Below are 144,179 nucleotides of genomic sequence, written 5' to 3'. Positions count from 1 at the left end.
GCAAAGATGCAAATGTGGTTTCTGAAGCTTCATGGCGAGGATGTAACCAAATGAATTACATTTAGAGTTTAATTGGACTGCCTACGTTGACTATAAATATGACGAAAACGACCACGTGAAAGTAAGGGTGTGACTCTCCTCCTAACAAAATTACCATTGCAAATGGACAATTTTACCAGCAAAAATTTTTTTCCCCACAGAAATACGAAATAGAAAATCTGGATTTAAAAATCTCAGTCGTTGATAATATCTTACAAAGTAATAATGTAAATCCCCATACACCCTAAAAATAAAAGTTTGTTGTTTTACGAAATTATTTGATGGTTATTCCATGATGATTTTAATTTTCTATAATGGTTTTAAAGTTCTAACATCTTTGAGATAGTGTTTTTTTTAAACATATTCCTCAGTCAATATATTTGTGGTATTTAGATTCTCATAAAGTAAGTATTAACCACTCGACAATGTCAACTACAAAATAATTAATAATTCCTTATATTTAATGGTTTATTAAGAATACAAGAGCATTTAACAAATTATATAGTTGGCCATGTTACCAAAATGGGCATAGTGCCCTCAGGGATCTTAAGTATGTTCTGGCACGAAAAGTATAATAATTATATTTATGGGTTCAGTGTTATTTTCCTTTGAATTGTGGCCAAACGACAACAGTTACAATATATATATATATATATATATATATATATAAACTTTTTCATTCTAAATTTGAGATTATCCTTTTATTTTAAATTTTTTGGTGGTTTTTCATACTTAAATATGTAAAAAAAAATTGGGGCGTCATTTTTTAAGAATTGAGCCAAGTCTCAACTTGTTCTCGTGCTTAAGAACATCTCTCTACAACGTCGTATACAGCTCGAAGAAAAGAAAAATTCTCCCATTCCCTCGGATTTTTATGTACATTTCCGTTAAGGGAAAATAAAATATGATTTTGAGTAATTATTTGCTTAGATTTTTTTTTACGTTTTCGTATTTCGAACCAAATTTTTCTGATGCGTGTACAAACATGATAATGCAAACAGAGTCTATTTGTCTTACGAAAAGCAGCGCCAGCGCATAAGGGAATTCCATCCAGTTTTAGTTGTAGGCACTGTCGGCAAGCTCAGAAGAAGGGTGGGGGGAGGAGATGAAAAAGAGAATATGCAGATATTTTTCCTCCGGTTTCTCCTTGACGCAACGAATAATATAAATATAAAAAAATATAGAAGCCGGGAAGAAAAGGGATGCCATAGGCGTGCACACAAAAGCCGGGGGAACCATTTCCTCCGAACGGAGTCCTTGGATGCCGTCATGCCCAGACACGATGCGTCACTGGGGCGGGAAGCGGGCTGAATATTCCGCAGAGGCAATTCCCTTCAGTCAAGTTCGTCGGCCTAGGCGTCCCTGCACGGCTGCCAACTTGCGAGCGATCCTGCCGTCCAATTCAGTTTTTTTTTTTTTTTTTAAAGGTTTCCTCCCGTGCTGTTGCAGACGCCACGAGATAAAGGTAATCATTCGTGTACTTCACTTACACGTTGCTGTTGTGGGCCGTATGGACGTAGGAAAACGTGACCTGTTTTTAAATGTTTATTGTGATTTGGTAAACTATAGTATTTTGCTTGTTCAGTTTACTTTTTGTATATTTCATGAAAGGTTTTTTTTTTCGGAATTTTCATGGCTCTATTTGTATATTTACAAGAAAATATTAAAACCTCTAGTTTCCAAATAATTTTGTAACATGTGTACCTGCGTACACTTGCAAAGTATTGTACCCCTGACTTTTCACGGCATACCACCTGCAACACAGTGAGCTGGGCAGGCTTCCCCCGAATAGACGAGACTATTCTTCTTCCAGCTCGTCTGGGAAGCCTGCGAGTATAAAAGGGCATGCGCCCAGACTATCGATAAGCAGAACAACTGGGACATCCAGCCAGGAGGCTGCCTCGCTGCTCCGACACCGCTCGCCGGCCTACACCGTCAATCGCCGCGGAGTTGCTGCCGCCCGAGGACCGACAAGACAACGACTGGGTGAGACCTCCCCGAGTTGTAACCCAGGAAGTTCAAGTGGAAGCGTCGCTGGAGTAAGCATAAAATCTTTCAGAACGAACATTAGCTAAAAACGACGGTTCAGCCACAAGGGCAAAGAGGGCGGGCATTAGCAAACTCCGTGAGGGCCGAGCGAGCGGAAGTATTAACACAATCACGACAGTATCAGGACACTATCGCGACCAAATAGTTACACAGTTTGGACTCTAACTCTACCGCCGGTAACGAAGAATCGTAGCCCCAAGAGACAGTGAACAAGATAACTAACTTACGCGTTACTACGGGAATGCGGAGAGAGCTTCACATGGTACCGGGGGAAGAGTAACGAAAACCTACCCATAAACATTGACAGCGTTACACGACTAGTGGCGTGTTTATATTTGTAACCTTTGGTATTAACTATCTGTATTTACATTACGTGTAACATTAAGTAATATTGAGATTAGGTATGTTCCTTGTAACTTTGTAAATGGTATAGCCTTAGTAGTTGAAATTTTCGGCGTTTTGATCGTTAGCTGTGACGAGCGCACGGCTCGCCACAATTAAGGGTATTGTTTTGTTTTAATTGTTCTGGAATCGAGCACGTAGCGTTAATTCGTGCGTTTTGTGTTCTAGTGGGAACTTACCACAGCAGTTCGTCTCCACGAGAATCCGACTTGTAATGCAATTCCTTTTGGTGTTATTAAGTTTGTCAATAAATTGTTATTGGATCGAATTTAACTTAGCAACTAATTTCATAACACCCGCAAGCGTCCCTTTTTCCTCATTGTTAGGGTTTTCCTTTGTCCTTAGTAAAACCCGCGACAATTTTTTAAAAGTTGTTTTATTAGTTTTTAAAATTGTATAAGAACATAAAAACGTATTACATTACTTACTGGTTATTTATATATATTCTCTAAGTCTTTAAAATTGCTCAACATTCAAGTTAAATTAGATTACAAGTATTTATATGGTTATAAAATATTTAATATGTCAAGCATAAAATATATTAAGCAAAAAGTTTTCATCTATTTATTTTATTTCAGACAAGGAACGCTTAGGGAATAGTTCACGGTTGGTAGTTTGCTGGTTTGGATGAATGTGACCTCGAAATGTTTGAATAACTGCAGACCCGAGCGTTATTGTTTCCGACATAACAACGCTTACTTTACCAGGACCATGCTTGGCAACAGCAGTTCAAAAGCCGACTATTGGGAAGCCTACAGTTCACAGGGAATGAAGACCACACCCGAGCATTTCCGAAGTTCGCCGCAGTTTGCCGATCGCTAGTGAAAAAACACCTTACTGCAAGGATTTATATAATATACGGTCATAGAGTATTTTAAATAACGCTGTCATAACCTTTTACTTCGTTAAACTACGGAACTTTTCGGGTTTGTGGCTGTGGCTCTCAGCCCTGTGAACCGGAGGCTGTCCCGGATCATTAGAGGCCGTGATCGCTGGCGTTCACGTGTCGAGGGTCGAGGGTTCGATTCCGACACGCAGGCATGCCTCACACTCATGAGCGCTGACTCGCTCACCAAGTGGTTCGGAACCCGCTATGACCCAGAGGCCTCGTCTCCTTGAACCTTTGTGCATGACCGTGTGGATGACCGTTAGAATAAACATTCAGAATATATATTTATTTTAATTACTAATTAAAATTTATCTCGATTATTTTACTACTTAGATAATTAATTTTATATGCGTGTTTATATTGATATTAATACTGAGTATTTATTTCAGTTTAATAATTGGATTGAATTTGTACCTTACCAACCTTATATAATATCCCTCCAGTCATTTTATTATTTTATTTCTATTTATTATTCGCATGCAAAATTAAAGTTAGTTTTTTTTTTTAATTACGCCAAGTAAGTATAGCTTCTAACGCACGTCAATAAGTACACGCACCCTTTTTATTATTATTTATTGTTCGTATTAGCTTTAACGCCGTGCGAAAGAATCAAGTCTCTGCGGAATCCGGAGAAGACGCGGGGAGGCAAGGCGTTTTACTTCCAGTGCTGCGTGGCACGTTCAGGCGAGGTAAGTCCGCCTGCCGAGCTTGAATTATGCATGTCCGCCGCACTCCGCCGCGTGGCGGGTTGCCGCCGCCTTGCCCCTGGCAACACGCAGCGGCGCCGACTCTCCTGGTGGCGCATGACTTAGACACAACTTGGAACAGTCATATCTGAGAACCATCGAAAAAAAAATCCACATAACATAGAACTGTCACAACTTGGAACCACATAATGCCGAAAAACACACAACTTAGAAAATCATATCTTAGATCTGTCATAACTTAGATAAACTACGCCGAACGACACCTTTTAGAAACACAGTTAGCGTGCAACTTAAAACTGTCGTAACTTAGAAACACACAACGCCGATCCACTTATCTTATAATCGTCATAACTTAGAAACTATAATAGTTTTCCTAATTAACTACGCACATTAATAAACTCAATAAAACAAAATCAAATCAAATTATTGGATATTCTATTATCTTTTGCATGGTTTAAATATAATGCTTGAATGGAACGATAATTAAAATATAAAGTCACACACCCATTTTTTAAATAAATATCCAGTATTATTTTTAAAAAAAAACGTATTTCATATATGCAAAAATAATCATGACCATGCGTAGTACGAAGTTTTAAGTATATCTTCCAAAGGAATCTTTTGTAAGAGTACACACAGTTTTTTTTTTTCATGTTCCAGGTTAGTTGAAGATGAGATGAAAGGTTAATTCACATAGTTTAATATACAACTTAATAAAATTTTCATAATAAATTCTGTGTTCAACCAATCCCAGGTGTCGATTTTTTGATAGAAAATACTACTAATTCTTTGCTAGTGTTCTAGTTTTGGATTGTTAACATTGACGTTGTCCAAAATAGTTTTTTTTTGGCGTCTTTGAGATCTTTGTAAGCCCGTTCTGGTCTAAAATAGAGCGCGTTTGGAGCTAAAAAATTATTGTATCTCGATCTGTGAAATCTTTTACTGCCCTTAAGCTAGTATTTGGTTAATTATGAATGCACGAATTAAGGCATAACGAAGGCAAGGGAAATGATGTTCCTGGCGCGAGCTGCACGCCGCCGCTAGCCTCACATATACCGTCCCTGTCTAACTGCTGTTCGCTCCCTCTAATGTGCGTCACCAATTTCTTACGCTATATATATATATATATATATATATATATAATGTTCACTTTCTTCAAAACTGATTTTAGCAGCCATCAGATTTACATGAGTTGTTCCTTATTTAAACTGTAAATCCAAAAAGAAGCCATTTTGTAATTATTTTAAAAAAGTGTCTCGACAAACAAAATTGTGCCAGAAGGGCCTAAGCACTGCGGCTCCGCCCAGCAGAGTAGCGCAGGATTTGAGGCTTTAAACCACGGGATGAAAGTGAGGCCAGGAACGGGAGTAAATGGGGAAAACCCGACGACTGGTAGCAACGTCCGCCACGTTTCCCCCTTGCGAAAAATCCCGGATCGCATTGGTGGCAGGTGAGTGATCATGCACACTCGAACAGGGGTGTCCCACATGTACGATAGAAAACAACTGAAACATCAAGACCCAGGGGTGTCTCTGGTGAGCTGGGATGATAAGTGCGTCGATCGGTGGTGCTTCTAGCGCGGTGTCGCCCCTAAGCGCTAGGCTCTGAACTGGCGCGCAGTCTTCTCGTCGTGAATAGGGCGACTATGATATTTGAGCCGTAACCGTTACGTTATATGGCGGAGGAATGAAGTTGAAGGTTTATTGAGAGCCCTATTGAGCGCTTTCAGGAATATCTTGCGGGGGTTTCATGCCCAAGTATCATTATTTCAACACGCCTTTCAGCCATTTTCACTCTCCTAAAAATACAATTATTTAAAAACGAAATACGAAAACAGAACAACTCGTCTGCCCTCAGCGCATTGTTAAATGCTTTTCGAAAACAGTCGCCACAGTGATATCTTGAGCAGTTTTTTAAATCATGTGGTTTTTTTTTGTCTGAAGCTCTGCACTCTGCATATGTGCCCAAGTTGGCTTGACCCTTTAGCTATGTTCGTACATTTGGAAGCGCAACCATCTGTGCGGTGGAATTGCGCTTAACCGTACCGGCTACTTCTCTTTGACGTTTTTTTTTTGCATTTATTAATCAAGCAAGTCGTTTACGTCATGATTGAGTTATGAGTAGTCTACGCATTAAAAAAATAAATTGTAAATTGCCCCCTCCAAAGGAAGACAGACAGATATTCCAACTACAGTGCTCGAAGATGGAAATGAATTGTTTAAGTGTTCACCCTTTCTGCACTTGAACTTCGATTATGCATGAATGAAATGAAAATTGAGTGTTCTCGTGGAAGTTTTTGGAGTGGAGCGAAAGACATAGTTATGGAACAGAAAATGAATAATGAAAGAATGCAAATTTGATTTGTATTCTAAAATCGCTGAGACTTCAACAGCGAAAAAGTAATTCAAATCTGGTAGGTGAGAACTTCATGGGAAAAGTTTTATATATATATATATATATATATATATATATATATATATATCGACAACCACACCTCGCTTTTTGAAATACGCAATATGATATTTTCCATTGCAATGCATTTTCTACAATTCCACTCCAACCAGATACACGTATGTTCTCTATTCATGTTTTTACGATTTTTTTTATGAGAGTTCTAACTCGATTCCCTTTCCTCTTCTTTAGATACTTTCGACTGTGAATTAATGTTTACAAAGACGCGTAAACTATGAAACAGTAAGTGTAATCTCTGACAGATACCTATACATGACACTGTAATTTGTATTTCCATAAAGGTTATAACCCATGGATTAACACTCTTAGATTTTTTAGATTAAACCTACAGCTATACACACACATACACCTAAATACACATACCTCTAAGGTAGGTGTTTGTATTTACATTAGTAAAATCCGCGAAGCAAAATATCATTAATGTCATGAAATAAAACTTTTTTAAATGGCAAATATTTAAATAATAATATACCATTCGTGTGTACAAAATGAACTTTGGTTTAATAGTTTTTAAATTTTAAATTGAGAAGATACCTGAAATTAAATTCTGGGTAAAACTTTTTGTGTGTTTAATGAAATTTTGGGGCTACTTCCGTCCCCCTATATTTTATTTAAACCCAAAAACAAAGCAGTAATTGCCTTATCAACTGCAGTTACAACACTGTTATTTCACCCGTTTTCTTAGCCTCAAAACTTTCAAAATCATTTTAAAAAAAATAGTTAAAAATAATAAACTAGGGAGAAGATTTTATTTTATTCTATTAAATTAAAAACATTAACGGTTTTACCTGCAGGAATCAATTCTTTTGTTTATTATTTTATTTTTATTTCTAAATCCAGAGTTTTTTTAAAATACTAGTGAGATATCGTTTAGCAGTAGAATTACTATTTTCTTTTTCAAATTGATTATTATCAACAATACCGTTGGTAATGGAACTGGAGTTTAAATGTACAAATTTAGAAAAAATTTGAAGGGGATGAAAACAATGTGCTTGGAAACTGGACCAACTGTTAAAATTTATTCAAGCTAGGGTCGTAGCATTGGTCTGGCGTATTCTAGGGGAAAACAGTAGAGTGAACTTTATGTTCTAAACGTTTCCGTCACTTTGCACGGATTGCCCTTTCGCCGTTGAATGGTTTTCACTTCAACCCCCTCCAACCGCCTGGTACTACTCGTGACGGGATCAGGTGTAAAGCAAGTCTCAGCAGTTGTTGATGGACGGACGACCACCCACATCCAGGGGCTCAGCGCCGAATGTTCCGGGAACTCCCATGTTCAAATTCGCAGGTCGATATTCGCGCTGGAACAGTAGTTGGCAGCCGTGGAGACCCCGCCGTCGATGCACCGTTCCCTGGGCGAACACGAACGTCAATATTTCCGATGTTATCTTACTCCCCCTGAGCCCTTCTGGAAAGTAATCAAATTGTGAAGGGGCCGAACGGTGGACGGGTGGAGAGACGGAGAGAGAGGGAGAGAGAGGGAGAGAGAGGTGGTGAAACAGATGACGATAGAATAGAATGGAAAAAAAAAGGTTGGAGTGTGGGAAAGGGGGAAGAGAAGTTATAATTACTTGGCTCTCCGCTACCTCGCAGCGCCGCCTGTTCTAATGGAACTCGCATTTCAGAGAGGCATAACTTTGCCCTTCTTCGCAGCGAAAATTTTCCCTTGCACCCTGTCCCACCTCCCACCTCCTCGTATTCCGCTCCTTCCCCGCTTCGCACTTGTCTGCCCTCGGCACCCTCTACTCTCTCTTCCACCCCGGACACATTCTGTTATAACCGACCTTCCCTGCCGGGGTAAGTTCAAGATCCGTTGCTCGCCGTGATGCAAGTTCTCTCTACTCCACCTCCCCCCCACCTCCTTCTACCCTGCCCCTAAAGGCGACTCACGTCCGCCTCGTTCGACAAAATTTCGCGGCCACTCACGTCTGAAAGTTCCCCCGCGGGAACCCACGTGGGGACGGCTCTTCTTTCTCGAGAGACGTGACACAACACGCGCTTCGCACGAAGCACGCGATGTGCACTTGTTTTCCCGACGAACTACGTCATTCACCTACTCATGACACAGAGAATGAAAAAATTCGCGGGCTCAGTGACCTTGAGGATGGATTTCATTTTCATCTTTAACACCTTCTGTAACAGAGATATTCATGGAAAAATTAAATATATTTGTACCTTTGTGCATTTACATGAAAACAAACGTATCAATACAAAATATTTTTAAAATGTTTTTTTTTTTTTTTTTACATTTACCAGTGCTAGTTACACTTTACGTCATTAGAAACCTCAATAAGGGACAAATTAAGATGAATATGATAATACGTCGAAAATAATTCACATTCAACCGATTTACAAAGTTTAATGGGTGGACAGCATAGAAAATCCAATGGAAGGAATTATGAAAATTTCACTGCACAGACAAACTCAGTGGGCTGAAACAACGAGGCTGATTTCGTCTTGTGTTCAGCGAGTTTGCATATTAATCATTTTTTTTGTCCGTTATTGAGGTTTCTTATGACATGCAATGTAATCAGCAATAGAATAATAATTTTAAATCAGAACATTAGTAATTCACTCTGCCTCCTGAAATAATTTACAGTAAAATATGTCCGTGAAATGTTTCTGTTTAGTCCTATATGTGTGGAAAATTTGTTTTGATGCCAAACAGCACTGACCTCTTACGGTCTTGCTGGTTCGTTAATTTTGTTTAAAGGGGACTTTAACCCAGCAAGCGTACTAAAAATACGTTTTCCTCAGTGTTTTTATAATTAATTTTCAGTCACTTACTTTGAAATCTCGTGTTAGTAACGGTGTCTGGAGTCCTGTATAAACTCACTAGCCAAAGAGGAAAATCGTTAAATATACTAATGCACGCAGGGAACTGCTTTCTTCCCACCCGAGAATTAAGAAGTAAAAGTTGCCCAGGCGCACGTAAGCTTCGGCTGTGATGCGAATTTTCTGGCTGGAAGCTCAAAAATATTTTTTTTTAACGGATGGACACCCGTTTACAGTCTCCATATTTGCATATTTCCAAGCTCCCGGAACGTTGCTAAGGGGTTTCCCTCGTAGTGAAAGAGAAGGGTGTGGCCATTGAGGGTTACAGCCTCCGTGGTAACGTCTCATCAGCCAACCGAGCATTTTCGAGTTGAAATTAGCGGGTTGCCAAATAGGCTTTCTCTTAGTTTCTTTAAGAGTAAAAACAAGGTCATAATTTTTTTCTTAAATTACTCGGTGTTATTAGTTGGAATAGGACATTTTCAACCATTCAGCTTCCAGCTACGGTACCAAAAAAAAAAAAAACAGCAGGAACCATTTTGGGTTTTACTTTCATTGAATACCATTTTCGTTTGTCATCGTCATCATTTGGAAAGAGTGGGAGTGGGAGATTTGTTTTTTCTTTCCTACTACAGAAAATGGTACAGCATCAATTACATTCGAACCGGAAGGCCTTCCTGTATTAAAAAAAATATATTAGCCTTTTCCATATCAAATGAAAACTGTTTCTGAATTACTAATTTCTATGTAAACAAGCGCGTCGGTCAGTGCATTTTGCATTCGACTGGTTGTTACACGCTTTATATTAGCTTCACCTGTATGTTTGTTTGTATGTTTGTAACCGATTCCTTTCCACTCGATTTTGACCCACTTTAAACGGACAGATTTAATCTAAACTTCGTACACTTATCGAGGATCGGTGACAATACACTAATTTAATAAGTTTATCTCATTATCCTGATTAGGATCGACAGGATTAAATAATTTCCTCACCCAGCCTCTGCGTGAGAGCAAGTGAGACAACCGTGCAGTCGGCGCATGCGTACTGTCTACCTACTTTCCAGCTCGAGCACTCGGGGTACTAGTATTATTACAATACATCCACGACAATTGGCTTGTTGGCCGAGCGGATTAAGGCGTGGACCTACGGAATCACCGGTCGTGGTTTCTATTCCTGTCCACGGCTGAAATATATTTTTATTTCTTTTCAACAAATTTTGGGATTGGTGCCGTAAATCCAACTGTAATTTGTCTGGGACTTCGCCAATCCTTCTATTCAAACTAAAAAGTGAAAAATAAATATAGTTTAAAAAAACTAATAAAAACGCTTTTAAAGCACATCGAACTAAAAATGAATTTTTTTTTTTTAAATAAGCTTAAAACAATAATGAATGAAAAATACTAGTATTATTGTGAAAAAAAGCGTGGGGCGCTTTGTTCCATATTTATCGTACATCGAGCGCCCGATGGTAGAACAGCCATGTCATTGGAAGGCTCTGGATTCGAATCCCAGTCCGGGCTAGGTATCCGAATTGTTCTCACATATTCTATACACTCTCAATGAGAAGGTCCTTTCCTCATCCTTTCTCAATCCTTATCCTTCCCAAAATTCCTGTTACGTAAATGTGGAACGCTTCGCTGACTATCAATACAGCTGTACACATTAATAATTTGGAAAATAATTACAGTTACTTATAGTTATGACGGAATGAATAGTAGATTAGAACAAATAACAGTTAAAAAAAACATGCTTTTATAAATAAATCAAATTAAAAAGTAGAAGATAAATAATAGTTTTAAAAATATAAAAAAAAAACGTTTTTATAGCAAATCCAACTAAAAAATAGAAAATAAATTTTAATAAATTTGAAGTTAAAATAGTGTAAAATAAAAAAAAAGTATGTTATTTAAAAAAAGCGTGGGGTGCTTTTTAAGATATTATCAAAATGATAATCCTTCTACTCATATCTGTCAATATAATAATTATTGACACCATGCACCCCACGCTTTTGTTTAAATAACATTCTTTTTTTTATTTTACACTATTTTTAATTCAAATTTATTAAAATTTATTTTCTATATTTTAATTGGATTTTCTATAAAAGCGTGTTTTTTTAGATTTTTTAAACTATTATTTATTTTCCTTATTATAGTTTGATATCTGAGCCGAAGTGTTTCGTGAAAATTCACCCCAGCTATATTATTACTCGATGCGCTACTTACGTCATTTAACATTTTAACTTTATAACAATCGCGTCTCTGTTTCAGCTTAAAGGTTTGTTAGTTTGATGGCAAAATCACATGTTGGGGATCGTCCATTAATCACGTGAGGCTCGAAAAGGGGGGGGGGGGGGGGGGGGTTTGTCGGGAAAAATCACGAAATATCACAAGGGGGGAGGGGGGGTGTAGAGAGATATCACGTGTATTTATTTTTTCGCGCGATTTCTACTAAACCGAAAAGGGCCGCGTGACCTTGACTCGTCGTAGCCAGGCAACAATATCCCCGCCCGCCGCAACATGAACCACCCGGCTCGGCTTGCCAGTCGCCATTAAGACTGTGATTTTGGCGCCGAATACATGCGTAAATCACATATAAGCCTTTCCTTTATTATTTTTATGCCAGTGAGAATAAACATGCAACATTAATGTGTGTCTGGACATTTTTATCACTGTGCTTAATTATCCAGAATTAAATTAGATTATACCTATATTTAAAGATAATATTCTGAAATTTTTTAAAATATTTTGGACCAAAAAAATACACGTGATTTATGGTGGGGGGGGGGGGGGTTAGTCTGAAACCTCACCACAAATCACTAGGGGGGAGGGGGGGTTAAAAATTTGCTAAAAAAACATCACGTGATTAATGGACGACCCCTTGGGAGTATTTCGGACCTCTGGTGCGAACAATTCAGCTCCGAACGATGGTCAGTGCGTCAACTGCCTTATTACCGAAAAGCTAGACTAGATTTGTTAGTTAGACCTGGTATAACGAAAAACGCCACCGAGTCACAGTCCCTGAAGAGGGATTAGGCTTCGCCATCTTGAAATTTCAAATATTTTGTTTCCGCTTGCAATAAAGCTTCCGCGCTAAATCTTTTGCTTTCACATGGCATGGGACTTACCTTTGGCTACTTCTTGAATTCAACACTGGCGAACTGGTGTGATGATCGCGACAGTTGTGGTCGCATCGCGTGAAATAATAAGTTGTTTCCTCGCGGCGTTCACAGACTAAGAGTCTGTTGATAAACATGTGGTTTCAAGAATGTGCAGAAGGTCCGGGAGATACGATTCATGCCTTTGACACGTCAAAAAAAAAATTGGGATAAATAGTTCGAAATTATAATTTTAGGAAAAAAAATATATCGAAAGATCTAAGCTGGCGCGGTCTGATCCTTCTTGATGACTGGGATTTCGAATCTAGAATCCCAGAAAATTGGCGCTTCGACCTATCTGCGCCGCGGAGCTCGGCGGAAGACACGCGAGGTTGTTTTTCGAACGTCGGATTTCGGGGAAGATTATTTTTTTTTTTCTCTCCCCTGCTTTCTGATTGGCGCGAGTGCTGTGCGAGCGGTCTCGATGCCCCGCCAAGTGCCTCCCCTCTCCGCGGGTAGCCGCTGTCTCGCCCTGAGACCTCGCGGGACTACGCCGCGGGCAGCAACCCTCCAGGGAAGCGCCGTGCTGGACCAGACCTCCTCCGCCCCCCCCCCCCTCCTAACCACGGGGCAGCTCCTGCAATCCCATCAGCGTCGCTGCTCCCCTCCCCTCCCCCCCCCCCCCCCCTCTACCGCGCGGGAACAGCGTCGCCCGCTTGACGTTCGTCTCCACGACGCCGCAGCATCTCTCAGGAACAAACCTACCTAACCCTACCCCTTTCCACCCTCCCTTTCTCTCTTTCCGGTCTGTAATTTCCTGTTTGCCCCGCCCTAGCCCCCGTTCCGGGCTTTTCCATGTCGTGGCTCTGAAGCTATCCTCCTCCTCTTCCCCTGCCCCAATCCATCCGACATTTCTTCTATTTACTCCCCCCCCCCCCCCTTCCTTCCCTGCTCTTGTTCTTCCTGGACCGCGTCGTCTTAGCAGCGTGGACCAGTCCGATGTTTGGTTTATTTTAGACGCTCTTTCCGCCGACATCAGGAAGATTAATTCAAACAGTGGGTCCCGGTGAGCGTCCAAGAAGTAATACAACTACTCTTCGATGAATTGAAATTTTTTGCATATCTCTGTTTACTGGTACAGTGGTTTTTTTTATATATATAAATGGAATAGAAATATTTCATGAAAAAAAATACAGACATTTATATTGGCACATTTACATGGGAAAAAAAACCTGTATCACTGCAAAATAGTATTCGCAGTAACGCTGGGTTCGGATTCTTAACTTGGGCATTTATGCTTTGTGTTGCCCCAGTACTTCCCACAGTTGAAGTTATTTGTAAACCGTTCCCGGTATAACTTTCCAATATTAAATGCTAACATTAATAAGCATAATAAAACAAAATAATGTACAATTATTGAATATTCTATTATATGTTCCATGGTTTGAAAATTTATACTTGAATAAAACAGGAATTAAAATATAAAATAATGTGCCAATTTTGGTAGGAAATACTCAGTTTTAGGTTTCGATAAACGTATTTCATATATGCAAAAAATAACCATAGCCATGTGTTGTACAAAGTTTTAATACCTTTATTTAGTATTACAAAATATTTTTTGGCAACTGTTGACCAAAGTACTCTGTTGTAAAAGTACAGAAAGTTATTTTCTGTTAAGTCCCAAATGGATGGGTCTTCGTGGCAACTACGCTGGATCACGACTTCCTAGTTTTGGGTTCCGTTGAAGTAAAAGGAAGTGGACTTGAAAACATTTTTAGGGTTTATTAGTACTTCAAGACGAGTCTCGTGAGTTTCGTGTTCGAATCAAGTAAACTCATTACTCTTAATTTCACGAAGATACCCGTAGTATTTAAGAACATGTTTTTTTTATTTAACCAGTGTTTTTTGTAAATCAAAGGCGAAAATTAATATATTTATATTTATATGCTCAAGTGCTACCCAACCTACCGAAAATAATAATAAAAAAAGTAAATCAAATCATTAGGTATTTGAAAAGATTTTTTACCCGGAAACCAAGAAAACTGAGAATAAGACGTTGCGGTGGTGAGACCGCCGGCATTCAGCTACCCCTCCCTGCGCGCCTCTGATAGAGACAGCTTAGGTGGTCTCTCCATTTGATTGGAGATAAGTCCAAACAATTACCGCCCCACGCACAAACCTCATCACCAACGAGTTCCTTGTATTCTTTATTCCGTCCGAGTGTTTTTTTTGTTCGGCAAAGTTGTTCCATAGGCTAATGATTTTATGGCTGAAAGTTTTTGGCTTATTTTATTAATTTTTTCACAGTAAAATACTTCCATCCATAATGTACTAACGAAACTGGTTACAAAATATCTAGTGGTCGTCCAGAGTTTAAGGATATATTCTAAATTTACTGATGCCGAGTTTTTTTTTATTTTAATTGAACACGGAACTCATAATAATCATCTTGGAGTAGAAAACTAAATCTTTTTTTCAAATAATGTGCTAACTCCACAGTCCAAACCACTCTTCTTCCTCCCACGTGTCTGTTCAACCTGCGTTCAACGGAACACAAAAACTGCGAAGTCTCGGAATCCAGAGAAGTTTCTGCGAAGCTGTCTGGGACTACGAATAACCCTCCGTTGAAAAGTTAGAATGTTCACTGTGATTCATAAAGGGCCTGTCACACTGTCAGAGATTCGTTTCCAGCACCTTCCAATATGTTTGTGTCGAATAAAGTTGGAGGGACCGAAAAAAAATTCGCGGATTCATTTCGCGTTCTGCTGGAATCCAAACACGTGGACATTCATAGTGCTTCTTTGACTGGCTCACAGTTTATCTGAAGGATTTTGAGCCAATGAAAAACCGCCAACAAAAAAAAAATTATCGAATTGCAATAATCTCTGCTGACAAGTCTCACAAGTCAGTAGCCAATGAGCAGATGACATTTGCCCGAGTATGTGGGTGATTGTGGAGCCTATCCAACAGGTCACTTAAACCACCAATTATTTTTCAGACCCTAGTTATGACGTCACCGAAAATGTCACTACCACAGCCATGTTTGTTTGACAAGTTTGATGACTTGAGATTCCATCAAATATTTTACTTGTAGAACGAACAAGTTCTAAAATATGTTGGATGTTGTGTGCAATCAGCCAATCGAAATCGTGCCTAGCGAAAACGAAAAAAAAAAAAAATATTTAAATGGCTAATAGCACATGCGTGTTTAAAGAGGCTACAAAAGCGATATCACTAAAATTTTCTTAAAATACATGTCGTGTGCGAAATAATTTTATGTTTAAATAGGAAATTAAGTGCCGTGTCTATAACTTAAAAAAAATCACTGAATTATATTTATTATGTAACAGGTGAGTTAAATTCATAGATTCTTTACACATTTTCAAATGCTCAAAAAGAATTATAACTTCAAAAATGTCATCCAGCATTGTGATGCATTATTTAATTTCAAAATAACGTAAAAATGAAAAGTTCGAGATAGCTCAAACAAAAAAAACTTTGATAGTGTGACATGATTTAAAACATATTTGAGGTTATCTATCCAAATTAAGTTGATGGAAAAAAATTGGAACACATTTTCCTCCCAATACTACCCCTCTAACTCTATTATCAAATACAGTTGGAGACGAATATTTGACAGTATGACATGGCCGCGTCAACGTCATTGTTCTGACTGGGCTTCTCCGTTGCCATCTGTAGTCATTTCCCTTCATCCATTCTTAGGGGCGGTCATTTTTTTCGCGGAAACACCTCAGCGCTCACTAGACTGCTATATTGCATACCTGCGCCAGCGGTTTCTTCCCTTGCAACTGGCGGCCGTCTGCGAGAGAAACCACTGCCTTATTTGGCCGAGCCACTCATGACGCGTTTGCTTCCGCACTGAATTACTGTGAGTGGCGTGATGACGATAGACATGTATGTGCCGGAAAAGGAACTCGACCAATCACGAAGCACAGACGATGATATAGTGCTTCAACCCTCGGATAGTCTCTAAAAAAAAAATTTGCTAAAAATGCAAATACTTTTCCGTTTGCCCGTGCCGGGGGCTAAGTTAAAACTTTCAGCCTTCTCCCGCACTTTGCTACACGGCGTGTCGTGCATTTAAGGGTGTACGTACCGCTCTAGATCATTATTTTAGTTTACGTTTAACACGGTTAAACTTGTAGACTTCTTGATTGGACGAACTCCAAAAATAATAATTAAACAAAAATAATATAGTGTATACTTTATGCATGATTAGCTGGCGAAGTTAAATTTTCAACATTTTTGTGCAGCATGGTTAAGGAGAACGAAATTGAATAAATATCTGGACATTTTTGGGTTTATAGCAAATTCTGGTTGCTTCTGCCTGGTATGGATTAAAATTATTCTAGAAATATTATTTATTTTTATTTAGCCTTTTTAAATCATTAAAATTCTGATGAATTTAATATTCCAGGTAAAAATAAATGATTTTATTTCTAAAAGAAATTAAATGATATCATATATCAGCCAGTAAATTTGACTTAAAATCTAAAAAGTTCCCTTTTTGTTTTCCACTGTATTCTCTTTATCCATACTGCACATGAACGTTAAAAATGCAACTTTGCCGGCTAATTTTGCATAAAGTGTGCGATGTGCATGTTTGTTTCATCTTGAGCAAGTTCAGTCAGCCACTCGAAAAGCCGGGCTCGTTTAACCGTGTGGAACGTAAGTATAAACTAACGACCTGGAACGGAACACACGCCCTCACCACGCGAAGCGGCCGTACCCGACCGTGCGAAGTGCTTCACCTGACAGCTTCCCATTCTGCTCGCGGCAGTGTGAAAGTAAACGCTCAGTCATTTCCTCTAGTCCCGGTGAATTATATTTCACTGTCCGCTCCATGTCCTTTACCTTTCCTGCGAGTGCGACGGAAGACTATCATACTGGAAAACTACCATAATTCCAGAAAAACCGCCTGGCCTCTTCGAAAAAGGCGGAAAAGTACCATAACTAAAAAAATACCATAATTTTAAAGGACGAGGCGGAATTCTTCCATATTTTCTCATACACTCCATGAAATGAGTACAGCTGCTTTTTTCTCGAAGTAATGTGAAGAATACATCGCTAGGTAGCGCTGTAAACCCCCTAGTTGTTTCGCAGTTTAACTTAAAAGGTTACACATAGCGCTTCTGACGGTAACTTTCAGTGTTTCCAGTCATAAATCAACTCAACAGATCGCGCACTAATAGAAACAAGTGTTTCCAAAAATGGGTTATATGAAGCAGCACTGTATACTTACAACCACGATATGTAAAAATAAAATTATGGTAGTTTTCCATTATAGCACATTTCCTCCTGTTTTGACGGGGGTCGACGGAAGACTGCCATACTGAAAGACTGCTATAATCGTAGTATTCCGCCGGGGGGCGACGGAAAAGTGCCATTATGTAAAACTATCATAAGTTAAATCGCGACCATACAGCTCGAACGACATGATTAAATTATGTATATTATCTTAGAAATAATTTGTATAAATAAGTAGCATACAAAGTCTTGTGATTTTAATTAGTGTTTTAACTCCATGTCACTAGTTGAAATGAGATGCAATCTAATGACCGAAAATCACAATTACCTGACAACCGAAGGTTAACTAAGTAAAATATTGCATGATTTATATCATATGTTTGACATGCCACGACCGATTATCACCATCACGTGTATAGTCATCTACTGAGGTGGCAATTCAATTGAGTTTATTTTACGTAATAATCTCAAAATTTCAAGTGTACTATGTATGGAGAAATTAATTTCATAACGAAATTATTATATCTACTTAAGTTGTTAAACTGAAGGAAAGGTTCGAACATAATAATTTTAAACAACAAAATTATAATAAAAGTGAAATCGGTTGTTGTAGGATATTTTTTTATTGTACAAAATATTTTTTTTGGTAGAAAATAAATTTACTTAACCATTAAATAAACTTTGATATTGTAACAGTTAAAACATAATACATGTTTTATACTATTACACATCCAAAATTTAAAAAACAACGGTTTCTAATTTATGTTACAATTAAAATTACAAATAATTAAATAACGATGTCACTGCGATGTGCTCAAATATTAAATAAAAAATTTGTGTAGTTGTGTACTCAAAGAAGTTTATGTTTAATAATCCCGATGATTTAATTAAGATTCTGAGAGTTTCATTGTATGAAATAAAACATTTATGCTCCTGCTTAACTCTGATTTATGCTCCTGCTTAATCCTGAGGTAAGCTATTACCATGAATTATGTACTCAAGAGTACTGAAAATTCCAATAAAACATACTTGTATTCAAATAATGTTAATATTTCTAAATGAGTAAGCAAATCTCACAAAACTAGTGTCTTCTAAATTCTTACTCTTCACAAACTGATCTATTTAAGGTTAGTATCTACTATCATTACCTGATATTCCGGCGATATCAGTATGAAAATGTATCTTTTAATTTGATATCTCCAACACTATCATAGATTTAGTACTGAATTTAAGATTTTGCGAACGCCTATTTGCAAACAGTTGTTTAAATAGCTTTCCAGTATTAGCTGCGTATATTAAGCACGGTAAAACAAAAGAAAGCAAAAAATATATATAAAAAAGTTAACTTTTCTGTAACTTTAAAACCAAATAAATAAAATATTTATACAATAACGTCATGCTTGTAAGCACACACATTTTAACTAAACACACTCTTTTAATATCTAACATTTATTTCATAATAACTTTACCATCGACAGTGCAAGCTCTTACATATTTTTTTACTAGACTACATTTCTATATAATTATTGTACAGCGGGACTGTAAGTTTGTTTGCAGGAAATCAACTAAATAATTTCCAGACTAGTTATACAAATTATATTTCACTATTATTCATACTGAACAAACAACATAAGAACACATAAATTTGTTCGTTACCGAGGTTAGTTATTACTGCACGTGTTAATGACACACGAAACTACAGTAAACTCGTGGAATAACATTATGTCAGTGTTAAGAAGACTGCAAGTATCCGCTCTACCACTCTGGTTCTGGGGTAGAGCGCCTGCCTTGTGACTTGTAGGACCCGGGTTCGCGCCCCGGCTCCTCCAAGGCGGATTGCCCAGACAAAATAGTGGCATTTTCTCTGGTAGGAATACAATCCCTTGTAACAAGTCAGGCTACCAAAGAAACGGTGGGTGGAACAGAAAAAAAACCTTCCGGGTGGCTTCCAAATGGGGAGCCCGTTTATTTTCTTGGGCTCCCCATGCGGTGGCCATTCCGGGGGTTTCTCCGGGGGAACGGAGTTTTGCAAAAATATTTTTTTTTAGTTTTGTAGCGTTTTAGTTTTTATAGCTGTAGCATTATCATTCCAACATGTTATAAATAAAGCTCAAACAAACATTTAAAATATTTTAAAAATTTTGCTTTTGTACATAAAATATTTGAATGAAGTGTGTATCAGTCAGTGAGTTGTATACCGATTTTGTGTGTTCAACCATTTATCGGTATATATTTTTTTGAAGTCTAACTATTGACCAATACCTTTGTTATATAGTATTTTAGACGTTTTTGACGAAAAAAATATTTATAGTCACATGAATTTTATTCCTAAAAATATTATTTCTGAAAAAAAAAATAGTTTTCAATCAGGAAGATCGTCTTTAACAAACACAGTAGTATGCATTGTGTGTGTGTGTGTGTATATATATATATATATATATATATATATATGTGTGTGTGTGTGTGTGTGTGCGTGCGTGCGTGCGTGCGTGCGCGCCAGTATAACATCCAGATATAAAGAAAATATTATATTTATTTCATCATGAGCAAAGCCTTTGATAATTTCCAACCCAATTTTATTATTAAAAAATTATCAATTTTAGGCCTCGTCAAGCAATGCGTGGTATATATTGGTTTTAATTATCTTACAAATAGACGTTTTGCAGTCAAATTTGCAAATGCAATTTCATGGAATTAGGTTTTCCTCAAAGTAGTAGTTTATCTCAACTACTATTTAATATTTAATAAATGTATTACAGCTGTAATCAGAATTGATCAAGAAAAGATGCTGATGAAAAAAAAAAAAAAAAAAGGAAATATGTTTGTGAAACTAATCGGCAGGATATTTCAGCTGTCCATATCTGGTTTTCAAGTTTAAAAAAAAAATCTCTAAATTACGATAACATTTATTATACAAAATTTAGTAAAAAAATCTAATTCAATTAATTAAAATGATCACATAGTAAGAAATTACATTCAACGTGGTGTCCACTTTTAATAATTTCGAGTTATATTGGTTGCCAAGTTTTTATATTTCACAAACATGTTCTTCAAATTGATTAACTATGATGTAGAATATTGTGTCGTAATTTTGAATTAAATAATTAATTTTGATTTTAAATAGAATTGAAAGTATGCAGAAAAAAAATTTCAAATTTCAGGCTTTTAAATTCCTTTTAAGTATGCTACATTCCTATATAAATTTAATTTGCTTTTTCTTCAGACATAATATCTCGGTTTGAATTAAGAATTTAAACTTACAATTATAAAATTAGTTGCACTTTTAAAAGCATTAGTAGCTAACTATAAAATTTGTAAAAAATTATAACTCTTTTTTAATAATCTAGAAACATTCATTGGTAAAAAAACTTAAGCAAAAAGTTATTTAAAACTTTTATAATCTACATATTTATTTTGTATACACCATTTAGTTTCTGTTTAAGATTTTTGTGAAAACCAAAGTAACCAATAATTACAACCAATTAGTTACTATGATCTTTATCAGTATTTATCTATCTGTGTGTTGTGTTGTTTCATGTTTTGTCGTTATTGATATGTATCATTGTATGTCTTGTGTTAATGTGTTTTTGGTTGTTATATAGTTTTAAAGTGAACCTGAGAAACAGCTAGAGGGTTGACAGTCTTCCAGTATGGTAGTCTTCCGCGCCCCAATCCTACGGGCTTCACTCTTCCACAAAACAATTTTTTTTCCCTTTAGAAGTCTCTTATCATTAAAAAATAAAATAAACCTCTCGGTTTATGAGTTATATGTTAATTATGTCATCCATAGTTTGTAAAATTAAAACTTAAAATAATGACAAGATATAAATGTACTATCGGTGACATTTGTGTTTGATATAATTTTTGGGGTGAACTCTTTCTGTGTCAATTTTTTGTTCATTTCATTCCAAACCTGTATATATTTTAAAAGTTCCAACATCTCTGAATAATATATTATATTTCATTTTGCCTTAATTTATCGTGAATTAAATTACAAAATGCACATATCGTAACATTTTGATAATATTTTGTTCTAATCTATCGTGAATTAAATTACAAAATGCACATAACGTTACATTTGATAATATTTTTTTCTTCCATTCCAGTTGAAATTTTTAATTTCAAATAAACGGCCAGATTTAAAAATCACACCTATGACCTATCTATATATAATTTATTATTTTCCTAAAACGTGAATTTTGTGTAAATTCAATTTTTTTTGTAAGCAGACTGTAATGCGAGTTATATGTAGGGACCGGAAAAATTCGCGGGTTCAATGACCTGTAGGATGAACTCTATAGTTCTACGTACACTCGGTCAAATATCACCCACTCATTGGCTGCTGTCTTGTGAGACGTCCCAACGTTGCAGCCTGTGATTCGTATAAAGCTTTTGTCGGGCGTTTCTCATTGGCCCAGAGTCATCCAGGTGAGTTGTGAACCAATAGCAGAGGCATCACTGAGGTATAACTATTTATATTTTAGCCTATCGCGAAATGAATTCGCGAATTTTTCCGGTCTCTAGTTATATGGCACAGAATTGTGAATGCTGGCATATATTACACACTTATAACAATAAAGTTTTGTCTTTTGTGTACTTCTGGTTCGCGCCATCATCCGCCACAGATGGCAGCACCGTGGTGCGAATCACGCCGAGCAGCGAGGAAGGGGAAGGGAGGGGGTGTGTTGTCGACGACGCCATTGGCCCCCGGGTCCGCGGGCGCGATGTCCAGGGCCCGCGAATGGCCTCTCGGGGTCGCACTGCAGGAGTACCGAAGCGTGTAGCAATTAGGCGGCCGGCGTCCTCGTAGCCCGGCGGGCACATCTCGCGCCGCTGCGCTAATCGGATAGCGGTGTTAGGTGCAGGGCGCTTTGCCCCTCGGGAGGGGTGGGGGGGGGGGGGTGTGGGAGGTGGTGAAGCGGGTTCATTACTCTACCCCGCCATGCCGGGCCGCGTGTAAGCAAGGCGCCGATCTGAGGCGCTCTGCCTCGCGGTCGGGCGAGAGAGACCGGGTGCTTGCCGCAGATACCCTCCTTGTTCCTCCCTCTGGCGTCTTTCGTAGTCGCCTTGACCTCCTCCCCCCCCTCCCTCCCCCTCCGACCCCACCCCGCTACACCCAGGCGCAACTTCATCCTGCCCATGGAGGTGTCCACGTGTCTCCCGAGATCTCCAACATTCTTTTTTCTATTCATAACTAGGGGCAGGAAATTTTCGCGAAAAAAAATCTGAACGCCTACTAGACTGCAACAAGGTATACCCACACCAGCGGTTTCTTTCCTTGTGATGTGGCGGCCGTCTGCGAGAGAAGTCGTTGCCTTGTTTGCACGAGCCACTAAGGACGAGTTTGCTTCCACACTGAATTAGTGTGATTGGTTGTTGTAACAGTCGACATGCACCTCAAAGTAACTCACCCAATCACGAAACACAGACGATGCTACAGTGTTTTAACTTCCAGCTACTCTCGGGATCTTTTCGCGAAGTTTTCATGGCCCTGTTCATAACTTCATCCAGCCTGCCCCTCGTTGCGAATGCAGAAGTACAGCGCGAAGGAGGCTGCTCAGAACCTAACTTCTGAGCGCGGGGTGACGAACCGTTGGCCAATCAGTATCCAGGACTGTCTTGCCGAGGGAAAGAGGAAAAAAAAAACTGTGGGAAACTGATTTTAACCCCTCGGTGAACGGCATTTTGTGGGGGTAATTTCGTGGATGGAACGGAAGTCACGTGGAACGGAAATGTGCAACAACCACGGTGCTGCCATCTGTGGCGGATGGCGCGGAACAAAGTTAACAAAGACAAAGGGAACCTTTGAAGTATTAGCGGCGGGGCATTATTTTGATGAAATTCCTGGTAAAATTTAAAAATTTAGTTGTTTTTTTTCAAGTCCTTTTTTTTTCTTTCGTTTTCATAGAGACGTTTTATTATATAGTTTTAACTTTTTTCTCTGCAAATGAAATGATTCGGTAGATGACGTAGCTGCTCCGGCAGCGAATTCTAACGGCGGGTGCGGAAACTACGTGTGATTCGCGTCCAGAAATGTATTCGAAAACAAAATTTTCGTATAATATTCGTCACTCTCGGCATTATTTCAAAGAATTCTGATCTAAATTTCGTGTCCGAAACACGAGAACACGTGGATTCGCTAGTTGTTGAAGTTGTATATTACACATCGTTGGTGAGTTACTGAAAACTCGATCACATTTTCTTTTCACTCAATAAATTAAAGTGTTTTGCATCAGGGTCCTGGGTATGAGACCACCCAACACCAGAACTGCAGCCAATCGTATGCTCCGTCGCACAGTTGGTTGATGCCTGTGTCGGAGGCATGGCTGTGTGTGTGTGGTACTTACAGTTGTAGCATAACATCACATTTCCCTCTTTGCGATAGAAGCGGGAACGTCAACAGCCCCAATAAAAAGTTCCGACCAACTGTTTGGGCCTGAAGGGGTGACAGTGGTCAAACACTCCTGCAGTGCTGTACATGGGAAACACTCCTGTTAGTCCTTATCCAGCCAATCGGGAACGAGCAGGGAAGTCAATATCGACCTCCAGTAAAAGCCGGTGAAGGACTGTTTGTGTGTCCCTCTGTTAGCGTCATGGAGTGGGCGGTGTCTGTTCTGAAGTTGAAGTCTCTCTGGTTGGTAAATGTTTAGCAAAACAGGCCGTAGCTGTGGGAGGACGAATGCTAGAGGATTGTTTGATAGCCTAAAAGGAAAATGCTGGGCAGAATAGTAAAACTGACTTCACGAAGAGAGTATGTTTTAAATTATACATTTAAAATTTTTTTATGAACATCACTGATAATTTTAATTTGGGGTAATATGTATCATTTATTTAGATTCTATCATTATCTTGCAGCATAGACTTTACACAGAAAATAGAAGTCTGTACTTTTACAAATCATTCCTTTGTAAACCAGTAATTTGTAATTCTAAAAGAAAGATATTGTAACTTTGTACAACACATGGCTATGGTTATTTTTGCACGTTTCTCGAGATAATAGGCCAACTGAGTATTTCTACAAAAATTGCATTCAATCATATTTTTCAAACAATTGTAAATAGAATCAAATATTAATAATTTGACTTTATTTTTTTATTATTCTTATTAAGTGCACATTTAGTACTGAAAAGCTATTCAGGGAACGGTTTACAAATAACTTCAACTATTGGAGGTACTGGGACAACACAAAGAGTAAATGCCCGGGCGAGAATCCGAACTCAGTGTTACTGCCAACACTATTTAGAAGTTTTCATGTAAATGTAGAAGTTTAGTATTTTTTTTTTAAATTTTACACCAATATTTATGTTCCACATACAAATAAAAATTACAGTGGAGCTTAAAATAAAATCATTGGCAAATGATACCATGTTACATCATATGATGATTATTATCATTATTCGCAAATTAAAGTTCAAGTTAATGGAATTCAAACAATATGTGGTCATTACACAAAGAAATATTCACTTCCACATATTGCGAGAAATGCGGAGGACAAAATTTTAACTTTGTAACTGCAATAACGCGCGAATTCAATAAATCGATTATCCGTCATTCGGTATTGAGTAGGTAGTTCTCGGAAGCACAACGAGATGTTCAGACAGAGCGTCCCGCTGGCATGTTTAGCGATAAACAACATTGGTCTTCTCGGTCTGATACTTTTCCCTTCTTCTATTTTTTTCTTGTGACCAGTGGCTGGGTAGCTGGACAGTGATCGGACCCGCCGCGCCAATCAATTATCTCGTATCTACGTACCGGGTACTCGGGCTAAGGAACCCCAGAAGGCAAATGGATTACCTGCGCCGCCCCGCCTGTCTTGTAAACGGCGTAACATGTTTTAAAGAGTCTCCGACAAGTTGGAGTGGAACCCGGTAAGCTTTCCGCGGAGGGGGGTTGGAAGGGGGGGAGGGAAGTGGTTTAAGAGAGGACCCTGTGGCTGAATAATGGATGCCTTCTCTTAGGCATCCTCTTTGCCTCCTTCCCTGCGGTTGCGTTTTACTTCCTCTTTTTTTTTTTTTTTTTTTTTTTTTGCTTTCCTCCTCTTTTGTTGCTCCTTCGCTACTAATTTCCTGTCCTTTCTGCGTGTTTCGCGATCGCTTTCACTTAACTTCCTCCGCGCGACCCAAGCCAGTCGCATTCATGACATTTGGAAGGACGCGTTTCTTTTTATTTATACGCCGGCCTGCAAATAAAAAAGAAGAAGTACCTGTGTAAGGTATCCATTGGTGATTGCTTGTCTTCTTGAAAAAAAAAACATTTTCCGCGTTTACAGTTGGATGAACTAAATTTGAAGATAAGCTACAGTTTTGCGAGGAGTATAGAAGTAGGGGTGATATTGATAAAAAGTACGAAAGTAAAATCAAACACGTTTTTGCTTATGTTTGTAAAATAATAGTAGGTAATTACATGATGGTATAGGAATTATGTTACCTTACCTTGCCGCTAGAATTATTTGCCGGAGCAGCTACTTCGACTATCGAATCATTCGATTTGCAATGCGAAATTTTAAACTATGCAATGAAACGGCTTCGATAAAAATCGAAAAGGACTTGAAAAAAAAAACCTACCGAATCCCGGCTTTGGACTTGATCCCTTTGTTTCTGTGGACTTTGTTTCGCGCCATCCGCCACAGATGGCAGCACCGTGGTTACACATTTCCGTTCCACTCACGAAATTCATCATACCGAATGACGTATACCGAGAGCTCAGATCAAAAACAAACAAAAAAATTGGTTGTCTGTAAAGTCGGTTTACGGACGATAGTTTAACGTGACAACGTCATAACAAAACATTGATGAAATGATTGCATACTTTTATGAATAAAATTGAATCATTTTTATTGAATTATCACTATTTTGTATGTATACAAAGAAGGAGTGAAATGAAATCTACAAATTTAATTGATAAATTTACTTTTATTTGCACTCATTAATTCAAATATGTTTATTACTTTAACGAAGAGATTATTTTAACTATAACTTTTATACCTACATGTTTGCTATTTAACTTCTTCTAATCTGTGTTATTCTGTTAAGGATAGGACGATGATAGGAAAAGTAGGAAACGAATGGGAGTGTTTCAAGTTTAATGTGCCTCAAAAAAGCCAAATCGATGGTGGTTCCAATCGAGTGGAAGAGAGATAGATGCGGCGCAAGCGTACAATGAGCGTAACGGGACACAGCGTAACGGGAATATTTGCGTTACGGGACACTCTTTTTCGTGCGTGCAGCCGGCGTTCATCGATTTATTAGACGTTGTCACGTCAAAGATTTTTTTTTTCCTATTTCTTTATCTTCAATGTCTCCAAGATATTTGCATCGATGCGTCAGAGCGAAGTGTCCCTACAGTTCTTAGCTCCAGGTGAGGGCACGAGCAGTGAATCCATTTTTGGGAAGGCTGATACGGGGTGCTGTCATAACTTAGAAACACACAACTTAGAAACACATAACTTAGTATTTTCTAAGTTATGATGGTTCTAAGTTATGACGTTTCTAAGTTGTGTGGTTCTGCGTTGCGTGTTTCTAAGTTACGTGTTTCTAAGTTATGATAGTTCTAAGTTGTGTGTTTCTAAGTTTTGATAGTTCTAAGATATGACTTTCTACGTTACGACGTTTCTAAGTTGTGTGGTTCTGCGTTGCGTGTTTCTAAGTTACGTGTTTCTAAGTTATGACAGTTCTAAGTCGTGTGTTTCTAAGTTGTGATAGTTCTAAGTTGTGACTTTCTACGTTATGGCGTTTCTAAGTTGTGTGGTTCTGCGTTGCGTGATTCTAAGTTACGTGTTTCTGAGTTATGGCAGTTCTAAGTTGTGTGTTTCTAAGTTATGATAGTTCTAAGTTATGACTTTCTACGTTATGACGTTTCTAAGTTGTGTGTTTCTGCGCTGTGTGTTTCTAAGTTACGTGGATTTTTTCAAGTTTTCTAAGTTATGACCGTTCTAAGTTGTGACTTTCTAAGTTATGTGTGGTTCCCGGCTGATACCAGCAGTCGGGCGCTGGACCCTTGGTCCGGACGCGACGTTGGAGCGGGGTGTCTTGAAAAGGGGGGGGGGGGGGGGGTTGGTGAGGTCATGCTGGTCCGAAGGAGTCTTGTTTGACTTGGCGGTCACCGACACCCGCGGTCGGAGCTAAGTCGGGGATCTCCCGAGTAGCAGGGTCTGCGCAAACAGGGGAGGCTGGCTGGGTCTCGTGGATGGGTCGAGGCGGCCGAAACTCGGGAGGTTTACTCGCTGCGAGCTTCGAGAATCTTCGCGACTCCGAAACAAAAGTTTGTTGAGATAACCCCCTTTACTGTTTACTCGGGAAAAAGAGGAAACGCATGACTCATTTGTTTCATGAGTTGTGTAGGTACAATTTAAAAAAAATTGATAAATGCGCATCAAAACTTTTTTTAAGCGTATTTAAAGTCACGTGTAGATTTAGGAAAAAAAGGGGGGGGGGGGGAATTTTTAACTTTACGAATTACGAAACTTTTCTGAACAAAAAAAAAAATTCTGTGAACAATTTTTTTCAGTAGAATTTTGCCTTATCTTTTACGGTTTCGTTTTCAAATACTTTTTTAAAACTAAATGAAAATCATGCTTAAGTATACACATTTTCGTTATTTCAAATAATTGTCGTAATTAAAAATATATATGTGTTTTTGCAGTTCAAAGCGTAAAATCAGTTTGTTTCCACCAAAAAGATTTTTTTTAATTCACTTTCATTTTTTTTGAGCGCAATTTTATTTTAGCTTCAAAAAAACATTTGGACAACAAAATCTTGCTGTCACCCTGTGGACACTAAAGTTTTTTTTCTTGTCGTAACAACATATTTTATGAGTCTATAATACATTGAAAAAAATATTTTTTGCAGTGGCCACATATTTCCTTTTTCTCCTCCCCTCCCTCTTTCTCCTTATAGATCACAGTGCGGCTCATGTTCATACTAAGAGGTGGCACTTTGTCAAGAAACCATTTTCGTGTCGAATAGTTTACAAAGTAGTAGGCGAACACGAATTTGCATATAATGTATGTAGATTCCTGAACTGTCAGCTGCCACGCTAACTTTTGTTTTTGTTGGCAACACTTTACCACACAAATGGCACACAATTCAATTCTTGCGTGAATGCCGTCCGTATTTTCGGCGAGTAATTTAATAGCTAATAAATTTTGATATGGAGGTTTAAAATTATTGTAATAAATATGCGACAGTAAATCTACAAATATTCTTACAGTTTTCCTGACTCTATTTCATTCACTCCGAGTGCTACCCTTTCATTTTTTGTGCTGTTTTTGTTGCAACCTGATGACGTCATTTATCCGAACTACCCTTCTAGTTGTTAAGAAATTTCACTTCAAAATGTAACAAATAGAACTTCGATATGTAGTTATGCAAGAAAATATGCAATTAAGATTTTTTAGTTTATAAAAACTAAGATTATTTAAAAAACTTCCGAAAGAATAATGTTTTATGTAAATATTAAAAATCTGTTATGTTATAAACACTTGTACAGTTAACTCATCATGTGTGAGACCTACCCATGCATTATTTTTTTAAAACTTTTTTTACTATATAAGATTATTTATTCATTATTTATTTATCCGCGAACATTGTATTCACTGCATGTTAAAATAGAATCTTTTAATACGCAGTTACTTCTATCTTGCTATTACTCTCTAAGATAAATATTTTCTTTATGTGTATGGGTCTTCTACGTAGTTTTAATTTGCATTAATGACAGTTTTTCTACTACTGTTTATTTAATTGTTTTGCAACTGGCCTCAGAGTTTTAGTTTTTTTTTTCATTATTGTGCATTCCAGTTAATTCAAGAGTTTTTTAACTTCATTATTTGTTGTTCGTTTCAGCTGATAAGACGTTAAAATATTAAGTTTACTACTCGTCCTGATCAATTTATCAGCACCTTAACAAACTAATCACAAACAATCTGAATAATTAGAATGCACTATACATAACTACTTTACTAAACCCACTCGGGGCTTGGCTGTTTATTAGCCGCTCTTTTATAATGTCTCTGGCTGAGGCTGTTTATATGTATCATCTAAGGTTTTTTTATGTGTAACATCTTAGCTCTCGGTATACGGCATTTGGTGGGAGTAATTTCGTGAATGGAATGGAAGTCGCATAGAACGATAATGTGTAACCACGGTGCTGCCATCTGTGGCGAATGGCACAAAACAAAATTTCACACAGCCAAAGGGACAATTTTTTTAGTATTAACTTTTTAGTGAACTTTAAAAATATGGGCAGTTCTTTAGTAAAATTCCTTGTCCAAAACCGAGGTTTATTAATTTTTTTTTTCAAATCATCTTCGCTTTTATAGAAGCCGTTTCATTATATACTGCAGTTTTTTAGTTTGTCTCCTAATCGAATGATTCGATAGTCGACTTAACTGCTCCTGCAGCGAATTCTAGCGGCGGTTGGTGAAACTACGCGTGATTCGCGTCCAGAAATGTAGTTGAAAACACATTTAGAGTATGTAGGTATTTATCACGTCCCGCATTGTTTAAAGGAAATTTCAACGTTAAGTTTCGTGTCTTGAGTTTCCTGTTGTAAGTGTGTTCCACATCTCTGGCGAGTGCTGAAAGTCTCGCTCCAAGTGTGGCGAGTGTGGCGAGTGTGGCGAGTGTGGCGAGTGTGGCGAGTGTGGCGAGTGTGGCGAGTGTGTGGCGAGTGTGTGGCGGAACTGCGCTCTGACTTGGCGTTTGCGCGCGTGTGCTCGCAGGCGCGCTGTCAGCCAGCAGCAGGCGGCGGCGCAGGCCTCCCCCGGGGGCGGCGCCCCGCAGCCCCTGGCGGCCGCCGCCTCCTCGCCAGCCGACTCGCCTCCCCCCGCCGCCGCCGCCGCCCCGCAGCCCTCGGCGTCGCCTGCCCCCGCCGCCCCCGGCCCGCCGGCGCAGCAGGCCGCCCCCGCCACACCCGCGCACCACGGTGAGTGAGTGGCCTGGCTCAGCACTGCCAACACCATACATCCACGAGTGGTTGTGTGTACTTATGCACGCGCGTTACAAGTTATGCTGATTTGGCGTGATTAAAAAAACTAACTTTAATTTTGCATGCTAATAGTTAATATGAATCAAATAATAAATCGCCTGGATTTATATGATACATACGGTTTGTTAAAGTATAGATTCAATCAAATTTAAAAAAAATAATAAATTCTCATTGTTCAATATTAATATTTTCACATGCATAACATTAATTATTTAATTTATTAAAATAATTGAGATCGATTTTAAATCATTGTAATAATTATTATATTTGCTATTTTTTATTCAAATTTATTAATTTTATTTATTAACTGAGAATAAAATTATTTATAATTTATAATGAAAGGCAAAGTATTTACAGCTGACTGAATCTACGTAGAAACTACCACCGAACTTCCAAGTGGTTTATTTATTGTTATAAAAGGGCTGAAGATGCTGTATTAAGGAAAAAAGCGTGTTTATGTAGTAGACTTGGCATGTATTGAACGTTTGGTTAGTAACTCCAAAATTACGCCCGTGAGCACTTTTTCAAATTAGGTTAGTTCAGTGCCAGTATATCGTAAAAAGATAGCCAATGTTCTTAATAAATTCATGATGGACATATTTAACCGTGTCATTGCTTTAATTTTTTTAAATCATGCCAGTGCTGGTTAAAGTGCATGTCTTATAGAAACTTTGATAACGGACAAAAAAAAGCTGAATACGCAAGCACACCAAAACAAGCAAAAAAAATAGCACAGATAAACACAGTGTACTTACAAACAGTTCCAACGTAACAGTAAATAATGACATTAATCGACCTTGGAGAACACATGCGACGAACAGTGTTAACTTGGTATTCACTGTTCACGAAAAAAACTTAAATGTATTGATATGCATGTGACAGGTTGGAAAATATCACTGCACAGAAGAAAAAAAATTGGTTGTCTGTAAAGTCGGTTTACGCACGATAGTTTAACGTGACAACGTCATAACATAACTTTGATGAAATGATTACATACTTTTATGAATAAAATTGAATAATTTTTATTTTAATAATAAAGAATAAATGCTTGCAGTTATACTAGTAATCATATTTTTCAATTGCAAGAATAATTAACCTTTATTGCCGAAATGTTTGTTTTAATAAGAAATGAAAACCACATTAACCTTTTCTTTTAAATATTATTAAGAACAAGTTTTCATATAAATAAATTGTAATTACATATCTAACATAACCTATTATTACCGCACTCACCGACAGATGCTACTTTTTTTAATAATAAAAGAATAAATACAGCGTAGCGGGAAAATGTGCGAAACGGGACATTGTGCGTAACGGAACAATGTGCGCAACGGGACACTTTTTCGTGCGTGCAGCCGGCGTTCATCGATTTATTAGACGTTGTCGCGTCTAAAAAATGTTCCGTACTTTTACGAAAAGATTACCTTTTGCGAATGATGTGAGAGGAAATGTTTTGTGACTGCTACACGGGGATGGGACTGGACTGTCGCAGGCCCCGGCGCCTCGGAGCACCCGGTGCAGCGGTCCATCTCCATGCCGGCGCCCTCGCACGCGGCGAGGGACCCCCCCGCGGCGCGCGCCCCCGCCGTCAGCCTGGGCGACGCCGGCCCTTCGCGGCCGCGGCCGGCGTACGGCCGCTCCATGTCCAGGACCGAGGTCGTCAAGAAGTGAGTGCTCTTCCCCCTCCATCCTCCCTCCTGCAACACCCCGTCTCACGCGCCGTCTTCGTCCATCCCAGCTAGCAGAGGCTCAACCCCTCCACACACCCTCCTGCATCACCCCGTCTCACGCGCCGTCTTCGTCCATCCCAGCTAGCAGAGGCTCAACCCCTCCACACACCCTCCTGCATCACCCCGTCTCACGCGCCGTCTTCGTCCAGTTGGAGAGGGCACCCGTACATAGTCGCTTCCGTGAACATCACGCGCCGCGGCGTTTTCGTCCATCCCAGCTCGCCGGCACCCGTACACAGTCGCTCCCGCGAACATTAGCGGACACACGCGCCAAATATTTTTTGGGTAAACTTAAAAAAAAATAGTCACGGCAAAAGAGAAGACGCAAGTTTTTTTAAAACACCTGAGACGTTATCTTTCTCAGTTTCCCAGGAGGCTTACCAGCACATAATGTGTAGAGCGCGCGTTTGGTTAACCTCTAAGGAACGTGGTTTAAAATCTCTTCTGTTTCAATAACATTAATATAATATTACACAATAATAATAATATTGAATCGGCCCAATAAGATTAAGGTTTGTTTTTAGGATGTATTAACAGACTCATTTCAGTCGTTAAAAAAAAAAACATATAGTTAATGTTATACCTAGAGACCTGCAAAATTCATGAAAATCCATTGAATTATCGGATGAGCCTTTAAAGGAGACCAGAATTCAATAACAAAACACTACATTATTTATTTTTAATATGAAGATAAAGCAGCTGTAGTTATTATCATCACACCGCGAAATTGCCTTAACCCGTAATTATTTGTTAATGAGGCCGTTATATAAGCGGCGATCCAAAATTTTCACCACAGAGTCGCCCTCCCCGCGGGGAAAGAGCAAATGCGCTCAGCTTCGCGCGGGCCGATTAGACCGTCCCGCGCGGCTTGTTCGTTAGCTCGGGCGGGCCGCGAGCGCCGCCGCCGACGGGACGCGATGAGTAGAGACCGGAAAAATCCGCGGTTCCAATGACCTCTAGGATATACTCCATGATACTCTTATGCACTGGGACAAATTGCACCTGCTCATTGCAGTGGCGTAGCCAGGATTTGTGTATGGGGGGTGTTAAGAAGCATGGCCCCCTCCGTATTAAAGCGGGGGGGTCCGGGGGGCCTCCCCCGGGAAAATTTAGATGTTAAGGTGTAAAATAGTGCTATTTTAGCAATTTTTGGTTCTTAAATTTAAATATTGTAATGGTAAAATTTTTATTAATTTTAATATGAAATTTGTTTGAGTGATGAATAAGAAATTAATGAAATATTTGGTGCTAAGGGGGGTGTTTGAACCCCTAACCCCCCCCCCCCCCCCCTTGCCTACGCCCCTGGCTCATTGGATTCTGACTCGTGACACGCGTCAACTGGGATGCTTGTGATTTGATACGTCTTTTGTTGAAGGTTTTTCATTGGCTTGGAGTCCTTCAGATAAAGGTTGGTCCAATCGCTGACTCAGCACAAAGGTGTACGAGTTTGGAGTCTGGCCTGTCGCGAAATGAAACCGCGAATTTTTTTCCGGTCTCTAGTGATGGGGCCCGGACGCACGGATCACGTGTCCGACCGCAGACGTGATCCGAGCGACGCGCAGTGAGGTGCGCGCGCGTCCCGGCGCCGGCGATCCGTCAGAGCGGCTTTGGACGTCCGTCGCCGTTCCCGTCGTTCAACAAACGTGTGCCGGCGTGCGTCGTTAAACGTCATTGTGACCTGCCCGTGCGCCAACCTCGTCAACGAAATTTTCTAGTTTTTCACTTGACGCTGGTACAATGCAAGTTTATAAAATTTTTACGTTGGTGGCAGATTTGGGGTCCTTGTAATTCGTCTTAACATTCTTTCTTTTTTTTGTCCTATACTTAGCAACCAAATATATTATTCCTGTTCAATTGAAGAGCTACGCTTTTAACCAAATCACTTCTTCTTTTTTTTTACTCGCTCAGGAATGGCGGTTAATGTGTATCTTCTTTTTTTCCGTTGAACCATGCTAACATTTTTGTTCTGTATTTACGTGTATCTTAATCTCCGCCGTCTTTCAGTAATATATCTTGGTATGTGGCATTTTGGTAGGAGCAATTTCGTGGAGTGGAACGGAAGTCGTACGGAACGGAAAATTGTAAACACGGTGCTGCCATCTGTGGCGGATGGAGCGAACCAAAATTTACAAAAACCATAGGGAAACTTTATAGTATTAACTGTTTAACGAATTTTAACGATATGGCAAACGCGTCGTGAATGGCCTGATCAAGAGACAGTGGCTTCTCCTGCAGACGGCCGCCAATCACAATGAAGAAACAGCTGACGCGGACACACCATGTTGCAGTCTAATGGGGACACACGATGTTGCAGTCTAATGCGAAAACGCGAAAAAAATGTCTGCCCCTTATAATCCTTTGTCGTTCCGAGTGGGGAAAAAAAAGCCCGACGTGAAATGATTCGCCCATTTTTTACCTTCTCGCCAAACGGTCTAAAAAGGGACAGGTGGAAGGAATTCGAAAGAATCCGATAAGTTTAATATTCAGGGGCGACGAAGGATATCAGGTAGGGGACGCGCGGATAGCTGACTCCAGAATATCCCTCGGGAACAACTTCGCTCCCTCCCACGGGAACACTCCCTGTTCGTTGCAGCCCCCTTCGTCTTATCTGTCCAAGATTTCCGTTAACTTCCCTCTCAATATCCTGCCGAAGTTTTTTATATCCAGAGATTATGTTGATTCACTGTTAAAAGTTTTCACCTAAAATTTACGAACAGCTATGGTTGCAGGTTATACAGGAATCTTCATAAATTCACGGATTATCTGTGTATATTTAAGTGTAGGCCTACTGAGGTTTCTGAGAACGTAAGGCCAGCAAAAATCATGCAGGTAACTTAACATAACCTTCCACAACTATTAAGTCTACAACAATAAGTACTCGTCATCCTTCTACGATCATGTTTAGAACACTTGTAAGTTAAAATCGGGTTTTAATTCTATAAATGTATAGTAATCTGTAAGTACGACGAACGTTAGATTTATTTCAGGCACACTCTTCGTTGAGAAGTTCGTAAATCTACTGTATTTTCTAACATAGTGATGAGGATGAGTGATGGTGATGATTATAGGTGCTTAGCCTTCGCTAGTTTAGATTTGGCGAGATGATGCTTTTCGCGAAGGTTGAGAAGATGCGATGACGTCATGAACCACGTCGGCAGCTACAGCAGCATTCAGGTTAACAGCTGCCACGCATCACAAAGACCTAACACACGTATTTTACGCCGAATCGCGTATCCTGTCTCAAATTTCACAGTTCTCGCTAGTACAAGTACAAGCGGTAGAAATTTCCCAACCGTCACTTGCAAAGAAAAACCGCACACGATGTTCGTTTACGAGCAGTCTGGCAACCACAATGAAGTTGTTTGCAAACGCTGTTGACGAGAACAAACAGTGGAGGGAGGATACGTTGACCATTGGTGCTACCTTCCGAGGACTGTCGAATCTGGGACGTGTCACGTGACACAGACTATACTGACGTGAGCAGTCGCTCTCCGAAACTTTTCCCTCCGTCTTCCAGTCCGCGCATTTCCTCGAACTTTCGGAATTCAATTCCCCCGCAGGGAAGTTCCCCCCCCCCCCCCCCCCCCCCCCCCCCCCCCGGTTTGTTCGACCGATACCGAAGAGGATCCGACATTCATTATTTATTTCTTTCCAGGACCTTTTTTTTTCCCCCTTTTTATTTCTACTCCGTTTATTCGTGGGACAAATGGGCGACTTCCGGAGCAGTTCCGTGATCCTGTGGATTTGTATTTAAATTATAACTTCACAGTTTCCGTTTCCTGGAATGCACGAACTAGTCCCGGCTGGCAGACACTTAACAGGGGGCTAAATTTATTTGCAAACTGTAATCTCGATTCACGCAATATATTTAAGCACAGATTGTTTTATGCTATACATTTTATTTCTTTTCCATATATAATATGAATTCGACAACGACTCAATAAAACTTAACTTTGTTTAATACGCATTTGATAAAGAAGATTACATCAAATGAATAACTGGATTTTTTTTAAACTCACTCGCGATATTCTCGTTGTGCAAAGATGTTATAGCGAATATTCTATTGTTTTTTTATTCTTTCTGTTTAGGAACTGCTGCCTTTTTTTTTACTGTTGTTTGTATCCTGCATTGCAAAAAGTAATTAATACTTGTCTAACTGGTAGATAGATACTTTAGCGGATTTTACGTAACGTGTACTAAAGATGCTGCAGAGAAATAAAAGAAAACATGGTAAACGTATTACTGCACAAATATACGCTGTATTGCTGGCATTTAATTAATTTATTTTTAAAGCTCAGAAACTTAGAACGGCATATTTCCATTAATACTCGTAAAATGTACTGTACACAGGTATGTATGGGGAGAATTAATTTCAAAGCTTTCTCCGCCTTCGCTGTTCTGAATACTTTTATATTCCAAAAAAATTTGGTCGCTGAAATTCTCTTTTCTACTCGCCACGGCAGTAAATAAGAAGAAAAAGCAATGAAAGTGGTAGCAGCATTCGTCCCTCACCCTGATGTACATTTTAAAGCTCAAAAGTATTACCTTGCGTTCTCGTGTTCAGAAATGAGAATTTCATATATATTGTGAAAAGGCACTTGGATACGAGTGGTTGTTAAAAGCAGTTAATATTCAGGCGGGATATATCGTGACTACGATGAACGTTCATGCGCTGATGGTTATTATTAAGTGCGGACTTATTAAACAGCATCTGAGGATGCATCGTGCGTGAGAAATGCGTTTTTAAATTCGCCAACGCTAATCAGGTATGCGAAACGGCTGAATGCGTGCGTGATAAAAGAAAGAATGTGCACATTAAATGATCCAGGGTTAATTTTTCTGTTGTGTGAAGATCATTCAGCACACCTACAATCTTAGAAATTACAGTCAATTTACGGAATTTTCAACGAAGAATTAACCTAAAATAAACTAAGAGTTCTTCATTATTTCAGATCGTTGCCGGCAATAGGTGTCTTGCTAACATTTACGAGGTTATTTCGTTAAAGCTCGGTAAGGTTTTGATGGACGGACGGACGGACGGACGGATGGAATTTTCCGGGCCATCTGATAGGCTAGTTGACGTACGAGTCCAGCTCTAAGGACGGATACTTGACCTTCACAGTGGAAACTGAGACCACGTTTTGCGCGACATGTGACGCTATCTGTAGTGTGCCCTAACCTCCCTTAACCGCTAGCAAAAATAAATAATTCAAATCTAAATGGATAGTTAGTAGGAGATGCAACACACCACAAATACGTCGCTGCCAAAATGAAGTGAATTTAATAATGTTTGGCAAGGTTTTTCACGGCCATTGTTTGAAGTAGCTTGGCTTCTGGGTTGTAGCCGCGTCCTTGGCGAATAATTCTCCGACGTTTCGGTCGACATTGCAGTCGCCCATCATCAGGGAGCAGTTTTCAGGTTTAAAATATATTATTATTTTCTTTTCAAAAATCTACCAATTTTTAAATTAAATAAGTTAGTTTTAATGTTTTAATTTCAATGTTTAGTTTTTAGCTATCCAAATTAAACCACCCAGGAAACACTTGATACGTATTTCTAATCGAATCATTATTGCCTTGACAATATATTTGTTTGAATACAGCAAAATCTAGACTAATAATAAAAGTGTAGGAGGTGAAAAGTCTGTACATTGGATTAAATTTTCAAACGGCTACAGCCCAGAAGCCAAGCTACTTCATGAAGTGACGACAGTGTGACTGTGCTGGTGGTGTAAAGCTGGGTTTACGATTGATTTCCTTAAGAATTATAGCTTAACATCGAGCACACGATTAAGTCAAAACTACATTTTCCAGTTTATGATTGGCATAAAAGTCGTTAATTCTAACCAATCACAGCACAAAACACATGGTCGGCCATTGTTCGAAACGGAGAAGCAGGTCTGAAATAGGTTATTGACAAATGGGATATCTATTTTTTCGAAATGGATGATGATTACAAATGACAAATATACGAATTCTAACCCAAAATACTGCCTCGCTCGGTCCAATAATAATACATAAACTTCCGATTGAAAGGTTTCCGGTTTGTTGTGATTGGTCGCTTCCCTTTAAGTCCTGACGAAAAAAATATAAAATATAACATTTTTCCGTTAAGTCTTCAAGTCATCATGTGGTTCGCACACGACCCGTCAAAATTTCACACACGACAATCACAAACCATTCCACTAGTTCACGTAGAGTCATATGGTAAGTACACGACTAAGTCTTAAGAGGCCACTCCAGTGTTTCAGGGGCACTGCGCAACCCGCGTTAACCTCATAATATTCAATGCTATTTTCATTTTGCTTATAACTTATCAACTAATATAGATTTAGAAATGATGCTTGCTTGATATGTAAGACAACGATGCTCTTATCAAAGCCCCTTTCTTCAAAAAAGTACATAAATTATGGTTCAAACCTAGACAATACACGTATGCATATGAGTAAAGATTAGTATGAAACCACGATTTATGCACGTTTTTGAAGAAAGGGGCTTTGATAAGAGCATCGTTGTCTTACATATCAAGCAAGCGTCATTTCGAAATCTGTATTAGTTGATTAGTAGAGACCTGCAAAATTCGCGGTTTCGATGGCCTTCAGGATAGACTGCGCATTCCCCATGTACACTCGGGCAAATAACGCAAGTTCATTGGCTGCCGACTTGTGAGTCGTCTCAGCTGGTTTGTCTGTGATTCAATCCTTCTTTGGTTGAGGGTTTATAACTGGTTGAGACTCGTCCAGATGAACAGTAAGCCAATAGCAAAATTATCTAAGAGGTATATGTGTTTGAATTCTAGCCTATCATCGTATGAATCCGCGAATTTTGCAGGTCTCTATTGATTAGTTATAAGCAGAATGAAAAATAGCATTGAATGTTATGAGGTTGTCGCGGGTTGCGTAGTGCCCCTGAAACACTGGAGTGGCCTCTTAAGGGAAGCGACCAATCACAACAAACCGGAACCTTTCAACCGGAAGTTTATGTCTTATTATTGGACCGAGCGAGGCAGTATTTTGGGTTAGAATTCGTATATTTGTCATTTGTAATCATCATCCATTTCGAAAAAAATAGATATCCCATTTGTCAATAACCTATTTCAAACCTGCTTCTCCCCGTTTCGAACAATGGCCGACCGTGTGTTTTGTGCTGTGATTGGTTGGAATTGACGACTTCTATGTGCAATCATAAACGGGAGAATGTAGTTTCGACTCAATCGTGTGCTCGATGTTAAGTTGTAATTCTTGAGGAAATCAATCGTGAACCCAGCTTGAGAGAGGAAGCCGGGGGTCGAGGGTAAGGCGCGCGACGCGGGGACTGCCGCAGGTACATCAAGCGCGAGACGGCGGTGTTCTTCGGCGTGGAGGAGTCGTGCGCGCGCGAGCAGCAGGAGCGCTGGCTCAACAGGCGGCGGCGGCTGGCGGCTCGCACCTACGGGGCCCTGCGCGACGACCAGCAGCCGCCGCGCACTCCTTCCACCCCGCGCACCCCCACAAGTGCCTATGCGACGCAACAGGTGAGTGCCCTGACCTGCCAGGACCGCAACACGCCAGCTCATCCACACCTTTGAATACATACATATATACTGTATACAAGTCGCCAGCCCCAGGTTAACATTTCTAATACGCCGCAATCGCCACCATCTCTAGGGCATTCGACTTGCGGTGGTCCCTAGCGGACGAGTGTCGAACTCTTCAAACACCCCCCCCCCCTTTTCCACCCATCCCGTTGAACGGACCTTGAGCTGCAGTGAATGATGTGGTTGGGGGGTGCTGGGGGAATGACAGCGGGCGACAGTGCTGCGCTCTAACGTGTAAATAACAACCTGAGACGATGCAGGGCGTTACAGGCAGCGCACTGCAGCGGTGAAGTTCCCAAGCTGCTCATCATACGCTCCTGAAAAACGTAGAGTAAATCCTATTCCACTCGCGACTTCTATACAGTATATATATATATATATATATATATATATATATATATATATATATATATATATATTCAAAGTCCACACGCAGCCAGCTAACGACCCACACGCCTGGCACAAGGGCGCCCATATGAAAGTTTGTAAGGGGGGGGGGCAGAATTGGTAAGGGGGAGGGGGGAAACCATCACAAATGACAAAAAAAATGGCCAAAAATGGCCTTAAAAGGACTCAAAATTTGCCCAAAATGCTTAAGAACACCTAATTTTTTTTTCTTTGCCTGAAAGCTAGGGGGAGCCACGGACCCACCCTGCCCATAGGCATGGGCGCCCTTAGCCTGGCACACTGGGATTCGAACCCACGAACCCAAAACAACATTCGCACGCCGTTCTCTCCCACCGTGCCACTCGGCACAGCGCGGGTTCGAGTCCTGGCTGCAACCCCCCCCCCCCTCCGCCAAATTACCTAACTCACACACACTCACCATTAAGGGGCCCGCCTCGTCAGGGGTGTATGTGTGTGTTAGTGAGGCGGGATGATAAGCGCGACGCTCGCTGGTATTTCTAGCGCGGTATCGCCTCCAAGCGCAAGGCTCTGAATTGACGCGTTAGTCTTCTCGTGAAATTTTAGCGGTGACCGCAACATTATATGGCCGAGAAATGGAGATAAAGGTGTAATGCAAGTCCCTTAAGTGCTTTTTTAATAATCTGTACTGGTTGTTTTACGCCTAAAAATATTACTCTGAGAACATGCGTTTTAGCCATTTTTAACCCTTCTAGAAATACAGTTTAAAAATCATGATCCAAAATTAAAATTACTTTTCTGGCCTCTGCGAACTCTTTAAATGCTTTTCGTAAACATACCCCACTCGGATGTCTTGAGTAGTTTTGAAATCGCGTTGGTTTTTCCTGAAGCTCTGCACACCGTATGTGTGCCCATGTAGGCGGGGCCCTTAAGACCTTACAGCTATTTCCACAACCAGAGGCAGCGGGCGGCCTGGGACCGCTCTTCGCGGGCCCGCGGTTCGATGCCCGGATCTGGAAGTCGGACCTCGAGGCCCGCGATGGCTGTGATGACAGCACGGTTGCGGCTTGCCCTGCGGCGGTGTTGCCTGATCGAGCAAACAAGTCTGAGCCACCATCGTAGTGGATGAACTGAATTGTTTGCTTTGAAAGATGCATGCATGTAGGCATATAGTCAAATATTAAAAATAAAAATAAAGTATTTTTTGAGAACTATCGTAAATCTTTACTCTCATCATTTTTTTCTTTTTCAATAACGCGCCTAAATAAGTATAGCTTAACTATTTTTTAAAAAAATAAACTAGTTTTTCTTTGTTAACTGGAAAGATGCATTTCTGAACCTGAGAAAAAGCAGACGTATTCACGAGTTGTGGATGGGAAAAAAAAAAAAAACCCTGCCATTACGTTCGTCTAGAACGCCGTTGTCTGAACTGACAAGTTGCCTGTGCTTTGTCCGCTGAGAGAGAAATCTCCGTTCGTTCGTTTATCTCTCCGCCGCGCAGTGTGGGGAAAACTTTGAATTGAATTCAACACGCTGCGCGGTTGGAATAACGCCTCTGTTTTTTTATTTTTTTTTTCTATGCTCCCTGCAGGGCAGAACATGCGTCTTTCCTCCCTCTTCAGCCCTTCTTATCAAGCGATTTACATTCCCTGCTGTGTTTTTCTCTCTCGCGTCGCTGTCCGTTATTCCCGCCGCTCCCGGCTCCTCGTTGCCCGTCCGTCGGCGTCGGGCGACCACGCGACTGCTGACGCACGCGCTCTGCATAATCGATCTTCTCTTTTTTCTCTCTCTCTCTCTCCCTTTGTGTATACGTTGGCCGACTACATCCAGCCGTGCGCGCGTCTGTATCTTGTCTGCACGAAGCCGCCCGCCTGGCCAGGGGTGTACCCAGGGGCGTAGCCAGGGGGGTGGTTAGGGGTTCACCCCCCACCCTTAGCACCAAATCATTAATTAATTTCTTATTAATCAATCAAATTTCATATTAAAAATTAATAAAAAAAATTACCATTACAATATTTAAATTGAAGTACCGAAAACTGCTAAAATAGCACTATTTTACACCTTAAAATCCAAATTTTCCCGGGGGAGGACCCCCGGACCCCCCGCTTTATTACAGGGGGGTGGGGCATGCTACTTAACACTCCCCATACACAAATCCTGGCTACGCCACTGGGTGTACCTATTTGTTTTTGGCGAGGCGGGACACCAGGGCCGTAGCCACGATGTCCAGTATGACCATTACATCATTTTTCACGAGCAAGTTTTCTTTATAATTGAATTTAAAAAAAACTGTTTGTCACCAATGGCGGCTTCAGGATGACTTTTCGGGAGGGGCTATCGCACAAAATAAAGGTCGTATTTGGAAGAAAAAAAATGAAAGTGGTCAGATATTGGCCTTGGAATATTATTTACAAATTATAGGTTTCAAATACAGAACCTTAGTAGCTCCATGCAACTTTTGATGAGATAAAAGTTTAACATATTAAATTGAATATTTTAGTAAACATAGGTAAATATATACTAATCAATAAAATTGGTCTCGGGAGGGGATATCTCCCCCACCGCCCCCCCCCCCCTTCTGAAGCCGCGCTTGGTTGTCACACTAAAATCTCAGGGAATAGTTAACTTTAAGAACTCCGTTTACAGAAAACTGTAAAACAAACAAACTGTAAAACAAAATAGTGAATAATAATAAATTTTTAAAATTACTAATTATATTTACTCTTCTAGATCCCAGCCCATTTTTTTAGGTAGTTACATTATAATTAATTGAAACTAGCATAAATAATTATTCTATTTATTTTTTCAGTTATCTATACTTTTAATCTTATTTCAAATTAATGTGGCCGCTACATAAGTGTATTTACAGACACAAAGCCTACATTCAATATTACCAACTTGATAATGTCAGCTAATTAAGTACAACTTAATGCAATAGTGTATGCATGTAATAAAGGGTAGGGCAAGTACATTTTGGTTTGAATAAAGTAGTATATAATAGTATGTCCGAGATCAGGGTTCAGGGTGTGGAGCCGAGAGCCGGCTCCGCCATCTTGGATTTGTGACGTCACGGCGGCAAAAATTCCTCAAAATTCCTCAAAAATGACTCAAAATGACTCAAAATTTCCCGTTTTAAGAAAAAATTTCCCGTTTTCGAGGGAAAAATTCCCGTTTCGAGGGAAAATTTCCCGATTTAGTCCTTAAAAATCCCAACGGCTAGAAATGTCCTGATAGAGGCTTAAGCATCCTTAACTCAAGCCTCAGTTAAGCCTCTATCAGGATGTGACCTCGACCTTTGACCTTGACCTTGACCCCGACGGCCATTTTGGATCCGCCATATTGAAAATCCGTAATTTTAATGCTAGAGATTCGGGAAAAAAAATTAAAAATCAAAAAAATTAACTAATCGAATTAAATAATAAAAAATCCTTAAAACCACCGTTGCACTTTTTCGTGACGGCCGCCATCTTGTCTTCGTTGCTGGAAGCCACCATCTTGTTTTCACCCGCTAGAGTGCGCCGATGACATGTTAGTTTAATTCGTATCCGCTAGAGTGCAGTAATAATTTATTACTGTGACACCCGCCATCTTGTCATTTGGTCGCCATCTTGAAAATCCGTAATTATTTAGCTAGAAATTCGGGAAAAGTTCCAAAATTAATTAAATAAATCACTCATTAATTTACATATTGATTTGATCCGCTCCTGTCCTCGGTTCGATCTTGGATGATGCAAAAAAAAATTAAATATAACATCAATTTAACATAATAGTAACAGGTTCGAGGAATTAAACACTGCAAGTTCTTTTACAAACATAATATTTATTACATAATTTCTATTCTACTACAGGATCATTTGAGAGAGCCAGCAATCTTATAATCATTTAGTTCCGCAGCGGTGTGAAATGACTAATTCTTAGCTCCAATCGGTTTATACTAGACAGAGTCCAGCCAGAACCTTTACAGACATAGTCCACCTCTTCTTGACAGAGTTTCTGGATACCGTTTTTAACAGTTTGCTTCACATCGTCAGAACTGTAAATTACTGCAGCCGATGTCTTGAATGCACACTTCTTCACTTTGTCATCGAACGGATATGGCTTTCCATATATACAGTCCAACCACAAGTTATATTTCAAAGGTCCGTTTGTTGCTACATCATCAGTAAGCTGATTGATTATGTCCTCTCTGATATCATCGAGAAAATTACAAATGTCTTTCGACTCACCTAACGTATTTAAATAATAATAGTCCTTCAATGTTCCACGAAATGCAGACTGCGCCAAGTAGAAGCCATTATCGTTCACTTGTAATGCTCCGAACACAGTCTTAGGTTTATTTTCCTGTTCAGACGTCATACCAATCGGTTGCTGCACATCGGTTTTCTTGCTTGTACGCTCACGAGCCTTCAACCTAAACCGAGGAGTCGAAATTTCTGCAGGTAGTTCAGCAGTAGGCACACGGACTTCACCTTTACAGTTTTTCGCATGTCGTCGCAAATTATCAATTCGAGTAAACCATTCATGACACTCATCACATCGAAACTTCATGCGAGATGGATTCTTCGTGCATTTGCTCCGCTCATGTCTTCGTGCATCATGGGAAAATGCGAACGACGTATCACAGTAGCTGCAAGGATACCGTGGTGATGAAGACGAACCTTTCAGACCTGATCCAGTTGTCGATGTTACTACGATTTTACTATCTCCAGGCATACTCTTATGCACATCGATGCATCGTTGTTGCGACGAAACCTTTACTTTCTGCCGAACAGCAGGGCCTTTGCATGCCTTCATGTGCGTTTTCATAATATCTTTTCTGGCAAACTGCTTATGACATTTCTCACAAACAAACATTTTACGATATAGGTTCTTGACACATTCGCTCCTCTCGTGTCGCCGAGCATTGCTGCTGTTTGAGAAAATCTTGTCGCAATAACAGCACCGATGTTCGCTAGTTGTCAAATCAGCATCCATTGAAGTCTCCATCGAGGTCGTATCGTCGATCGTCGTGGTTTCCTGCACATCCAGCTCAGTAGTCATTAAGCTATCTTCTGCTGGTGGTATCACATCTGTTGAAATCTCCTCCAATGTTGTCGTTCTCGTTGCCAACGGGATCTGCACCTTCTTCGTCGTCGTTGACGTCAAGGTTCCCGTAGACGATGGTACAACGTCCATCATGTTCGTCGTTAAAGTCGGTAAAGATGCCATCAAGTTCGCAAGATCAAGTAATTACGCGACTTATGCACCAGATGAATCAAATTAGGTGATCCTTGCAACGTCGTCGTCAGTAACAAACTGAGCGACCTGTTGTCTAGGACTCGCTTATATACATGCACCGTATGGAATAAAACGCTAGTCAAATCAAGAACCATTTACAATAATACTAGAGTCAAAACAACATTAAAATAGAAGGACCATCAACGAAAAGGCAGCACATTTGGAAGCACCGACAACGAAACGGCAGCACATTTGGAAGCACCGACAACGAAAAGACAGCACATTTGGAAGCACCGACAACGAAAAGGCAGCACTTTGGAAGCACCGAAAACGAAACGGCAGCACATTTGGAAGCACCGACAACGAAAAGGCAGCACATTTGGAAGCACCGACAACGAAAAGGCAGCACATTTGGAAGCACCGACAACGAAAAGGCAGCACATTTGAAAGCGCCGACAACGAAATAGCAGCACATTTGGAAGCACCGACAACGAAAAGGCAGCACATTTGGAAGCACCGACAACGAAACGGCAGCACATTTGGAAGCACCGACAACGAAAAGGCAGCACATTTGGAAGCACCGACAACGAAACGGCAGCACATTTGGAAGCACCGACAACGAAACGGCAGCACATTTGGAAGCACCGACAACGAAACGGCAGCACATTTGGAAGCACCGACAACGAAACGGCAGCACATTTGGAAGCACCGACAACGAAACGGCAGCACATTTGGAAGCACCGACAACGAAACGGCAGCACATTTGGAAGCACCGACAACGAAAAGGCAGCACATTTGGAAGCACCGACAACGAAAAGGCAGCACATTTGGAAGCACCGACAACAAAAAGGCAGCACATTTGGAAGCACCGACAACGAAAAGGCAGCACATTTGGAAGCACCGACAACGAAACGGCAGCACATTTGGAAGCACCGGCAACGAAAAGGCAGCACATTTGGAAGCACCGACAACGAAAAGGCAGCGCATTTGGAAGCACCGACAACGAAAAGGCAGCACCATCATCAAAAAGGCCGCACATTTGTCATTGGCTCCAATATTCATTGGCTCCAATATTCATTGGCTCCATTATTCATTGATTCCATCCGTCTATTGATTCCATCAGTCTAGTGACTCCATCTGTCATTGGCTCCTACAGTCATTGGCTCCTACAGTCATTGGCTCCAACAACTGTCTTTTGTCTCACCAACTCCAAATATATATTTGGCTAGAATTCTACGAGTCTAAGAGACTATGAGACCACATGGCTACGAGTCTAAAATGATCTAGCTGGTTACGAGTTATACATGGCTTGCGAGGCTACAGAGCTACGAAGTTTCTAGTACACAGGTTTACATGACTGCGAGGTTACAGGACTACAAGTCTGCAAGAGTACTTGACTACGAAGGTACTCGTCTACATGACTCCAGTTACCGCATCTGTCTTCGACGGAATTTTCTCTTTTGCTCCAACTGCTCCATCAGCATTATGTTATAAGATTACAAGGCCTCTTGCTTACGTAGCTTCAAGTCTACAAACCTCCAATGCATCATGACTGCGAGACTACGATCAATGAGGTTACGAGTCTACGCGATTGCGAGTCTTCTAGGTTACATGATCGCGAGGCTATAGGACTACGAAGCTTCTAGAACGCATGGTTACGAGACTGCGAGGCTACAATTCTACGAGGTCCCAAGACATCCAGGCTACGCGACTACGAGCCATGAGGTTACGAGACTACGTGACTACGAATCTTCAAGTTTACGAGACTGCGAGGCTACAGAGCTACGAAGCCTCTAGTACACAGGTTTACGTGACTGCGAGGATACAGGACTACGCGACTTCGAGCCATAAGGTTACGAGATTACGTGACTACGAATCTTCATGTTTACGAGACTGCAAGGCTACAGAGCTACGAAGCCTCTAGAAAACGAGTTTACGTGACTGCGTGGATACAGGAATACAAGTCTGCATGAGTTCTTGACTACGAAGCTACTCGTCTACAAGGCTCCAATTGACACATCTGTCTTCGATGGAATTTTCTCTTTTGCTACATCTACACCATCAGCATTATGTTATAAGATTACAAAGCTACTTGCTTACGTAGCTTCAAGTCTACGAGGCTCCAATACATCATGACTACGAGACTACGAGCCTTGAGGTTACGAGACTATGCGATTGCAAGTCTTCAAGGTTACGTCATCGCGAGGCTATAGGACTACGAAGCTTCCAGAACGCATGGTTACGAGAATGCATGACTAATTGGCCACATGGCTACGAAACTTTATGTCTCTAACTGACTACAATAGCACTATTCAGTGGTGAGAGTTAATTTATTTCATGCAAAGGTACTTGCTGCAAGCAGTTCCACTTTTCAACATCAGATGACGTCACGTTTTGCTTGCAGGTAAAATAATATTTATTTATTTTATGCGGGATGCGGGTTGTTCACTATCGATCGCATAAGAAGAATGGCATCGATAGTCTTCAAGGAGAAGGAAGTTCGTCCTTCCTGCTAGTGCTTCTCAGATTTCTCACGGTCCGCCATCTTGGATTGTGACGTCACGGCTGCCATCTTAGATGGGTGTGACTTTGACCTTTGACCGAAACCGCAGGAATGATCGCAAGCACACGGATTAACCATCAAAATATATATAAGAATTATCAGGAGCACACGGAGAAAACCATCATAATATTGGCAAGAATAATCAGGAGCACACGGAGAAAAACGACACATGTTTTCTTTGATATCATAAAATTACAGAAAAAAAATATTTAGAAATAAAAAAAATTAATAAAAAAATTTAAAATAAAAACAAAAAATACATAAAATTCTGGCTTGTACTAGAACTCTATCTTTGCTCAGCAATGATAAGTTTACAAGCTAGCAGAATCTATTTATGTATTTTTTGTTTTTATTTTAAATTTTTTTATTAATTTTTTTTATTTCTAAATATTTTTTTTCTGTAATTTTATGATATCAAAGAAAACATGTGTCGTTTTTCTCCGTGTGCTCCTGATTATTCTTGCCAATATTATGATGGTTTTCTCCGTGTGCTCCTGATAATTCTTATATATATTTTGATGGTTAATCCGTGTGCTTGCGATCATTCCTGCGGTTTCGGTCAAAGGTCAAAGTCACACCCATCCAAGATGGCAGCCGTGACGTCGCAATCCAAGATGGCGGACCGTGAGAAATCTGAGAAGCACTAGCAGGAAGGACGAACTTCCTTCTCCTTGAAGACTATCGATGCCATTCTTCTTATGCGATCGATAGTGAACAACCCGCATCCCGCATAAAATAAATAAATATTATTTTACCTGCAAGCAAAACGTGACGTCATCTGATGTTGAAAAGTGGAACTGCTTGCAGCAAGTACCTTTGCATGAAATAAATTAACTCTCACCACTGAATAGTGCTATTGTAGTCAGTCAGAGACATAAAGTTTCGTAGCCATGTGGCCAATTAGTCATGCATTCTCGTAACCATGCGTTCTGGAAGCTTCGTAGTCCTATAGCCTCGCGATGACGTAACCTTAAAGACTTGCAATCGCATAGTCTCGTAACCTCATGGCTCGTAGTCTCGTAGTCATGATGTATTGGAGCCTCGTAGACTTGAAGCTACGTAAGCAAGTAGCTTTGTAATCTTATAACATAATGCTGATGGTGTAGATGTAGCAAAAGAGAAAATTCCATCGAAGACAGATGTGTCAATTGGAGCCTTGTAGACGAGTAGCTTCGTAGTCAAGAACTCATGCAGACTTGTATTCCTGTATCCACGCAGTCACGTAAACTCGTTTTCTAGAGGCTTCGTAGCTCTGTAGCCTCGCAGTCTCGTAAACATGAAGATTCGTAGTCACGTAATCTCGTAACCTTATGGCTCGAAGTCGCGTAGTCCTGTATCCTCGCAGTCACGTAAACCTGTGTACTAGAGGCTTCGTAGCTCTGTAGCCTCGCAGTCTCGTAAACTTGAAGATTCGTAGTCACGTAGTCTCGTAACCTCATGGCTCGTAGTCGCGTAGCCTGGATGTCTTGGGACCTCGTAGAATTGTAGCCTCGCAGTCTCGTAACCATGCGTTCTAGAAGCTTCGTAGTCCTATAGCCTCGCGATCATGTAACCTAGAAGACTCGCAATCGCGTAGACTCGTAACCTCATTGATCGTAGTCTCGCAGTCATGATGCATTGGAGGCTTGTAGACTTGAAGCTACGTAAGCAAGAGGCCTTGTAATCTTATAACATAATGCTGATGGAGCAGTTGGAGCAAAAGAGAAAATTCCGTCGAAGACAGATGCGGTAACTGGAGTCATGTAGACGAGTACCTTCGTAGTCAAGTACTCTTGCAGACTTGTAGTCCTGTATCCTCGCAGTCATGTAAACCTGTGTACTAGAAACTTCGTAGCTCTGTAGCCTCGCAAGCCATGTATAACTCGTAACCAGCTAGATCATTTTAGACTCGTAGCCATGTGGTCTCATAGTCTCTTAGACTCGTAGAATTCTAGCCAAATATATATTTGGAGTTGGTGAGACAAAAGACAGTTGTTGGAGCCAATGACTGTAGGAGCCAATGACTGTAGGAGCCAATGACAGATGGAGTCACTAGACTGATGGAATCAATAGACTGATGGAATCAATGAATAATGGAGCCAATGAATATTGGAGCCAATGAATATTGGAGCCAATGAATATTGGAGCCAATGAATATTGGAGCCAATGAATATTGGAGCCAATGACAAATGTGCGGCCTTTTTGATGATGGTGCTGCCTTTTCGTTGTCGGTGCTTCCAAATGCGCTGCCTTTTCGTTGTCGGTGCTTCCAAATGTGCTGCCTTTTCGTTGCCGGTGCTTCCAAATGTGCTGCCGTTTCGTTGTCGGTGCTTCCAAATGTGCTGCCTTTTCGTTGTCGGTGCTTCCAAATGTGCTGCCTTTTCGTTGTCGGTGCTTCCAAATGTGCTGCCTTTTCGTTGTCGGTGCTTCCAAATGTGCTGCCTTTTCGTTGTCGGTGCTTCCAAATGTGCTGCCGTTTCGTTGTCGGTGCTTCCAAATGTGCTGCCGTTTCGTTGTCGGTGCTTCCAAATGTGCTGCCGTTTCGTTGTCGGTGCTTCCAAATGTGCTGCCGTTTCGTTGTCGGTGCTTCCAAATGTGCTGCCGTTTCGTTGTCGGTGCTTCCAAATGTGCTGCCGTTTCGTTGTCGGTGCTTCCAAATGTGCTGCCTTTTCGTTGTCGGTGCTTCCAAATGTGCTGCCGTTTCGTTGTCGGTGCTTCCAAATGTGCTGCCTTTTCGTTGTCGGTGCTTCCAAATGTGCTGCTATTTCGTTGTCGGTGCTTTCAAATGTGCTGCCTTTTCGTTGTCGGTGCTTCCAAATGTGCTGCCTTTTCGTTGTCGGTGCTTCCAAATGTGCTGCCTTTTCGTTGTCGGTGCTTCCAAATGTGCTGCCGTTTCGTTTTCGGTGCTTCCAAATGTGCTGCCTTTTCGTTGTCGGTGCTTCCAAATGTGCTGTCTTTTCGTTGTCGGTGCTTCCAAATGTGCTGCCGTTTCGTTGTCGGTGCTTCCAAATGTGCTGCCTTTTCGTTGATGGTCCTTCTATTTTAATGTTGTTTTGACTCTAGTATTATTGTAAATGGTTCTTGATTTGACTAGCGTTTTATTCCATACGGTGCATGTATATAAGCGAGTCCTAGACAACAGGTCGCTCAGTTTGTTACTGACGACGACGTTGCAAGGATCACCTAATTTGATTCATCTGGTGCATAAGTCGCGTAATTACTTGATCTTGCGAACTTGATGGCATCTTTACCGACTTTAACGACGAACATGATGGACGTTGTACCATCGTCTACGGGAACCTTGACGTCAACGACGACGAAGAAGGTGCAGATCCCGTTGGCAACGAGAACGACAACATTGGAGGAGATTTCAACAGATGTGATACCACCAGCAGAAGATAGCTTAATGACTACTGAGCTGGATGTGCAGGAAACCACGACGATCGACGATACGACCTCGATGGAGACTTCAATGGATGCTGATTTGACAACTAGCGAACATCGGTGCTGTTATTGCGACAAGATTTTCTCAAACAGCAGCAATGCTCGGCGACACGAGAGGAGCGAATGTGTCAAGAACCTATATCGTAAAATGTTTGTTTGTGAGAAATGTCATAAGCAGTTTGCCAGAAAAGATAATATGAAAACGCACATGAAGGCATGCAAAGGCCCTGCTGTTCGGCAGAAAGTAAAGGTTTCGTCGCAACAACGATGCATCGATGTGCATAAGAGTATGCCTGGAGATAGTAAAATCGTAGTAACATCGACATCTGGATCAGGTCTGAAAGGTTCGTCTTCATCACCACGGTATCCTTGCAGCTACTGTGATACGTCGTTCGCATTTTCCCATGATGCACGAAGACATGAGCGGAGCAAATGCACGAAGAATCCATCTCGCATGAAGTTTCGATGTGATGAGTGTCATGAATGGTTTACTCGAATTGATAATTTGCGACGACATGCGAAAAACTGTAAAGGTGAAGTCCGTGTGCCTACTGCTGAACTACCTGCAGAAATTTCGACTCCTCGGTTTAGGTTGAAGGCTCGTGAGCGTACAAGCAAGAAAACCGATGTGCAGCAACCGATTGGTATGACGTCTGAACAGGAAAATAAACCTAAGACTGTGTTCGGAGCATTACAAGTGAACGATAATGGCTTCTACTTGGCGCAGTCTGCATTTCGTGGAACATTGAAGGACTATTATTATTTAAATACGTTAGGTGAGTCGAAAGACATTTGTAATTTTCTCGATGATATCAGAGAGGACATAATCAATCAGCTTACTGATGATGTAGCAACAAACGGACCTTTGAAATATAACTTGTGGTTGGACTGTATATATGGAAAGCCATATCCGTTCGATGACAAAGTGAAGAAGTGTGCATTCAAGACATCGGCTGCAGTAATTTACAGTTCTGACGATGTGAAGCAAACTGTTAAAAACGGTATCCAGAAACTCTGTCAAGAAGAGGTGGACTATGTCTGTAAAGGTTCTGGCTGGACTCTGTCTAGTATAAACCGATTGGAGCTAAGAATTAGTCATTTCACACCGCTGCGGAACTAAATGATTATAAGATTGCTGGCTTTCTCAAATGATCCTGTAGTAGAATAGAAATTATGTAATAAATATTATGTTTGTAAAAGAACTTGCAGTGTTTAATTCCTCGAACCTGTTACTATTATGTTAAATTGATGTTATATTTAATTTTTTTTGCATCATCCAAGATCGAACCGAGGACAGGAGCGGATCAAATCAATATGTAAATTAATGAGTGATTTATTTAATTAATTTTGGAACTTTTCCCGAATTTCTAGCTAAATAATTACGGATTTTCAAGATGGCGACCAAATGACAAGATGGCGGGTGTCACAGTAATAAATTATTACTGCACTCTAGCGGATACGAATTAAACTAACATGTCATCGGCGCACTCTAGCGGGTGAAAACAAGATGGTGGCTTCCAGCAACGAAGACAAGATGGCGGCCGTCACGAAAAAGTGCAACGGTGGTTTTAAGGATTTTTTATTATTATATTCGATTAGTTAATTTTTTTGATTTTTAATTTTTTTTCCCGAATCTCTAGCATTAAAATTACGGATTTTCAATATGGCGGATCCAAAATGGCCGTCTGGGTCAAGGTCAAGGTCAAAGGTCGAGGTCACATCCTGATAGAGGCTTAACTGAGGCTTGAGTTAAGGATGCTTAAGCCTCTATCAGGACATTTCTAGCCGTTGGGATTTTTAAGGACTGAATCGGGAAATTTTCCTTCGAAACGGGAATTTTTCCCTCGAAAACGGGAAATTTTTTCTTAAAACGGGAAATTTTGAGGAATTTTTGCCGCCGTGACGTCACAAATCCAAGATGGCGGAGCCGGCTCTCGGCTCCACACCCTGAACCCTGATCTCGGACATACTATTATATACTACTGAATAAAAATTGTTTTTTATAAAAATAAAACATTGTATTCAAATTTGAAATATTTGAAAAATTTATGAAATAAATTAGCAAAATATCAGTGAAGACAGTAGGTATGTTACTGTGTTGATGAGTCGCGCCGTCTGCGGCTACTACTGCAGGCCCCGTATGTCGGTGTGTTGGTGTCAATAGTAATGTGAGTGTTGAAGTTGCAACGTTGGAACGCCCCCGAGCCGGCGGCGTGTGTGTGTGTGGGGGCGGGGAGTGCGAGAGGGCTTGCGCCGTGTTGCAGACCCGGGACCCGTGCCGGCCCGACGTGCTTCCCCCGGGCCGCGCCCCCGGCCCATCCGCCGAGCTGCCCGCCCCCCGCTGGAGCGAGCCGCCCGTCCGGCGGAAAGAGTCTGTGGCGCAGATGACCTTCGGCGGGCTCGCCCTCGTCGTCACGGTGAGGCTCCGACACTCTCACATGACATACCTTTCATGCTCAGGGCCGCAACTAGGGGGGAGGGCAAGCGGGGCATACGCCCCGGGCGCAAAGCTGTGCCCCCCCCCCCCCCCCCGAAATCGCTTGCATTGTAATTCCGTCCTACCACAACTGGTAACTGGTAAAAAGTTTTTTTTTTTTTTTTTTAACTTGCATGCCAGGAATGTCTAATCTGATTTACAACATAACGTCTGTTTTTTTTTTTTTTTTTTCCTTTTCAAAATATTTTCACAGAAAACGAAGTATAATCACTGTTCTAACAGTGATGTAAGTTGGGATCGGTAAAGGCGGAGGGCTTCAACTCTTCTATCTCTCTCTTCCCCCCCCCCCCCCTCCTTTTCCACCTGATTCCAACACTGCCTCCACATCCATCTCACCTAGGCTTCCCCATGGACTTAGCCATGCTTTGTGAAGTTGTGAAGGAGGTGGTACAGTATAACCATCATCTTTTTTTTTTTTGTGAGCAAGTTTTCTTTATAATCGAATGTATAAGTTAGTTGATTTTTACACTAAAATCTCAAGGAAGAGTACACTTTTAGGACGCCAACATTTACCCTTGTAAATTTACATAAATGACATTGCTTGAGAAAAGAAAACTGAACATTTTATATTTTGTAATTTTATTTAATTGCTTTTAATAGACTGATTTTAAGGAAAATGATTTAATGATTTTGTTAGAACAAGCCATAAATACATGTATATTAATGTTATATAAAACATGAAATACATGATTTAAGTTTGTATGACATACATACAGCCAGGGCGAATCCAGATTGAGGATCAGGGGAGGCCCAAATTAAATTTTCTAATACTATTTTAGTACATTTAGAATTTAAATATTTAGTACATTATATTTGTAGTTTTAAAACGTCCTATTATCTATAGCACTGCAGTAAAATAATGCTTAAGTAAGTTTTGTGATCTATAAGTAATTTGGAAAGTGAAAACTATTCAGGTTTCAGGGAGGATGGGGGGGGGGGGGGGGGGGGGATGTTCTCCCGCCTCTTTTTTTTTTTTTTTTTTGGATTCGCCAATGACTTACAGTTACACTTGTGCCAACCAGCATTAAATATAGACCACTTGCCGCTTCTTTGTATGAGGAATGTAGGGCTATATTTAGCAGGAAACACATTGTTGTAGTCGGCTATATTTGGCAGGAAACACATTGTTGTGGTCCACTTCCACTAAGGTTACAATAATCCTTCCAAAATATTCTCTTTGTAACCTTACCTAGCTAAGTTGCTGTAATTTTCGTATTCTGTCTAAATTGTTTTTTTTTTTCCTTGTGTTTTGAAATCCTGGAAGGGAGGAGTTCGGATCCCTGGGATTTCCCCGTGACTACGTCCCGGCTTCCCTTATTACCCCCATAATGCACTCTGACAAGCAGCAAGCTTACGGAGTGACTCGATTCGCATCATCTTTGCTTGTAATTATTCCAACTTGACGAGAACGCGGGAGCCACACAAATCATTGCTGCGGTTGGTCCGTCTTTGCCGCAGACCCTGACGAGGCACAGGCCGAGGCCTCAGCCCCGCAGCAACGAGCGGGCCCGCAGCTTCGCACTGTCCGACGTGCCGGAGTCGGCTTCTGGCGACGAGGACACCCCGATGACTCTCGGGGAGGATGAGGTACAGTAGCCTCGCTCGCCTCTCCTCCACGACCCGGCCGGCAGGAGGAGTCCAGCCAAGCGGCGGCACTCTGATCGCACTGGCCTTGTGTCCAACGATCAGACACAACATCCTCCTTTGTCGATACTTACATCTGATTACTATTTTGTAACTATACGGATATACCTATGCTTCACATCATAACATTTAAATTGCATATTCCTCATCAGAACCCAGATCATTCAAAAATAAAAATCTTGGTTTGGTGCAGCACTTATGACACCAGCACAAAAAAAAAATAACACGATGATACTCGATGGAGGCTAGTCGAATTTTACCCAAGAAAAAAGACTGTATTGGTGATTCTGAACAGTGGTACATCCAGAATATCATGCTCAGTTAGTTAAAGTTTTTTCCTTGGGTAAAAAACCTACACCCAACATAAATTGTGACTGGTATAGCTACGAAAAGGAGAGGGGAACAGGAATTTAGCCCCTCAAGCATATCCTCCTTTCCAATGGATCCACCTCCGATGCTGAAGACCAGTACCCTTCATTCAAAATAGTTACAACTGTAAACACTGAATTTTTACCCCATAACAATGAAAATTTTTATTTTATTCAAATGAACTTATTGTGCTTTTTCTATCTTGTACTCTGTTCCAACATTTTTCTACTGATGATATAACAACTGTATTATACTACAAGGAATTTTTATACTACAAGGAATTTTTTAATTTATGCTGTACACATTGTTTGACCATTTGATCCAATTCTATTTCACAGCTAACTTTACTTTGATTTTAACAGGTTCATTGCTCACAATGTAACTTACAACTAGGTACTACAGAAATGCTGCTTCCTGCTGCCACTTAAGTCGAAATGAGCTTCCGTAGGCAAACACTGATGCATGATTAATGTTCCAACCGGTACATCTTTTATTGTAAACCACTGACAATGGTCATTTTTTGTTTATTACGACATGATACACATCATAGGTAGGTACAAGAGCATATAAAAAGCATTTAGTGTGTTTTTTCTTTTTTCCCCTCATTTGAAATATTTGTTGTGAGGGAGTGAACATTCCGGAGAAACCTAGCTTATATAATAATTTCACCAGGGGAATAAAGCAAAATGCTCAGTTATAAAGCTAAATTAGCATCACAGGCACACACAAATATGTTTAATCGAATATTTTATATAAAAAACATTACCAAATAACAAAAGAAGTGAGCCATTTGGTAATAAAGAAAGATAAAATGTAGGTACTATATATATATACAGGCATACTCCACAGTTCTATACCTACTTTTTAACTTCTTTTATTTTTGCATGTACTGTAATGTAAAGGTAACATGAAATTTTACAAGTTCGTAACAGATGACAAATCATCGGCTTACTTCTAAAACCTCGTAACTCCATTTCAGTCAATTTTACAGGAGAACTTATGAGCTTTTGGAGCACGGTTTCGACTGACAAAGATACGAGGTTTTATAATTTGTGAATAGAAAAGAGACTAAGTAGAGTTGACTTACGAGGTTTTATCAGCATATGCACTATGAAAAAATGAAAAAAAAAAAAAAAAAAAAAAAAAAACACCAAACACATCCGGAATATAAAACTGGGAAAATCTGGACTTACGAGGTTTTAGAAGTAAGCCGACGAAATACTGAACACTGCCCACGTGTATAGACTATGTGTGATGCACGAGCCGGCATCACTCTAAATGCTATTGTGCGTCTAGTGCTTGTGCGTCCAGCCAGGCGGCCTCTGGCTTGCTCTCGTGTCTTGAACTTGGAGCGGACGTGACAGGGGGCTGTTTTTATTTTTTGGCCAGGTGTTCTTCGACAAGCCCCTCCCGCAGGCGGCAGTGGCGGCGGCTGCGGCGCAGGCGGCAGAAGGCGACGTGGCGGGGCCATCGAGGGTGGTCCAGGCCGAGGGAGGCTTCGTGGCAAGCAGGGACCAACTGGACCACGTGCAGCTTGATGCGCAGTACTACACCCGGGAGAGGTACCACCAGATATCCTCTCCCTCTCTACTTTCCTCTCTCTATCGTCCCTTCCGTTTCTCTCTTCCACTCCTCTCTCTAACTCTCTCGCTCTTCCTCTCTGCATTCTTCTCTTTCTCTCACCCCTTCCCCTCTCTCTATTTCTCCTTCTTAAGGTCTCTCCCCTCTTCCTCTGTTACTCTCTCTAATTCTCCCTTTTTTACTCTCTTTCACTTCCTTCTTTACTCCCTCCCTTCACACCATCTCCCTCTCCTCTCTCTCTCCCTCTCATATCCTTTTCTTTGGAAAAATCGTTCAGCTTTTCTCTCTTGTGCATCAGTGTCATTTTAAAGAGCCTGTGTTACTGTCAAAGCTGATGGTCCTGTTGCAGACATATACCATTTTATCGGTTCACTTGAGCCGTCTAGTCATGTGGCACGGCTGTAGGCCAAATATTGTTTGACCAACAGGCAATAGTCCGAAAACCTGGAAATGTATCTTACTTGGTTAATTCTGGCAACAGTTAGTTGACCGACCGGCACTAGGCCGAAAGTCTTTTTGCCGAAAAGTCATTTGACTGACAGGCACTGGACCGACATTGCTGTCAAATGACTGTCTACTGATTGCTACCCAAACTGATATACTTGAACTTTTTAGGTCAGACAGCTTGAAGCTATTGAATCTGCATCTGATGGCATGGACAGTACATGCAAGAAAGAATTCCAGTGATAAACAAACAAAAATCACATTAAAAAAAATTTCAAGGAATTTTTTTTTTAAATATCACTTTTGTATGATTTTCTAATGTTTATTTTTCATTTAGTTACACTTAAAATGGTAAATAGGTAAAGTATATCAGTATGGGAATAACCAAATATTTCTATAAAAATATTGTGTTAGCATCAAAACTCTACAAAGATTATAAGACAGTTGATATAATTACTCTGGTTTATTCCCTTATTTTCACCCTCATGCATTGTCATTTTCGACAAATTAGACTCCAACTTGCTACGTGAAAATGTACTTTCTGGTTGGTATGTTTATTAACTTACCCCTATCAGGAAAACTTCATCATCTCAAGTAATTTCTTTTCACCAAATTTAGTGCTCAAAGGTACCGATAGGCTGACTTTGGGGCCTCTTAGCACCACAGTTATGTAGCTGAAAACCTTTCCAGTAATCATCACTAGATGCTACAGGCAGGATGTTCCCACACAGCCAAAAAAATACCAACAATCCCTTGCCCGGCTTTGGATCCGCCTCTGCACACCCATTTCCTGGATCTCAAGCCAGGTCCTCTGCCATCGCTGTCGTCCAGTCCTGCCAACTGTGCCCTTTGCGCACACAGTAGTTCCCTAAGCTACAGCACATGTGCTAACATTACGAGTGCAACAGCTTGGTCATACACCAGTGCTGGTTTGCACTGGTTGTCGTAGAAAATCCTTAGGAATGGATGAACAAAGATGATGGCCACAACAGACATGCGGAGAACTAGCTGATGTCAAAAGTTACGAGCCCTTTCACACAGGAAACTTGATCCCCGGCAACCGAGTGGCACGCGAGTCACTATCAACTGCTGTATTATTGTCTTGATTGAGATTTCCTGCGAGCTTTCACACAGGCAACCATGTCTCGTCAACTTTCCTTATTTTTTACTGCAAAACGTGTGCACTACATTCATTGAGTTGGTTAATGAGAAGCCAGCCCTGTGGGAAATCTCTAATTAATATTGATTACGCTAATAAACTTGTGGGGAAATAATGTGTGGTACTAAATTTAAGGACCCAGTACAATATCATCAATGTACTTTTAATTATGCTTGATTAAATTAGTTTATAATAACATATTATTCTTGAGAACTTTTGTTTATTACATTTTGCACATTTGTCTAGACATTTTATTGTGTCATGTCATTCATATAATTAATACTATCTGATTGTGACTTAAACCCTTACCTCAACAGTTATACATAGAAACTTCAAACTACAGACTGTTAATGACAAGAAAATTGCAAAAGAACGTCAAGCAATTTTGGACAACACAGCAACGCACAAGCGAAATACCAGTGATCAAACTAAACAGATAATCTGAACGCCACAATGACAACAAACACAAACAAAAGCAGTAAGCTTTCTTTGATGAAAGAGTTGCAATGTTTTGGAAACTGGCATTTGTTCCCATCATTATGCACAAACTGATTGCGAACACTGTAAAATAAAATGGTTTATGTGTGTTCTACCCCCTATCCTGCTGCCGAGAATGAGCACTCCTGCGATTGGCCGCACACCTATGGACTGAAACTGACTTCTTCCCAGTGTGGTTGTTTGTTCCTGAGGTTTTTCTATGACCACCAATGTGAACCAACAACTAAGATATTATGTTGAATCTAACTTCCCCATTGCAACAATGTCAGTCAAAGAACGCGCGACAACTTGCATGATGTTCACAGGGCGCCAAGCTGGCGACGCACACCAGAGAGAATGGAAACAGCCAGCGAGTCAGGTCCAGAAGTTGGCTGCTCTCGAATATGGACCCGCGTTCTAGACAGGGTGTTCGACAACTCGGATCGTCGCACGTACGGGATGGGTGTCATGGGAAAGTTTTTTGGGTGAGAAACAAAGAGGTTTTTCAACAGTGTGTTAATGTGCTTATGATGTATGTATTTTCTGTGGTATTTAAGTTTATTTTTTCAAAGTATTTGCATTGTAACATGTTTCCTGTTTCCTCAAGGGTCATATTTCACAATTCATGGGTGCATTTCTGTAGTGATTTTTTTTTTAAGAACACCCAATGGTCATATTTGGTTTTTCTTTTAATAGAGCAGCTTATTACAACTTGTACAAATTGTACTGTATATTAATTATTTTTCTTATGGCATCTTCACCCTCAACTACTTACAGCCTGCGACTGGGTCAGCAAAGTAAAACGACTCCATCTTCCTCTGTCACTTCACCTTTCCCCCTTCTTCACCTGTTCCATTCTTCTCCTCTCTCCTGCACTCCTTTAACTATCTGCTCTTACCACCTTCTCCTTGATCTTTCTTGGGGCCTTCTTCCTTTGTACTTCAACGCCATCATTTTCCTAGGCAGCCTACCTTTTCCCATTCTCTTTGCATGACCATATCATCACATTCTTGCTTTTCTATTATATCGTTCAAGTCCTGTACTCAAATGTTCTTGCTTGCACTATCTCATTCCTCATCTTGATCCTCCAGTTTGGAGTTCTCGTTGAAACTGCATTGATGTTCGATGGCCACCGTTCCAAAACGTGCATGCGTCAGAGTACTTGCAGCGCTCGTCTCGGCAGCACTGGCACGGCTGTGTGTGCGGCCAGGGCCCCCACATGGCCGGTGCTAGCGTTGCTATGGCAACGGGGCCCATGGGTCTAGGGGGCCTGCGGAGGAAAGAAAAAAAAACTTAAAACAAAAAAGTAGACAATTTTAAATAAATCATAGAAAACAATTAAACAGTAAGGCCTAAATTTAGTTACCGATGAAATAGCTATTACACCAGAGTAATATTATTCGGAATATGCTGTGCGTACAGAACGTGTCTGAATCTACAACTGTGAGCAACAAAACCACCACCAATTGACGTGACACCATGTTGACAGTGCAGAACACTTACACTCATTTATTTGCCATTATTCAAAATCAATTTACATTGACAATCGAAAAACTGACTTAAAACTAGTTTTAACATGTTTTAAAAATAATTGTGAAAAGGTTAAAAAATATATATATAGGTATATAACTAAAACAATATACATAAAGGAAAAAAAACATTTTTTTTAAATCTCTGCAACGGGGCCCACAGGATGATGTAGGGGGTTTGTGTGCGGCAGGCGCTCCATCAAGAAGCGGGTGGCGGCGCGCCAGGACATCAAGGAGCAGCTGGAGGACATGGAGGACTACCGGCCCTTCTTCACGTACTGGGTGACGACGGTGCAGGTCCTCATCCTCATCATATCGCTGGTGTGCTACGGCCTGGGGCCAGTGGGCTTCAACCTGAACCACCGCTCGGGCCAGGTGCTCGTCACCAGCCTGTCCCTGCAGCAGGTGGACTACCAGGAGCCCGCCAACTTCTGGATTGGGCCCAGGGCGGTGAGTGCCCCCTTCTCCGGCGCCGGGCTTCGCCATCCTTGCATTTGCAGTGGGACCCTTACGTTTCCTACGGAACCCTTGGATCTACGATTCCTTTCTTGAAATTACAATCAAATGCTTGGATTTACAGTTTAACCCTTGCATTTTCCATGAAACCCTTGAAATTACAGTGGATTTAAATTGAAATTCTTGGATGTAGCTACAGTGGGCCCTTGGATTTCCCGTGGAACCCTTACATTTTCCACGAAACACTTTGAATTTACAGTGAAAACCTTGGATTTAAATTGAAATTCTTGGATATATGGCAGGCCCTTGGATTAGCAGTAAAGCCCTTGTTACTGTGGAACCCTTACATTTTCCACGGAACCCTTGAAATTACACAGTGGATTTAAATTGAAATTCTTGGATGTAGGTACAGCGGGCTCTTGGATTTACAGTTTAATCCTTGGATTTCCCGTGGAACCCTTACATTTTCCATGAAACACTTTGAATTTACAGTGAAAACCTTGGATTTAAATTGAAATTCTTGGATATATGGCAGGCCCTTGGATTAGCAGTAAAGCCCTTGTTACTGTGGAACCCTTGAAATTACAGTGGATTTAAATTTAAATTCTTGGATGTACAGCAGGCTCTTGGATTTACAGTTTAATCCTTGGATTTCCCGTGGAACCCTTACATTTTCCATGATACACTTTGAATTTACAGTGAAAACCTTGGATTTAGATTGAAATTCTTGGATATATGGCAGGCCCTTGGGTTAGCAGTAAAGCCTTTGTAACTGTGGAACCCTTACATTTTACATGGAACCCTTGAATTTACTTCTTGGATGTACATCAGGCCCTTCTATTAACAGTAAAGTCCTTGAATTTACATTTTAACCCTTTTTGAGTTGACAATGATTTTAGGGTCTATTAACCATGAAAAGAAAATCTATCTAAAATGTTTATGGAAATCGCACCATGGTAATGGCTACAATAGGATGGCTTTCTTCGAAATCTGCCTACAATAAATACCAAAGCAAAAAAATTAAGTTTAATTATTTATAAGTGCTTAGCTTACATGATCGCAGTGATGGATACAGAATTTTTTTGGGGGGGTGGGGTTTGAAAAAATTAATATTTGTACATGTATACTTAATAAAACTTACATTACTATCAACACTAAAACACTAACATAAGGACCTACAGTAGTAACTGAAGGTTATGTGGCTTTCACACAGTAACATAGTCATCAGTGATAATTTACAATTTTTTTCATAAATTCATGGAGGAGTGGAAAGGGATATCCCCTCTATATCTGTTACTGCAGGATCGTAAAACTAATCTCTCTTTACAAGAGAAATTTTCTCCAAAATTTAAGCCTCCTTCTCAGTTTGGCAGCATGCAACAGAAAAGCATTAAGACGGACATGGAGAGTATTGTGGATTGCTCAGCTAGTTGACGGATGTGGCACATGGGACGGATGATGGACGGACGTGATAAGAGCATTGAGAGTCCACCTGTGCCACAATTCCTGTGCTTGCATTCCTGCAGGAATGTTACGAAATGCTTTCCTCTTTGCAGGCCGACTTGATACACCTAGGGGCAAAATTTGCCCCTTGCATGCGCAAGGACGTCAAGATCATCAAGGAGATCGAGAAGGGCAGAGAAAAGGAGCGGGAGACGGCATGCTGCATCCGGAACGACGATTCGGGCTGTGTGCAGTCCTCCCAGGCCGATTGTTCAGTAAGTTCCCCACTGACGCACACCTCGGCTAGCAGTTGTAAGCAAACGATTATCATGTGAATGTAGAGAAACTAAATATACTATGAAAATTGTGTTTGACAAGGCAATGTGTACTCACGAGTTGATAGCAAGCGGCTAAGCAGTTTCTGGTCTTGTATGAACAACTTTATTGCATGAAACCAGCAATTTTGTCAACGTATTTGCAAATTCATGTCCCTAGATTTAGTAACGACTGACTCGTTCTTGGATTCGCTCCTGACCGTCATCATTATGATTGGCTTTTAGTGTCTGAAATGGTGCATTTTCTTAACATATGTTTTTTTTTGAATCTACCCACCTGTAAATTCAAAAGTACCAACCACCCTTAAAATTTAACCAACCACAAAAAAAAAATTGAAAAAATAAGAGAGTAAAACACAACCATTTGACTTTCTCTGAAACAAATTAAAAAAAAAAAAAAATCCCTTTCGGCAGAGCTTACAGGTGTAGGTAGATTTCGAATTACATATTTTTTTTGGAAATATTTTGGAAACTTCTATAAACTCCTGGAACATTTTTAGAACTTAATGTAGCTAACATATCCTGTATGTTCATTCATCAATATTAAAAAAAGATTTATTTAACTTTTTCTCTTATTACATGCAGTGAAATTATTTTTAATGTTTTTTAACTTATTCATCCAGCATTGAATGTCTTAATGATTTTCATAATATGCCTAGTAAGGTAGTAATGCCATTATTTGTGATCTTCAATCACTATTTTTCATCCCTTGAAATAATACGTGGTTGTATCAATTTTTTTTTGACAAAAGTTTAAGGTAATATTGATTAATTCTGATAAAATCGATACTAAAAAAGTTTAATTCTTTTAAATTTCAACCCCTCTTTTTACGGTAATGGTTCGTTTCATCAGAAATTATTCCATCCAAAGATTTTGAATAAAGTTTAGGTGTTTTACGATAAATTATAATAAAATTGAAAGTAAATGTATTAAAAAAATGTAAAGACATTTTTTTTTTTTAGCCTTGATATTTCTACCGCTTGCAGTAATGGTTTTTATTATCAAAAATAGTTTTAGATAAAAATTATAAAAATTAAATCCTATATATACAAATTTGATGTGCCTACGAAGGGAATTGATATTTTTTTTGTTGCCAACCCTTGTTTATTCAACCCCTTGCAGTTATGGTTGGTCGTATCAAAAGCTTATTCAGACAAAAGATTTTGGAATTACTCCTACGAGTTATAAAACGTTCAAACGGTAATGATATTTTCCATATTACGGAAGTTAGAACAATTTTTCTGTTTTTTAAAAACCTTCCCCATTTCTACCTCTTTGGTCAGATACTGCCCATTAACGAACTCAACCGAAATTTTCCACTACTAGATTTTATGTATCAGTTTGGAAGTGATTTTGAATAAATATTGTGACAGTTTTCATGTCCAAAAAATTGTGATATAAAATTTTGAGATGGCGATGGTTTTGGGGCCTATGGACCAGGAAGCAAAAAACTGTATAACATTTTCTGGAGTTTCACCATGGTAACAGTTACATTAGTTAGTATTTCTTTGAAATCTACCAAAAATATCATAAAGCACCTGGTCTTAAATAGATATGAAAATAAACAGTTTTAACAAATATTCAATTCTAGTTACTTTTAAAGGCATGTAAAATGTATGTTCTTTGTATCTCCATATTATTATTTACAGTATTTAAAAAAAAAAGAAACTCATTTAACTGATGTTTTCACCAGTTTTTATTTACCCTATAGCATTCATTTTGACTGTTGGTAACCTCATATTTTATCCACAATAACTGTAATTATAAGATTTGATTAATTATTTGCTATAATGTGAATAAAAATATTTCTTCAAAAACTTGTGTTCTAATAATTTAATTTTGTGAATTGTATGTACATATTCAGTATATACTGTAGTTATTTTTTTTCCAGCCATCAGAAATTTATTAATGATAACCAGATTTAAATGGTTTGAATATTTGTTTTGATGCCTAAATGCTAAGCTTTAAATATTACTAATATGTGTCAGTGTCTTGGTTTTATGTAACCACATGTTTCTTGTTTCTCTTCCAACCAACTGGTGCGGGGACTAAGACCAACGGTACGTGGCATACCTTAGTGTAAACTCTTCGTAGTGGGGTGACTGTTGAACATCCGTCTTTTATAATTACTAGATGTAACATATTACTTTATAACAAAACCTTTCTTAGTTAATTCGGGAATGCCTTGAGTCTACGTCCCCACAATTTTCATTTCACAGTAGTAGTGTGTTTTAAAGAGTTTTGGAATATGTATGTTTCTTTACCTTACTTGCATGGTGCCTTTGTGGAATGGAAATGGTTGTTATTTACATTGTACACAGGAGCATTATACTTATATGGCCATCTGAACTACTAAAATTTAATTCAGCAATTTTTTTTTTCATGCATGTCTGCAGTTTTTAAAAATTTAGTTTCTTGCTTAGGAGGTGCGTGGATGGGGTTTTCTCGATATTTAATTCAAATCTGTTAATAGAAACTTTTATGTCATGACTATGAAACCTGAATGATATGTTTGGATATTCAATAGGTCTTTCTCCTATTAATGCACTTGTGCAATGCCTGTGCCCATTACCAAGTATTTAGTTACTCATGTATGCATGTCAGTCACAGTAAATAAAATTGACACAGATAATAACTACCATTAGTATTTAATTATTGCTTACTTTACGTTGCAGGAGATAATCTGCATAAAACTGGGCAGTGAACTATTATGATCTCATAAATGTTCTCCAGAATTATTTGGTCTTACAGCAAACATTAATTAAATTAAATCATGCTAATAAATAACTCTTGGGGTAAATTGGCGGTAATTTTAGTATTTTTATTTTCTGGTCAAAACTTTTTTTTTTTTTTAAATTTTAAAACAATATAAGCTTGAGGCATTAGTGAACTCTCCTACCATAAAAAAAAATTACAAAAGAAAAAAATTCCAACAGTGTGAGCATGATTGAAAAATTTCACATCTACCCCATCTTACTGTACTATGCCTTAACCAGTGGTGGATGCACGGAGAGGTGAAGGAGGTGGTACGGAGATATACGTATGCCACCCCCACCTTCCCGAAGTTGGGGAAAAAATTAGATAAATATCAGGGAAGGCGTTAGTTACTTTTTTTCGGGTGATGCAGGGTGGGTTGTTGTAACACCTGCAACTATGTAAAAAAGATGTGTCTCCTACGGCTACTTCTGTTAGTGTAATAATAAACGTTTTTTGAATATAAATACATATTATAATTTTTAAGTTTTCAATACACTTATCTTTTTTTTTTTTTTTTCAAATCATCCTCCCCTTCCTCTCAACACAATTCCTGTAGCCACCACTGACTTAACACGGCAAAATTTTAGATAATAAACAACAGTGAATTGAATACGAGATTGCAACTTGTATCTTCTCTCTCATTGGCTTAAATACGCCCGCGTGTTGTGCCGGCACTGCAGTGGTTCGCTGGAGCCCGGCAGGACCGTCGTGACTTAAAGACAGCGCTCGCAGAAGCACTAACTAGGGCCGGTTTGTTGCAGAAGACCATATCCACATGGAAGAAGTGGTCACCTGGGGAAGCTGGGCCTGGGGGGAGAATCTCTGGATCCGTGTGCGGACTTGACCCCAAGTAAGTCCCGCCGGCATCGCTCGACTGCGTGCTTCGCCATATGATACATCGATGGCTTAGAATGAAAACCTCGTATCTCAATTTTTGGACGAAAATACGTTTTTTTATGTTTTTGGATGGAAAACCTCGTATCTCACAAAATGTTTGGCTGAAAGAAATAAAATGTGCATCCAACTGCTTTCTATCGGGAAAAAAAGAAACCACGTATATCAGTAGCACGGTTTTTTGTCTCTGCTGTAAAATTTGCATTTTATGAGATACAAGGTTTTAATTCTAAGCCATCGACATGTTGCTTGAAGAAGTACAGCCAACATGGCAGCCTGCATGGCAACCTGCATGTCAGCCCTCAGATACCAACTTACCAGTACATGACAGAGAAAAAAAAACTTACGCAGGCAACAGCAACAATTTCACTGCAGGATTTTTCACTGATAAAATGGCAGGGTTGATATTTTAAGTCTCGTGGTTGAAGGCTGTAAGTCAAAAATAATGCAAGCCAATTCACTGACTCACTGTAAAATAGCTTTTGAGTTGATGGTCGTTCTTTGTCGGCTGCTTTCTTGAGTGCAACCATGGTAAGTTTCCCCAACAAACAGTTCTGGGACACTGCTGGAGCTGTAGAATGAAATCACCTTAATAAGTGGATAAAACACACACATGTTACATAAAACAATGCATAACTTAGCCAAGTTTACTAATGCTAATTGTTTTTACACTTTCTTTCACTGACTTCAAACTTCAGTGTGTGTGTGTGTGTGTGTGTACGCTATTGGGAGAATGAGGATCTTGCACAGACAAAGTTTAACACAATAGGGTAGACCGGGGAAAATCGGGTCACGGGGTAAACCGGGTCATCGTAACAAGATCTGCTGTCTTGTGGCGAAAGAATGAACTGGAGTCTACGGAACCTACCAAAGAGTGCTGTTATCTGTCTATACAACCGTCCACTACAAGGCGAATATCGTCTGTAACAACATTCTGGTAGTCTGTGCGACATGAACCCGAACCTGTGCAGTCCTGAAGTGGAAAATTCTTAACAATGTAAGTTTTATTTTGTTTCAAATAAGCCTTTACGTTCGCATTTCGAAATAGTATTGTAGTTTAAGTAATGGAGTACGAAAATATGTACCCAATTAACATTCTTCTGCATTACTGAAGCTCTATATGTTTGACAGAATTTATAATATTTTTCTTTTTTTTAAAGTGCGAAATGGGGTAACTCGGGTCGCTGCCATTGGGGTAAAACGAGTCACTGCATACTGTTGGGAAATCGGGTCGCTTCATATATTTGCTATATATTGTGAAGCACTTTATTCTTCTTTCTCAATTTTTAAGTTAAGACCTATTCTAAATAAGTGGAAAAAACTAATTTAAGAGGCCGTGTCAGTAAATGTTTATTTCCAATATTCTGCTCTAGAAGTTCTCTCTTTTAACAGTGAGATTTATTGGCTTTTTCAACCGAAGGAACTGTAGCCGCAGCGCGTGATAAAGCTACTATACCCTTATCACAGGATTAGTGGGAAGGTTGACAGCTCGAGTTTACTCGACGAAAAATGTATCTGGTTCCTCGACAATCTGAGAGGATGACAATCTGACCGGCGGCTCACTAGGAAATTGCGGATGCAGGGATTCAGAGTCAAGAAACCTCACATTTACAACTGTAGTATCAGTCGTATCTAAAAATTTTAATACTTTAAACGTATCGGAATACAATTAATCTTCAAACATGTGGTAATTATTATTTATCTGGATGTAATATTCCGGGAAAAATGTTAGTTGACATTAAAAAGTATACGAAATTCATCATGTAACGTTTTAAAAGGATAATAACATAAATGCATATGCTTAGATATTGCATATGCATCACACACAATCTAAATACAATCTCACTTAAGTCAGACTACCTAATTTTTTACAATGCACCATCATACAGTTTAACAGAGGTAGGAGAACCTCTTATCGACGTTGTTTCAAAGAATTTAAATTTACAAATATTACTATTTATCTTATTACGATATGTAGCCTACCTTTATGAATACGAATTTACAAAAAAATTATTGAATTTATTACATTACACTTTAACATTACACAAGACTAAAACACTAACAAAACTTAATTTTATATATTGCTGTAGCATATTAGAAGACGAAATAACTCACAAGACTAACATTAAGAGGGCTGCATTACAAATTTACTTTACAGAGGAGAAAATATCCTTTTAAGATATTTCATTACCTCATTGATTACACAATACTGCCGTTGATGTTATCGTAGATATAAAGTATTTAAAAAATATATTCCATTATGTTTATGTAAATATTTTGAAAACGTTATTGCTTATAGATGCTCATTATTTAAATAATAAAGAATCTTTTACTTTTATGTACTGAACAAACAAAATACTTATAAGTTAATAAGAATAAGCTTAGTTGAGTAACATCTTCAATTTATATTGAATTCAATGTACATATCGAAAATCATGTACAATGAATGCAACTGATTGAATTCAATAAATATTTGATCTTGTCAAACGGCCATAATATTGATGTAGATTAGGGACCGGAAAAATTCGCGGTTTCGACGGCCTTCAGGATAGACTGCACATTCCCCTGTACGCTCGGGCAAATAACGCCAGTTCATTTGCTGCTGACTTGTTAGTTGTCTCAGCTGGTTTGTCTGTGATTCGATCCTTCTTTGGTTGGAGGTTCATAATTGGTTGAGATTCGTCCAGATGAACAGTAAGCCAATAGCAAAATCATCTAAAAGGTATATGTATTTGACTTCTAGCCTATCGCCGAATGAATCCGCGAATTTTTCCGGTCTCTAATAAATATAGATGCTCACATGCATCGTGAGAGTCCGTATAAAGCCTATTAAAATTCTATAAGTATACATTAAAATGCTTTTAAAATACACATATGTAATATAATTAAAACTTGTTTAAGTAAGATCATCACAAAAAAATGAAAATCATTCAACAGTAGGTAAGTTATGTTTTATAAGATTTTAACAAAACACGCTTACCATAAGAGAATATTAATCATGCCACATAATTCAACACAAAATACTCATTCCAGTAGGCGCTACGTAAAAATAACTTCTATTTTTATGCTGATCACTTTGCATTGTTTTATATATATCATTATTTCTAATTTTTAATATTCTCTACACATTAACTGAAATTAATTATTTACAGAGTCTTAGCAAATGTTGGTCTGTACCACATACAGTTCGTACGATATCTCTACATGAAACACAGTTCTTTATTAGTAATTTCAATAATATTTCATGAACATAATGAAATTAGTATAGGCCCTAGGTTGTTCACTGTTAATTGAGTACTTCTGAAGTATTTTCATTGTGAGTTAACATACATACCAAATGCCATTCTTCCAGTAAAGTTACAAAGAAGACAACAAGATAATATAAATATGTATGTAGTATCATATTTTAAACCCCTATTAAATGAATAATAACTCAATCTCTATTCTGGACTATTAAGTAATATTTTTTTATTACTGTTATTTGTAACTTAAATAAAATGATAACTAACAAATTAGTAAAAAAATATAATTACGTGCGATATAGTGTGACATTTGACTTGGACGGCAAACGAATATAATAAAATGTCTATGACAATGTTAACTTTACTCATTATTATGGAAAGAAACAAAATGGGCAGATAAGCATATTCTACGCTGACATTTGAAAATGCTTAATTCAAAATGAACATTCCCTAGCAAGAAAATTTATTTTATATCACCACAAAAAATCAAACTGCGGCGTCATTTTCCCGATGACAAACAAAAAAGTTGTATGGTCGCGAATAATACATTAGTATGGCATCACATCAGCGGAATATTCCCTTGGCATAAATGTGTGAAGTCTGTGGCACTTGTGGAGAAGTAAACCTTCGCTCGAACACAAAAACAAATGAACGAACAGCTTTTTTTTTTGATGGGATGTGCAATCGGAGACCCCTGGGGTGGTTGAAGAGTGTCAGGTCGATTGCCAGACCAGATAGTAAAAGCTCAGGGGCTGAGGATGAAAAAGGCCTATCTCCAAATTATTAAGTATAAATGTTGTCATGTAATAGTTAAAGACTTGATTACACCCAGGTTTTTAAACCCATCATGATCATGAAGACACTGATCAAAACGTAATGTGCAATACATTTCAATGGTCTTTTCAGTTTTTGCTAAATAATTATAAATATAAGCAAAATTTCACTTTATCTGGACAAATCAAAATATTGATAATATTATTTTCATCACAGAAATAATATATATGATATGATAACTAAATTTGAAAAAAGCGGTTATGTTAAATGTATTGTATACATTCAGTAGGCAAAATTTCCAGCCCCTACCTCTTATAGACTTTGAGAAAAACTGCCTTTTAAAATAACATTGATATAGATAGGAACACAAATTTGTGACACGGCCTCTTAAGGCACATGACTTCAACTTTAGTTAAAATTTGTAAGTACTTATAATAATATTGAAGTTTAGGACATGTTAAAATAATGAAAATATTATCCATGTAAATATAGAATTACGAGTTCACTGCCAAAGATGTAAGTGGAAGGAGCACCACAGAAGAAGTGAGATGCCTGTTACCAACACCGGAAAAATTAACACCAAAAAGAATCGGTGAACGAAAAACTGTTGCTTCTCTAAGGCTACTGTCAAAAGAGAATCGCACATTGTTGGAATCCAGGAAATTGAAAAGCAAGAAGCAGGTGTTAAATTAAGTTCAAAGCAAAGCTAAATTGAACCTCTGAAGACGAAGAAGCGAACAAAAACTAAAAACACATCCGAGTTGGAAATTTTGGAAGAAGGCCAGGATGATGAGGAAGATGTTCTTTGCAACATGTGCAAAATTGCATACAAAGACATCAGAAGCTGCACTGCTGGAGACTGAATTCAGTGCCAGTCTTGTAAAATGTGGTACCATGAGCGCTGTGTCAATGCTTTTCAGTGTAAACAGTTTTTATGCGGAATGTGTCTGTCAAAACAGTAAAGAAAATCTGTTGATCCGATTTGCCCCACTTGTGATCCGATTTACCCCACTTCTGTCCAAATCGGGTCAAAACATTTCATTTTCCTTTTATCAAGTTTAATGTCAATTCGTAAGGAAGATTGGCTAATGTTTGTATGTAAATATGTACATAAATGTATGACTGATATTACTGTACATTATTTTATGGTAAATTAATATTGATTTTATACTTATTCAGGAATTTCAAAAAATTGACCCGATTTCCCCCGGTCTACCCTACTTAATTTGACTTCCCCTATTTCAGTTTCTGAAATGAAGACCCTCAACTGAGAAATATGCAAGGTAAAATTTAATCATTGACAGATTGTATTTTGTAGGGGTAGACAAAAACATCTGGAGAAAACCCACTGGCTTGCAACAACATATACCTACCACTTGCACAACTTTAAATATCTTGGCACAGATTTAGAACAGCATGCCTCCGTAGCACAGTTAGTTTGCTGGGAAGGTTACTGGGTTTGAATCCCAAGGAAGGCATGGAATTGTGGGGCAATTTTAGTAGTAACATAATGAGGCTCTGTCTTTGGTGTAATGTTGATTTTTTCATTTTTGCCTTTATTTAAGGGTTATTTCTACAATTTTAAAACAATACCTTACTTGCATTTCTATTTCTGTCACAAAAATTTTCAATAGATATTCAATTAGTGTAATATCATGGGTGTCACAAGGCGCACAAGTTTTTGTAATTATTATCACTTGCGCTACTTTTTACACCCATATTACACTAAATAAATTTTCTCTTGAAAAAATTTGTGGCAGAATAGCAAATGCAAAAGATGCACTGAGTTAAAATTTCAAGAATAGCCCTTAATAAAAGTAATGATGAAAAAATTTTGAACACGGTGCGTGAGATTTAACCTTAATTTTAGCTTATAAATAAGCCATCCCTGACTAAGCTGGTTCGAATCCTGATGCATCGATGCTAGTTTCAGTTTTCCGTGGTTTTCCGATAACACTCCTGGTGGATGCCATGGTTGATTAATTAATCAGTTCCCCTTGCTTGCAGCGTATGTCTGGCCCTGCTTAAACTGGCAATTTTGTAATTAGTAGACAAGATTTTGTGGTTTTATTTTCAGGCCAATTTTGTTTTTAAAACAGGAGATTATGGTTTTATTGTTTTTAGTTTTTGTGAAATATGTTTATTGAAAAATATCGCATATTACTGAACAAATTAGGTTACTTAAAGATTCCATGATACTAATTTCTCCAAAACAATGTCATTTTGACTGATACCTACATGATGCACGTTTTCAATATTATAATTTCTAATAAGCATGTCTAACTTTTCGGTACATATGAAATAAATCCTATAAGTAATTCTGTGTTTGAAAAAGGTTCTTAAGGTATATTGTAAAAAATGAGTAACTGTTACCAGTTGCAAGATAAAAAATAGTAAACTTTACCAATCTTTCTTTTTTTATTAAATTGTGGTACAAACATCATTGTAAATAAATTATCTTCGTTGGATTTGATTTTTAGACATTTAAGTATTCATCATTAATGTAAAGTTTTGATTGAAAGTTTATTTTCATAATTTTTAGTTGCATTTCATTGTGGTGTGTTAAATTGAATTTCAGTTTTAGGTATATGGTATACTGACGTGCTTTCCAGTGTTATTTCTGTTTTATCGCAATTCACCACATGATCGTGTCCCTAGTAACTAGCGATTCGGTGAGCTCTACGAAAGACAAGGAACTCTCGACGCCGGACTGTGGCGCAGGTTCTGCGAGGCACCTGCGTCGGTGGCGCCCTACGAGTGGCCCGACGACATCACCAAGTGGCCCATCTGCCGCAAGACCAACTCCCGGACGCAGCAGCGGACGCCCTACAAGGACAAGATCGCCGAGCACATGGTGTGCGAGGTGATCGGGCACCCGTGCTGCATCGGCATCCACGGCATGTGCCGCATCACCACCAAGGAGTACTGCGACTTCGTGCGGGGCTACTTCCACGAAGAGGCCTCGCTCTGCTCCCAGGTACCGCTCCGGCAGCCACGCAACGTGGCTCGGTTATCTGTAAAGACCAGAAAAATAACATTCAAATAATTATACCTTTGAGCTGCTTCTGCCATTGGTTCGCTTTTAATCTGGAAGACTGTGGTCCAATAAGAGACCCTCAGTCACGGAAGTATCGACTCACAGGCTACCCAGTCGAGACGACTCGCAAGCCAGCGGCCAATGAACAGGTGGAATTTGCCAGAGTGAGCGCGGGATTGTGGAGGCTGTCGTAGAGGTCATTCAATCCGCGAATTTTTCCAGTCTCTAGTTACCTGTTATACGTCGTGATTAAATTCAAAACATTCAAAAACAAATTCTTGAAAAGGGTTATCTAAAAAAAAATGACCTAAGCCAAATTTAGCAGTATGTGTTCTTAATTCTTAATAAGCTTAAGTGCAAATATTTACTAGAAAGTACTGACCTTAGAGTACCATAATTTAATAGCTGTCTACAATGTAATTTTTGTTCTTTAATCTATAGATTAATAGGATGTTGGTATGTATGACACTGATAAACTCCAATACCATTTGACAGATTTTCATGAAAGTTGGCACATCGAAGTGTTTTTTTTTTTTTTTTTCCATGGAGAAGGTTTGTATGCTATTTATTTGTTTGCAACTCGCCACTAGATGGTGCTGCAGTTCATCAACTTCTACACCATTCAACCGATTTCCATCAAATTTGGTATAGTACATAGATATTTGAACATGGAGAATATTTTTGTGATATCCATTTTGCTTATAACTCACCACTAGATAGTGCTGCAACGCATCAACTTCTATTCTGTTCAGCAGATCGCCATGAAAATTGGTGTATTGTGATTTTTACTGTCCTTAATCCTCAATAACAACAAATAGTGATTGTGACTGTGAGTTTAAAATGGAATACCATTTCAAATGCTTTATAGATTCTATAATGCATTCAAACCATCCATTTTAGATATATAGAGGTAAATAAATAAACCCTGGCAGGACGTCTTCTGGGTTCTGCTCTACTAGTACCTATATGTATGTATACTTAAAAATGTTTGTGTTTACATATTAACTTTGAATTTGTCAGTATACCCTATTTTTGTTATTAATTGTAAATGTGATTAATTATTTTTTATTATTTTGTGTCTGTCCTGTCTGGATGTAGCGCCTGCCTGTATGTGTTGTCTATTTACGGGTGGCACCTACCTGCAGGTTGTCTTTCCCTGCATATAGTGCCTACCTACATGTGGTGTCTGCATCTTTGTCCCTTAATCATATTTATATTTTTTGTATATGTGTTTGTTTGATTGTTTATACGTTGTACCCACTTTATAAGTACATACTTCCAACTGTTGGTGGGCATGGTACGAATATTAAATAAATAAATGAAAATTATTTTTATGCTGGGCATAAGAAGGGAGGTAGAAAATGAAATATATCATCTTGGATTCAAGGTGCCCGCATTCTGGAAAGTCAGGGAAAATCAGGGAAGTTGAGATTAGTCTGGAAAAGTATGGAATTCACATGAAAACCTGGAAAAGTCATGGTAGTTCCCCTGTGATAGTAATTTAAGGGGAAAATGTCATCCTCTAGTCTGTCATCACTCAGATTGCAAAAGTATTTTCTTTAATGGTTTTCAGTGCATAGTCATACACTTATAAAATGCTGAATTTTCTTTATTTCTCTCAGAAAATTGGAAAACATGTAAAAAATTTAACAAAAAATAGTCAGGGAAAATTTATTTTGGTCAAGGAAGTCAGGAAAATTTTATTATAGATATGTGTGGACACCCTACAACAATTTTTTAAGAAATATCAACAAATTGTAATTACTCATTTCTGTAAATTTGCCTTCATTAAGGCAGAGAGCGATCATGAACCCTTTCGCCACACTTTGTCAATTCCTGACATATAAATTAATATTTTTTAACTAAATATAATAATTACCATAATATCAATATATAATTATTATATTATAATTATTGACACGATTATATTGTGAATTGTGATGAATCCAAAATAACACCAAAACCGTGTGAATACACTATATAACACCGAAATTCAAGTTAATACACCACAAAGCACCCAAATGCATAAAAATTATGAAAATAACAAGCATTTTCAATCAAAACATAGCAGTACAGTAAGTCCTCTATTTACGTCGTACCGATTTACGTCGTTTCGTATTAACGTCGCTAATGTTTGAGTACTCATGTTTCAATTTAAGTTGTCGCCGATTCACAATAACGTCGTTTATAATTCTTTGTTTCCTTCGGTAGTTAATTTATGCTATGTAGCGTAAGCTACACGTTCACCGCCTTATCTTATCATACATCATGAGGGACGCTTCCTGCTCTCCGCTGCTTTATATTTCAATCAATAAAGGTAATAAAGCAGCTGGTTAAATAACCATTCTATAAAGCTGAGAAGTACTAGTTGGACTTGTTTCCCACGTTTTCGGTTGTCATTTGCTGATAAAATTGCCCGTTGTCACGTCTGTATGCCAGCGCTTCCGGCCGACCTTGGGCCGTGGCCGGCCGGTGGCATGAAACATGGCTCATTTTGCGTCGTTTCTATTTACGTCGCGGTTTTCAGTAACCCCGACGTAAACCGAGGACTTACTGTACTTACAAAGTGTATTATTCATTGACATTCCTTAAACTAATTGCTATAATAACTTTTAACACACAGTCCAGCTGTTGGTTTCATTATTTCATACTCCGTAAGCATACACAGCTTTATATTTTAGTTATAATAAAAATAAATATAGAAACAATCAAAGTGGATATGTGTTTGTATGTTTTTATATATATATTGAAAATAATTTGTTTGTTTATTTTTATACAAATCTAGTTTTATTTGAGCTTCATGAAATTTTTCTCACTTGACCTTCAAAACAAGAGTAAGGCCAATATATATGAAAAATTTCGAAAAATAATCTTATCTAACTCTTCCTCCCCTTCTAACTTCTAAAGAAAATTTTAATCATTCTTGATGAAATTTTGCACACTTCACATTCACAATAAAAACAACTTTACTGTCTACATCTGATGGGGGGGGAAAATCACCCATCCACCAGTTGTTTACATTTCTTAAATAAAAACATAAATTTTGTACTCTCAAAAAAAATTAAGCATTTTCACACAGGGTAAAGCCTAGTCAGATCCCAATTATTGTGTTTAGATCCAGATCTTAGATTCAAATACAAAAGTGTGTTTAAATATACCCCTCATATCCTGATCTCCAAGTATCAAGGGTCAAATATAAAATAATGTACAAGAATCGGAAAATGTTAATAAGGTGTTAAAAAATTCAACTCCTTAATTGCTTGAATCACTTACTAACATTCCAAAATAAATAAAATTCTAATTTTATTTACATAATTACATATCAACACTACATATATTTGGTTGACAATTGTGCTTAAAATTGATTCACAGTTGTTTTTTGTATCCCTTAGATTTAGTAACGTAAGTAAAAATCATATACTAATAAATAATAACTAATCATTTCTAATTAAAATACACACAAGTTTTAAGACATTAAAATACTACATGGTATGAAAAATTACTGATACTGATGTAAATAAGATATTGTGCATGTAATTTCCAAGTTTTGAAAACAGTTTTTCAAACTCCTGATTTTTCCCTGTTTTCCAGAAAATGTACATTATAATAACAATATTTTTTAGTAATGTTTCTAAGCTATAATGGAAGTTACCATCCTGTACAATGTATGGAAACCTTACCTGATGAATATGATAGATTTCATATGAATTCAACTTTTTCACAAACATATATAATATTTACCATGGATTCACTGGAAATAGCTTTACCATTCTTAATTTCTTACTATACTCATATACATTAGTATGGTAAATTTTATATCAATTATGTAATGTATAATACATGCTAAAATATGTGTCACAAAAAAATGTAAACATCTCATTAAGCTATTTCAGAGTAAAATAATGTTTAAAATATGTTTATAATTGTTTAAACTTTATTTCCTACAAAATACAATTCATTACATTTACATACTATTAATTTCACATTATTTGACAAAATCCAGTAGCCATGACACATAGTGGCATGTAGAGGAATTTACTTTAGTAGGGGATTTTAAACACCAAAATATATTTGTATTAAAAAAAACTGATGTTAACAACTAGGGGATTGGACAGTTTATCATTCTCAACATGCATCACTGCCTTACAGGTTTGTGATTTCAGGTGTTGTTAACATCTCACCGTGCATTTCCCCTTAATGACATGCTGCCTTTACCGAGAGATTTTTTTTTTTTTTTTTTTTTCCCCCATTGGTGACATACACCAGATTCCAAACCTCTTTCTAACACAAAATAATCCATGTAGTAACTATAAAAAAGAAGCACACACTAATGTAGATGATGGAACTGTTTTTCAAATGCTTTCAGGTGTCCTGCCTGGATGATGTGTGCGGGATGATTCCTTTCTATTCTCCTGAAATACCCGACCAGTTCTACAGACTGTGGACATCGCTGTTCCTGCACGCAGGGTGAGTTACCTCCGACGATGCGCCCCCTTTCTTTCCTCGCCCCTGGCTGGGCCCCGGAACTGCGCTCACGCCCCTCTCTGTTCCGCTCCCACAGGATATTCCAGCTCGCCATCACCCTGATGATCCAGTACTTCCTGATGAGGGACCTGGAGAAGCTCACTGGTTCCCTCAGGATAATGATCATCTACATGGGCTCCGGGGTCGCAGGGAATTTGGCCAGTGCCATTTTCGTGCCGTACCGGGCTGACGTAAGTGGAAGTAACGCGCGACGATTGTGTGATGCCCTCAACTAGGTGCAACCTTATAGAATTTTGTACGTACTGTATAACATATTATAAAAAAAAATTCAAAAAACAATATTTCTTTGTGTCAGATTTCGCTGATTTAAACCACAATGGTTTACACCAAATGGTTTTTTAAATAATGTATTTTTAAATAGAATTTCTTAATTTTGTTTAATGAAAGGTCTGATTCCACTCTAATTGAAACAAAAATTGGCTCATTAATGTTTCTAGTGTTTTATGGAAACAATTATTTACTAATCAAGATCTTATCATTTAAAGTAACTGAATAAGTTGTAAATTATACCAAGCTAAATAACAATATAAAATTAAATTAATTAGTAAATTGTAGTCAAAAGTGTGGAAAAAAAAGAGGAAATAAATAAATTTATTATTTAAAAAAAATTATAATTACTGTACTGTTAATTCCCTTTCTGTGGGAAACACCGATCCTATGGAGAATCCTCTTCCTGTTGGGAAATACCCTTTCTGTGGTTAAGTCCCAGTCAGATGTACAGATTTACCAGACTTCAGTTCTTTAATGTTATAACTTTTTCTGGTTGTTGTATGGCAACGAAACAAGTGAATATATATTTTAGCTCTCCATGGTAGATCATTGCAGTTTACATGCCATGTAAGCAGTGGCGGATCCAAGATTTTGGTTTGGGAGGGGCTTGACCCAGCTGAGGCTAGGCTTTATCAAGGCAAACACTAAAACAATAGTGGACCCAGATGCTTTTGGAGGGGGCTTGAGCCCCTTAGCCCCCCCCCCCCTCTGGATCCGCTACTGCATGTAAGTGAAAGAGTGTTTAAAACCTGAAGTTTGGGTAACTTGTAACGAGCTCATATTTCTCATGTCTCGCCAACGCAGGTGGGACCGGCGGGGGCACAGTTCGGCCTGCTGGCGTGCCTCATCGTGGAGGTGCTCAACGCCTGGATGATGCTCAAGCAGCCGGAGCAGGCCCTGCTCAAGCTCGTCGGCATCACGCTGCTGCTGTTCCTGGTCGGCGTCCTGCCCTGGGTCGACAACTACTCCCACCTGTTCGGCTTCGTCTTCGGCTTCCTGCTGTCGTACGCCCTCATGCCCTTCCTGTCGTTCGGCGAGTACGACCGCCGCAAGAAGGTGGCGCTGGTGTGGGTGTGCCTGCTGTCCGCCCTCTTCCTCTTCGCGGCGCTGGTCGTGCTCTTCTACGTCGTGCCCGTGTACGACTGCGAGGTGTGCGGCTACTTCAACTGCGTCCCGCTCACGCGCGACTTCTGCGCCAGCCAGAACATCAACTTCATGCGGGAGGAGCCGGTGGTATGACGGCGGTGGCTACGGTTGGACGGAACCGTACGCATCCCAGACTTTGTCCTCACGGCTTGTTGGAGCTTCGCGATTGCGAGCCGCCGAGAGCTCCCGCCAGGCAATGCCGGGGAAAGTTCTGCTCGCGACACCGAAAGAGCGTCGCCCTGGTCGTCGTTACCGGTCGCGTTCGACGTGCGTGTTCGATCGTGTGACTTGAAACTACAAATATTTGAGAACAGAAAAAAAGATGTCTCTTATAATTTAGATACGGAACAGATCATGCTGTCTGGTCACATTTTACAAGAATAACCAAGCTGTAACATTATCAAAAACACAGTTTCCAAACAAAAAAATTTTTATTGCAACCCACAGATGGTTTCCATAGTATATAATAGCCCCACAAGTATAGATGTGCCCTGCCATAATTTTTTCTCTCTTTGTATCCACAGGTAATTAATTCATTAACCCAAAATAAAATAAACTTTAAATACACTGGTGATACCGATTTACTGGACCATATAAATTATTTGTGTTCAAAAAAGGACTGCCTATTGTATCTAAAAGTTGGATTGGATATGTAAAAAGATATAACATTATGCATGTAATGATATCTTCATTGTGGTTGATTGTGAAGATACTTGGAGTTATGCTTGCATCGATAGGTGTTAAATTACCACATTATTTTATCACAGAAACAGTTACATATTCATGATAAAAAAAATCCTTCTAATGCTCTATTGTGTGGTTAATAAGGAACAGAAACAGAAATATTGTAAGGTCATAGTGAATAAAACACATTAATTCTGATTAGTCACTTCAAATATGCTCTACTGTTTGAATTACTTAGTACATACTCGTCAAAAAGAAATGTTATATCAGATTAAGTTTTATCTAGTTAGAAAATTTGAAATGAAACTAATCTACAGAGTCTTGCTTGTGAAAAATTATAAAAAAAACTGTTCACTGCAGTTGTTAGGTGGGTAATTCTCCAAGGCTCCAAGACACAAGTTAGGATGTTTAATATTTCAAAATTTCAATAAATGAATTAATTTTAAACTAATATTTTCCATGGAAGTATGAAATGAATCAACCTTGGAAATATTGTAAACACAGTGTGCCTGTGCACAAAAACACTTTGAAACTTATTGTAATCTACCATGCGAGCTTCAAAAGATTAATAGATTACTTAAGCATCAAATCTTGCTTTCCTATTACATACCAACTTAAAACTATACAAAGAAATTATGATTAAAAATATATTCCATTGAAAACAAGCATCAGGTTTGTCTTACTCGCTGTCTGTTTTGCTCCATTGGAGTTTTAAGAGTTAAGAGCAAATGAACTTGGGTCAAAAAGAGTTGGTATCTCTCATATAGGCAAAGAAAACAACTTGAGATTTTTTTTTACTTTTTTTTTTTGCATGGCAAAAAGCAGCATCTTGAAAAGTACAGTTGCGAATTAAGATTCATCTGAAGGTGAAACTGCTTAGGCAATACCTAATATCATGGCACAATTAATGAGAGCTCAATAAAATTATGCTGCATGAGTTTTACTGAAAGATTGTCAATACGAACCTGTGATAATTAAATAATAACATGTTAACAAAAATACTTTAATCAAAATATCATGAGATATTAATGTACGATCATCATTGTCATTTGTAACATGATACATAAGTTATTCAGTGTCCTAAAATTCACAATACAGTTAACACGCAAAAGTAGATGATCGCGCAGAAACAACCAGCAGACGATTTGCCCTCACAACTCTTCCTTAGGGAGCGGCATCGAGGGCATGACCTTGACCTGAGAGCATCTTGCTCCCTCCAGTAAAACGGCCATCCGCCATGCTGTTTCCTGAGAGTAAAATGGCCATCTGCCATGCTGTTTCCTGAGAGTAAAATGGCCATCTGCCATGCTGTTTCCTGAGAGTAAAATGGCCATCTGCCATACTGTTTCCTGAGAGTAAAATGGCCATCCGCCATACTGTTTCCTGAGAGTAAAATGGCCATCCGCCATGCTGTTTCCTGAGAGTAAAAAGATTTAAAAGACTTAAGTAAAACAAACCTATTATTAAATGATTTCTATATTATTCTATATTATTCTATATTATTAAATTGATTATCACCGAAATTTTCATCGAATAAACACAAATTAAATTTTAGTATGATAACTTTTTAAGTTAAGACACATTTTTCTAGAACTGCCACACAAATTAATGTTTCGTAAGATGCAGTAGTACTCAATTTATAAATAAAAATACATTCAGGTTGTCATTTTTTTTTCAAACTATAATATTTATATCTAATACTATTTACTAAACTGTTATGATTTTGTTGTTTGTATAGGTAGAACAATGAAATTAAGAAGTATGCAGATTTTGTGAATATCTGTATACATATACTTTAATGAATTGGGAGTTATAAAAATAATTATTTTGCATAATGACAAGAGGTCTGAGAATCATTTTTCATAGCAATAAATAAATTGCATATGCAATATAACCATGCACTGTATATTTCATAAAATACAAAGCATTTTATTTTTAGTTAAAATTTTTTGAAGAATTTATTTACACTTAGGAAATCAATGAAAGAGTTTCCCCCCACCCCCCCCACCAAAATCAAAAATATATGTTAGTTTAGTAGTTTATTAATTATGGCATTGCAATATTTCTGTGGATATAGTATGTCGTGGATTTATCACTTTGTGAAGGTTTGCAAGGTGCTGACTGAATACAAAAATAGAACTGATTGAACAGTCATAAGATTGTCGTGTCTGACGAAAAGTGTGAAATTGAAGCCAATAAAATGTTCTGTGGATTTATTGAACCAGTGTTTACAAGTGCATTTATGAGAAAGAATAACGGAAACAGTATAGTTTGAAATGTGGCATGAACAAATTTAAATATGCTTAACTATCAGGTGAATGTTACTGGTTGAACTTGGATTCAGGCAAACATTTTACAGAGAAATCATCATATTTTTTCTGCTCCTCAAACACACAAAAAGAAGTATTTTCTGTCATCGTTGCTGCCAACTTTGCTTGCCAAAACAAGTGTTTCTGTAAGCCATTCAATCTTTGCCCTTTTTCCTTTTTACCCACAAGCCTTCAAACCTTTGCTCCTAAAATATCCCAGTTATTATAACATAACATGTTACTGTGTGTCCGATTTCTAGAACAGCGTTGAATACAGACTTGAGTGTAAAGTTTCAGAATATACAAATACTTTGCAAAAAATTGTATTGCAATGTGCCCTTTTTATACTAAATATTAAGAAAAAAATAAATAAAAAAAGAACAAATGCAAGCAAAATTATACACACAAGTGTCTATATATTATATATACTATATGAGGTCTAGAAATGAAAACAACTGTACAGTTTGTGATAATTTTTTCATCATAAAACCATCAAAATCATCATACATCATCCATAGTGCTTTTTTGAGCATGTGATATATAAATAAAAAAATCTATAACTTCTTTTTAATCATTAATCATGTGAAAAAAATAAATAAAAAAGACTTTTGTACTCTTGTCTTCTGCTAGCGATTTAAGTGGTCTGTGAAAAAAATATTAAGTGGAATTGGAAGAACGAAACAAACATAACTCTCTGGAAAAAGTTTACAGAAAGTATAATAAAAATCAAGATGTGTTACCGTAAGTATGGTTTCAGTTAGTTGCACTCTCTCCTGTCCATTTTTTTTTTTCCTCCAGTACACATAGAATAAGTGGTTACACTTAAATTTGTAATTTAATGGTTTCCAAAGAAAATGGATAAAAAAATTACAGGAATAAAAACTCGTTTTCAGTAACTGTACATTTTTTGAAATAAGGGGCAAAATGAAACAATTACAATTTAAGGGTAACTGATTTCATAATTAGAATTTTTTCACAGAATATTCTAGGCACTTTTGAAATGGTTACAGAACGTAAAATATTATGAGTTTTATGTGAACACTGCAGCTAATGAAAATGATTAGTGTACTTAGTGTACGCAAAAATTGGTTGTAAGGGATAAATAAATCTTTTTAACTACCAGGGTGTCATGAAGGTCACAAAAGCTGCACACTCAACTTATAGGCACAAACACCAGTATGCATGTATGCATACGTAAAAACCTCCCTGAAAAAAAATGTGATAAAAGTTTTGCAAAATACTGGAGACTACAAAATATTTAACACACACTCCTATACAGAAAAGACCTAAAATATCTATTAAATAGATTAAAAAATTACACAATGTAGTATTTTAAAAGCTTTTTTATATGTTTCAAGATTTATATTAATTTGAAGTACTTTACAAAAGGTTTAACTTCTTATTACATGAACTATATGAGCTAACAATACCTATTTATTGTATGATAATTTAGAAATTGTTTTTATGTTTCTCAGTTTCCATAATAAATAAATAACACACTGTGGTTCTGTAACTGGTGGTGTTAATTATGAAAAATCCGCAATAATTGGCAGCACTTTGAAAGCCCCAAAAGCAGAAGCGGATCCAGAGGGGGGGCTAAGGGGCTCAAGCCCCCTCCAAAAGCATCTGGGTCAAGCCCCTCCCAAACCAAAATCCTGGATCCGCCACTGCCCAAAAGTCATGGAAAAAAGTAAGGAAGCTGAAAGACTGGTCACAAGTCATATTAAAATCCCTAAATAAGCAGCAGAGATGCTGGAAGTTGCTAAACTTTAATTAGGCTACCAGCTGCCTTTTGCCAACTTACATTTTGTTTTCGGAACTCCTCACTTCGGCTTAGTCACATGTAGAAATTATCTCTGAAAATGTTTTAATTTTCTTACTTAAAAATATGTACATTCCTGCAAATTATACAAAAAATGTCATAATTTGCTAGGTATGTTAAATTTTTGTTGTAACTTATACGTGGAATTAAGAATCACCCTTTTATAAACAGAAATCTCGTAGGAAAATTTTGTTAAAATATTCTATAAAAGTCCTGAAATTTGTTCACTAAGTATTTGTAGACACCCTGACCTATTCTTTATATGAGAGATCTTAGATCACAGTTCAAAATGTACTGATAATTATGATTCAGTTTCCTTCAATGATTAGAGGAAGGCTTTTTGGAGTGCATTGTCGCTATAGAATGTATGGTCAAATTTCCCTCACTTTCTCTGGCAAAAAAACATTCTTTTTATTTACAATGCATGAAAACAATAAACAAGAACAATTAAGAAACAATTATTTTGGCACACTATATTTACTGTGCTCAGATAGGTAACTACTTTAGAAATATGTCCATATGGACATTGGCCATCACAATTGTAAACAGGGCTGTTTTCCGTGCTACAATGTGACGTAATTCACATTAGGATACGGACACGAACCGCCCACAGGTTTGTACTGTTGTAGATGGGCCTTAATATTGATATTTTTCAAATGGTTACTCGAACGAGCCTGGTAAACAAAGTAGTTGCATATTGGGAAGGGTGTGTAGCTGACCAGTTCATTATTTAGATGTCACAACAGTCTTATGCATTGAAGTTAAGTTAGTGAGTTTTGTATAAAGTGAGCGAACTGGGTGTAAACATACATAGAAAAATATATGAAAAGTACTCACAAAATTTAACACCCACAAAAACATAATGAAATAATTTCTGAAGAAAAATTGTAGGAAACAATTTTGGAAAAGTTCACATAAGTTAAAAATTATTAAGATAAATAAAATATATTTGCATCAACTTCTGATGCATATTAGAATTTCGTGTTTTTTTCCCCTTAGATTTGCCCATTCCATCTGTTCATACCTACTTCAGGTTTGGATGGTCTGATAGTTGAAGACACTCCATCTCTTATTTGTTGATAGGCCTTCATGTAGAAAAAATTATATCAGAAAACTTAAGAGTTTTCTGTCACAGCAACATGTGTTGAAATACGCTGTATTATGTTTTTTTTTAAGTGGAAATATAATTTTTATTGACTATGAATGCTATCAATAACTATCTTCATTGAAATAAATAAGAAACCAAAAACCTTCAAAAATGTATATCTTCATAATATACACATTGTACACAAAACAGAAACATATAAACATATATGTATATTTAATTTTTGATGACTTATATTTGCATTTCATGCATGGGAGACCAGATGACTACCTATAGTTATTAAAGAAGATAAGTTAACCAATGTGATATATGGATCTTACTTAATAAGTCAGAACATTAGGAAATTGATTCCATGAAGTATTGTAAGCAGATGCATAAACATGTGTGGTTTTTTTACATCACATGAAAATTCCAATAACGAATAGATTGTGTTTCCTAATTGTAGCACGTACCCACTCTACCCCTATGAAAATCATTAGTTCTTTGTTTTCCATTTGGCATGATAACCAGGATTTGCAAATGTATATTACCAATTGACCAAACATAAGCGGTAGTATGTGTCAGAGACTTTTATTAAAAATATTATTCCAATTGGTTTTAACTTAAGAATAGGTATGTTATTCTCTAAAATTACATTTCTCTTCGTTTGGATCATTTTTTAAAGTCTTCAAAACAAAATATGTATTCTCGAGAAATTTCATACTGGAAGCGTATTTTTCTCTTACTATATCATGCCTCATTCGGAATGTGAAGTTGTGTGCTTCATAATCATAACATTGAGGGCGTACGGTGTTGAGATGGGAATATCGGTCGAGATTAATGGGCGCCACCACGTGAGTGGGCACGTGGACCCGGCTGGAAAACTCTTAACTCAGGGCGTTACGTGGCCCGTGTGCGGCGAGATATTAGCCCTCCTGACTTTTTACGTCACCTGTCCCTACCTAGGCCCGCTCTCAGCGTCGGGCACGCTCCTAATTATCGCAGTGGGCTCTTAGGGCGTCCCACACGCCGCTGACCAGGTTAAGGACCCACGTGGCCCCCCCAAACACAAGAACACGTAACTCAGTTAATTGGTTTTTATTTTACTCACGGTACACGTCCTTACACGATTCTCCGTTGATACAGCTTTAAACGCCCGAGGCACGAATTAGATTAGGTGAGGAGGCGAGCCACACACGTGGCCGCCTCAAGCCGTTACTTAATACACCGAAGAGATAAAAAACTCCGAAGAGTGAATAATTATTACTTAAGCAGTCCCTCCGACCGAGAGAGGCCCCGAGGATGAAAAGAGAAAGCGATTTGAATAAATTAATTTACAGAATTACTAATCGGTGAACCAACGGTGATATCCTCGGGGTGTCCGCAGAGACGTCCGCTCTCGGCCGGCTGAAGGAGACTGGGATGAGCTCATGGTTTGCAGGTGGCAACATGGCGCCCTTCGCGCCAAACACAATTACCGTTACAACTTTGCTGTAGCGTGCCCCGGGTTACTATTAGAAAATACATAAATCCTTTTACAATAATTATTAAATTACTTCCATGTCCAGACCGTCTGTAATAATTACTTATAAGCATAAAACAGGGTTCAAATGAGTTGCCTGCTAGTTCCTCCGTCGCCCGCTAGGGAGCGTCCTTGTTCGTGCTTGGACTTATTAAATACAAAAGATCATGAAGTTATTAATTAAAAGACACTCACATGCATAGCCATCGTTACACTGTTTTGGGGTGGAAAGAAAAAGGATTACAATATTAATTACTATCTATTAGGGGTGCGGCGCACTGCAGCTAAGCGCCCTCTTGCTGTAGTTCGTGGCGCGCAGTTTGAATCGCACACGGCTACGTACGTCACGACACAAATGCCGGGTAGGAAAGGGGGTGGGAAAGGGAACGGAGGATGATCAGGCTCGTGGGGCGAAGCCCCGGCTGACATCAACATATAACTTTAACCTAAATAGTGATCCTTTATTCACAATCCAAACAGACACTTTTCAGAATAAATAAAAATTTGAAATCCTGCTTGAGGTACCAATTAGAAGTAAAGCTGACTTGGAATAATTTGTACATCTTTGCATTAGTAATAATTTTGTTTCTTGGGTGTCCTGTTGACAAGCTCCAACAAATTTTAAAAATACAAATTATATAGCTTAGTCAAAAATCCTTCACTTGAGGAAAGATGATTAATAAAGTCCTACTAACGTGAATATAATTAAATCTACTCAATCGGATAAACTCTGTGTGTTTGCAGCGATCCCTAAACAAATGAAACCTCACATTGTTAAATATTAGGTATTCAAGGTCGTGTGTAAAAATTTTTCCATCGTCTTACTGTGGTCCAAGCTGCTGTGGTACGGTGCACTTGGAAATGCTCGGACCGCTCTAGTGATCCAACTGTTAAGTTAGACTATTTGTAAACATACCATCTTAAAGCTGAAAATATAAGAAAAAAGTTTATTGAGATAATTTTTATGTGGGTTCTTTCGTTTTTTTTAGTAACTAGTATTTTTTAAATAATACATCGAGATTTTTTTAACATGTTTGTGTACAAAATCATTTCTATAATATTTTCAATTTCTTTACCTAAAGTCTGTTGTAGTATGTAATTGCAAAATTCTATCATTACATGATTAGATGTTTACACATTTTAAAAAATTCTACAAAAAATTAAAATAAGTATCACCTCAAATTTACTCTCATAGCGATTAATTTGGAGGTGTGTTAAAAAGCTGGGGTAAATTGGTGCTCAAAGAACCAAAAATATCATATACAACACACACATTCACTAAAAAAAAATTTAAATAGGTATAATAAAATTAAAATTTAGATTCTGAATCATAACATTATTATAATCTAATTTTTGTTAGTTTCATTGTAGATATTTGATTAAAAAAATTTTTTATTGTTGCCAAATATACAAGAAATATTTTGGCATATTTAAAATTAATAAAAGAAATATAGAACAGTGAATATATTTCTTTTAAATTTTACCTTTGATTAAACCCACCACCAATTTGCCTCATCTTACACTACTGCACATACTCGTACGAAGTTATGACTAGCAGCCACTCTCAGCGGTTCGATGCTGAACTCTAACTGAATAGTTGACTGCATAGACGAAGGTGGGTCTATGAGACACTTGACGTTGATCTTGAACATAAATTTTTGTTACAGGCACTACTACCCTATAAAAAATTTCAGCTACTCTGAGTACTTTGAGTATTTAGAAAAAACTATTTCTATGTACAATTCTCTAGAGCTGAATTTTTTTTGTATAAGACCTTGTCTATGACGACCACTAGCTGTAGTAAATCCTACCTCTCCCAGACTCCTGATCCTGTTGTTGCTGATCTACTTTCTTGATACTAGCTGCAACTTGATCCTGTGGTTATCCAGAGATCCTTAGGAATATAACGTAGCTGAGACTGTTTTAAAAAAAGACAGAGATTTTTTAATGTCAGTACACATTACGGCCGCAGTTAAATCGGCCAATGAAAAAACATGTACTGCAATACAGAAAGTCTGTGGTTTCACCCAAAACAACTACGCCACATTAAAATATTTATTCCAAATACAGGAGTAACAGAAGGTTACAGTGGATTGAAAAATATTATCTTACCTGAAAACATTTTTTCAAAAAATATTCCTTAGGGGTGTTTATTTTTTGCGAAAAAGATTTCTACATAGCTGAGAGTTAAAACACTGCAGCATTGTCTGTGTTTTGGTGATAGGCTGAGTTTCATGTTTGCTGTCAGTACAAGAATTACAGCTATTCAGCGTGGAAGCAAAGACGTTCTGAATGGCCTGGTCAAATAAGACAATTGCTTCTCTCGCAGAAGGCCGTCAATCACAAGGAAGAAACAGCTGGCATGGGTATACCTTATTGAAGTCTGATTATTTCGCGAAAAATACCAGACTCTTATGATCATCAGGTCTTCTTATTCGATAACTGTGCGAGCGCCCCAAATTTTCATACATTTCATCGGAAAAAACATTAATATTGTTTCATGCAATATTAATACAGGATAAGTTGCATAAATACTATAATTTTGGTCATAACGTGAAACTTAAAAATATAAACTAACAATTAAAGTTTTACAGAGTACGGTCAAATATGTGATATTAGGTAAATAAATATTTCAGTGTTCAATACAATTCAAAGGAAATTGTAGATTTTGTGCAGTAATATAAATTATCTCCTACAAGGAAAGTTAATTTGGTTTTGTATCAATTTTCAGCACTAGGCTACTCCGAAAATATTGTATGAATTGATAATTCTTCAAAAAATAAGCTACAGTTAAACTGAACTGGTATGCTTGCTATCTCGCTGCCAACATGACAATGATTCCAATTGGCTATGTTAGTAGTTGAAAAATGTCTGTGATGTGCATGATTTTCAAAAACTGTCTCCCAAAACTGTATATGATTTATTTTATTTTTATTAAAAAAAATTATTAATATATTTTATTGTTCTTGTGTAAGATACCAGTTGTTGAAGCTATGATTCTGTAGGTAGTGAGTTGGTGCCCTAATAATATAAACTACCTTTCGCAGATATCTTTTTGTCATTTGCATTAGTAAATCATTCAGCATAGATCATTCATGAATAAAAATTATATGCATGCAATATCAGCTACTAACTTAATATTATTTAAGTCAGCAAATATATTAACAGTAGGCCTACTGTTCAGTTTATACTAGCATGAGAGGTACACGAGGATACAGCATAAAACAAAATTCAATTTCCTGCTGGGCTTCATCTTCAAAACACATCAACTTACAGTTACCAGTTACTTACAGTTACCAGTAACTTACAGTTACAGTTACTTATACCAGTTATGACGGTTGACCGTTAAAGTAATATATTCCCGCCACAATTTCATAGTGATAATCAGGGCATGTAGCGAGTAAACTCTAAACTTGTCTTAGAAATTTGTGCCTGACATCTAGCAGAGTAATGCTGAACTCACACAACATTTGTTCCTTTTCATGCACTATGCGAGTCAGTTAATTATAAGGTTAAAACTATAATCATTTAAAAATCCTGTACGTTATATAAACATTTACTTCCAAGAGTATTGTTCACAATACCAAATATATGTTGTGTGCAAAATAAAATCAGTGTACAGTGCTTAGAAATACGATATATTTAGTTTTTTAAAATTTCTTGGATTTATTTTACAAAGTAATAATTTTTTTGAGAAAATTTGTACCATATATTTACAAAATTCAGAGCTTTCTTTATGATTTCCTGGAAAAATTTTACCTTCAATACTATTCAAGAGATAGATAATTTTCCTTGTGCCTGCAAAACTATGGATCTTAGCCTTACGAAAACTATTTAAGAATATGCTGAGGGCGCATAAGTAGTTCTGTTTCCAGATTTTGCTTATAAACTGAGTTTTTAGAAGAGTGAGAAAACAGCTAAAAAGTGTTTCATCAGAATAGCTTTTATACCTGAAACACCCGAAAGCACTCAACAGACTTGCATTACACCTTTATCTTAATTTCTCCGCCATATAATGTTATGGATACTGCTAAAGTCCCGTAATTGCTCTATGCATGATGAGAAGTCCAGAGGCCTGTGCTTAGAAGCAATACCATACTAGAAGCACCTGCGAGCATAGTACCTATCATCCCGCCTCACTAATACAAATACACCCCTGACTAGGCGGACCCCTTAACTGAAATGAATTTAGGTGTGGCATGATCAAGCACATTTGATGATGACCATACGCTTTCACCGATATCCAACCATGCTCTTTCATGACTAAACACAATTGGCTATGACCACACCCAATCATGATCAGATAGATGAAGAATCTCGGGTGGTTCGTAAGAGAGACTACAGCTCATGGTCTTCGGTACACTAGATCTTATAAAAAAAGTTAATCCTTGGACAGTGATTCCAACCTCGCGATATCACAGTGTTTGTAAAATATATGAACCTAACCTGACCACTCAAAATAGTAAACTACGTACTTGAAGTATCGTAAAAACCTCTTATAGACTGCTTAGAAAACATGTCAGGAAATAAAAAAGGAATTTTAGATTTTTTTAAATAATACATTGGCCTATTCTTTAGAATTATCTACTGTAACACAGAAGAAAATGTTTACACATTCCAAAAAAAAATCATTTTGGTAACATTCTTCAAAAGTCAGATTTTTTGGGTCAAGTTCACAATGTGATATACCATGCATTACAGATGTTTTTTATTTGGTGGAAAGAAACTAGGGAAATTATATGATGTCATGGAAGTTGGCCTATGATAACAAACTATAATGGAGGAACAAAGGAAAATATAGTAGGTAATATTGGTTAGGTACAATGAAAGATTGGATATGATCATGAAAGTAAATATGAATGATAGTGTGAGTTTTGAGCAAAAAAATTGGTTGTGGTGCAAGTAAAGTGAAGTAATAAGTGGCATTTAAAATTTTGATATGTCTGTGATTATGTACGTATACAATAAGCATTTAGTAGGTAGTACAAATTAAAGAAAATGAGTGGTAAAAAGTGTAGTACATATACTGAGAGAAATGAACGTGTGTGTTTCTTTATATTGAATATTTTTAATGGTACGGTGTAGAGAATGAATGCATGGTTGTAATTGTAGTAAAGATGAGCAAAGTGTCGTTTTCTGTTTCGGAATGTTTATTGAATTTAATGGTGAAATGGCTCCATTTTTTGGTGTAAAATTAATATATACAAGAGTAATATTGACAGTAAATGATTACATCCATAAAGCTAGAAAATATATGAGGATTTTTTTTTTTTTTTTTTTTTTTTTTTTTTTTTTTTTTTTTTAACATTTTAGTGAATTTAGAAGTGTTATATGTGCATTTAGTTTGCTGTGTTAGGTAACTGGTGTGTTGTGTGTGTTTAATTTGCAATATTGGGTGAAATATTTTTCTTTTGTTAGGTTAATCATAAAATTAATCATGTAATGTAAAAAATCTCATTTTTGTAGGTTAGGTTAGTTTTGTACTCGTTGAAGAAGTAGCAACAAATCAAAAGGTTTGGTAAGGATAGTTCAGGTACATTTATGAGTTTGCATTGCCACGTGGTAGTGATATTATTAAGTCATTAACAAGGTAGCGCTGAAGTAATTACTACCTGTAAGTTCTTACAAGACAAGTGTGGAAATAGAATATTTTGGACGGGAAAGCTTTAAATGCTTGTTTTGCACAATAGTAGTTTTTTGAGGAATGGAATTATGATATGCAAAATAAGATAATTTTGGTATGGTGTTTTATACTAGATGGTAGGGCTGTCGTATATAATACAATAACTAAAAGTTAGTTGCATTAAGAAATGTGTTTTGGGGAAAACGAGCATGTGAATGTTCCCAGCCCAAAACGCTCATAGTAAATTGTAAGAGTTGCGGCTTTTCTGAAAAATTAATAAATTCCAAAAATCGTGTTTTTGTAAACTAAGGAAGTTCCTTCCTCTATTTACTGTGAAAACAGCATTTGAAAATTAGAACTGAATTCTGAGAAACTACCATTTATAGGTTCAATTAGCTAGCCTGTGCAGCAGCACGCCACGTTACCATACGGCCTTCACCACGTTGCACTTTAACAGCATAGCTGAGACTGTTTTAAACAAGAGATTGGCTTGATTGTTGTCACCAACCGTTTTCTTGATACAAGCTGCAACTTTATCATGTGGATTTCTAGAAATCCTTAGGAAAGCAGCCGAGACTGTTTTCAAAAAGATAGGAATTTTTAATATCAGTACACGTTACGGCCATGACCAAAAAGCCCTAATTGGTTTACCATTTCAAGAGAATACTGTTTAATATTTTTCCATATTCACTTAAAATGGAAAACCAATTAGGGTAGTCTTGGCTGTGATTGTAAAGTGTACAAAAATTAAAAATAACTTTTTTTTTATTTTTTTTAACAGTATCACTATATTCCGAAGGATCTAACACTGTTTTCGGGGTAAATAATGGAAGATGTGAAGTGTTGAAAAACGTTCCTTTCGAATTTCTATTACTTATTTTTACAGAAAAGCTGTGACACATGTCAGAATGTAGTGTGGTGTAATGGTGAGAGTGCTGCCATGTTGGTGATGTTATCATATTGTTATGGTATCGGGATCTAGACTATTACCGATATTTTATTAGTGACGTGATCAATACTGTTATGGTATTAGGATTTAGACAACTCCCGATATTTATTACTTTTTTTAATGATGCATCACCGCCCCTACCCCTTACCAACCAACCCACACACATACACACTCACTTCCAATAGGACTGCCACCACGTCTGTGGAATAATCATACTACAATAGTACTAAGCCTACGCAATATAAAGTTTTATATGATTTTTGATTTCAAAAAGCTTTGAAACTTTATTGTCTACAAAACGAAGTCCCGTTTTGTATTTTTCGCAAGCACATCTAACAACACAAGAAGCTGAGATTGTACTTAACATACTTAATCAGAAATTACAACTGCAACTCCAGTTGTTTCAGCTCACAAGCGGGTAAATATGTAGTTGAGCGGTATTTGCGAAAGAAAATGTCAAAAATCCGAAAATACCTTTATAAGATGTTTTTCAACTTCCCCTTTTCATTTAAAGCGGTGGAGGTAAGAAATTCCAAATACTTTAGGAGATATTGAATTTTTAAATTTCATCATATGTAGTTCAGCGGTATTTGCAAAAAAATATGTTAAAAATCTGAAAATACCTTTATTATATGCTCTTCAACTTCCTCTTTTCATTAAAAGCGGCGGAGATAAGAAATTCCAAATATTTTAGGAGATATCGCCGTTCTGATTTTGCTATACAAGACCTGTGTAATCATTCGACCGAAGCAATTTTATTTTATTGCCATGTGTTTGTGAATGCCTAATTAATGAAAATGGTTGATTAGGTCAGGTCAGTTACATTATAAATACTTTGAAACTAAGCATACATTAAAAATAATATGAATTAATTTCAATGGTTCTTTAGTTTTAAAGTATTTATAATGTAACTGACCTGACCTAACAAACCGGGACAAAGTATGAACAGTAACAACTTACGTAAAAATTTTTTGTTACTTATTACTTGCGCAACAATAACAAATAAGACTTTAAAATTAGAAACGTTAAAAACTCACCTAAGTTGGAGGCGGTAATTAAACATCGTTTTAAACAATAAATGAACTAAATAATCACGTATTGGTTCATTTGAATTCTGGCCTATCACGAACAATCACGTGACATCATTATCCAATAAAAAAAAAATAGATACTCGTAAACAAGAAACAATGTTAAACGCCACATGAATGCACTGGTATTGTGATGAAATTTAAAAATTCGATATCTCCTAAGTATTTGGAATTTCTTATCTCCGCCGATTTTAATGAAAAGAGGAAGTTGAAGAGCATATAATAAGGTATTTTCGGGTTTTTAACATTTTTTTTTCGCATATACCGCTCAACTACATATGATGAAATTTAAAAATTCGATATCTCCTAAAGTATTTGGAATTTCTTACCTCCGCCGCTTTTAATGAAAAGAGGAAGTTAAAGAGCATAGAATAAAAGTATTTTAAGATTTTTAATATTTTTTTTCGCAAATACCGCCCAACTACATATTTACCCACACGCGTATGTATTAGCTGTTCGATATTTCCGCTATACACACGGTCGTTTACAAAAAAAAATACTCGTCCGATTATTAAAGGACCAAACGCGCACATTGTATTCTGCATTCTAAATAATTAACTTGCCTCTCAATTTGTTCTAGAGAAAGAAGTTGAAATGTTAACTTCTTTAGGTATTCGACTTAACCTACCTTGGGGTATTTGCTTGCCATCGGCTCATCACTGTGTTATGAAACTAGGTATCGATTGTTAGAAAGTACATATATTGTTTAATACTTATGTTAAACCAGCCCAATATGATCAAAGAAGCCTTAGGACCGTTTCACAATGACACGTAAACATACACGAATCACGGAAACGAAGACGATCTCCCGGAACATTTCCCAAATGCCTCTGCTGCTTAGAGGTGGGTCGAAAAGTATCAACCTGATACTTTGGCACTGATACGCGCCTGTATCAGGAATGGCAAACGAGGACACTTGAAAAGTATCAGAGACTTTAGTATCAGTTCAGAATTCAGCTGGAACAACACCACGGCCAATGAATACAGTACCCGATAGCAGATGACGGTCACTTGGGCGGAGCTTGTGAAAGGGGAGGGAGCAGGAACGACGAATAAGGGATAAAGAAGGGAATGAATGTAGGGGAGGAAGCGCAGGGGAAGGCGTTGAAGCCTTGAAGGAGAGGCGCAAAGCGATATTGTTACAAGCAGGGCTGCCACTCATGGGTTTTTCCACCCAGATCTGGATTTTTCCAATGGTGTTTGGGTTTCTGGGTTTTTAAATAATGAATTCCAACAATTCTAGGTTTTTTATAATTTTAATTATTTTTATACCTAAAACAATAATAAAGGTAGTAGCTACTGTATCTGTTGCAATATCTGTTTGATAAATGCAAACAAGTCTATGTGTTTCACACACAAAAATACATATAAACACAAAACTAGTTTTCAAGAAGCTAAGTCGAATATTAAATTAGACACGTTCTTCAAAGAGGCTTGCAGAACACAAAACCAATGCAACAATTAACCTTCAAACCAATCTTGTAGAATCAGACTCTGAATAAAGACTAACGTACATGATGCAGTTTTATAAAAACAATTACCGGTTTAAAGGATGCAGTGATGGTGTTTGTTTTGTCATGTATATATTTGTAGGTTTTTTTATGATATGTACTGGTCCAAGAATTACTTATACAGCCATTTTGCTGCAGTGTAATTTTCTTGTATTGGTTGTATTTAACCGTTTTCAGTCTTGTAAGGTAATTAATTGTTTTATATTAAAACCAGTTATGTTTATATTTTTGAATTAGTACGCAAACATTTTCAACGATAGCATTTTAGACGCATCTGGGTTTTTTACCCATGTGTCTGGGTTTTTTTTGTAGGTTATCTAGGTTTTTCATGAATATCAGAGTGGCAGCCCTGGTTACAAGTCGTTTTGTTTATTCTCCTACTTCAAAGTACGCTCAGTGCGCAGTGCGTGCACCGTCTCGTTCAATAATAAAACTAATGAAAATTTAATATTAAAAAGTACATTAATACAAGATATAATATTTATATTTGTGCACCTAACAGCTATGAAAATGCAAATAAATTCTCAGTTGACACTAATAATAGATGTAATCAACATATGGACTTTCTTTTTTCGAAAACAATTAGTAACTAGTGTTTTTATACATTAAAAATGCACGATTTTATCAAAAATAAAAAATAAAAAACAGATAGGTACATTAGTGAGCATACTATATCAATGTTTACGTTTCAAATGTTTCTTCAGATTAGTCGATGATTTATAACTCAGTTTTTGTTTACACAAATTACAATTAGCAAACTCATTATTTTCCGTGAAAAAATTCCACACAAATGAAGTCTTTTTCGTGCACTTATCCATTCCTTATTTCACTATAAAGATACTAACTACAAAGCATGACAGCCCGCAACAATGTACATGGTGATACACGGCCAGGACGAACTGCAGTGAATGTTGAACTGATTGATACTGGCTGTATCAGGCGGGCATGAGAGTAACAGAGGTAGAGAATTACCGGGCGTGATAAATAATGTATCAGATTCTCCTTCCGGTCGCACGGTCTGCGTACGCGGAGCTTTGTTGCCTCCTGGGACCGTCTGATACAGAAGTATCAGAGACTTGTAGCTAGGTACATTACTGTATCAGTATCAGGTTGGGACTGATACCGAAAATTGCTGTCCCAACCCACCTCTACTGCTGCTTCAACAATGCACGGAAAAAGTAACAAATGGCAACCAATTAGATTGTTTTTCCCAGCCAGTAATGCCAACATAGGGGTACCCCCCCCCCCCCAAAAAAAAAGGGTTAAACCAGATGTAAAGTTTTTTTTATGAGGTACATTTATTTAGGGGTATTCTTTAAGAGGAATTTTCTAGTGGGTACATTATTTAAGAAATTTTTATGTGGTCGTGAAATTAAAGTGTATATCTTGAGAAAAAAAAAAGTGAAAAAAGAACAGCAACACAAGTGGCGCTGGTGGCTGAGTTTCGCACTACGAACAACAACTTGCTGGCCAAAAGAAACGAATTCCGTTTTCAAATTTACCGCTTTTACTGTTCGACGTTTTCACGTTGTCATGTTGATGTATCCGTTAGCATGTTGTCTTCTCGCGAGTTTTATTGTATTGCAAAGTAAGTCGATTACGTTTTTCTTGTATGGTGCCAAGGAATAAAAAACACGAATAATAACCAATCCGCAACTTCAAGGTTAGTAAACATGTATTCTTTAAACCGAAATTCAATTCGTATATACCTACCTATAAAGAATTGTAGATACTAAATGTTATTTTTCAAAATTATTATGCTCTGTTTGGGCAGAAAAATATGGAAATGTGGGAAGAATAAGGAAATGTCTTTATTGAAAGTGCAGCAGTATGTCGCGATAAAGTAAACTCGTCATTGTGAAGAAACTAAACATCCAAACTAAGTAATTTTATTTGGTTCTATTCCTTATTGCATATAGCCTCTAACTATTAAGTTTTTATTACCTCATTCAATATAATTCGGAAGAAAAAAATACACCACACAGTAATTTTAAGGTCTGACAGGTGATTTTGTACTATGTTCGTTATCAAAGGATATTTCTTTCCTGATGATACTAATCGTTGGTGGTCTTATGCTGGAATCACAATGCCCCGACGGCCCCGACACGACAGGCCCGACAAGTTCAATAGCCAATGAAATACAAGCTCGCTGTGACGTCAGCCCGACAAAATACGCACCCCGACGGCCCGCAAGGAATAGATTCTATTTCTAATTTCGTCGTGTCGGGGCCCGACAGAAAAGAAAACTGCAACGGAAAGGAAACAGCACAGAACTAAATTTAAAAAATATTTACCTACTTGGTAAATCTTTTTGCTGAAAAGTGAAATTTCGTTTTACGTGTGAGTGAATTGAAAAATTTGTAGCTTGTCTTAGTCTGATTGTATAAACATAAAACAGATATCATCGTGTTTATGGTTAAAGACGTTATTTTAGAATCCATCTTTTAATTTTTCGTTTCTTTTTAATTCTTCGCACAGCTAACATCAGGAGTATTTTTCCGTCCCTCACTGACATATCTTTATCTTGTTTCCTTGTAACTATAATAAACTACTTTTTGTTTTACAAATCAAATTAACCTTACTTTGTATCACAGACGACTAATTTTTTTTTGCACTTCAACTGTCAATAATAAATAAAAGAGCCTACTTTGTGTTTAGCGCTTTCTATAATGCATTTTAATTGAAGTATTTAGCTTGGCACGTTTTGCCGAAGGCCAAATTGAAAATCGTCGGGTTATTTTTGTCGTGGTATTGTGACCCTACGTTTTTTAATCTGTCGTGCTGAGATGCTGCACGACAGTTTGTCGGGCCTGTCGTGTCGGACCCGTCGGGGCATTGTGATTCCAGCTTTAGCCGTTCGCTCAGAATCGTCTCGTTTGTTTTCCGGTTCCGCGCGCGCTCGCACTTTCTCAATGGTAATTGCTTCAGAAAAAAAAACTGTCTCGAAAAATGCTCTTGGTTGTTAGCAAATTTTCTTAGGAATATATGCTTAGATAATCTACTTTTTTTTTGTATGTAGGCTTGTGTATATGTATGTACATATACGTATGTTAACTTTTATCCTATATTACCGATTTCAATTAAATTTGATACTATTTAAATTTTCTATACCTATTTGACTTTTGAATATTTGATCAAAATTAATTTACCTAACACCATAATTTTAAGTAAATTTAAGTAAGACAATTTTCGCAATAACTTGCTGAAGTATTCAGTGCTTCCAAAATATTTAACCAAAAAAAATGTGTCCGATTTCAATTTTGCTTCAAAAGAATTTCGCGATTAAATTATTACTGTCGACCTCAGGCATTTCTATAAAATATTGGGAATCTTCTATAATGATCGGGATTTCTCCAGTTTGGTGTTTGTGTGGAGCTGCGAGATGACCACCGGCCACCGAACAGCTACCACTGAACACCCGTTATTTAACGTATTGGATTGTATTCGAATGTACTAGGATAAACCGGTCAGCGAACAGCCACTATCGAACCACCGATCACCAAACACCCTTCAATGACTGTACTACAATGAGTGAGAATGCACTTGAATGTTCTCGAATGTACTATAACGAATTAGACCGGAATGAACTCCACAGATGTATCAAAAACTAATCCCAGCGAAGCAGGGTGTCCTCAGCTAGTATATAATAATCTCTTGATTAAATTTTCAAGAAATGTATTGTTATTCCATTACTGCATATTTCACTTGATCTCTAGTATAAAGCTCTCAATTAAACCTAAGCTGAATGTCTATCGTGCTGTTCTCTATTCGTCGATCAAAGTGAATGTGATTCGGAAGTACAGGAAACGTATTAGACAGCATGGTCGGACAACACGGTCAGACAGATCAGACAAACGCAACTGCGCTAATGTGACAGGACCTTAAACTATTCCTCCGTTTTTTAACCTGCAAAGTTTTTCTTTAGATTTTAGTTACCAGACTCTGCAAGCGTCCCTCTATAGGGGGTCGGACTCTTTGTCGCCTTTGTGGAAACCCAATTCTAGTTTGAAGTATAAAGATTTATTAAGATGAAAATAGTTACGTTTCTTGCTCTCTTTTTTTTTATTCGGCCAAGAACGCATTTAGAAATTAACCTAATTTAATTAACCATATTTTCGGTTGGACAGTGTGAAATTAAAGACGTACCGGTAGTTGAATGAATAACTGTCAGAATTCTAATCCAGAATTTTAAGATAAGCTGGAATACACTACCTTTAGATGACAGGTTTCCTACTCGAAGTGACATTATGTGATTATATGAAATAAGTGTGGGAGGGAAGTGTTTGCTATATATATATATATATATATATATATATATATATATATATATATATATAGAGCAATATAAGAAAATTGTAAGAGTAGGATTTTACGTCGCACAGTTAAGCATAAGAAAGTTTTAAGGAAGCCTTAAATTAAAGATAAGGCAATAACTTAAGATAAATGCATGTACACACACACACACACGCATATATATATATATATGTGTGTGTGTGTGTGTGTACATGCATTTATCTTAAGTTATTGCCTTATCTTTAATTTAAGGCTTCCTTAAAACTTTCTTATGCTTAACTGTGCGACGTAAAATCCTACTCTTACAATTTTCTTTTCTTCTTTTTTTTGCCTCCTTCATGAGTAAAAAATATATAACCATATACACAACGTTCTTACAAAATAAAACTGTGCAAAAAATTAATAAAATAATTTAATATGAATATACATTTTTTTTTAATTAACACACACAATAAATAAAACAATATATACAAATAACATATGATATAATTACTCATAAAATATTACGAAAAATAAGTTGTTTGAACTAATTTGTTAAAAATACCGACATTCAATTATTTTCAGTTACATTTTTTAGAATATTCACACACAAAATAATTGCATTTTTACTTTGGCATTTCAATATATAATTAAATACATATCTGGTAGGACATTTCTTGCCGTAAAATGTAAACAAGAGTAGATAGGTACTGTAGAAAGAGTTACGTAACAGTTATTGCACATTCCACAGGAATTCTACACATTTATAGTCATACATCTAAACTGTTTTTGAATTATTTCCCTAGATCTGATTATTTATGATGAATGGAAATGGTCCGTGGAATAAATTGACCCTAAAATAATGAATAGGTTTTCCAAACCATACAAGACTAAAATTTGTTCATTGTGTCTCAAATCTGGAGATGAATTTCCTTCCTTGGAACCCGATAAAAAACGCGGCGGCTGATTTGTAACATGTCTACAAAGTAAGTGTTTGCTTTTACTTCATTCATAGGGGTAAAAGATGCACAAAACAATTACATATATGAACATCTTAAAAGTTCATATTTCAATTAGAGTTGTTTAATTTGGAAAGTGGTGGATGTGACCAAGAAATATTCGTCTAAAAAAGACTTGAATGATACGGTAAATTCATATTAAGTATATCTTAACAATTAAAAAAAGTTACGACAGAGCAATGGTAGAAACATAAATTAATAAGTGTTTATTACCATGGGTGTAACTGTTGCATCAACTAGACATGCATGGTACTTTGAAGAATTGCATATATGTTTAGTCATTAAAAAATGTCTGTTTTAACTTGCAATAGTTTTAGATTAACTAGGTAAAAAATTGTATGTAGATCCATATAGAGTAAGTTTACTTGTTCTCCTATCTCTTCCTTGAATTCTTAGCCATTTAGAATACACTAATCAACGATTATTCAATATGTCCTAAAGCCATTGGATTAAAAGAGATAAATAATGTTTAACCATGATTCGACCATAAATTTTTACATTGCTAGGCCACGTTAGAACTAGCAGATTTTGTTAGAAAAGGACACGTGACCCAATATGTATTTCATATATTTATTAATTATGTCTTATGGTGGTATTATTAGGTATTTCGTATCTAAGAAATGACCGAATCACCAAATCACCAAGCTACCAAATCCCCCATATACTGAATGGTTTTAAACTTTAATACACGTTATTTAGTTTATGGTGACTTTATTTCAAGTAAATATTTTTGAATGATTTTATAATTGATGTATTATGTCGTAATTAATTGAAATGATTTAATTACAGTATTTAAAACCGTTATTTTATTGAAAGCCATTAATAATGTAATAGAATTATCGACATAAAATCATTTGAGGCATTTGGGTAGGATTAAACACTTTGATTACAAAATTACGTGTTATTAAAGCATGTACAGTATTTAAATCTATATTTAAAAAATGATAATTCACGACCACTTTGGTGTGTTTGATCGATTGCAAAACGCGGAATTGCACAAATTACGTTTCGGACTATTCCAGCAAGGTCCATAATTATTGCTTTTCGTCACAATTTCCTTCGAATCGAGCTATCATTACACAAATGAAAAATTTTTGCTTTTAAACGTGCGTCAGGTATTTAAGGGCGTAGTGTCCTAAATTATTTTGCTTATAATGTTTTTGGTAGTTGCACATTATTTTAAATAATATTCTTAATATAACTATATTCAATTGTTTATAGGAGGCTTTTTTGTACTAATAAAGTCCATATTTATGTTTTTATGTACTAAAATGCAGATTTTAATGTCAGTCCTATCAGGTAGGTACTGAAAGTATAAAATCATGTGGTATACAGTTTTGTATTAACCGTTCGTATGTAGATTTCGTCTTGAAGGTCTTTATTTTAAGCGTATCATTCATAAGTAAATAAAAAATAGGTGTTCAAAACCATATAAACCTGAGTTTTACAGTATATAAAAAAACAACAGTTTCTATTAATTTAATGAATTAATTACTAAAAATAAAGAGTTATAAGACGAAAGCTGCATACTGTTAATCCAAAACGTTATATGTTATTTTATGGTTGTAGTTTATGCTAGAGCTGGCATAAAAATTTGCTTTTATATATTATGAATTTAAATTTATTTAAAAACAAGTGACAAAAAAAACACGAAATAATTGAGGAAAAACAATTGAGGATAATATTCCCTCAAACACCCTGCGAAAGATTACCCCCGGAAAGTTGTAAACATTTCCGCGATTCCCGGCGTGACCGTTTTGTCCCCCCTCCTCTCTTTTCGTTCCCCTCCACCAAGCCATCATTCCCATCGTCAATGTTTCGCACGTGGCGCGCGCACGGCCGGGTTCGTAAACCACGCAACGAACTTCAAGACGCAAGTAACGCAATGCAAGTAGCAAGTATTTATTGTTCATCTTCCAACATTCTTGCGGTTTTTCAGCTTTCGTTTTCGACACGGCCACGTTTGAAAAATAAATAAGTGTTACGAAAAAAACTTTTAAAGACGCTGATGTCATGTGAAGTTATTATTTTTTTTTTAATTATTTATATATAATGTTTACACTTGTTAAACTTTCATACAGTTATCGAAAATAACTTTTTTTTCAAATTTAATTATTGACATTTTTTTTTTCGTGATATAAATTAACTATCAAAAGAAGCCCCTGGTAAAAAAAATATGGTCAATACTTTTTTTTTTTTTTTTTTTCGATTTTGGTGATTTTGGTGACGTCTGGCGACTGGCGTGCTTGATAGAAGACTGCGATTCTCTCGCGTTTTTTTTTTTTTTTTTTTTTTTTGGTCGTCGAGTCATTGACGTGGCGCTCCTCGGCGGCCTCGGCCCAGAATCGTCGTCGTCGGCGGCGGCGGCGGCGGCGGCGCGGGGCGGTCCCTAGAGCAGGCTCGCCAGGACGCTGCCCTCTGGCAGGACCCGCTGCGAGTCCTCGCACCGGTAGCGCGCCCCGCACGCCTCCGCCCCCTGCTCGCCGCCGCTGCGGTACGCCTCCGCGTACGAGGACAGGCGCTGCCTGAACCTCTGTGGCGTAACCTGTCTCGCCTTCTCCAGCAACCTGCGCAGCAGAACCGCGTCCGAGCAACACACTCTAACAAAAAAAAAATTGTACTTTTACAAGGGAAATTCTTGGAAACCCTGTTGCCAAGGATATTTCTCGCAAAACTACAAGGCAGAGCCTTGCAGAATCGCACATGGTACAAAGCTCTGCCTTGTAGTTTTGCAAGAAATATCCGTGGCAACAGGGTTTCCAAGAATTTCCCTTGTAAAAGTACAAATTTTTGCCGCAAATAGTTTGAGTTACTCGTAAAGCGTTTCCTGAATATATTTTCCAGTATTAACTGCGCATATAATGAGCATGATTCAAAAAAATATAGTCAACTAGTTGAATATTCGATTATCTTTTCCATGGTTTAAAAAAAATCATGATTGTATCAAACATCAATATTTAACATTTTTCGTAAGAGCGAAATATATATATATATATATATATATATTTATATTTATATATATATATATATAGACACAGTATTGTTTAAAAAAAATAGGTATTTCTTACGTGCAAAAATAACCATAGCAATGTGTTGTAAAAATTGCAGTAGTTTTCGTGTAGTAGATATTACAAATTATTTCGTAAAAGTAAGCTTACAAATAATCGTTTTCTGTGTAGTTTACGGGGCCAATTAAGCATGGTCAAGGTAGGTAAAAAGCACACTGAAAATTTTACTTACGATTTAGTAAACAAGTCATTTTCTAAATGAAAGATACGTAAAAAAAATAATAAGGTTATCGGCAAAATAAGGTATAATCTACCTAGTGGAAGAAAATTACTGATGTTATCTAAATTAATTTTACTTTCACAGAATAATTTAGCCAAAATTCACTTGAGCTTAATATATATTAATATGAAATAAATTATAAAATATAATTATGTTAAATAAAATAATATTTTAATCCATTAAATATTTTCGCAATTTCCTTGGTTCAGTTTATTAAATTATTTATAGGTTTAAAGTCCAAATTCAAATAATTTGTCTATGTGTAACATGTTTGTAAGTTATATATTAAATTCAATAAATATCAGGACATAAATATATGTTATTATTTTTACATTTATGGCATTAATTAAATCTGGTAGATTTTATCGGAAGCAAATAACTTCGTATGTATATATTATTTTTCAGCGCCTATCGTTGTACCTCTAGAATAAAACTTTGTAACTAAGGCATTTTCTGCTCTAGCTTAGGATATAATTTTAGAGATTCTGATCTACATTAAAAATAACTATTGTGCCAGTTAAGTACATCTAGTGTATCCACTTATCCTGTTCGTGATTATATACCCCGGATAGCTGTTTATGACGTAATGTCTAGGAAGTGCAGCTGCAGACACTTACCATAGCACAATTTCGTTGTACGTCGGGGATATCTGGCTCGCAGCCAACTTGCACCCCATTCTTTCGAGACACTGCTGAGACTCCACGACTCTTCTCGTGAGGAGAAGGAAGTCCTCTTGGTTGTCCGCCTCGCTCCAGCCCCTGAACGAGGAGAGGTCTAGTTCCACGTCCCGCCGCCGACGTCTCTTGCCGTTGGTTCCCAAGACAGGCACCGGCAGCAGCAGCAGCAGGGGCAGCAGCAGGGGCAGGAGGAGGGGGATGAGGAGCAGAGGCGCCAGGGGAAGCAGCAGCAGAGGAGCAAGCAGCAGCAGCAGAGGAATCAACGGGAGCAGCAGCAACGGCAGCAAGGAAGCTATGGTGAACACCTTGAACACTTTGATGGCTTTCAGAATCAGAAAAATCTTCAGAAATATCAGAGGGATCTTGATGGCTATCAGCAGGAGAATTTTCAAGAGACCGAAAGCTTTGATTTTGGCCAGTATAATTTTGGCCACGGCTAGAAGAGACAGTTTAGCGAACACACTCTTGTGGTAATCATGATGATGTGGGTAGTATGCTGGAGGAGGCAGGTAATGCTTGTGTACTGGAGGATGGTTGTGATGGTGAGGTTCGTAGTACGCTTCATGTTCATCTTCTGGGTGTGAGTAGTACTCTTCGGGTCCATAGTCATCATGATCAAACCCTACATCGTATCTGGAGCTTGCCTGGATTTCTTTCCCGCTCCCAAAAATGCCTGTTAAGAGATCATGAGCCTCTTTATCTTCTATTGTAGTTTCAGGCTTCATCCAGGTTGTTCTTCGTCTAACAGGCGACTGCAGTACTGTGCCTTTCTCTTGTTGGTTCATGCGTGTGAAACCAGAAGCACCACTTTGTTTATTCGGATTAAAATATTCTGTTTCTTTGTCAGAATCATAACTTGGATTTTTTCTATCATTTTGATAAGAAGCAGAATTCAAAGCGCTTGCGTAGCTGTCTACTGACTTATCAGCGTTTCGACCATAAATTACTTGTTGGAATTTCCTCCCATGATTTTTGTTCGTGTCAGCGAGAGTGTCTAATTTGGATGTGCCGAGAAGTAGCGTTGATAAACGGGTATAAGTTTCAGTGGTCGTCGGTACTGTGACGGAGTCTGATTTTCTTTGGACATGTTGCGATGAATTGCCGCCATGTTCAACGGAAGATGAAATCCAGTTTGAAGGTTCCATGACGTAGAGCATCTTTCTGGATTCTTGCGAAATGGAATGAGGCTGGAAGTCATTTGCCATCCTTTCCTCTCGATTGTTTTGAATGGGTTGCGATGTTTCGGTGGTGTTTGTGTTGGCATCTGATGAGCTTGCCACTGCTATGATCACTCGGATGAAAACTGCAACAGCCAGTGCACTCGCCGCAGCCATTATCTGTAGAAAGAAAAAAAAATGCAATTGAGTGTATTCCTCCAGATAAATTTTTAAAACAAATGAAACATAATGCATTGTACCGAAAACATAAATCTCTGTTATACATAGATTATATTTTTAACCCCATAATATGATTTATTTTATGTTGGATGTTTACTTTAAAACAGTTCTCTTCGTAGCTTTCAAGCGACTATATCTCTTTGATTTATGTATCCAGGGCCAAACTCTGACGATTTTAATTTTTTTCCTAACATAACTTTAAACTATAGTGTAATGATGTGTGAGATGAGTTGAGGTCATGCAGGCAGTCATTACTGAAAAACGAAAGTTCGTAATATATCAAAGCTTAATAAACGACAATATTTTTTACAGCACATTATTTAGTGGAAATTATCCACTCCTATAAATTCTATTTTTCTATTTCCATATTCTTCCCGCAAAGTATAGCTATTGATGTTAATAGTTTTTGAAACTATTTTACACTGCTAGTTTCTATTTTACGTATTTTGAATTTCTTGTCTATAAATTTCATAACCTAAATGCTCAGTGGGTTAAAGGCTATTTTATTTTTAATATTTCGAGCAAAATGTTACCATTTATACGTGTTACATATATATTGACTACAAAAAATTTCCATAAAATAATCTCACAAACATTTAAACAGTTAAGATATGTTTAATAATGATTGAGTATTCCGTTTCCTGCACAGTAATAAAAATTTTAACATTATAAATATTTATTTTGTAAAAGTTACAATAAAAATGCTGTAAATTCTACATCACAGCCGTGGGGCACGCACACACACACACACGCACACACACAAATAAATATATATATATATATATATGACACTATGTTAAATACGATATAGACATTGTATTGTTATTTGTTGTGTTTGTCGCCATCTAAAATTGCTTGTGACGTAAGCAATATCTTTTACTAAAACAAGCCAAATGTTTTCAATATTTCCTGCAGATATTACAAACTAGCGGTGGGCTAAACATTTTAATTTTGAATAACATGTTTAACTATTCCGGTTCTTGAGTGACACTAGGTTACTGTACCAAAAAAAAAAGTGTTAACTCTATTGTTACTATTTTCGTAATTGTACTAAAGACCCATGTTTATATTTTTGTAATGTTACAAATATTTTGACTATTACAAAAAAATACTGAAATTCCAATACCAATATATGTTTTCTTTTTCTTGTTACTGCGTCCCTACGCAGTTCGGTGCCCGGATCTGGCAGTTGGACTATGAAACATGCAACTTCTATGATGATTTGCGGTAAACCCTGTCGCGGTATATCCCGAATAAGCACCTGTTCTGAGCAGAATTACCAAATAGATGCCTTAAATTTCCTACCGCACATAATGTCAAATGGTGTTTATTGCTCCTGTATTGCAGTCAACTTGCGGACAGGAACGTCATGCGTATCACATATCCGCACAGGCGTTAACCGTGAAACAAAAGATAATTTATTAGCAATAGGTACAATTTTATATTAGAATTGTAAGTAATAAATATTAAAACCAAAGTTAAAGTAAAAATATAATTTGCGCCATTTAAATGTCACATTTATGGTGGTTTTCTGCTCCGTGGAATGCAAAGGTACCTTTAGAAGGAAAAGATAGTCTGATAAAGTGTGTTGTTCAAGAAAGTTAAGAATCTTTATATTTCAAAACAAGCCGACATAAACGTTCAAACACAACTGCAAGTGAAAATCACCCAAGAATATGTTTGCATGAATTACTAATTATATTATCAATTTTGTTGCCCTCAAAGAACTTCATGAAGACGTTTTATTCATGCTTGATCGAAACTCTATTTTCTCAATACAAATAGGTTCTTTCCGTTCCGATCAACAACAAAAAAAAAAACAGAAAGTTCGCCTAAAAACTAGGACTTTTTCGGACGGGTGGCGACCAGCAACCTTTCCGGAGGGAGCAGGGTCGAGTCCCGGGGCTCCACTCGTCGGGCGAGTTGGCCCGAACCACGTCACCTTCGTGCGCCGCGGCACCGTAACCCCAATAAATCCTGCATGCACCTGTGTATATTTGTTTAGTTTAAAAAAAAAACATGTTTTGGAATTGATCACACGCTTTTCTTTTCCACGGTAAGATTTTTTAGCAATACTCTTAAATTTTCGCGAGCAAGGCCGCGGGGTCTAAGCTATAGTGTTTGGGTGAACGCGTATGTGGGTAGCTTGTTCACCTTCTCTCACTGAAACAAATACTTCAAGCATTATTATTATTATTATTTATATTATTTGATTCTCAGTGCGCCTCGCGGTGAAAGATGTTGGGAAGTGCCTTCGGGATGTTTGCGGACTGGCGTCTTTGCGCCAAGGCCGAACAAGATGAATTTAAAAAAAAAAAAAAACAATTTTAAAGACCGAAATATAGAAGCCTTGGAAATTCCGCTCCGGGGCGGGAAACGCGAACGCGAGCGGCCGGGCACAATGGGTCCTCGCTTTTTGTGGGTCACGGCAAGAGTCGGGCTCCGGGTCGGAGCAAGAAGCGACCTGCAGCCGCGTTTATTTGAGTCCGCCAACCGACTTGCTGGCTTCTAGGTCGAGGCCGCTGCCTGCGAGGAGACGAGGGGCGGGCCCCGCTGCAGCGAGACAAGGGCGGCTCCGGGAACACTCCTCGCGAGGGGCTATCCGCGAAGAACAAGGACAACTTGCTAAACACGACGTCAGATGAGTCAGAGATAGGCTTGCCATTTTTTTTTTACAAATTCGTGGGCTCGAATACAGAATACCTCGATGGCTTCATACGCCATTTTATGAAGGAAAAGTTTAACAAATTAATTTTAAGTATCTCGGTAAGCATAAATATACCCTCCCAAAACAAAAGAGAAAAAAAAATAATTAAAAATGTCTCGAAAATCCAGCTCGTGAAACTTTGCTCGCGAGCCAGACTCGGGTAGCTTTGACCACGTGTGATACGAACATATCCCGAACTTAGCTCGTAAATTTCAGTGTTCTAAATGAGCTCGTCGAAGCAAGCAGCTGCAGTGATCGTCCTGGGCCAATTTTGAAGGGGGGGGGGATTATAATAGTAAAGTTTGAGCTATGAAGTGGTTGCAAAATGGTAATAAAAAAATAAACATACACACTTTTATCAGTTACACACTAAAAAGTTCATAAATTGTAGTTTTAAAATACGCATTCTTGTCAGTAACGGACTAAAAAGTGATTAATGTTCTAGCAGACATTGAAGAGTTCCACTATTCCACCTCCTGGCTCCATCATCATATCTGTTCGAAGGTACCTAATCATTGTATTGTCATCCGGATTACATACAGTGTTTCAAATCGATACGACAGTTAGAAGTAGGTTGAAATCTACTTCCAATATATGTTTACATATGTAGTTACAATCGAAGCTAATGAAAGCGTGTTAAGAAGAACAAGAAGACAGTTCTCTCGACTACAAATTCTAGTTTGGAATGACTGACAGAAAAACTTGCAGTATAGACTCCGTTCATTTTAAAACAAGACACTGCTTGTAACTTGCCAAGGAACTGGTAATTGACTAAATCCGTCTACAACTGTTGTCGGCGAAGGCCGGAAGTTGTTTATTTCCATTACAAAAAAAAAGACAGAGGAAAGATTTGTGTTTTTGCAGGCATTTTCTTTCGTCTGTAACCGTTCGTACTTGCTTCGTCTGTCCTCTTCAACGCTCTACTAATCATCCCAGTACACCAGCGGATGAACTGGTCCATCGTAGCTATCCATTCTCAAGTGAGAGCAGATGCGGCAACCAAAAGACCCCCTTGTGGTTTACACATTTTTCTGCCTTTTAGTTTTCAAAATTTTACCTTCTTTAGAGAATAGCACATTATTCTATAAAATGACAATTCAGAAGTGACTGGCTGCTACAAAATATTTTCCCTTGTGAATTAATTGGCGTTTAGTATTTAATTCAATTTAAATTTTTGGAATGAATATTATATCTGAAATAACACTGTCATTAATATACACCGTGTAAACTTAGATTATTTTGTTTTTGTAAAACCTAATTTTTGTTGATTAATGAATGATATACTAAAATATAGAGTTTGAAGACAAAGGCTACACACGAACTTTTAATCCAAAACTGAATGCCAATTCAGTATGTACGTGCTACAATTGACATGAAAATGTGCCTTTAAGTTCGTAAAAAACATTAAATAAGGACCTTTTTAGTAGAAAGCACCTTTTATAAACAAATTATGATATTTTTTAATTATTGAAAATCAAATGAAAAAAACATGAAATGTTAGAAGCAAAATAATTTAGGTGCGTTGAGATTGCAATTTTAATATGAAACGGAAATGTAACGAAATGCGTGCACACCACACAACGGAATTTTGGGTTTGAAATAGCCTATTTCCAAAATCCGCCTATAGCTATATTTAGGCTGTGTCCGAATTCAAGTGCGTAGTTGTGTATTTGTGACCTTGCGTACTTTAATTGCCATGTTGCGTACTTGACCAATTCGGAAAGGTTTGATGTTTGGCCGCTTCAAATGGTATTTATCCAACTGAACAGCTTGTTTACATTATATTTCAACAAATAAATTTTACTAGAAAGACAGCGTTTAACTTAAATTAGTGACTTTTAACACTTAATTAGTGTCACAAATTTACAGCAAGTTACTTATCATATCTACCTTTGTTTCGTGATTACGATCGGTATGCATGCTCATGCATTTGTTGAAACTCCCTTATAAACATTTTTTAAATATTTAATTTTTTTATTCACTTGATTACCATAAATAAAATATAGTAAGAAAATTGGTATTACAAGAATGAAATTACTAGAGTGTTGTATCAAATACATAACCCACAAAACTTCATTCTTCCGAATGGTGACGTATCTTTAACTCGGAGGCCGCGAGAAGGAACACCGCCGTCGTTTACTCGCACACTTCCAGCTCGGACAGCCGTTGTGATGTCACTTCAGGGAACAAGCACATATAGGTAGGGACCGCAAAAAATTCGCGGATTCAATGACCTCTAGGATAGCTTCCATTATCCTCTGCGCTTCTCAAGTAAACACGCTTGTTCATTGGGTACTAAATTGTGAGTCGTCTCAACTGGGTAGCTTGTGATTCGACGCTTCTTTGGTCGATAGTCTCTCATTGGCCCAGAGATCTCCAGATAAACCGCGAGCCAATAGCATATACAGCAGAATCATACACGTGTTTGAATTTCAGCCTATCACGAAATGAATCCGCGAATTTTTCCGGTCTCTACATATAGGTAGTATACTTCAGGAGAATCCGGACGCGGTCTTTGTTCTGGAATGTGGCTGAAGGGTGGTGCGGGCTTATCATTCCGTTCTGTGAGAAGCACCCGGAAGTTCCAGTTTCATCGCGACTGACGTGACGGCGCGAGCATTTTTTGTTTCCCCTCCGCCCCTCCCCCCCCCCCCCCCCAAACTTTCTTTTCCCCATCCCGCGGTTGTCAAATGGAAGATTAATAGACGCGAGTCATCATCATTTCCAATTGGGCTCGCGTGGCGGTGCTGATCACGTGACCGGAGCCTGTCGCCGGTTAGACGAGGTACGAGCGTGAAGGAAAAACCTCGAGGTCCGGACTGCGCAGTCCAGGGTGCTTGTTCTGAAGTTTACCGTTTCGATCGAAACTGGTCGTTGCCTATCGATCATCATCTTTCGTTCTCGACAGTTTCGTATTCAAAGTTTTTGACGTGACAACGTATAATAAATCGATTAACGCCGGCTGCACGCACGAAAAAGGATGACTCATTGTCCCGTTACGCACATTGCCCCGTTTCGGTGTGTCCCGTTACGCTCATTGTACGCTTCGCCGCATCTATCTTTCTTCCACTCGATTGGAACAACCATCGATTTGACTTTTTCGAGGCACATTAAACTTGAAACACTCCCATTCGTTTCCTACTTTTCCTATCATCGTCCTATCCTTAACAGAATTATGTATAAAAGTTATAGTTAAAATAATCTGTTCGTTAGAGTAATAAACATATTTGAATTAATGACTGCAAATAAAAGTAAATGTATCAATTAAATTGTATATTTCATTTCACTCATTCTTTGTATCCATACAAAATAGTGATAATTCAATAAAAATTATTCAATTTTATTCATAAAAGTATGCAATCATTTCATCAATGTTTTGTTATGACGTTGTCACATTAAACTATCGTCCGTAAACCGACTTTACAGACAACCAATTTTTTTTTCTGTGACGTGTTTCTCGATGTAAAAAATCTTTACAAGCTACAGTTTTGTAACGAGGTAGCACAATCTATCGAAAGCCCCACACACGATGCCCATTTCCTTGGCAGTTTTTTTCATGCTTGTGTTCCAATTTTTCTCCCATACTCGCGAGCCGCGTGCGATGTGGTACACTTACTTGCATGTATTCTCTCTCATTGCCGTGCGGCGTATAGGCGTGCTAAATTTAACTTTGTGATGGTGGAACTATCCTGGAATACATGTTGTAAACCTAAATAGTCATGGCTATCAATTATCACACTAATAATATGTAAAAACAAAAATTGGTTGTCTGTAAAGTCGGTTTACGGACGATTGTTTAACGTGACGTCATAACAAAACATTTATGAAATGATTGCATACTTTTATGAATAAAATTGAATCATTTTTATTGAATTATCACTATTTTGTATGGATACCAAGAATGAGTGAAATGAAATCTACAATTTAATTGATAAATTTACTTTTATTTGCACTCATTAATTCAAATATGTTTATTACTTTAACGAACAGATTATTTTAACTATAACTTTTATACATGTTTGCTATTTAACTTCTTCCAATCTGTGTTATTCTGTTAAGGATAGGACGATGATAGGAAAAGTAGGAAACTAATGGGAGTGTTTCAAGTTTGATGTGCCTCGAAAAAGTCAAATCGATGGTTGTTCCAATCGAGTGGAAGTGATATAGATGCGGCGCAAGCGTACAATGAGCGTAACGGGACAAAGCGTAACGGGACAATGAGTCATCCTTTTTCGAGCGTGCAGCTGGCGTTCATCGATTTATTAGACGTCACGTCAAAAATAATTATGCGAAAGTTATCCAAAGCCCTCAACAGCAATACGCGTGGGTGGTCATTAAATCAACGCAAATTTGATCCGAGCAGCCAGAGAGATTCTTCCGAGAGGACATGCCACGACGATGACAGAACAATGAAGCATTCCGCTAAGAAGTAATCAAGAATCCTTCTGCTAGCGGCAGCGTTCTTTGGAGCATCTCGCATTGTCTCCGGATTGTAATCATTTCTGAGCTGCAGGTATCCAGGTGTGTGTGTGTGTGTGTGTGTGTGTATGTAAGGATAATGACGAGAGGGAGGCGGGGCTAGCGAACATCCAGACACACGCGCGTACCCCAATGGCACCCGGCGCGCGAACGCCTTCCTCAGCCTACATCGCGGCGACGAGTGAGAAAGGGGGGCATTCATTAAAATCCCATTCTCCTTTTTGACGTCGACCCGTCTCGCCGAGGAAAGACCACGCGTGTGTGTGTGTGTGTGTGTTGGGGGAGGGAAGGAGTGTGTGTGTGTGGGGGGGGGGGGGGGTGCTGGCTATCTTCGCGCAAATAAAATTAGCCCCTCCACTCGCTTTGCGGGAGCTGATTGAGGTCCCGTGTTATCTTCCGAACGGCAGCCGTCAGGCAACGCCGGGTCTCATTAGCTCGTCGGAGATGCTGCCAGCGCGGAGAGACAGGGGAAAGGGAGGGGAGGGGCTGGAGATGGCGAGGGGACTATGATGGACGATGGCAGCAGGGCCTTCTCTTCCGGGAATCATCTCCCGTCCACGAAATGAAGCCGCGGAGATTCTCGTCTGGGACTCGGGGAGTGCACGGAATTGAAGACCGACACCGCCCATTGTGCATGCCCGGCGAGACGAAATTTTCAATTAAATAAAAATGCAAGCTAAGTGCGTGCATTAATTAAAATCGACACCGCCCATTGAGCAAGTCCCGTCAGGAAGAAATTTTCAATTCGTGAAGGTTCGCACTCGGAAGACATCATCCGAATGAAGGCCCGTCCAAAATAGTCCGAACCTGTGGGAGTAGGTATATTTGGTTCGTTCTGGCACAGGGGTGGGGGTGGGGGAGGTAGGGAGCCACGGCGAACATATTGGATGACATCACTTCCGGCGGCCATCTTGGATTACGTCACTCCTGTCGCCATCTTGTATTTGACCTTGTCCTTTGACCCCGGCAGCCATTTTGTTTTCTAAAACATTCCGCCATTTTGTTTTTCTAGAAAATTCCGCCATGTCAAAAATCTTCCTTGTTTAGTTCGTGGTTTCCATTTGGCTGGCATACAAACGTATATTTAATTTTTAATGAACATCACATTTTTATAGTATAAACGTATGAAATAATTTTAAATTACAATACTAAAAAGTCTTCAAACACTACACAACGTCCCAGAATCGTTGGCTCCGTAGACCACGTCTTACCCGCACTTGTAAACTGTATACCTGTTTTCGCACTATATGAATTTATGAAATTTTATACTTAAATACGCATTCGCTAAACCGAAAACGAAGTTGTTTAAGTAATTGAATCCCCAGTAAGATAATTATTAACAATATTTTGTTTATGATTTTGTGCGTTTTCCAATATAAGAAAAAAAATTCTCCTCACTTATCATTAATTAGCTGGCTCGTAGTTTCAGTTTAATTACAAAGTTAAATACCCGTAAAATATCTGGCATAGGTTATGATACATTCGATTCACCTGTGGGTTAATGTATGTTTACTCATTTAGAAAGCAAAATGGTTGGAACGTGGCCTGAAAGAAACTTACCAGGAGCTAACTGATCGAGAGGCCATGACTTCTGTGTCTCGCGTCAGCAGGAAACGTTCAAAACCTTCCGGAATGATTATGTAAATTATCTAATTCTTGACTTCTAGGTTGGGACCACGTCTGTATAATCTATTGTTTTTTTTTTCCGACGTTTCGGTGTACCTCTTCTAGGGCGAGAGCAGTCAATCGCCTTCGATGATTGCTGCAACATAGCACGCCGAAACGTCGGACAAAATTTAAATTATAATTTATCGATATAATTTACTATTCAATAATGTATTGACACATAATTATTTTGTTTTAATTTATGGTTTGTACGATGTTTCGAAATACTTTGTTACAGTCATCTTAAGAGGACGACGGTTGTCAATCGCCCTTGAAGATGGCTGAAACATGGCACGCCGAAACGTCGGACAAACGATAAATTAAAATTCATTAATATATTTGACCATTAAATTATTTGTGACGAATGATTAATTAATTTTAATCGAAGGTTAGTACGATGTATCGAAGTATCTTGTTGCAGCCATCTCAGAGGATGACTGTTGTCAATCGACCTTGAAGATGGCTGAAACATGACTCGCCGAAACGTCGGACAAATAATAAACTAAACAATCGTGTCGAGTCCAGAAGCCAAGTAGATAGGGACTCTAGCCACGAAAGCCTACGATCAAGATAATTGCATTAAGTTAATAAGCCATCTACGTAAAACTGTCGGCACAAAAGTCGGAAACGTACAGTAGTCTTCTAAAAAGCTGTATACATATACACACACACACACACACACACACACACACACACACACACACACACACACACACATATATATATATATATATATATATATATATATATATATATATATATATATATATATATAGGAAGACGAAATTCTCAGGCTTGGATGGAAGTGTGGGAAGTCCATGAATCCGATAGGATAAAGCGTGGTTTTATCGGTTGATTAGTGTCAAGCCTTGGCTCAGGTGTCGAACAATTAACCTCGGTAAGTGTGCGTGTGTGTTGGACGCGTGTTGGGGTGACGTGATTTATTGCCGTGTCGGGTCTAATGAGAAGCTGCTCGCGCGATAATGAGGGCTTGTCGGAGACCTCTGGCGAGACACACCTGGGTCTGCAGCGAGGGGGGAGGGATTCTGCAGACAGGGTTTTTGTTGCTCGAACTCACGCGGCGATAAGTGTGGCGTGGCCTCAATTACGTGAACGACTTTCAACTGCCTACGTCAATCACACGAGTATATTTTCTTGTCCATTAGGCCTAAGCAACACACATGTGTGCATGTGTGTGTTTGCAGATTTTTTTTTAAAGGTTACGATCATAAACATTTTATAACGTACATCGCACTTTCTATGAAGAGAGCCACAATTATTTGCGGAGTAATTGGGTAGCAAAGTGTTCCTGAAGCATATGCTTCACGTGGGTAATTGGATTACACTACCCTTAACGGGTCCTTAATGACCCTTAACCAATTATAAACAAGGAGAAGAAGTGGTTAACCAGTGAAAAGTATGTGACCGGGTTATCGACAGAAAGTCTTGATTATGTGTATTTTTGTATTTATATATTTGAGTCTAACGTGAAATGAAATTAACCCACGAAATAATAGTTTCTCTGCCTATGTAATAAAGACGTGAATATCAAACCTAATCTAGTTTCAGAACACATATTTAGGGAATGGAAAGTAAGTTCAGTTGGGTTTCCAGTCGCGGATGGTTGCGGGATTACTTAGCTTCAAGGCGACGAAACTCCCAAAAATGTAAATAGCTGTGAAATCTTGGGCGCAAACTCATTGCTCATAAATTATGATTGTGAGTTATTCTCCCTACCGTAGGTATTAAACCTGGCGCCTTCCAGCAAAGGGGTGATGAGTAGGGGCATGTACAGGGACATGCATATTTTTCGGCGAAAAACTCCCGATACGATCTGGGAGTTAAAACGCTGTAGCATCGTCCGTGTTTCGTGAGTGGTCGATTTTACTTCAGGTGCGCGTCCACTGTGAGCCCACCAATCGCCATCCAGCGCGGAAGCAAACGCGTCTTGAATGGCCCGGCCAAACAGTGCAATGGCTTCTCTTGCAGACGGCCGCCAATTACAAGGGAACAATCGCTTGCACTGGCAAAACATAAGGCAGTCTAACAAGGGTTAAATATAATCGCGAAAAAAAAACCTGCTCCTATCTATTTTGTTTTGTGACAGCTATTATCTACAGCAATTGAAAGAAAAATTACTTATTGAAATTTTGCAAAATGCACTATCTTTAGAACTCTAGAATAGCCTCCACAATCCTGATATTACTCTAGCAAATGCCACCTGTTCATTGGCTGCTGACTTGTGAGTCGTCTCGACTGGGTAGCCTGTGGTTCGATACTTATATTATTGAGGGTCTCTTATTGGACCACAGTCCTCCAGATTGAAAGCGAACCAATGGCAGAAGCAGCACAAACATAACAATTATTTGAATGTTAGCACATCACGAAATTAATCCGCGAATTTTTCCCGTCTCTAATTTATCTTGTCAAGTTAAATCCTATCCTACTCCAAACTAAATGTCGCGAGCCGAGAAGGCCATGCTGACCATGGGTTAGGCCCCACTACAGCAATCAGATGTAAGGATTTGTGAATGTTAAGGGGGTTGTATCCCAGGGTTGTATCCACAATCACTTTGCTTCTAATGTGTCGTGTTTTTGATCATGATTTTTAACAAATTAATGATATAGCAGTATTTAAATTGTTCATAAAAAGCTTTCTTCTACTAAACAACTCCTTATTTGATATTAACTTGAAAACAAATTTATGTGTTAATCGTAACATGTATGTTTGCTGTTTTGAACTGACCGCTCGAACGTAGCCTTCGTATTCAAAATCTTTACTTATATACAAATTCATTAAATTAATAAAAAATTAGGTTTTCACCAATACCTAGAAGCCTGAGTTTTTCAGTGTTTCGGGAGACTACATTTTTTTGTATTGATTAATGAATGATATGCTAAAACTAAAGATTTTGAAGACGACGGTTACATACGAACGGTATCCAAAACTACATGCCACGTGATATCATGCTTTCATACAGGCTACGATTGATAATCAACATCAAAAAAAGTACGTGTTTATTAGAAAAAAAATTTTTTTAACAAATAAATATGGTTATATCATAAATTTATATATTAAAAAAAGGCATGTGTAAAACCGTGAAATATAATAAGCAAAATAATTTAGGGCTCTGCTCCCTTAAGGAGGAAATTCTCTGGTATGCGTGACTTCCCGTATAGTTTGGTCAGAATTCGTTTCGTGATTTCTTGTAGGGCAGCCGCGTGGAATCCCCAGTGTAAACAGAAGCACAAAACTCGGTGACTTGCAAGAAAGCATATCCCCCCCCCCCTTTTCCAGGGGGTTTTCTTGAAAGGATATGGAGTGTCAGAAAATTCTCCTCGCCAGACCTCCCCTCATTTCTCCCCCCCCCCCCTTTTTTTTTTACACAATCAGAGATTCGCTCCACCGTGCGTGTGTGTGTGTGTGTGTGTGGCTGACCAGCACGATGGAGGGGGGGGGGGGGGGAGGTGACCAGCAAGACCGTCGGTCCTCACGTAATTTTCTTGTTAACGCCGAAATGCTTGTTCATTCCTCCGTGACTGGACCGGGGCGAAACCCCACGACGCCGTCTGCCCGCTTCCGGCCTCATGTCGAGCGACAGGCGTCCGAGGTTGAAGAGTGAAACCACGAGGGAAATGTTTAAAGAAGGTATTTTATTTCAGAGACAACATCTTCCGTGCTCTTTTTATTTCCTTCGGATGACCTACAAACTAGCACATCCTAGCCCTCATTTCAGGCACGGACTGCCAGCCCCGGATTTACAAATAATATCTAAGGTTCATGAACACTACAGCGAGTTTTTAAATATGTTTTATAAGTTTTTTTTTATGTGCAGCACAGATATGAGTTTTTAATTTTTAGTCATCATGAGTTTAAGTTTTTGGAAACCACGAAAATTTGGTGTGAATTTAAAAAAAAATTAATTCATGTTCCGAAGAGCTTGGAGATTTGGTAATGTTCTTCTGTAATGTGTTAGGTTTGTACACTGTAAATATTATTTGCAAATGTAACATAAATATTCGTTTAAAACTACAGATGTTTGTATATTTGCACCAAAACAACTTTATCACTACAAAATAAGTGTTCGCCGCAATACTGTGTTCGGATTCTTAACCCGGGAGTTTATGCTTCGTGTCGTCCCAGTACCTCCAATAGTTAAAGTTATTTGCAAAACGTTCCCTGAATAGCTTTCCAGTATAAACTGCGCACATTAATAAGCATGAAGTCTCAAAATAAAGTCAAATTGTTGAACATTCTATTATCTTTTCCATGTTTTTTTTTTTTTTTAGTACGCCCCAATTTTCGTAAGCAATACTCAGTATTATCTCGAGAAAAAAAACGTATTTCATATTTGCAACAATAGCCACAGCCAATGTGTTGTACAAAGTTACGATATATTTCTGGTAGTGTTGTTACGAACGTGAGCAGGGCCGCGGCGCGTGCAGGTTCGGAGCTGGCTGGCGGCACTGCACACCTCAAAATTTAAGAACATCGGTGCATGAACGATATGTAAAGTTTATAACGGCAACCTTGGACATAAGATCTTGCGAGGTTGCCCCACGAGGATTCGCCTTCACCGGTAGAGCAGCGGCACCGGACACGCCGGACAGCCGCGCCGGACGACGAGACGAAGTGGTTCGTCATCTCGCCGCTTGTCCGTCACGGTCGCGCCCGTGAAATCATTCTCGGTCGGTCGGCAGGCTGGCCGTCGGGAATACAAGAGTCTAGCGGCAGCAATGCTACCTTCCTGATTTTTTTTTCTTCCTAACCTATCTAAAACTAAGTGTATTTTGGAGGGGTCCGGGTTAGGGAGGGACCTAGGTGCGTCTCAGGCCGAAGCCTATACGCCTAGTCATGCTGGGATTAGCCATGCAGGGAGAGGGTCGCATGCATCATGTGCTAGGAGGGGATTGGCCAGCCATGGCAGCGATTGGCGCCATGACTAACTCCCCTCACTCTTAAATCTAGACTATAACTAGAGATAGGTTGGGCCCAGGTAAAACCTGCATAGACACAGGGAAAACCCTGGGCACATTCATGCGGGATGAAAATTGGCATGCATTACGTGTAGGAATTTACAGGAGACAGAGGATGGTCTGGATGAAGTGTTGGACAGAGTAGAAAAGAGTCTACCATGCGGGGTTGGGCACTTGGACTCGTGGTCCGTTTTGCTAATTGTCCAGTACTGAATTTAGTGACCAGGGACGCAAGCGTTTTTTTTCTCTCCAGTATAAAAAAAATGCCACACAGGCTGTTTAGTGGATGGTTGGTTATATTAGGTAAGTATAGCCACATTAAAAATACTGTAAAATCATTTCATGGTTGCTTAGCAAATAACGTTTTTAACATGTAGCTATCCAGCGCTAGGAAACCGTTTACATGATTTCCAAGTATCTTTAATGTAACTATCCTAACAAAATCAACCGTCCACAAAGTTTTAAAGTATTTATAATGTAGCTAACCTAACCTAATTGACCATTAGTAGAGACCTGCAAAATTCGCGGATTCATTGACCTCTAGGATAAACTCCACAGTCCTTTAAATACTCGCGGAAATGACACCTGTTCATTGGCTACTGACGCGTGAGACGTCTCAACTGGGCTGTCCGTAATTCGGCTCTTTCTTGGTTTAGTGTTTCCCATTGACTCACAGTTCCCCGGATACAATGTGGGCCAATCGCATAAGCGGTACGAAGGTATAGTTGTTTTGATGCTAGCCTATCGCGAAATGAATCCGCGAATTTTGCATGTCTCTAACCATTAGTTATCATGTCCTTACCTGAAAAATACAATTTAATTAATAAATTTACTTTTATTTGCATTCATTATTCAAATATATTTATTACTTTTGAAATTATACGTTCTCATATTTATTTTTACAAGTAGCCTACAAAAGAAAAATTCACACCTGCCGGGATTCGAACCGTCAACCTTCCGGTTAGATGATAGCACCGTTGAGCGCTGAGCCACGAGGCCATATTTGGTAATTAGAAGTTTCAGATGATGTATATGATCGTGCCGCCGGCCCCGGAACGAGCCTGAGCGGTGTGGCAGCCGGCCCCGGAACGAGCCAGTTGCCAGTTATCAGTTGCAGGAAGGTAGCATTGCTGCCGCTAGACTCTTCTGTCGGGAATCCGCGCGAGTCGAGTTTTCCCCCGGCAGGTGCCGTCCAGGCGCTGCTAACGACGCGTATATGACGTCGCTCTTTGTCGACAGTCGACATCGCGCGCGAAAGAGGAGGGGAGAGAAAAAAAAGTAACAAGAAAATAACATTTCTATACGCGTTCTTTTTTTTTGTAAACGGAACAAAAGTATTCGTGTAAAATTACAGATATTTGTAAATTTGTACATTCACATGAAAACAAACTGTGTCACTACAACAAAATTGTGTTCGCGGTAACACGGGGGTTCGTATTCTTACCCGGGAATTTATGCTTTGTGTTGTCCCAGCACCTCCAATAGTTAAAAGTTATTTTGTTAACCGCTCTCTTAATACCTTTCCAGTATTCAATGCGCACATTAATAAGCATGATTTAACAAAATAAAGTCATATTTTCTTAATATTCGATTATTTTTTGCATGGTTTGAAAAATATATATATGCTTGAATGAAACAACAATTAAAATACAATATTATACCCCAATTTTCGTAAGAAATACTCTGTATTATCTCGAGAAAAAAAAAGTATTTCATTTATGAAAAAATAACCATAGCCATGTGTTGTACGAAGTTACAATATCTTTCTTGTAGTATTCCTAACTATTTCTTGGCAACTGGTTCCCAAATGAATCTTCTGCAAAAGTTACAAAACAAAATATTTTTTCTGTTTACCATAACGAGGATCACTGGCTTTACGCGGCCATTGTCTGAGAATGCTTGGCTTGTGGACCGATACCCTGAAGATGTCAAATGTTCAATTTTGAATGAAACGCCGGTGAATTTACCGCCCTTGACGCGTCTGGACTCAGCAAGCCAAGCTTGACGAAAAAGATTTTAAACTTCGCCTTCAGAAGTGAATAAGTATCGGATGTTCCATGTCTAAAAAAAATTCTGAAAAAAAGGCATTAGTCATTTTAAGTATTCTGAAAATACAGTTTCATAACGAAATTATGGAAATAGAACTACACATCCTATTTCAGAGTATTTTTAAATGCTTTCCAAATGTCGTGGGTTCTTCTGAAGCTCTGCACACCGTACCTATGTGTGTCCGGGCGGGCGGGGAACTTACGGCGACGCAACTCCCAAGAATCCAGCGAGCCCTGAACCTCTTGGGTACCGACTATTAGAGTTGTGCCAGGGTTGTCCGTATCGAACCCACGACCCTCTCGCCTATAAACCCTACAAGTTACTATAGTTAAAGAATTTTGGTGGACTATCTGTATTCACTTCGTGGTCCGCGCCACTTAGTGCCCTGTGCCCTATCACTTCAAACCCTACCATTTCGCCGCATATTAGATTACGAGCTAGACTTTACGGTCCTAGACATACTCCAGAGTAGGTAAAACGTTAAATGGTAGGGGCATGCATTATTTGTGAACAATAATTTTGATAGCTCATTAGACTGCAATAAGGTATGCCTGCGCTGGTGATTGTGTCCTTGTTATTGGCGGCCGTCTGCGAGAGAAGCCATTTCCCTGTTTGGCCGGGTATTTAAGGACCCGTTTGCCTCCGCACTTGGATGGTTGCGGTTGGTGTGCCGACAGTGGACATGTACCTGAAGAAAACCCAGCCAAATACGAAACATAGACCACGCTATAATGTTTTACCGCTAAGCTGGTCTGGCAAATCTTTTCGCGAAAACAGCGTTGCCAAATTAATGGGCTACCGCTTGTTGCAAGATGCGAAATTCATCTTCTGCTTGAGCCACACCGAATCAGCACACCCGAGAGGTCGGGGTTTGCCATTGGCTGTAGGTCTTGTAGAGCGTGTCCAATGAACGACATTGTTTTGTGGACACTTCTCACTCGTCTTAACGTAGTACGAGATATACGTCCGTGTGCAGTTGTTAATGTCGCGTCCCGGATTACGAAGCACCACGCAAGTACTTCGGCAGTAGCTGGAAGACAGAATTCGACGGGCAATGGTTATGCACAGGGGCGCAAATCTGTAGGATTTGCAAGGGGTGCCCTCAGAATTTTCCTGGGAGGGGGGGGGGGGGCCGAGAGTTTTGCACGTGGGGGTAAACGACCTAAGTCATCCCTGGATGCGGTGCTTGTTTGTTGTTTACTGTCCTTATTTTGGTCTACGTGCATGCAGAAAACCTTAAAAAATACAAAAAGTTAACCCTAAGACATAGTTTTGACATCAAACACGTTTCACGGTCAGGTTTTTGCAAGTGCAGGCAGGCCCCCCTCAGTGTGGGGGCCCATGTAATTAAATATTATCAACAAATGTAGTTTGCACAGTGTTGAGAGAAGTGTTTTTGTTTTAAAAAAACTGACTTGAATGCAAATAAAAAAACAGGGAATAGCACAAGGAGATTACCATAAAATAAACAAATGTATTTACCTTAAAAAAAAAAAAAGTACCTTAAGGCTTCTAATAGTTCGTATTTTTGCATATTATTTTAATAAATTTATAATAAACCATAATTAATTTTTTTAAAGGCTTTTTCTACTAAACAAACCCTTGTTAAATGTTTTTTTATGAACTTGGTGACAAATGTTTCTGTCAATCCTAGCATGTTTAAAAGCATGAAACGTGTGGTTTACAGTTTTGGATTAGCCGTTCGTATGTATTCTTCATCTTAAAACTCTTTTTTATATAGCATTCATAAATCAATAAAAATTGGGTTTTCCCAAAACCCTGAAAAACTCAGGCTTCTGTGATTTTTGGACAACCCATTATATATATATATATATATATATATATATATATATATATATATATACACACACACACATCAATAAAATAGGAGTTTAAAGACGAAGACTACTTACGACTGGTTAATCCAAAACTGTACACTACATGATTTCATGCTTTCAGTTACATGTTAGGACAGACATACAAAATAACTTGTTTAGTAGAAAAAAAAAATCTTTTTTTAAACAATAAAATATGGTTGAGCTAAACAAAATTATTTAAAAATATTTGCAGAAACAGGAAATAATGATAGAAAACGTGGCAAATAATAATAACGATGATAAGTCCGGAGTGTAGTTTGGACCCACGGTCATTGTCATTTTGAGATGACCACAGGGTGACTAGAACAGACTACATTTGCGAAGTGATCCTACGATGTGTAACACCCCTCGTGCCTCAAAATAGAATTATTTGGAATTAATTAAAAAGAGCCTTGGAAACATGTTGGATAAAAAAAGTTAAATAAATTGATTTACCAGAGGCGACACGAGGTGGGGAACAAACAAAATTTAGGAACTTCCTGTAACAAGCAAGGAGGAAGTAGGGGGATCGTTAAAATCAATAAATAAAAACTACACGATTAACTTGATCTATAGTTTCCCTGTTTTATTTGCCCTGATGAATTTTCTTGTTTCCATTATTTTACATACAAAAGGTTTTAACAATTTTCAAAGATTAACAAAAGAAAAACGAAAATGGGCCGGCCCGCGCTTACTTAAACCAATTTACATTCTTAGTTTGAAATATAAACATTTGCATTATGAGTTTCACACCCAAAGTTGGATGGATCCGATGATTACATTGATAATTAGTTCTATTCGTTTTACATTTTCTTGAGAAAAACACTGGTCGCTGGTGGGTTGGTCATCCGCTTAAGATAGTTCGTAGCTAGGTAAGGGGGAAATGTTGAATTTACATTACCACTCGGGGTCTTCAAAACGATCACGTCGGGTAGTAGAAATGTTTCTTCTAATGTGACCCACGGAACAGGAAAGGGGGGGGGGGGGGCACGAGATGGGAGCATCAGTCTCTCCCTGTCATCGACCCTGTCAAAACAGGGGAGTTGCCCAGCACGCTGCAGTCGTGGATTCAGCCATGATCTGGAGCTCGCGAATTGCGCGGCAGGACGCGGATGATTTCTTCATAATAATTATTAAAAGAAAAAAAAATTTTGAAGGCAAATAATTAGACTATGCAGACAGACTAATCTACTAGGATTGACTTGAGGGATAGCATCCCTTATGCAAAGCGACTACATAGTCGTTAGCGGTCGGATGAAGTCTTGCCGATTCGCCGATACTCGATGGAGATCTGTCTGCAGACGCGACGCGAGTAGATCTGTGTCGCGGCAAACCGCGTCTCGTAATTAAAAGTGCCCGCCGGCTCTCACAGGTGGAGGGAGGTCTGGGCCGCCGAAAGATTCCGAACTTGCCCGAATGCGGGCGAAAAAAAAAACTTTAGCAGGAGTCTTGAAGTTGGCATCACTGGGCGACAGTAGAGAACTCTGTCGGAGGGGTCTGAGTTGAAAACAATCGACTCGCGCCTGGCGTCCATATAACTCAAGGGAAAGCAGGTGCTGCTCTCTGGCACCCTAGATGGTAGGTTAGCGGAGAAGTTCGCGACTTGGTCGCTAGGTAGCGCTTGTGATCAGTTTTGGCACACTCGCTTTTGCGAGAAGACCTTGAGAACGGTCACTGTTGCCCAGGGGGTTACGACCGGTCATTGGTCTTACTTGGAACTGAGAAGGGAGGGGGGGGGGGTAAAATGCAACGCTGATGGGAATCTACGTCCCGTCGTGGCTGCAGAGGAGCGAACATAACACTAACACGTGATGAAAAAAGCCAATCTCAGCTCGTCTCTGCGAACTGGTCGCCTGCAAGCTACAGGCTTGTCTATGCAGTTAGGGTCACGAAGAGAAATGATATTACAGGCTTGAGGCGTGACTGAAGGCGGGGGAAATGGTAAGCTGTCTGCCAGTCAGGGATTAGGCCAGCAAAATATCCGATACGCCGATGGGAAAGGGGCTTCAGAGCACTGAGACAAAGTTTAACTCAGAGGAGTACACCAGACTAACAAATTAAAATCACACTCTAGTAGAGCAAATAAAATTTCCACACAAAATTTTAAAATCATAATAAAAATTTAAAATATATCGTGTCGAATTTACTAATTAACGGCACAGATGGTTGTACCATTGTCTTCCGCAGACTGCCAAGTCCTGACCCCCGGAAGGAATTATGTTTTCAAGTGCAAGGATCCCTACACCTGCCCGGGATACGAACTGCTACACACAGGTCAGGAGCGCTAACCACTTAGTCGACACGCGTAGGAAATAATAAAATGCTCAATGGCAAGAACAATACAACAATCGAAGCCAAGGACGTACGCAGTATTTCATTTCAAGGGGGGGGGGGGGGGAATTTCTTTTCACTTAGGAACACATCTCACAAATAAATCCCGGAGATCTTCCCGGTGAAAATTTTTATTTCAAGGAAAATTTTTATTTCAAGGTTCAAAATAATTCTATTCAAGAATTGTTCGTACCCAAACATTGAATACACATACAATACAGTAAAAACTCATATACTTTATTTTGAAAAAAAAAAAAATTGTTTTGTTATCAATTTTACAAAAATACAGTTAACGTAGGTGAAGCCCAAATTATTTTCATATCAGGGGAAACGTGAATGCTACACAGTACTACAATTTAAATAACTACTTACATTTTTGTTAAGGCTGTGTTTAAAAAAAAATGTCTTGAATTTCCTCTAATATTGATCACTTGATTGAAATAAACTATGACAGAAGAACCAGCAGCGCTACACATGGCCCGATGTTTGTTTTCAATTCATCTCCTTTTGTTGGAGGGGGAGGGGGACAGAGGCGTAATTTCAGCTTTCTAACTGGGGCGGCAAGGTGTACCGGGTTTCTTGGGAGTGGGTGGAATGGCCCCACGTGTAAGGGTGGTGCAGGGGTCTTTCCTCCGGGAAATTTTAGAAAGCTAGTATTAAGTAAGTTTTAAGATTTTCAGACTATTTTCACCACAATTCACAAACTAATTACTAACATTCTTTATTTACCCCAAATATTCATTGTTAATTACTTGAATTAATATCCAAACCTTTTGTAAAGTAGATAACATTTACACACAACTCAAGAGTATACCTATTTTATCATGTGAGTTTGTAAATTATTGATATTTTTACTTCGAAATGGGGTGGCTAAATACTGGGTTGGACAATTATGGGACAATTATGCCTAAGTTGGTGGGAATGGTAGATTTTTAGGATTTCAGCAGAAGTGGGGGGGGGGGGGGAAGTTATATTCCCCCTATCCTCCTTCCAAAAGTACTTCCTTGGCGGGGTGTTTACGTGCTACGTACAACAATATTTGCATATCAAGTGAAGGATTTGAGTTTAATGTGACGTCCGCTTGACATGAACGTGAAAAGAGCTTTTTCGAGAACGTTAAGCTTGATGTAGCTTTAGTTAAGCTTATTACTCACTTATATTGTGACGCTAAGTAATCGTATTTGTATCCGGTAAGCCGGTTAGGTTCATGTAGCGTGTCTTCATCTTTAGTCTGCAGTGTGCATTTTAATGGTCACTTAACTCTCGCTTTCAAGTGTTGCCATTACCGCTATCCTTTATTCCGTGTGCTTTTTTTTTTTGCCAGCTATATGCCATAGAGCGCAAAATGGTTTAAACACAACTTTATAATGTAATGAACTTTTTTCAAATGTATCTAAAACATTGTATTTTTCAAAAATGTATATATTTGAAATGAGAAGTTTGGAAAAACGTTTTCTTGTTGTATTTCATCAATAGTATCATCTGATAATATCCTGGTTTTGTTTTATTTCTGAGGAGATGTAACGGAAAGTCGCCATCTTGGTTTCAATAATTATTTTTTTCAAATTTAATTATTATACTGAATATTAAAATTGTATGCTCTGTTTGAGCATGTCACATACTTTAATGTAATTGCCTTGTTATTAACAGAAACCTAATACAACTTAAATAGTTTATCCTGTGAAATATTAGTTTAGTGTTTAGAATTGATTTTTTTTTTACCTCAAGAATGACTATAACTGTAATAATTATGTCAATATACACTATTTTACGGTATTAGAAAAATCAGAAAATAATAAAATAAAAAGAAGTATTAAATTAATTGTAATCAACAATAGTATACAAAATAAAAATTTTAATGCTAACAAATCTGATAGTATAAATCTGGCAACTGAACTGCAATCCAAGAACGAGAAACTCTGCAGTGAGTAATCAAGTCATCAACGAGAATGACGTTCGACCTTGTCTCATCCGTGCGAGACACGTGTCATAACAAAAAAGTTGAAGGGCGAAAGAAGAAGGCTAGCTCAGACGGGCGATGCTGTGTTCGCGGATAAACGTTAAAGGTTACGTCAGAATTCGCCTGAAGTGCATTACACTTCTCCGAAAAATAAAAGAGAAAACATCACCAGGTGTTGTCCGTATTCAAAGTGAAGTGTGCAAGTATGAAAACAAACGTGACCTTGCAGATAAACAAACGTCACCAATTAGAAGATCACACTTTTTAGGTTATATTTATTAGTATGCTTTAATAGTTTTAAAAAATGTGTATTATTATCTCCATTCATATTTTTCTACTATATTTTTAAAAAATATGTTTAATATGTTCTTAACGCAGGTTACGACAAACACCCATATTAAGTTACTATCGAACCAAGGTGAAAAAAAAAAACAAATATTCATAAATGATTGTTTTAGTATCGAATTGCAAAAATTTAATATATTCAGTTTAAATTTTTTTATTTGAATCAAATTTTTTTACTGGAGATTGGTTTATGATAAACATGCAAACAGTGTGGTCTCCATTTGCATATGCATTTATCTCATTCGGTCAGAATTATGATAACACCTTCGCTGAATATATAGCCCGATGTATGAAATTTCCATTAAAAAAAGAATTGTTATACTAACATTTTTTTTCTAACAAACGAGTGGTCGTTTTTGTAAAATGACTCGTGTCATTGGTGTACCGAATGTATTAGTCGTGCACTGAGAGATTAGTTTTGTGGCGTTTTAGTAGTAGCACAGAGTTCTTAAATATTTGCTCATATTGTGGTGATGGCAAAATATTTCGTAGTATCCGAAAATATTTATTAGCGACTCTAAATTTTTTAATTTTTTTCTGTACACTCCATTTTTGGTATCACAAAATATTTAGTAGGTGAAGTAATGTTATAAAATATTTTTTACCACCCAATAAATTATTTTACCGAGGTATTGTATCTGAAGTATTTTTCGATAGGAGGGGGGGGGGGGGCATTTTGTAACCCTACACTTACAGTGAAATTCCTACCCGTATTTCCAGTGTATATAGGTATGTGTGTTTATATATGCATATATATCCCATTAAGTACCTATAAATAGCTTAATGTATACCCTTGACATTGCCATACAATATGGTAAGCTCGTGTTACTGAAGGTATGCACTAAATTAAAAAAAAAGTATTAAGTCGTGCCTGGAAAAATTTGGATTATACTTGTTTGCAAGCTAAGTGGTTCTAAAGGATCCGCGCTGGCCTTGATTGCTAGGAACGCGTCGGGGTCATTTGGCGTGGTTTGCGGGTTCCCTCTTAAACCCAGGTGTGACTTAAATTAATTAACACAGAAACTTGTTTCCAAATGGCTCGGAGATCATTTTAAAGTCGGGAGTCCCCTTCGCTCCTTGCCTAACAGCGAAGCTTAAAAACCCTTCCTTTACCTTTAAAATTTTTTTTACGTATAATATATTTAAACGCTAAGTTTGGTCACGTCTGAAATGATAATGCGCACATCATGAGAAGGTTGTAAATTTTGTACAACAGAAGGATAATTTTAACGGTGAAATACGAAATAGGAGCCGAATTCACGTATCGTTACGAATACGAAAGGAATACAACTGTGCAGTGATAGTTTAACGCTAACATACGTTTCACCACGTTTTTCATCCCAGCCCAAGAAGAAGAAATCTTTCAAATTACCTACCGGAATGGATCGTTTCCGTTCGCTGTGGAAATTTAGGCCTGTGAGCTGAGAAAATTGACCTGATACTGCAACTTTATGGACAAAAAATATGTTTATATATATATATATATATATATATATATATATATATCACGCATCAGATACCAGTTTGAGGCTCGGTCACATTTTCTTGTCGTTTCTATCATTTGAGGGCTTATTCTGTAGATTTATTAAAGATAGCTCTCTTGCATTTTAAGTTTCGCGCTCAAATTTCATTCTAAAGATATTCAATAAATGCCATCTAATAGCGGTAAAAAGTCACGTAAATGTTCGTAATTATTATCACTTTCGTAACCCTTTAAGTACGAATTTTTTTTTGTAAATAACTGGTAAGTAAAATTTGCGACCCTAAAACAAATTTATGAGAGCTTTCGGAATAAATTTGTAGAAAATCCCTAAAATTGTAGTAATGACAAGAAAATTAATTTACCAACTTAAGCGTGTGACAACGTTTTTGCATTTATCTTTCCGCGTGTGGCAGATATCGGAACTGTCGCGTTGTGATGGTATTCCAAGACGTTTGGGCAAGGTAGCGAATAAGCACTACCTTGTTGGGACACAACCGTAAACTAACTCGCGGGCCGTTTTCCAGAATGTGTCCAAACCCAATCCCTGTTAGGCAACGGAAAAGCAATCGTTTTAATAAACTATGCCCTGCGCGAGGCTAGAAATTGATTTCATTGCATTCTAGCGGACGTTTAGCAGCCATCTATATATATTTGCTACACCAAAAATCCTACAGTTAGCAGAACTATTGTGCGAATTAAAATATAGTAATTTTAATTTTCGCAAGTACTTTTAAAGTTGCGATTATTTCTTTTTATGACCTTTAGAGTGTACAAAATGTATTCCGGAACAGTTTCGCTATCGTAAAGTTTCATTTGGCACACCAACACCCTTGGTACGTGCCCCGATGATCATAAAAAATTACTATATACCAGTTAATGGCACCATATGCGATTCAGCCATCAACGAAAAAGTGAGCTCTGTGCATGCGCGTAATTTGAGCGACATAACGGCCACGGATAGGACACCAAAATCCGTTGCCTGAAAATAAGGGACTGGCCGTGTCCGATCGTGCACTAGGAATATGGTTGGGAACAGGTGTAGCATATCCAACACCTAAAACTTTTTTTTTTTGTGTCTTGGAATACCGACCCTAGTCATTGCTTAAGAACCTCGCTGACCTGGGTGTGCCAGGTGTGCAGAGTTCTAAAAAATAAACACGTGATTTTAAAACTACTCAAGGTATCCGAGTGGTGTCTGTTTACGAATAAGCATTTAAGGATACGCCGATGACGGGTGAGTAGTTCTGTCTCCTGATTTCGTTAAAAAAAAAAATTTTAAGAGAGTCATAATTGCAAAAAAAACGCGTGTTTTTTTCGAATAAAATTTCATCATGAAGCATCCGGTAAAGATTCATGAAAGTACACAATGGACTAGAATTTCACCTTTATCTTCATTTCTCCGCCATATAATGTTACGGTTACCGTTCAAATCTCATAGTTGTCCTATGCGCGACGAGAAGACTGCGCGCCAGTTAAGAACCTTGCGCTTAGAGGCTATACCGCGCTAGAAGCTCCATCGAGAGTCACACTTACTATCTAGTCTCACGGACACAAGTACACCTCTGACTAAGGAACAAAGAAAAATTATTTACCTAATTCTTTTATAAACAAAAAAAAGATAAATCCTTGTATCGAAGAAAATCCAACGTATTTAAATGACTATTTGTAACGATAGCCTTGATCTTCAAATTTATCAATAAATAGTCTCACAAATTGCTTGGTATTAAAAATCAAATGAAAATCACCCTGTCGTGTTAAACTAATTTTTTAAGGCGAAAAATTGATTGTCACAGCCAAAATTTTCGTTGCTCGAAAATAAATTCGAAACACCGTGCGGAAACACAAAAAAAAAAAAAAATATTTTTTAATCGTTATATGCTTTACAGTTTACGTCATATTAATTTAATTAAATCAAATACGATTTAAAAAAGTTATATCACTAAGTGAACTGAAGAATGTAAAGCTTAAAGTATATATTTATAGCTTCAGTATGTAGGTATTAAAGGACAGAAAAGTTATAAGTTGTTACTGTAACCGTTAAATAAAAATATATAGTACTAGATATATATGGTGACGTTTTTACCTTACATCAACGGTCGTCGACGCGTCTGCAAAAGATCCTCACACACGCTTCAGAAAAATTATTTTATTTTCCTTAACACGCCAGACTCGCGCCACGAATTCGTGTGCAAAGTTCAAAACGGCGCTCACAATTTTGTAGTCCTGTTCTTAGGGGCTGGCGGCGGGGAAGTTACTGCGGAGGGGAAGGGACTCCCGAAGAGGGGAGGGAATCTCGTCTCACCCCCTCCACCTCCTTTATCCAAGAGCTCCCTCCCCCGCTTCTTGTAATCACCATGGACGCCGGGGTTCCTCCTGAGAGGGAAAGAGAAAAGTATACGGCATCCATCAGTCCCCGAACGTACCCGATTTCGCTGCTCGTTCGTGCAACTTCGTGGCCGGAATAAAAAGAAACATCATTTTAGGCCATAAATCATGTCTGAAAATATCCCGCGGCGTACGTAGCCTAAGGGTTGGTGGAGGGGAGAGAAGGGGGGGAAATGTATCCCCCACCCCCCCCCCGAATCCTAAAAAAAAAAATCTATTATTCCCAACAACAAATGTAAAGATTTTGAAATAAAACAGCGGGCATCAGGTTCTATTCCCAGTCCTCCCCCCCTCCCCCCCCCCCTCAAATCAGCGTACGTTAATGAACACATTGTTCGCTAATTAAAAACAGTCTGAAGCACGCAGGTGTAAGTTAGGGTCTCCTCGCTAGCTTACTGCCCGTTGCGTCAATGCTTTTCTACCTATGCCTGATGGGAGCGGCCTGACTGGATAGCTGCACCTCCAGTTCCGGCTGCGCTGCTGAATGCATGGTAGGTGCATGCTGGTTACCAGTGTATAAACATGCATCACAATCAAGTGCTTCAAGATAAATATTACAACATTAATTCGTTCAAGTCTCCGTTCGCCTGTAAATTTCATACGCCGACAGTAGTTTGTTCCTATGATTAATTTCATATCGCATCTAAAGTAGCTTGGATTCTGGGTTTTAGCCGCGTCCAAGGCGAATATATCACCGACGTTTCGGTCGTCATTGCAGTCGCCATCGTCAGGGTAGAGTTACCAATAAAGATCGCAGGCTTTCGCGGCCATTTTCTGAAGTAGCTTGGATTCTGGGTTGTAGCTGCGTCCAAGGCGAATATATCACCGTCGTTTCGGTTAACATTACAGTCGCCATCGTCAGGATAGAGTACGCGGCTACAACCCCAGAAGCCAAGCTACTTCAGACAATGGCCGCGAAAGCCTGCGATCTTTATTAATATTGTATCTAGCCTAGCCAAATACCGTCCAAAAATATGTACTTCCACCAGGGTGTTATTATAGTAACAAGACTCAGCATAGCTTATTATAATATTAAAGCAGTAGGCTACTCGCCAAAGATTTGTAACATCTAACCTCGGTAACGAGCAAATTAATGTGGTATCATGTTGCAAATACACTTATCATACGAAACTCGGACACGAAATTTAACGTAGAATTCTTTAAAATAAAGCCGAGCATTATAAATATACGCAAGTTGTGTTTTCAACTACATTTCTGGACGCGAATCACACGTACTTTCCTCACCCGCCGCTAGAATTCGCTGCCGGAGCAGCTACGTCGACTATCGAATCATTCAATTTTCAGAGCGAAAGGTTAAGCTAGATAAAATTTTATTTAAAAAAAACACGCTTTAATTGTTGTATGAACTAAAAAGTACAAAATAATCTTTAAACTTCAGTAATTCGGTCAACAGCGACAGAATCAACCACAACTCTGTATAAATAAAATTTCTAATAAGCTAAAAATAAGAATCAAGTAATAAACAAAAAAATTAATATTAATGAAAAAAAAGCGTGGGGTGCTCTCTTCTTTCATTTTCATAATGACCCTGTCCTAACGAGTTCACTTCAGTGGTAGAAAATTTAAGACAACTGCTATCAAGCACCCTACGCATTTTTTTTCATTAAAATTAATTGTTTGGTTTATTATTTGATTATTATTTTTAGCTTATTAATACATTTCGTTATACAGAGTTGTTTTTCTGTTGTTGAACAAATTACTTAATTTTAGGATTTTTTCTTACTGTTTAGTTCATATAACAAATAACTCAGGGTTTTTTTAAATATAATTTTATTTTTTATTTTTTAGTTTATATTGAATTATATTATTTAAAAAATCCTAGAAAGGCACTACGAAACAATTTTTCAAAGTCCCGAAAATTTCGGGGGCGATTTCCCCACCCCCCAAGGAGGTTCGATGGTGCCCGAAGGCTCCGGAAACACATCAAAATTAACAACATACCTACTTTAATTGTCTCGACTTTCAAAAAAAAAAGTGGCGAAAGACCTCTCCCTGGAGGGGAGGGGGGAGGTAGGTAGAGAACCCCGAATTGCTCGGAAAACCCTCCAAATCGAAAAAGAATCCATTTTTGAAATTTTCGAAATTTTGTGGTTTGAGTGGGGTAGTCAACTTCGGGCAATTTTCCCACCATGCCCGGACTCATGGATATATATAAAAAGCATGCTTATTGCCCAGAGCACGAAAGTAGTGGTTTTTTTTTGCTCCTATGCTCCTTCCCTCTTCGGGTCATAGTCATGAAATTAATGTATTGTCATCGGGATTACATATAATCGCAAAGTTTCAAATCGATACTGCAATTAGATGTAGGTTAAAATCGACTTATAAGATTTGATTACGTAGCTAATTAGTTACAATTGAAGCTAATAAAAGCGTGCTAATAATAATGGAATGGCTGCAATAAAAGAAAAAAAAGAAAAAATCTTGATAAATACTAATCCCCAGCTTTGGACCTGATTTTTGACAATACGTTTTATTAAAATACTGTCCATCTTCTTAAAATTCACTAAACAGTTAATACTATGAAGTTTCCCTTTGGCTGTGTGAACTTTGGTTCCACAGTTGGCAGCACCGTGGTTACACATTTCCGTTCCATGCGAACTTCCGTTCCGTTCACGAATTACTCCCACCAAATGCCATATACCGAGAGCTAAGTTCTTACACATCAAAAATAAAATGTACGAGTTTGTGTTATTATCTTAATAGTTCGAGGTCTAAGGCACGTACGCCCTCGCAGAAATAATAGGCATAACAGACTCCGACCCGGGAGAACTACACGCTGTTAAATATATTCACAAGTGCCTGGTCTATAAGTTATTTGTTTGTCTCTCCTTTCATTAGTTTTTAAGTGATGCTGGAGGCTGGGTGTGTGGTGAGTGAAGTCACTCACCACCAGGAACAGCACTTGCAAGTTTCACCTGGGCCCGACTTAACATAGTTTTAGCCTAGACCTAAGGTCCCGGAGTTAGTCATGGCTTCAATCGCTGCCACGGCTTGTCAGTCGAATCCTCACACAACCTAATTTTAGTTAGGTTAAGGGAGAAAAAAACAAACATTTTAGTCATGATCACATGCACGAGTGAAAAATTGTCCTCTCGGAAAAAAAATTAATTTTACTATTTATTAAATATTAACTGAACGTGCGAAAACATAACATCTCTCTCTCTCTCTCTCTCTCTCTCTCTCTCTCTCTCTCTCTCTCTCTCTCGAGAATTTTATTTATGCTACACACCTAAACTAACCTACATTTTACTTTTACAACAGCAAAGAGAAATCGAAGATGCACGAACGTGGATTATTCGGGTGTCTGACTTGGGGGGTCAGTGAGTATGAGTTTATTGCGTCATTCCTCGCTTCGTGAGAAAGCAGACCAAATTCTAGTTCGCGGGCGATGGGGAGACGTATAATCGTCGTGTCATCGGGATTCTCAGCGGCCATTAGCGAGGGGGGGGGGGAGGGACCGCACACGACCTACTGGTACGCCTGCACACGCCGTCAGCCACCCCCACCACCAGTCACGGACGGAGGAGGGTTTTTGAAAAGGTATCATTCATCACGGCCACATCCTTGACTCCATGGATCTCGCATCAGCCGGCTCGGACCGGGTGACCCCTTCGGCGGTCCGCGGTGGGCAGTGGACTTGTCCGTCCTTCTTCGCCGGCCGTCGACAGCCCGGCTCTGTCCGGCCTCGCGCTGGGCTGTTCTTCCCCTTGCAGCGGAGTGAGTGGTCAGTGCAACCACTCACCACCAGGGGCGCTTGCGTCCCTGGTCACTAAATCCAGTACTGGACAATTTAGCAAAGCGGACCACGAGTCCAAGTGCCCAACCCCCGCATGGTAGACTCTTTTCTACTCTGTACAACACTTCATCCAGACCATCCTCTGTCTCCTGTAAATTCCTACACGTAATGTATGCCCATTTGCATCCCGCGTGAATGTGCCCAGGGTTTTCCCTGTGTCCATGCAGGTTTTACCTGGGCCCAACCTATCTCTAGTCATAGTCTAGATTTAAGAGTGAGGGGAGTTATAGTCATGGCGCCAATCGCTGCCATGGCTGGCCAATCCCCTCCTAGCACATGATGCATGCGACCCTCTCCCTGCATGGCTAATCCCAGCATGACTAGGCGTATAGGCTTCGGCCTGAGACGCACCTAGGTCCCTCCCTAACCCGGACCCCTCCAAAATACACTTAATTTTAGTTAGGTTAGGAAGAAAAAAAATCTTCCCGTGCACGTGAGCACACTCGCTCACACTCCTGCTGTTCGTCGTGACAGCCACGTCCTGCACAACAGCTGCCTGGCGTCAGAAGAACCAGACCACTGGAAAAAAAGTCGAGTCTCATGATTGCGCCCGAATTTCTTTGTGTGCTATCGGAAAGTCATCCAGAAATTGTTCATGCGCTACGTTTTTTTTTATGATTTTTTTCTTCTTTCTTCTCATTTTGCTGGGTTGAAAAACGGTTGCTACGAAAAACCGGATCACGCCCTGCCCATACGTTAAGTTTTCTTATTTCAGTCATGACTTTCACAGACAAATTGGTTTTTGTTGTTCCAACTGCTGTTGACAATCGGACTAAAAAAAAACTGTTGATTATATCAATTGTGTATTGCCGCAACCATCGCGTAGATACTCTGAGTTTTGGCAAAAGGCAAAAGAAACCCGCTGCACTGTTTTAGCTGGGAAGGTCGTGGGTCATTACGTCTGTACGATATCACGAGGAACAACTCCGACCTTACGTCCGCTTCAATTTTCTTTCGCCCAGACTCGACAATTTCAATCCCATTGTTTCGGACAGCCAGAAGAGTAAACACAGTCGATGATTAATGAACCCAATGGCGCAGCATTTCTCCTACTTCTCTACCACAATAGATACGTTGAATTTTTTTAAATTTAAATTAAGCCCTACCCCAATTCTCTCGGGTGGAATAGAAGTCATGCTAGTTTAGGTTCGTTGAGGGTGAAATTTTTGTATACAGCGGAATGTGCGCTCGCAATACGACAGAATCCCACAGATTTGCACTCCTGCCTTCAATGGTTCATTCCTATCTAAGCGACCCACCCTCCTCCTCCTCAGCCCATCACCGCCCACGACCTCAATATTGTGACTGGTACGTCAAACCCTAATTCATTCAACATTCATACTTAAAACAATCTCTAAATATGTCCCTGTGAGGCATTATACACCATGTTGCAAAAACCATATTTTTTTTTCACGAGAGCAGTTTAAAGTATTTTAAAGAGTGCCTCACTTGTTTACTCAACTATTTTCTACCCAAAATACGTGAATATTTGACGTATCGTAGATCCTAGTGTTGCATGCTGCTAGAAAGAACGTCAAACGTTGGTCAGGTTTACGGTTAGAAGTTAATTTTGCTCAAAAGTGCACATGGCGTCTTGCGCCTCCGAGATACAGTCCTAGTATATTTTAAAACTGCGGCGGTGTAACGGAATCAACCAGAACAATTTTTTTTTGCATCCCGTGATTGCAGCTGCCGGATGTCCGGACGTCCAAAACTGCAGCGGGGCGCCTGATCACTTGTTCGTTTCCCGACCCGGCGCTCACGAGCTGACGTCACGCTGGGGACTGGCCTCGGACCCACGACCTTCGCCGCGAGAGCTGCATGAGTTGGCAATCGCGACCACCGCTTGTTTTCTGCGCCACGTGTCTGTGTTGCTACGTGCCGGCTGCATTGCAGGAGTTCAGACGTTACTAGCTGATGCCCGGCGTGCGTTGCAGTGCCTCAATATTTCTTTTTTTATTTGTTTGAAATAGGTTCACATATACTAAGCATCTTTCTATCTCTCTCTAATTCTCTATCCCTCTATCTATCTCTCTATGCATATCTCTATATATCTCTATCTACATATACCTATATACCACTCAATTTATCTCTGGTCTATATATATAATTAAATATCCATATATCCCTCTATATATCTACATATATAGCTCTCTATCTCTCTCTTGTACATACATCTATATATATATTATCTATATACCTATATATCTCCTTTATATTATATAGGTATCTCATATCTATATGTAGGTCATTCTATAGCAATGAAAATATTAAAAATCTATGTTTACCTTTCTATATTTTTATCTATCTTTTTTACCTGTCATAGGTGTGACGTAAGTACATAAAAACACGCGCGTATTGAAATACAACGTTGTTTCAAAATTTCAAAGCAATCAGTGAATAACTTACTGAGATTTAAGATTTTGAACGAACATTTGCATTTTTATTTATATAGATATTACTATATTATAATAACTACCAATAAATACATATTAAAGTTATAAATTTATTCTTTTTCACTAGAAGTCATGGTCGTATTTAGAGAAGGGATTACCAGGTGATTGGTGGGGCAGCTGTCTTCCCTTGTAATTTGGAAATAATAAATTAAACACGGAGCAAAGCCCTACAGTTAGAAAAAAATTAAACTGTCCACACAAAACAAAACAATTTTTTTAGTAAATAATGTTTTAGTTTTCCTTTTTTTCTGTTTATTACAAAATTTTATTGCCTCATAAAAGAGTTTGAACTCCGGTAAATTCCTCTCTTCTATTTTGAGCTGGATACGCCTTTGCTAGACGTTCCTGTTTTGTTTATATTACAAGCAAATAGTAGTTTCACGTTGCAAAAACAAATCCAGTAGTCGATTTTATTATCGATTCCTATGTTTTTTGGGACGCGGAGATATTCAATAAAATTTTCTGGTGGCGTTTTGAGATGTTCGCAACCTTATAATTTCAAAAGTATGTGTGGTAGCGGAAACAATTTTTACTTCTTTTTTTTTTTTAAGTAGACTAAATGTGCTATAATTGGAACTCAACTGCAGCTCTGTAGGTCCAACAGTTCCCGAGATACAGCACATTTTTTTTAAGTCCATATAAGTGTATTATGCCAGTAACCTGCGTCTTCCTGGCTGAATCATTTCCTTGCTCTATGGTCGAATAGGGGTTGAATGAAGTCTTGTTTCACCACCTGCGTAATCGCGTACAAGCGCAAGTCGGGAACGCTTGAGTGAACAACTTCGACCGGACATCCATAACTTCGCTTGTCACGTTGGTTGCCGGGAACGTTAGTAATCGTTAGAGACCTGCGAAATTCGCGGATTCATTGACCTCTAGGATGGACTCCACAGTACTTTAAGTACTCGCGGAAATGACACCTGTTCATTGGCTACTGACGCGTGAGACGTCTCAACTAGGCTGTCCGTAATTCGGCACTTTCTTGGTTTAGTGTTTCCCATTGTCTCACAGTTCCCCGGATAAAATGTGGGCCAATCGCAGAATCGGTACGAAGGTATAGTTGTTTTGATGCTAGCCTATCGCGAAATGAATCCACGAATTTTGCATGTCTCTAAATAGTAGACGTTCCTTCATTTCAACCAGGTTCCACTTCGGTCTGGCACGCGTACATTTGGTAACTCCGTGATAAGCTGCATCGACGTTACCGCGCCAAAGAAGGGGGGGGGGGGGTAATTCTGTGTTTGTCCTATTTAACCGAAGCGAAGAAGCTGATTGGCAGTCGAATGGACGGCGACCGAGCACGCACGCCACCCCTGGTTATCAAAAGCAGGATTGTCCAAAAAAAAAAAAATATTTAAAAAAAAACAATTGTGGTTTTCAAGGTCCAGGCAAAGCACCGGCCATCAGAATGGTTTACGTACGTATGTTTTCTGGCCCGCCCAACTCTTCTATTATATATATATATTTTTTTTTTCCTCTCCTTTCATTCCATGTTGAGTAATTTGACATCCAAACGAGATTTTACAGCGTAGCGAAAACTCGTCTGTAAAACTCACAAAGTTTCTGTCATTCCGGCGCTGCGTCATCATGCGATCGCGGCATCTGCAGGAGAACACTCGGGCATTCGTCACTTCGCTCCTCCGGGGCTGCCGAGGCCCGGGTGGCTTAATGAAGCCCCTGCGTCTCAACTGGACATTCACGAATTAGCTCCCATCAAACAGACAATCAGCCGTCCCTCGTATATTTACAAGCCCTGAAGTAGCCCAAGGGGGGCCTTCTTGTTACATTAAGATATCACATACTGTATACAGTCACCGTCCTCCTATTTTCCACACTGATGGGCTGAGAATAAATCATTAGGAGGCACTGGAAAAAAAAAATTCGGTGATCTTCTAGGATAGACTCCGCGGTACTCGGAGGAAAAAAAAAATTACACCTTCCCATTGGCCACTGACTCGCGACCACCTGTTTTACTTGATGCTTGTGATTCGACACTTCTTTCGCTGAGGGTTGCTCTCGTCGGCTCGGGAGTCTTCGAGGTGAACTGTGGTGCAATCGCTAGAGCCCGGAAAAATTCGCGGGTTCATTTCGTGATATGCGAAAATTCAAATAATTATACCGTTGCGCTGCTTCTGCTATTGGTTCGCTGTTAATATGTAGGACTCTTGGCCAATTAGAGACCATCAATCAAAGAAGCATCCAACCACAAGTTACCGACTTGAGACGCCTCAAAATTCAGCACCCAATGAACAGGCGCCGTTTGCCCAAGTAGGCAGAGGATCGTGGAGTCTATCCTGAAGGTCATTGAACTCGCGAATTTTTACAGTCTCTAGCAATCACTGAAGCAGCAGCAAAAAAAAAATTATTTATACCTGAAAAGTAACTGTTTGTAAACACAGACATTTATGAAACAAATATTTCTGTGCGAAAATAATATGCTCTTCCGTGTCTAACTGGTGTGTTGGAATGGTGCATTTTGTCTGTAGCTGAAATAAAACTAAGGGAAGAGCCCACGGTACCCTGCGTGTTGGGGTATCGCTCGTAGAAGACCAACATCACAACCGTCCTTAATCTCTCTGCTGCGAAAATGGGGGCTTGGACCCACCCCCCAACCCCCCCCCTCCCCGGGATCCTCACATCAGAAGGGTCAGACGTTGCCCAAAAGCATCAGGCATAAGTCAAATTAAATGTACTTTTTTTTTTTTCGTATACGGATAACAAGTCTATATTAGCTAATGTCCCATTTCCCACATTCTTAAGCAAAGACAGAGAATTCCGTGGAAGGAAATAGTCAGAAAAACATTACAGGACAGAAGAACACGAAAAAAAACGAGACAGTGGCAACAAGAACAGTAAATACTGATAAACAACCACCTTAGACAACACAGCGACTCACAAGACCAAACAGATATAATCTATGCGACACAAAGACGACAGCAACGCACGAACACAGAAGGAATTCTACGACGAAAGATTTGCGACGTTTCGGGAACTGGCTTCGCTGTATTGTCCGTAGTTGACTTTTTTTCCCCTTGTATTATCTGTTTCTTGTTGCAAGTGTCTTGTCGTCATCAGCCTTTTCACACACATGTGCTGTCAATTTTTTTTTCTGAATAAATTCCTTCCAAGGAATTGTTAGTCTTTTCTAGGCATGAAACATTTGACATCGGCTCATAGTGACTTGTTTTCCGTGTGTTTTATGTATTTGTATTCGCTATGATTTTATTTTTGCTACCGTAGTAAACAAAAAAAAATTGTGTTTGTTAGAGATTATAGTTAAAATCAATCTTCCCCATTGAAATATTGTGTGAAATGCCAGGAATTTGAGTTATGAGTCAAGGAAAATTACCACGCAAATGATTCGGAGTGCGCTGCAAACACAAAAAAAAAACTTTCCCTTTTCTAACGGAACTTAAATATGCTGGAAAAAACTATGTGATTTGTAGTACACCGTAAGACACAGGAGCAATACCACGATACATAGTAACATGTAAGCACAACGAAGCTATAATCTCCAACCAGAAGGAATTTTGAAACTTTGGAGGGATATTTCTCCCGATAAATCTGTATGATGATTAACAACGTGTTTCTAAGAGAAAATAAAGTTATTTTCGTTGTCATAATGTTGGTACCATGTGTAGAAAAGGGATTTATTGTTCATACCGTGGAGGTATTAGTCTATGGTGTGAGTGTCTGTTCTGAAGTTGAAGTCAACTGGTTAGCAGTTGGACAGCAAAACAAATCGTACTTAGTTGTATGAAGGCTAATATAGTTATATGCTATAAATTTGTTTAATAGGTTGAATAATCGTAAATATGCCATCATTTAGTGGATATTGCTAAACAAACATAATACCAACACATCTGCAAGAAATTAGCTTTTAAATTCATTATTAACAGAAATTGTTTTTTTTTCTATGCAGAAAGGAGTCAAGGGGTCGTTCTCATTTTGACTTCAAGTATTAACATGGCAAAGATTGCACACACCAACTCCCTTTCTTCTTACCTCCATGGTTCATACTGAGCATACCGACTGCCATCTGTTGGACTGACGTGGCAACAACACCAAGTTTTAACACAACTATCTTGGAGCTGTCGGATGGCGGTGTTGGACGTGGAGTGATAAATGCGTTCACATCCTGAGCGTCAGTGCTGCAACCTGCCGGGTGTTTGTACAAGCGTCCGTTCTTTTCACGTTCATACGTCTTCCTCCCGGTGCGGTGACGTGTTTATTTATTTTTTTTTGTATTAATTTTCAGGCTAGTCGTCAGT

General features: G+C 38.5%; 2 protein-coding genes and 1 long non-coding RNA gene across 4 annotated transcripts; 1 reads left to right on the top strand and 2 right to left on the bottom strand.

The window, feature by feature from the left end:
- The first annotated feature begins 30,565 nt into the window (after positions 1-30,565).
- On the top strand, positions 30,566-83,892 carry LOC134537666 (inactive rhomboid protein 1). Of its 2 annotated transcripts, none has more exons than XM_063378354.1 (14): positions 30,566-30,617; positions 32,173-32,347; positions 39,734-39,923; positions 53,820-53,972; positions 55,511-55,639; positions 57,455-57,627; positions 60,053-60,211; positions 61,447-61,705; positions 63,268-63,429; positions 67,011-67,096; positions 73,878-74,133; positions 78,560-78,660; positions 78,755-78,908; positions 79,813-83,892. In XM_063378354.1, exons 2-14 carry the CDS (start codon positions 32,214-32,216, stop codon positions 80,245-80,247), a joined length of 2,391 nt encoding a protein of 796 aa, XP_063234424.1. In that variant the 5' UTR covers positions 30,566-30,617; positions 32,173-32,213; the 3' UTR covers positions 80,248-83,892. The 2 variants fall into 2 exon arrangements, with proteins under 2 accessions (XP_063234424.1, XP_063234423.1); XM_063378353.1 differs by having other exon boundaries at positions 67,008-67,096.
- LOC134537667 (uncharacterized) lies at positions 60,264-96,244 on the bottom strand. Its single transcript, XR_010076023.1, has 3 exons — positions 95,864-96,244; positions 67,610-74,170; positions 60,264-60,996 (listed from the first exon to the last, which is right to left on the bottom strand). It is a non-coding gene; the product is annotated as an uncharacterized LOC134537667 (long non-coding RNA).
- An 8,066-nt stretch (positions 96,245-104,310) lies between these two features.
- On the bottom strand, positions 104,311-133,440 carry LOC134537184 (uncharacterized). The gene is made up of 3 exons (XM_063377446.1): positions 133,335-133,440; positions 105,943-107,339; positions 104,311-104,604 (listed from the first exon to the last, which is right to left on the bottom strand). Exons 2-3 carry the CDS (start codon positions 107,334-107,336, stop codon positions 104,427-104,429), a joined length of 1,572 nt encoding a protein of 523 aa, XP_063233516.1. The 5' UTR covers positions 107,337-107,339; positions 133,335-133,440; the 3' UTR covers positions 104,311-104,426.
- Positions 133,441-144,179: the final 10,739 nt, after the last annotated feature.

This window comes from Bacillus rossius, chromosome 12 (genome assembly GCF_032445375.1).
Source record: "Bacillus rossius redtenbacheri isolate Brsri chromosome 12, Brsri_v3, whole genome shotgun sequence".
Taxonomy (NCBI): domain Eukaryota; kingdom Metazoa; phylum Arthropoda; class Insecta; order Phasmatodea; family Bacillidae; genus Bacillus; species Bacillus rossius.
Note: the sequence above shows the minus strand (reverse complement) of the source record. Positions and strands in the feature narration are given on the sequence as shown.

Coding starts and splice junctions, on each gene's coding strand:
- LOC134537666 (XM_063378353.1), top strand. CDS start 32,214: ATGCCGGCGCCCTCGCACGCGGCGAGGGACCCCCCCGCGGCGCGCGCC. Junction 63,430..67,007: donor CCTCCCAGGCCGATTGTTCA/GTAAGTTCCCCA, acceptor GGTTTGTTGCAG/AAGACCATATCCACATGGAA. Junction 67,097..73,877: donor GTGTGCGGACTTGACCCCAA/GTAAGTCCCGCC, acceptor ACTGTGGCGCAG/GTTCTGCGAGGCACCTGCGT.
- LOC134537184 (XM_063377446.1), bottom strand. CDS start 107,336: ATGGCTGCGGCGAGTGCACTGGCTGTTGCAGTTTTCATCCGAGTGATC. Junction 104,605..105,942: donor TACAACGAAATTGTGCTATG/GTAAGTGTCTGC, acceptor TCTGCTGCGCAG/GTTGCTGGAGAAGGCGAGAC.